We start from the raw sequence: 144,179 nt of genomic DNA on the forward strand, positions 1-144,179 counted from the left end.
CTCTGTCCAGTAAGTTCATCGCGTTCATCGTCAAACACGAGCAGAAGTAACAGGTGTAACAATGTCATATTTCCAAGTGGTCCGGGCGATAGAAAGAGAGTCGTATGGGAAACGCGCTCGTGCAGTTCAACAGAAAAAGCGTTCAACTAAAACGTGGATCCGAACGGCTTGGGCCGCGAGGCGCGCAGTTTTCGCACAGGCGCGCTTCAATTGTCTCTTCTCCCCTTGCTCAACTGTTCTCCGTGTGGCATCCCCTCCTGGTCTTCCATTCCCCCCTCTTACACCGCGCGGAGATGCTGCACCGGTCCATCGGAATACGTCAACGCACGTTGAATCCACTGTTGCATCGAAGACTACCGTCGGTTCGCGCTATAGATCGCGCGAATCGGCGAGGAAACTCGCCCCGGTGGTCCGCTCAATGTACCTCGTCCTCGTCGGGCGAAGAACGAGTTCGGAAAACGTTCGACAACTAGATCAGAGGACAACACCACGCTAGCGTAGCCTCGTAGTGGTCGTAGGTGTGTAGAAGAATCTAGACGATGAAATGTATGCGCGCTTGTATGCGGTCCGTCACTCACCGACAAGGGCAGGCCGGCACGGCTGGAACACGAATTTTGATTTGTCTCAAGGATATTGTAGTGCAACAACACATGTTCCAATGTTGGCGCCAGCGCTCAAGTGTTTTCGAAATATTAGGAAAAATGACACTAGTGACCTGAGATCTGAAACGTTAAAACCGGCTAAAATATTGTAGGAAGTAGCCGTGCCCGTGAAGGGTAGGCGCAGCAACCGGATCGTTACGGGTTCGAGTCCCAATGACGCATCCTTTCCCTTTTTGTTATTCTATTTCATTTTCTTTCTTACATATGTGGCGCACGTCTAACAAATACTTGGTCAGATACAGATACTTTGGCCGCAATTATATTTTTTCGTTCTAATTTCTGGTGGAAATTGTGCAGGCTGTATAAAAATTATATGTCACGACCATCATAGCGTGACTCTACACCTCCGGATCGGTGGAGATCTGTGAAAAAAATGCACCGCAAACTTCATTTCGACCTCGAAACTTAAGGTCAAAGTATCGAAAAATTTGAGTGACGAGTACTACACACGATGCAATAAAAGAAAATTTTTCGACTCTTTGACCTTGATTTCCAAGGTCAAGGTGAATTTTGCGGTGCATTCTTTAAACAGATTTCCACCGATCTAGAGGTGTAGAATCACGCTACGGTGGTCGTTACATACAATTTTTATACACCCTGTACTTGATGGACATTCAAAAATGTATTTCTTTTTCAGATAATTTACACGCACACTGTGCATACTCAAGCACGTCATTATAAATAGGCGCTGTACAGGCGCAGCTACTTGTTATAATATTATCAGGTTATAACGTTTCATGTTTTCAAGTCATCAGCATCTTTATTAACATTTCGCGAACGCTCGAGTATTGGCGTCAAGATTGGAACATATGTTGCACTGCAGCTGTATCTACAACATATTTGAGACAAATCGAAATTCGTGTTCTAGGTGTGCCGGCCTCCCCTCGTAAGAGCGCTGGTAGCAACGGCACACCGACAACGACAAGATGCATGGTTGGCCTGCGGGCACCGGCCGGGAGGGGGCACGTCCCTGGCGGAGGAGGAGACACGTTCAACAGCCAGGAGAGCGAGGGGCTCTTTTGCTGAAGAGTGCTGGTCAGACGGGTGGCGGTGGCACGCGGGTTTAGACGGACGTCGAGGTTTTACGATTGAATCCGCCCGACCACCGCACACTGGTCTGGAAGCTCGATTTTTGTGGCCGAAATTCAAAATTTTGTCGTAACTTTCTGAAAGTTGGTAATTACAGGTTTTTCGGGCCGCTGACAACGAATCCGTCACTACAAAATTAAAAGACGGCAGGTTTAATATGGTGACTTTGGTACTTCATCGTCAAAATTAAAAACATCTTTAGATCAATGAAAACCACTCGACGGTCCCAGAATCATTCGGGTGTCATCGGACACCATTTCACAGAACTCCGTGAGCGAACCCATCGATGACAGGGCGCTTTTGGCTAAATCTGAATTTATCGCTTTCCAATCTCTTTGCCTGGTTTTCCCAATACATAATCCTACTGCGATTACTACAATACCGTACCACCCACGTACTAATTAGTCATACATTTTCGATCCAATCGATAGTAACAGATTCGAGTCGACAATGCGCGACACGATGCAGATGATTTAGAACTCAAAAATATCTCGAACGCGAAATATCGCAAGAGAGAGAACACGAAATTGCATCACGAACACGTAGTTAATATATATTTTTAATTATACACAAACAAGCGTGCCTTAATTACCTATAATTTCTATAAGAATAATGCCGGTATTTATTTCGCCAAAAACGGTCGCAATTATGTCACCAATCCAAACCCTTCTCTTTGATTCTCAGTCAGGTTGATAACAAAACAATTTCTCTTAAGATACAGAAACATCATCGATGATGATCAATTTGTCATAAAAAGGAGCATTGTATAATATTACATTCTGGTACAAAGACTTGCATATATTTTTAGAGAAAAATTTGTATTCACCTCGTTTGTAGAAGTAATATCTCATAATGAAATATGAAAATGTTGTTTCTGACGATTTGTTTGGTTTTAAAGCACGCTGAATAAAAACAGCCCAGCGAAATTAGTCGCGCGTCGAATTGCTTTATTCGTAGCCGTTAAACTAGAAACTGTGAACGCCTCAATAATTCAATTTGCGCATTCTCGAATGACTATACCGCAATTGCAAAGTGGAGAACGCAACCAGCCGCAGGAATATAAGTGCGAATGCCTGTGCAAACAGGCAAAGTCGTAAAACGAATCTCGCCGAGGCAAAAAGGACTTGATATATGCACGCGGGACTTATATTTAATATTTCCCTTTCCTTGATTTTACATAAACAGTCCCTTGCACCCTACCCGTAACGCGTCCTCGCTTTATAGATAACCGAAGCGCCATTGGTAATCGTTCGATGGGAAATAAAATATTTTACACATCTTTCTCCCGAGTTTATGGAGCTGCGGGTCCGAAGTTTTTATGCCGACGGCGAGCTAAATATCGTTACAAGTTTCTGTGTAAATCGTTCTCCTTATCCTAAAACCTGCATAATTAATATATGCGGTCATTTCGTCGCTTGCTCCTTTTCAGCGAGCGGATTTATAGTTTTCGAATCACAATAAACATCCGTTTATTGGGACTGTTTATCCAACCTGATTTTGTCACAGAACCCGGTTTGTCGGACGCGTTGCTCACCTCCTTTTGCACATGCCAATTCAGGGTACTACTCTGTATGTAGGTTAATCCACCTAAATGCAGCCACGTAAACGTCCCCTTCAATTACGACGATGTCAAAAATATTTGATGTACAATTTACAAGGGTATCTGCGATTGCAAAGAATATTTGTATACCCAGATAAAAATTGAGATTATCCAAGATTACCCCTCCACCCCCCCCCCTTTGGTTTTCAAGATCATTTATGTATTTTTACATGTACAGCGTAATCAATTTTTAAATGAAAACAGCTACACTGAACATTTAATATAAAAGTACTTTTGGCTTGTACATTGCAGCGAACATTAAACTGCGCTCAGAAGTATTTGGAACGTAACCTTGAAGCGAGCATTGACTCTTGAAATTAAAACTATATAGGGAATTCTTCAAAGAGTTTTAGATCTTTTCAATTGAAGGAAATATTTAAACGGACACAATAAAGCATGAATTCGGTTACTTCCTTTCATATAACCTTATACGAGCTTGTACGAATGGAATGCCAGTTTATCAAGATTAACTTGCAATATTCGAATAAACAAACAATAGCACAAGAGAAGAGGTGGGCAGGTTGAATCCTCTTCCCGAATAGTTCCAATTAATAGAGTTCTATAATGATTAGAAAAGTCGCCATTTAAAAGTGTACACCGGGGTTCTAAAGTTTTCCAAAAACTGACAATTGTAAAAAATGTCGTTCAAAACCAGAACACCCAATAGACGCAATATCAAAACCGCATCGCGAATTTCATCGAGGGGCTAGCTAGATGTTTCGCTCAGCATCTTATCTGCACCGTCCATTAAACGTGGGACCACTCTGCGTTCACATACTCGAAAGAGGGGGGGGGGAGGGAGGGAGGGAAAATAATTTTTCCACGGGGCTCAAGTCGGAGGAATCGTCGACGTCGACACACAGTTTTCTTTCCGAGGTAAGCATTCGTAAAGAATGCGAGACACCGGTCGCTTACGTATAATTGAGCCAAGCCGGAAAGTATACCGCGCCGTTGACGAGGGAAAACAGGGAGTTGCGGAGGAGGCTGTTGAGTTTAGGAGTGCCACGGATGGAAGGACGATCGTAAAACGTCCTCGGAGTGGATTCATCGTGCGATAGTCAGCGACAGATACGTGCACACACGCGATACCCCGGACGTATTTTACTTGCGGCTGAATTTACTGATTGAACCACGACAACTGTCGTCGTTGCGGTGGAAACGGATTTTACGCGTTCCGGAGATGCCAGGCAACGGCGCGGCGGCGACCCCTGCGCGGGGCAGCTGCACTGAATTGTTTCGAGGTAGCTCGTAAATCCGCCCGAACTGGTCGCAGCCGAAACAGGTGACTAGAAATCGAAAATTTTTACGATTCACAGGTTCACCGTGCCCCTATCGACCGATTAAAGAGATAGCTTGCTTGAGTAGAACCGTCCGAATGTGATCGCAATAAAAATTCGTACTAAGGACGTTCGGTTCCGATTCCTTCGAGAATTGATTCTCTTTGGTTAACCCTCATCCGTCCCTGGTGTGTCAAATTGACAAAAATGTCGAACGTCAAATGAAATGAAACGATAACATGATAAATATTTAGACGATCTGTTGCACGCAAACTCGTATTTACCGATTTTATTGCCACCTGTTCAACTTCGTTTTGTTTCGATCTTTCATTCTTAACTTTGTCTCGCGATCAAGAGAAGAACGAGTCTTCTCTTCAAGATCACGCCAATTTTTGATATTCAAGGCTACGGATGTCTAGCTGCATTCTGAAAAGGTTGCACAATGAATGCGTAATAGTCGTGTGACAATTACAAAACAGTGAATCCTTTTTGTGACACATGTTGTCACTTTGTGACAAAGTGGCAACTTTCGTATCGTGCCATAAACGAGTGAATGTGATCCTAATTGTGCCGTGGTTGGTGTCGTTTTAATCAGAAAAGTGTCACGAATATGCAGATAAAATGTATATACAGTAGGACCTCGATTAACCGGCTTCATCGTGACCGAGATAGCCTGGATAAATCGAGACCTGTGGATGAAACAATTGAAAACGCAATTTATCATTACAATAGACATTTATTCGATAATAAATGCAATTATATAAACAATATACAAACACACTTATACTTACATTTCCTTTTATTTTGTTCGCTTTGCATTAATAAGTACTTTGTTACAGCAACGATTCACTATCAATAAAGTTTCTTCTGATAAATCCACACATTGCGACGTCACTATATCTCACTGCACGACACTCAATTTCGACTGAAATTCATGGTTTCCTCGTATTTGTCGTGGAAACAATATAAATATCGAGGATGACCAATCCACAACGTGGATATTTAAGTAACGCTGTTCCGACTGCTTCCGAAAGAGATGAATGAATTACATGGCGTATGATTTCTACGCCGGATGATCGAGACCTGGATAACCAAGATCCCGATTAATCGAGGTTCCACTGTATGTTCATACAAAAATCATTCTAAACGAAAAAGTTTTGCCTCCTGGATTAGTATTGTCTCACGGAAACGACGAAAAATCGATACCATTACAGAAAGAAATAAAGATTGGGGATACAAAGACCTTTGTGAGGCACGTAGAGTGCTAATGCAAGCAAAGAGACTATGCATGTACAGCGCGCGCGCGACCATCTCGCAGCCACGACGCGTTAATTGGGATTACGACAAATTTCCCAAAGGAACAAGGAAGGACTGACCTCATTGGCTGCCCTGATCTTTTTCTCGTCCTGCGCCAGGTTTCTTCTCATCATGGTCTGCTTCGCCATCACCCGTTGCCTGTCCGCGGTCAGCTTGCACTTATGGCACTTGCAGTTCCGGTACTTGCAGTACCTCTTGTGGCCCTTAAGGAGGATTTTAAATTGGTGATTGCGGCATCGCGCACAAGTCGGTTTACGCGTATTCGCGGCTGTCGACGAGGACGAGGATGCGTTCGTTTCCGTCCGCGTAGAAAGGACCTCGTCACTGTTATCCATGCTGCACTGCCGCTTGCTCTGCTAACCGATCGAATATCAGTCAGTTTCAGCGCACCTCTTATCTATCTTCCTTTCTCTTATAGAAATCGCGTACGACCCCGGTCTGGGGTGTTTTCATCGTCACTGCGCACAATTTCAGGAAGATGCACTTCGAAAGTGTCCATAGATCGTCTCTTATTCTTCCAACGTCTACATGCGGAAGCGTAGCATGTCGCGTGCCCTGTTTCCACACATAGGCCAAGTCTTCAGCATCCTTTGTCCATTAAAGTCAGATTTCTAATTCTGAAACACAGTAACGTTTCTGTTAGAATAACGTTCGATCCGTTCGAGCTAGCTAAAATGTTTTCTTCAAGGTGATACGACGCGAAAGCACAAATCGCTTCTCGCACTTTAAATATTAGATCATCCTATATGCCGTGTCGCTTCTTACCACGGTTCGTGTGTATAAACGTCTGTGCTTTGTCTAGTGATGCTTTCATAGAAATCTCTTGCCTTTTAAGAAGTACATAGAATCCCGTCAAGCTACAATAATGTGCAGCCTAAACAATTAGAACGATACTTTTTATTTAGAAACATAGAAGAATGAGTGTTAACCAACTTCATTTTCGTTGCAGCATTCTGTACGAATTGAAAAATGGAAATACAGTTCAAGAAGCTGTTCAAAATATTCACAGGATAAATGGAGAACATGTTTTAAGTACAAGAAAGCAAAAGATAGCTGGTTTCCAAAATGTTGAAGTGGTGTTATTCACTTTTCTAATACACCAAGAACCTGTCAACGAACAACGTTCGATACCAAAGGAATAAAAACTGTAATTGAAGCAGAAGTCTTTTAAATTAAAACTCAAAATGTTTCTGATAACCAACAAAATGTTTAACAGATGAAAGGGCGGCAAGCGTCATTATTTTACATTTTACAAGTTAGCCTTAAAAAACAACACGACACATGGTATGACACAATATTTTGAATACCTCCTGGATAATAATTTCATAAGCGTTTCAATATTTGATGAACCGCAATGGCATAAAAGTATAAAAATGTTCTTAAAAATTCCAGTTCCCTCTGAATGACGGTTAGAACCGACGAATAAACTGTGGAATGAATGCGTTTATGACAAAAATGTGTATGTAAATACAATTTCAAACAGTAGAAATATTGAAAGAATCAAAGAGAATCGATATGTTACATTCGACCTACTGCAATGATTAAAGTGGTAAAGATATTCCTTAGTGTCACCAGTTTTTTACAATAAATACACTAAATTTTACATTCCAGTCTCTCGAATTACGATAAAGACATTCGAAATGCTATCAGTTATATATTTCAGATTTAATTAGTTACTCCGATCACTGATATTCTATGTGAAACATGTACAAATTTTCTGAACGAGATGTACTCACGAAATAAATTACGAAACACTTTCGAATATCAATTTCGATCGCCTTGTGAGACACGCAGGGTGCTAATGCAAGCAAAGGGATTATGTTTGTATAGCGCGCGCCACCATCTCGCAGCCACGACGCGTTAACAGGGACTACGATCAGTTCCCGAACGGAACAAGGAAGGACTGACCTCATTGGCAGCCCTGATCTTTTTCTCGTCCTGCGTCAGGTTTCTTCGCATCATAGTCTGCTTCACTATTACCTGTTGCCTGTCCGCGGTCAGCTTGCACTTATAGCACTTGCAGTTGCGGTACTTGCAGTACCTCTTGTGACCCTTAACGAGGATTTGAAATTTGTGATTGCGGCATCGCGCGCACCTAAGCGGTGTCCTCGAGGCTGTCGTCGACGACGAGGATGCGTCCTTTTCCATCCGCGTAGAAAGGACCTCGTCACTGTTTTCCATGCTGCACTGCCGCTTGCTCCGCTAACCGATCGAATATCAGTCAGTTTCAGCGTATCTCTGTCTATCTTTCATTTTGTCCTAGAAATCGCGTACGACCCCGGTCTGGGGTGCTTTCATCGTCGCTCAAAACAATTTCAAGAAGATGCACTTCGAACGTGCCCATAGATCGTCTTTTATTCTTCCAATGTCTGAGTGCGGAAGTTGTAGCATGTCACATGCCCTGTTTCCGCACATAGGCCAAGTCTTCAGGATCCTTCGTCCATTAAAGTCAGATTTCTATTTCTGAAACACAGTAGCGTTCCTGTTTGAATAATGTTCGATCCGTTCGAGCTAGCTAAAATGTTTCCTTCGAGGCGACGCGACGCGAGAGCACAAATCTCTCCTCGCACACTAAATATTAGATCATCCTATATGCCGTGTCGCTTCTTATCACGGTTCGTGCGTATACACGTCTGAGCTTTGCGTAGTGATGCTTTCATAGAAATCTCTTGCCTTTTAAGAAGTACATAGAATCCCGTCAAACTAGAATGATCTGCAGTTTAAACACTTAGAACGACACTTTTCTATTTAGAAACATAGAAGAACGGATGTTAACCAATTTCATTTTCGTTGCGGCGTTCTGTACGAATGGAAAAATGGAAATACAGTTGAAGAAGCTGTTTAAAATATTTATAGGATGAATGGAGAACATGTTTTAAGTACAAGAAACCAGGAGAGTTGGTTTCCGAAATTTCGAAATGGAGTTTTCACTTCGAAAAATACACCAAGATCCTGTGGACGAACAACGTCTGATACCAAAGGAATAAAATCTGTAAGTGAAACAGAAGTCTTTTAATTTAAAACGCAAAATGTTTCTGATAAACAACAAAATATTTAACAGATCGAAGGACAAGTGTCTTAAAAAACACTAAATGTTAGCCTTAAAAAACAACACGACACATGGTATGACATACTACTTTGAATACTTCCCGGATAATAATTTCATAAGCGTTTGCATATTTGATGAACCGCAATGGCATAAAAGTATAAAAATATTCTTAAAAATTCCAGGCCCCTCTGAATGACAGTTAGAACCGATGAATAAACTGTGGATTTTATGCGTTTATGACAAAAATGTGTATGTAAATACAATTTGAAAAGACATTCGAAATGATATCAGTTATATATTTCAGATTTAATTAGTTACTCCGATCACTGATATTCTATGTGAAACATATACAAATTTTCCGAACGAGATGTACTCACGAAATTACGAAAAATTTTTGAATATCTATATCCATGGATAGATACATAGGTATTGTTGCAAAGCGAAATATGGCCAATTGTTGTTCTAAGTGAACAGTAAATGATGAAATTAAATCGGCTAATACGTGGCCTGGTTCAAACGAAGCTTTCATATTTAAAAGGCGGCATGATAGCTTAATTAGTACAATCAAGTTCAATCCACACCGTGATATCTGTACGTAAAATTCATTTGCGCACTACTGACGTCGCTGGACTGCATTATGCTTGTAACATAGCAATTAGTGACCTGCGGGATCACATCCGACTATAATCTTATCGACTGAATAGTGAATCAAGATCATAAATACCATCAACAGATATTGGTGGATTGATAAAACGGATTAACCAAATGCAATTGTGGGATTGTTCAGACGATTTTATCGATAACGTAATTTACTTTGAAGTATCTAGTTCGGTTGGAAACTTGTGGAATCGAACAAATGCATTCCGGACAGGTTTTTCAGATAATTCGTTCTAGAAACCTGTATTTCTGAAACGATTGCAGACATTTACGATTATACTGCTTCACTGATCCATTAAAATGGGAGGTGTTAAATCGCGTCCAGAGATAGCACAGAAAACCAACGTAAAACTGCATGCAATATTTTCATTAAAGTGGATTCAATTGAAATTGAATCAATGTCTTTGAAGGACGATATAAAATTGTGTGTAATATTTCTAGCTTTCTTCAATCGGCTACGTACACCTTGAAGCGTAAAAAATAGAATCAAATAGAATTTTTATTTCCTGAAAAATCAGTTTTATTACAAAATGTTTATACATATACACTTAAAGTACATACTTTCATATATGCAGGGTGTACCGAAAATCGTTGTACAGCCTATTCGGGTGCTGATGCTACGTACAAAAATAAATCGAAAAAATGAAATAATATTATTTCGTTTGACGCTTCGTTTTTTGAGAAAATCGAGCTTAAAGATCCGTCCAGTTTGCGTGCTACACATGGTACATGGAGGAAGTAGAATTGGTTGATCATGATCAGACGAATCTGCCGAATCCTATCTAAAAGTACGCGTTTCCGTTGCATTTTTAAACTTGATTTTCTCGAAAACGAGGCGTCAACTAAAAAATGTTATCCCTTTTTTCGATTGATTTTTGCATATAGAATCACCATCCGACCGGTTGTACTATAGTTTTCGTTACACCCTGTAGTCACTGCAATTTTTGAAGAAAAGTAACCGTCCTAACTTCTACAGCTTTTATCTAAAATAAATTTTAAAAATTTCTCTTACAGTGCATACTAAAAGGTCTTATCTTTTCGGAAAATGGCAGCTATTTGAATTCCAAAGTTCGATTTTTCAGAAAAGAAACCAGCTCTTTTTTATTCGTAAAAAAGAAGGTATAACACTTTAAAAAAATCCTACGACTAGATAATTGTATAATGAAGCTCTGCGTCGAATTTCAACTTGATTGATTTATTAATTTTTGCGGTACATTGATTATCGTATTAAAAAATACAGGTTCGGGAAAAACGCATTTAAAGTTTTTAACACAAATATCACTGATAAATATGTTTTTACTATACACTAAATCATTGATTCCTCGACAATATACTTCCCCTTCCGTTGATGCACTGGATTCGTGTTTCAAAACTTTTTGATAACGTTCTGGCATCCACTGTCGAACTCACGGCTGCGTGTTCCGCCAAGCTCAGATCATCTTCGGATAAAGCCCATTGGCACGATCAAGCTTCCGTGCTGATTTGTATTGTTTGCATTGTTCTCAATAACGATTTAGCTCCATCGCTAAAAGTGCATGCAGCAATTTCAACAATGGCTGATCCACAATTAATTTCTTTTGTACTTATTTTCCAAATCAAATCCTTGAAACTTTCCCTGTTTCGGTGTAAAACTGTTGTTTGCAATGAATGGCGCCGGTATGCACTTCTTCACAAATACACCGAAAATACTTCCCCATAACGGGAACAACGTAATTGCACCTGCGAACGCCGCGTCCGCGCCGAGTTCAAGGGTTTCACATATTTTACAAGACCTTTAATAACTTCGACAATTTTACGAAGATATTGATGTCGTCCTGTTGGTGCAACATTGCACAAAACTGTCACTGGCAAAACAAAAACTCATTGTGGCATTTCAAAATAATTTAAAGAAAATACACACACAAGTTCAATTAATAGATCTCACACACCCAATCCGTTCGCTGAACTCTCAACGCAAAACTTAATTTACAAATCTGGACAAATAATTCCATATACCATTTCTGGTTGATACGTCACTCGAAGTGATCAAAATAGAGAAAAAAAAATAGCGGGAGGGATGGTGAAAGAAGAATCAACGAGGGACGAGGGAACTAACTCTACCTAATCTTCTCTACGAAGCTTCTAGATTGTTTATAATGATATAGTCTATTTATCGCCATCTACTAGATCGTTTACAACAATACATGTAAGAAACGAAGCGACTCAACGCGACATTACACCGAGCCGCGGCGAATGCCGATCGCGAAGTGAACTGTCTCGATCGTCGGGACAACATTGTATCGCAGGTTTTAAAAACAAATGGACGAAAGCGCGAACGAGAAATCACTCTTTCCCTGGAGATCGAAGAATACGGTTTGCAGCCGGCGTACGCATAGTTTCCATGTTTTAATCTTATTTGGTTTCATTAAACTTATTTTATATCGTTAAGAGACGAGTTAGATCGCTACCTAATCCCAACCGTACATACTATACAGTGCGACACAGACTATAGGTGTTCAGAGACTTACGATCTCTGGGCGGTGCCGCACAGTGGGCAATTTGGACGAAATCGGATTCAAAATCAAAGAACTTTCGATAGAAATGAGGTAGAGCGATGAAGTTTTTTTAAAATTAAAGCTGCAACTTTGTAGAATATGGGAAAAAATAGAAAGATTCATTAGTTTTTGTCACAAAAATCTATTTTTTACAAAATCCTGAGGTCGTAGACAAATTTTGAGACCAGATTTGAAATCAGCGTGAAAAAATCTATGGGAAATGATGTATAGCATGTTATAAAAAAATTTTTCCGCGCGTGGTATTGGAAAAACTAAAATTTTCTTGAATTTGTGCGCGTTTAACGAATTTTCTCGAGGTTAAAAAACGTTCGTACCACAATCTCTCTATTTTTCCCATATTCTACAAAGTTGCAGCTTTCACTTAAAAAAAATTTCATTGCTCTACCTCATTCCTATCGAAAGTTCCTTGATTTTGAATCCGATTTTGTCCAAATTGCCCACTGTGTGCCGTTCCCAAACGACTCTAATCGACGCTCTGACGGGTTCGACTGTGCGAATCCGTCGAACGCGGCGACCGATCGGCCGATTCGCGTTTTCACCGTCGACCCCCGCGGTCACAGCCTTTTCATTTCGACAGAAACGAGGCGTAATGCGTTCGCCGGGCATCAAAGGCGCCGCGCGATGTTTCAGCCAGCGGGAGAGACAGCGACCTTTCTCACGGTCGACCAGCGACCGTGAAGAGAGTGTATCTTTTCGCGGGCGACAATGTATCTCTTGCGCGATACTGTGCATGTATTCATGAAACAAAAGCCTCCCTCGTATCGTTATCTGGCGACTCGGAGACGTCACGGAGCGCCAAGGAACGCTGAAGAGCAACCTCATCTAATTGCACGCAAAACCAGTGAAACGCGCTTTTCTTATCGACTCCGCCTTCTCCCCTCCCCCTTCTCTTTTCATCCCATACCCCCGACCTCCCTTCCCCTCCCTGCACACAAGCCTATCTCGTTCTTTCTATAAGAAAACACGCCGGTTGGTACAGTAACGCGGGGATAATTTCAGCTCGGCGAATATTTCCTATTGTGATGAGATGTATAATATACTTTTGCGTAAGGCAACGTAAGACATGATCTAAACAGGTCCACGACAGGATCGATCCCCGTGATCGCGGGTTCGTTGTTATTTTTCTGGGAGACTTTCCTGACCTTTGTTGCAACCCCCACAACTGCAGGCCATCTGCGAGGCTATCGGCGACGGGACCCAAGGACAGTGAGAATCTGGACGGTGTCATCGTTTCCTGTCGCTCGACCAACCTCGCTGCAGGGGCACTTGAGATGCCAGGGTTGCGAGAGACAATTTTTCCCATTGTCTCCATTTTTCTGCCCTTTTCTTGCATTTCTCTGTCCGCAATATTAGACCGTATCGAGCAATTTCGAGCGAAACGTGAGTCGAAGATCTTGCCGGTTTACGATTCGTCTTTTTGTTCTTTTATTATTATTTTCTTTTTTCGGCGGCGTGTCTTCACCGTGAAGATCAAAAAACTCTTTATTGGAGATCGTGTTCGCCGACAAGAAATAGCGTTGCATGATCGTCGATGATCGGTTCGGCGAGTTCTCGTGTTTCGACGACACAGTCGTGGTCAATCGCGGTTCTCCTTTCGTTGCACGCTTTCATCGCCGTTGAATTAGAGGTTTTGGCCGATGAGAACCGACACGGTGCCGATGACCAATAAGACGCCGTGACGGTTCCTTTGGCAAACGCGACCGATTTTTCGCCGGTTTTCTTTTCGATCAACATCTACAAATTCATCGAGCAACGTTCTGATCGATATATTTCATTCGAAGTTATTAGTCAGCACTTCGCGAATATAATTGATGCGAGTTGGAATTTGGTGTACTTGGGGAGTACTGACCATTGTCTAGAGATCCGTAGCTGTAAAGATTTATCAGCAAACTGTGGATCTTTATGCATTTATGACAAAAATGGGGAGGTGCAATTTGAAACAGTAGAAAGATCGGAAGATAAGGTAACTATTTACAAAAGGGTACTCCACTCCGATTTTGACGAGCTTGAAGTATGTCATCCAGGACATGAACAACTTTTCCCTATAAATGTCTACCGCTGCCCTAAGGCGGGAGAGGGGCTCTCTGCACCCTCTTCAAAACAAACCTAACCCAGAACTAACCAAAATTCGCTTGAAGTAGCGGAATTAGCTATAGTGGGACCCAACAGCTTTTTACGAATATTATAAATTTTTACAAATAAAGCCGAGCGACGGTAGCATGTATAGAAAGAAGTTTTCAATAAATATTTAAAAAAAAATACAAAATTCCAATTTCCAAGTTTCAAACAACTAAACGAACTATTTCAGAGACATCGCGTGATATTGCAAATTTTTCTTCGATCTTACCAACCTCTGATATTCTTGGCAAAATTCGCAATATCTCTCGCCTAAATTATTACCCACTTCTGATCGCAAGCACGCCGAAAAGGAGTTGCGCGTTAGAGGATAACTATACTTATCGACGTGTCGGTTACCGATTACCGAGCAAGATAAGCCCCGCTTCTCCATTCGCGATATTGCTACAATGTAAAAAATGGTTACGACTACGGGAGAATAAAAAAAAAAAGAAAAGAAACACGGCGCATATAGTTCGCTCGAGGTGATACCACGCGTGACAGTAATCAGGATCGTTTTCGCGGTATAACATTCGAACGACGGAGCGGAGACAAAGATGTCGAAACCTAATCGCGTGTGCGTGATGTGCGTGAAACTGCACGAGCATTTTCTTGCGTGGACAGAACTGCATATTCATGTGCAATCGTAAAAAAAAAAACAGTAGTCGCGTAAACCCGCTATCGTTAGATAAGAAACCGTCGTATCATAACGTACGAGACATTTTCTATTACCGGCTCTACTATTACGAAACAAAATAACCAACGTTACAAATCGAATCAGCGAAATAATCGATCGATTCGTCGTGTAAAGATGGCGTCGACTTTCCGTTCGATTTCCCATCGACCGACCGACAAAAATCGATTATAACGAATAATTACGAGACGTTAACGTTCGTCGGTTGGTCATTAGACGGTGACTAGTTGCGGGCTAACTGGGTAATCAGCCACGAGATGACAACAACGAGTCTGCGATAACCGAGAGTAAAAAGAGGCAGTTTTTACCTGGCGGTTAGGCGAGCAAGATCTTCGTTCATATCAGGGCCGTTGTGCATAGCAGAGAGTTCATTACAGCGATCGGTGAACCCACAGTCCGACCGTTAATCACAGTGTGTATCGTGCCACAATTTTCGCGGTCGTAACACTGTACCATTACACTATGTCGTAGTTTTCCATGTCCATAACACACCGGACTGAGAAAGCGAGAGAAATCGCACAGTTTCTCCGTCGTATACTCGCGCCTTATTGCCGGATGAGGCACACTATTCTATGCTACGCGACAGGCCTCGAACCTCGTGTCGTATTTGCGCGCGAGAGCAGTACCACGCGCGCGCGCCAACGATTCAACGAATTTGCACCCCCCGCTGTCCTTTTCCCTCGCGTGCACACATCGCGATTAACACACTCGAAAACGTAACGATCACCGTTGCGCGCCAGAGGTATCACTTAGTCGGCGTTAATTGTCCGGCGAGCTCTCCGCGGCGTTTCTCGTCGAACACGAGCCCAGAAGTAACAGGTATGACAATGTCGAAATGTATTTCTGAGTAGTCCGAACGAGAGAGAAAGAGAGGCGTATAGGAGACGCACGCATGCAGTTCCGTGGAAAAAGCACTACAACGGCGAGCCGAATGGCTTGGATCGTGCGGCGCGCACTTTCCGCACACGCGCACTTCGATTGTCTCTTCTCCCCGTGCTCAACTGTTCGCGGTATGTCCGCGTGTCAACCCCCTCCTTCTCTTCGATTTCCACCTCTTACATCGCGTCGTGATGCTGCTCCTCTCCATCGGAATACGTCAGCGCACGTTGCATCGACTGTTGCATCGGGGACTTCCGTCGGCTCACCCGTCGGTTAACGTTAGATCGCGCGAATCGCCGAGGAGAAACTTGTCCGGGTGGTCGGCTTGTATCCGAGAAAAGTCGTTCTCGCCGCGCGTTCGCAAAACGCTCGACAACCAAATCGGAGGACAACACTGCGAGTACGAACGTGTGACGAACAGCGTGCGATAGAAGAGGCCAGCACAGCCCTGTCGGCGCGTGTGGCAGAACCTTTACGGTGAAACGTGGAAAAGCGCGACACCGACTGCTGGTTCGACGCGCGCTTGCACGCGGTCCGTAACTCACTAAGAGTGCTGGTAGCAGCGGCGGTGTGGTCAGATCAAGACTTGTCTCCCACTCTACCTCACTCCTTCTACGACGCCATTCCCCGGCGCACGCAGTGTCGCCAGATCAGGGGAATTGACGCGAATTCAGGGGAAAAAGTTGTACCCTCTCTCTGCCAGTACCGGATTAGTCACGTGACACCGTGACACATGCACGACAGAGACAAAACGCGTCACATGACCGGGCCGTGGCGGAAGCGTGGGATAATAGTGTCGTAGAAAGGGAAGGGTAGAGTGGGAGAGAAATCCTAATCCGGCGGCTCTGGGCGCACAGTGGTCTGCGAATCTCGGGAAAAAATGGTCAAAACTCGAAACTTCATCGGAACTTTCGGAAATTTGGTAATTTCCGGTGTCCGAAGACGCTGATAACGAATCTCAGATCGAAAATTCAAGATGACGCACAGTATCGCGAGTGTATGGGCGTTTAGGACAAAATTTATAACTTCTAAATTAATCTACTTTCGACCTAAGACCCCTAATACTTTTTTGAAGAGGATACAAAGAAGTTTCGACTGTTGTAGAAAAGAAAATACAATTCCGTTTAAAAAATTCAGGTGACTTCAATTTTTTTACTAAATAAGAAGTTTCTTGTGAATTTTTTCAATTGCAATTTGTTATCGCATGATTATTAAGTAACTTCTGTTTGAAAGATTTTATTATGAGTTTATTAGAATTACGTGAAAAAGATGAACTTAATAGATTAGATCAAAAAGATGAACGCGTATTTGAAATGTTTTTAAATATATTTTCTAAATCAATTACACATATATTGTATAATGTTTACACCTGGTGACAAGGGTTTTCTAGGGACTTAGGGTAGGCCTCGACGTTGAGCATCTTAATAACAATTTCAACTATTTTTTCGATTTTCAGCAAACTTGAGCAGCTATGAATAATAATATAAAAAATCATGGAGGTACTTTTTGGTACTTTTTGTAAAACTCAAATCGAAGCTGATTCTTTTGGTTTTATAGGCTAGCCAGAGTTACACGGTGAAGATGACTACGATCATTTCATTTTCCGGCACGGTTTGTTTCTGCCTGTCTCCTCTGACTAGCTCATAATTATCCCCCTTTTTCCACACGGGTAAGATTGAAGCGAGATCCCTCGAGTGTTAGCTTTCCCCATCAAATTGTGGGCATAACAATGCGATTTTAAAGAGGTAGACGTAGCGTGGTCGTAGAAGTCGTGTACTCTAATAAGACAACAATGATCTTAGGCAATTGGATTCCCTTTCTTAAAAGTTATGGTATTGAAGAAATCTATTAGGAAAAAGATATTGTATTTTGTTGCAATTGAAATGAGTTATAAGTACACTATGGACTTCTATGGATGTTAAAATATTACTTTTACAATTTATTTGCTCCTGCAGTCGATGTTTTTGTACTTCGAAAATGTTCAAAATAATAGATAACGTTCATACCGAAAATAAAAACTGTTTTAAAAATACCGTTCTGTGACTGCCCATAATTTTTGAGGGAACTATTACTCCCCCCAAAAAAATGAAAGAAATTTTTACTGAACACAACATTCGTACCTTTATTGAACTGTTAGCTCTTCAGGACACAATCTCGTATCTCAGGGAGAATAGATACATTCGACTCATTTGAGAAGTACACTAAAAATATTGCTCGACTTCAAAGGGTTAACAATCCCTATGTTAAAGACAATTTGAGACAAATTTTAAAGCTGTATATTTATAGGTTGTTTCTATCGGTTCGATTTTTGCATGTACAGTAGATACGAAAGGATTGAACAGTGCAACCCGAAAATAACGTTCGTAATCACTAGTTGCGAATGTACGAAATAAATTTCGCTTTGCCACGGATCGCGACACGAAATTATAAATTGCCTGCGGCCAAAGTGCGAAGACAGGCTTCGTTGGGAGGGCATAGCAGAGTAAAAGTTCTTCGTGCTTGTAATGATGGCGCAGCGCATTCCGTTCGGCAAGAAAGCCAGGACGAGTTCAACAAAAAAAAAAAAAAAAAAAGATGGGAAAAACAAACAAAAAGAGAATTTTGACCGATGATTGGATGGATATTCTCGTTCAAACAGAAAAGTGTAGAGATATCGAGGAATCGCACTATCCGTGTTCTATCGTCGATTTATCATCTTAGGCCAATGATAGGCCACAACATTGAAAGGGAACCAGAAGAATCGCACCAACAATGACAATTAGACGTTCTGCACGACAATATCGAAACTAAATACATACTGCAAACAAGAGTGCTGGTACTACTAACTTTCGTCTTTCTCAGGTTTCTCAATTGTAAAATTGTTTAAATATTAGCCGTTCAGATTCATCCGCAGCCGTTTCTTTGTGAATTTATTGATTATTTAAAACAAACCAGAATGTATTCTACTCTCCAAAATGATTTTCATCATTTTCAATGCATTCATTTCATCTTATAAGTCATTAATAGACTGTGGATCTTCATGTAAAATAAAAATTGTTTGCATCAATTGTAAGAAACAGGAATCGAATAAAATTGTTAGTGTTTCTTTAATGATTTTAACAAGATGAAAATAGTACGTTGATATTTTTATCTACTTATTTTCGTTACGAACGCTTAAAATCTAGTAATTAATGAATCTCCTCATTGACATAGATACAGTTAAAAAAGAATATTATTCCTCGATAAAACGGTTAGCCTGCAGAGATGCATAGTTTGTTTAACTCCGAGGCTTGAGTTAGTTCTCGCACGGTTCATAATTTGTTTAAATAGCGTATAATGGAGTCGTTCGGTTTCGCTCCATCGAATCAAAGGTATAGTAAATTACAACAGCAGGAATATTCCACTGCAACCCTTTTATCGAAATGGCCTCTGACTATGGCAGCTATACGCAGCAAAAAATTTCACAGCACCACCGCCCACGAACGTCGGAGCTGCAGTGACTCGCATTAATATTCGAACACGTTGATGCTCGAGAGACTATTGCTGTATGTACTTGTTTATAATACTGTTAACGATTCCATTGTTTTTTATATTCTGCTGTTGCGGACGGCACTGTAAACACAACTTTTTTTATTCAGTACTTATAACTATCAGACTATACTCTTATGAGTAACGAATCGAACAAATTTATTGGGGTACTTAAATTTCCTTCTACACTCTTATAAATAACAATACAAGCAAAATTATAGAGCAAATATTTCAATTTTATTCCGCACTCTTCTAAACAACAATTCAAAAAAAACAAAATTATGGAGCTAGTATTTCAATTTTATTCCACACTGTTATCGATAGCAATTCAAGCAAAATAGTGGAATTAGTATTTCAGTTCTATTGAAATGCATGGGCTGCGAGAAGACAAGTAGAACTTCGTGCAAAATAAAAATTACCCAAGATGATTTTACGAAAAAAAATTAAATGAAAATCTGCTCCTTCCAATGATATTAATATGTTGGAGATAATATAATAAGCTTGTAGCATGAATATTTCATGAATGTTCGTACGGTCTAATCGTTCGACCCTTGCAAATAAAGGGAAACGAATGTAGCATTCGATCTCGGGAATCAACGTGTATGGTTTACCGTGCTACCCGGCTATAAAGACGTCCGTTTGAGAGAAAAGGGTTTGAATTAGCCTCTAATACTCGCTTGGCCTAAAGAACGCGTCAAGCGGTCAAGACATTGAGCTCTTTTCCTCGAGAATCCTGTGAAGGTTAGGATCATGGGGGATCGTGCCTTGCTTTAAAGTTATTCTTGGTTGAACAAGATGGAAAGAGAGAGAGAGGGAGAGATGGAGGGAAAGAGTAGGGATAAAGAAAGAGACAGACTTTGAAAGCCAGAAGGAACAAAAGAGATCTCAAGCGTTACAATTGCGAGACGAAGAAGGCCGGAAAAAAGGGAACGTGAGCGGAATAGAGGGAAACGAAAGAAACCAGGAAAGGCGTGCACGAATAAATCGTATCATTCGCTGATATCCGAGAGGGAGAGAGATAGAGAGAGAGAGAAACTGTGAAGAAACGAGGCAGAACAAAAACATGTATCGAGTGACAGCCGCACAAGCTGTTACGTTCCTGAAAAGAGACGTGGAACGTTGCGAATGGTAATAGCAATTAACTTAATAAAGAAGGCTACTCAGTGCACAGGTTGTGTCGCTTAATTATCTGACTTGCACTCGTCTGCCACGTATTTCCGCAGTCTTGGAAAAAACGGGCACAATGCATCGACGCGAAACAGTATACTGAAGGAACGCATACACATGAGTTCTACTTTCGTTAATAAATACTGGCATTTGAAACTTTTCAAGCCTTTGAAAATATGTATATTCAAATTGTTGTGATGAGGCTATAAAAACGTTTGCTATTTTCCAATTCGTTAGTAGAGAATCTTCGGGCAAAATGAAAATCTTGTGCATCGATTGCAAGCAACAGGAATTGAATAAAAATTTCTTTCGACCCTTTATTATCTTAATACGTTGATATCTTTAAATTCTGCTAATATTTTCACTGTTTTATATTTCCAAATTTTGTTATAAACATTATAATATAGATTAATATTGAATATAAACAAGGAACATAATATTTTGTATTTATACACTTTTTTGTGTTCCGTGATTGTATTCGGCAAACAGATTTGATTTCATTCGCGTTTAGAGCCACGGCCATGGAAATAATGAAACGCGATAGTCATTATGCGCTTTTCGTAATCGTTACTCGATATTTATAGCACATTTAGGTAGTTAGAAAAATTATACGACAATTATATCCGGGTATCGTAGATTCGTAGGGTATTCGTAGAAAACTTAATTGCGAGTGAACCTCCCCCTCCCCCCCACTTCGGTGGACCCGAGAAATTATAAACTTCAGTCGAATCGATGGTAACGGCGTCGCAATGTATTGTATAATGTGTAATAACGTAAATACATCTGACAAAAAGTACCACAAACTAATTGCTGGCTGCGGGATCCATCCGTCGTGGAACGATTGACGTTCACGTATTGAGGCATACAATTAGAAACACGAACTGTGGTTTGCGTTTGTGTCTGGGGGAACGAACGAGTGTGAAACATGCAGCGAGAAAGAAAACAGCACGAATTCGCGTGGAGAGGAAATTTCTTAAAACTACACGAACACAGGCCGATGCTTATTAAGACAAATGTTCGCGTGAGATTGGAAAATTCGATTCACTCTAGTTCCACGGAGACTTCTGCGGCAGAAAACGATTTCAGGAAACCCTCTTATTTTCTCTTTACTCAATAGTTTGCGATTTTACGACGAAGCCTGAAAATTCGGGCGACTCGCGCGACAAACGGCGGCGGCCATTTAGAATCACTTAACTATGAAACGTTCCACACCGAGATTGAACTGTGTTAATCTCGGTGGTATCGAATTTTTCATCCGAATTTTTGGGTATCGTTCGACAACAATTATTTGTTATGTACAAATGAATTCGTGGCTCTCGCAGTGTATCAAATATAATTTTAACCACCGTATTAGAGACTCGTTAATTAATTGTTACACGGAATAAATGTATAGAAAATTGTAGAGATTATTTCAGTGAGTAGAACATATTAGTACACTTAATATTTGTCAACACAAAAATTTAACGAATTTTATTTTGTCAATTGCACGGTAGATAAATCGTCAACGAGAATAAAAACTACTGTCAGCCGCAAATAATGAAGCACTTTTTTAGCGATATTATTGAAAGATTAACGTTTGAAATTCGTTGAATTTTTCAAACGATCTCAGAAAAATACTGGCTAATTCCTTTAACAGCAAAACAAGAGGATATTCAACAGAAATGTATTTACGCTAATAAAACAAATAAAAATTTTGGAGGGTACTGCTTTCACCGGTTTCCATGTGGCCCGAGATTTCTACCGACCGTTGCTCCTTTTTCCGTAGTGTAATTCCCGCTAATGGCCACGAATTCTTTTGCACACCAAATTATAGCCAGATTCGTGATTTCTATATTTAAGTCGGAGGTATCGAAACTGCGTCAAATTACTGTTGCATGTATCCAACACGAAAATCACATCTGCCCAGAGTGGGAGCAAAACGAGTGCAAGGCTCGCCAAGCGAGTACACGATACTCCACCGTTCCTGCAAACCGTTCTGGAAATCATTCGTGTTTTCGGTTCCGAAATTTACCGTGTTTCTCACGTGCATACCACGTATTATTTTAGTATTTCGCAGTTGATGAGCTTCTTTCGGCGGCGCAAACGGACAGGCAACTATCCTTGGATTTTACCCGTTCATTTAACCGTCTCGTTCGGTTCCGCGTACTCTTCCTTTTGTTTCAATGGTTTTGTACTTTTTTTCCCCCGTCGTTTTCTTCGTTTTGTCCACGAGCCAAGTATCACTCACATTTTTTGGTATTTCTATATTCCCACGTTTTATCTACGCCCCTTCCGTTATTACCAATACCTTATTTTGAATTCACAAGAAAGAAAGAAAAATTAGAACTTTCCTAGCTTAGTACTTTTAAAAGTACTTTACTTTGAATAATTGATCGGTAAAGAAACTTCATAAAAACTGGGAACAGTCAGTTCAAATTTTAATTTGAATCACTAGACTGCAGATTTTATGAAACCTAAAACAGCAGAGAGATTAGAAACATTTAAGCATGTCGATGTAGTGGTTTTAACCCTTCGAGCCTGGGTCTGTTTACACCCGAAGTATCAGGATTACCGTTTAAGAATTGTTGCATTATATACAACGGACAAATTATATATTTAAACGAATTGACAAACGATGTTGTTGATGGTTTTAAGATTTATCGATCGAACAGTTGTAAAACAGGTGCGCCGTCCAAGGGTTAACTTGATAAAATTGTTAAGCGAAAAACAAATGTATATTTGTTGTGTGACTATTTGTGGTGCATTAAAAATAAATTTCTGCATTTACAAATCGACAAATTATATATTTTCGGAATTCCTGTATAAATGATTCTCAAACGATCCGTCGCATTACAGATTACAATTCGTCGGTTCAACATCTGAGAGGATTACCTCGGAGGCCGGATCGATATTATCGAGAAACATAATATTGCTACCATCCGTATCGAAACGAAAATCTTATTTATCCGTTCTTTATTCCGACAAGCGATTCCCGGTATACTGTAGCATCCCGCGTTTTAACACTTTGCATTTAACGTACGTTCTATCACGACCGATCGAAACCTTTAATTATATCGAGCGAAAATCGTTTAACAAAAGGGCCATTACATGTATCTTCGTTGCGATTCCTTTGGCCGTTACATGTTTCTTTCATCTCCTGGCAGTCGCTTCACCTTTCTCCACTTTCGTATTTTCTTTACCACAAACGACTGGCACGCAATACCTCAGGTGTACATGCATTGCATTGTGCCGTGAGTATATGCACGGTATTTGTGTTAAGCACGCGTGCGCGTGCATGTGCATGCACGGGACCTCGAAGACGAGTTTCGGAAGTATCATATCTTCAATCGGCTCCACCTCTCCTCTCCCCTCGCACCCTCCCCCCGTCCTCCCATCTCATGCGCTCATCCCTCCGCCTCCTCCTCTCCTTCTTGTAGTTATTCCTTTTATGCTTTGTTGGATTCTGTGCAATTTGTACCTGCATGTCTCGAGACCGTACAGATTCTTTCGATTAAACCAAAGCGTTTGGAATCGGGTTCTCTCTCTCTCTCTCTCTCTCTCTCTCTCTCTCTCTCTCTCTCTCGGCGCGTGTGGATCGAGCACCGTCTATATTCTGATAAGAGTGTGACGGCTTCGGCGATCAGCAATATTCAATAAACGGGGCGAAGAAAATACTTGACTCCGGACAAACCGAAGTGACTGCATTTCAATAATTGACACACGGGGAAAAGGTACTAAATGAAGGAACTGTTACGATACAATCTTTGAATATTTTGGAACCGCGTCGAAATCAGATTAAACAATATCGATAGAGTGAAAAAGGAAAGCCAGACGGCTGAAGGTGATCAGCTGGCATAATTCGTTGCTGCCCGACCCCACTCGTTCCCTTACGCTCACACTCTGTAGTCACGCTATGATAGCAGCTAATTATATGTGTGTATTAATTACGTTAACCAAACGAAACTGTAGGATCGCTTGTTACATTGTACATAGCCTGAGAAAGGAAACAAGGAGAAGGTTGGAAACATGAACCATTCGTAACGTTCGCACGATTAACTCGTTTGCCATGTTAGAGATGTTGGGTAAAGTCATCGAGCACCTACAAGAGGAGCCAGACTTGTCTCGAGTGGGAGAAGACCCCTCCACTCGTGATAGCCACTCGAAGCGGCACGATTTATTTGCGCTCGACGAACGAACGCAGGTATGAAATACTTCGCCGCCGACACTGTTGCACTTCTCGAAGAACGTGTTCCACTGTGTCGTTGCGTTTTATCTGCGCGAACACGTCCCGGGAAAGACTACGATGCGCCCTGAAGAGGCAGTGGCTCGTGTGGGCAGCGCTCATTTTCACTGTAATTTATACAAATTGGGGTCGAAGTCCTGTACGTCACCGCTTATTTGTCGCGCAAGAACATAAGAAATTGCGTATCCTTACTCCCTCCGACTGTACCAGACGCATCCCGAATGAAACGGCGCTCGAGCAATCGCTGCTCTGCATCGGAATCATTGCTGATCCCAGGGAATAGGTGGGAATACTAAACAGCTGAAAATGAGAAGAGCCTGATCATCCTCGACAATGCTTCTAAACCGTGAACCATTCTTTCTAGTCTCAGATTAGATTCAAAGGTTCCTGATTGTGATCAATATAGTGTTCGGAAATGAGCTTTTATTTCAGTCTGTAATTTTAAAGAAACAACTGCTCCTTCTATGTTTTGTGATAATATTGAATGAATTTTAGATTGGTATACGTATTTATCTATTTCATAGAAATAATAGTTGAATATGAATGGGCGTGCTAATGATTGCCGTATATTCTTCGTATTCTTTTACTCGAACTGGAAATAAAAAAAATTGGAAGAACTTACAACCCTCTTCCGGAAGTGAAATAGTTTTTATTTTATATTTCGAATTATACAGTATCAGAGAAAGTGTTTGTTACATTATTTTCGCTCATCTTATTCGTAAAATAATCTGATTCATAAGAAACAGGATCCCTATATTTCGCGTATCAGTACTCGAGGTTTGCTTAACGCGCTACTAAAATTTATAGCGTACATTGCTGAATTACTAACGCAGAACGAGTTTATGCAACGTAGATGAAAAATCAGTTCAATTGATATTAACGTCAAGCTAACGTGCCCCGAAGCTCACTGCCATATTGTATTTCCAGCTAATTGAGTTGTTAATTCCCGGTGATTATTAATAGACCGATTATTGACATCAGTAGCCAGAGATACTTAAACGGAGATCTCCGTGCGAGTGATAATTAGGCAACAATTTTAATTAGCGTTCTTCCGAGCGTTTTTCCTTATGTTTTTCCTAGGCTAACCTTATTCGTTAGATTTCCTTAGATACCCGAGGCACACGGAAATCTGTAAACGCGGTAATGAGTCGGTAGAGCGACTTCTACGAAACTGGTTTTTAACACGGCCTAGGCGCGTTAACGGTTAACACCGATTAATCTGAAATCGTAATCACTGGCCTATTTGTCGGATTCGCTGATATAAATTAGAAAATAGCGGACCGGCACAGAAATGGACGAGGGATGTAAAACCAAATAAAGTGGTTCGTCGAGTACTAGCAACGAAATTTTATGATAAAACTTGGTTTACTGCCCGCTTACGGTTTACGTTGTTCGTCCAAATCCCGAAGAGAGGGACTCGTCGCAAAAAGTTACGACTTCGACCGAGCATCAGAACAGTTCACTGACGGCGGCGATGCTATTGAAGTTTTACCATTGTTACATAAAAATTCTTTTCATGCGTTCGCGATGCATAAAGCCGAACCGTTGCCTAACAAACTAAATGTATTCAGTTTCAGGCTCTCGGTCGTAAACAGCTTTTGTTTTCGTTCTCTGCGCATGCATATGCCGATCAAAAACAGTTAACTGTTCAATGCTAACGCTCTAGCCGCGGTATCTGAAACATGCTTAACAATTCTCCCTCGAACGATCATTTCGACAGAAAATTTTAAGGTATTCTGATTTCGAATGCCAGTTTTTACCAATTTTGAGCAATTTCTTTCGGAGGAACTGTTGAACTTTTTGCATTAGAATTTTCCACACGTATTTATGGCTATTTGAAATACGTACAGTATTTTTTCAAAGTAAAAATAATGAAAATTACATGAATTATATATTTTTTTATAGTGTGCGGTTCAAGGGGGTATTCTCCTGTGAACGTTGAACTTTCATTAGGATTTTGCATGCATATTTATGGACATTTCAAGTATGTAAGTTATTTTTTAAAGTGAAAATAATCAAAATTAAGTGAGTTATATTTTTTTTTTATAGAGCATGTAAGAGACCCCCTTAAATTACATTATTGAAGACAATTGACTGTTTTCGCGAATAAAATTGCCAACGCTATTGAGCACCGTAATAAAAATCCCTTAATTGTTCATCTTCAATTTTTCAGCGCAATTTTGCTATTTCAACTTTAAGATTTGCAATTATTTAGAATTCTTTAGAACGTATCGTGGTAAGAGTCATTTATTAAAAGCTCGTGTTGTTTATGAATTAATTATCGCCAACATTCTGTCGATATGGTGTCTAATTACCGACGCCACTATATCATCAGTCGAGTTTATATGTATAGTGTCCCAAGTTCGTTCTGAGAACGACTTGCAGTTGGCAGATAGAGCTGGCACGGATTCACTCGGTTTTTACACTTAATTGTATCAATTATATCATTTATATCTTTGTATTATTTTGGCACCAGTTGTCGCGAGCGTATTTATAAAGGGAGAACGAAAAACGCTATAGCGCGACCATACTCTCTTAACTATTTGCATCCGATCTTCTTGGCGTCAACTTTTCGCATGCACGTTCTACTGCGCAAAATTACGCTTCGCCGAATCTATACTTGTTATGCGAACTGTTCCACTATGTATTGCATTTACGATAATTTTACTGCGATAAATCACGTGAGCATTCGAAACCAGCGAATATTCGTTCTCCATTATTCGAGAATACAATGAATGCTCAAAGTATGACAATTAATTTGTGGAATGCATCGAGTATTAATATAATTAAGCAACTTTTACGCTTCCGGAAGAGTTTTCCAGCAACAGCCCAAATAAATGGCAGACGGGAACACTTGATTGGAAATTAAAACACAAGGTTTATTCGACTGCGGATCTTTGTGCAAGGTAAAAATTATTTTTATTTCTTCTAAGAAGGTAACAATATGATATTGCGCTTAAATTCTTCTTTTGTCTCTACAGTTTCGTTTTGTTTAAGAATTTACGCAGAACTTTTATTATATAGGTTCTAAAATATCTGATCCATGAGAGTAGGGTTTAAAAAAAATCTTAAGGGCAGCATGTCCTCTTGTAAAACTTAGGCCCAAATATTCCTTTGAATAGAATAAAATTCCTCGCTTCATTCTCTGTTTAAAACCCACATAGGGCACGAAATAAAAAATCGCACGAAGTGTTGCGAATGAGCTCAATGGTCAACGAGATTGTTCCACAATTCGCGACCACAATTCTTGCTTCCTCAGCCTCCGGTGTCTTACTTTGTATTCAACAAGATATCAACAGACAGCACTTATGCGGGAGCCTAATATAACTCTCGACCGCCATTAGCTTTTCGTCGTTTTCTTTCGGTGTATCGCTTGCACGCATTCTTCGCGATTCAAATCGCCGCCAAATATAAACATACGCGAATCCGTGAGCCCGATCATTTCCTATCCCACAACTTCCGGGAAAATTGAGAAAGAGAGAGATAAGTCCTTAGGAGAACTGCCGGTCGCGTAGGAGTCGGCTGAAAATAGATCGGTTTGCACAATCGAACCGTCGAATCGCTCGAATACCAACCGACACCGGGATCGCCGATTCGAACCAGCCACCGCACCGTTTCGCTACAAAGTAATCTTTGCCATTGCGATTGTGTCCGGCTGGCTGCTATCGTTTCCCGTGCTCCGCTGGCAGCGTTTTGCCAAGGACTGTACCGTGCAGAAATAGCGAGTCCCCGATCGGATCGTATTTGATTTCGTTCTTCCGTGGCGTATACACACGCGCGTGCGAAACTGCAACGTACGCATATCCAGAGACCATTACATAGTATAGCAAACACGAGCCCTTCGGGTTTGCCGCGTAAAATACACATTCGAATAGCCCGCCGTTGACTATCCTCGGGATCGGCGCGGACTTGCCGTTTATATTAGGAGGTTGCATTAATTCGCGCCGCTGGGAATAGACGGCTCAGAATTTTGCTTCGATCCACGCATTAGCCGTTAGGTTTCCGAGATCATATCGTTTGTTTATCGATATCAACAAAAACTTGACACTCGCGACCAGGCTGCGAATTTCTATGCGAAACACAAATTGTCTGCATTCCTTACTAGACACAGGAGCTACATAGACACTTATTTCCTTTCTTAATCAACTCAACCAGTTGAAACTGATACAACAGTGTTTTTCAATTTTTTTTTTTAATACCTTCACTGCTCCGAATTTAATCTATACAGTTTCTCTATATATGTCGTATCATGTATAGATTTCTCTATATATGTCGTCAAGGCCTGGATGATAAACGTCGCGGAATTATCACCACTACCATGGGTTATACCCCGCGAGGGACCTTGAAGCTCGAGAGAGCTCTGGACGATACACGACGCTGCCAAGACCCGTGTTGTTGAATATATCGGGAATTTACTCATTTTTGCCATAAACGCATAAAATCCGCGTTTTTATGCATTCTTGTGTAACTACGTTAATTTTACGAATTAAAAGGAATCCCTTTGCACACATATTCTACAAATGTTACGCTGATGACGAGAGCAAGAAAATCAACGCAAATAATCAAGAAGAAAGAATCCTTGCAACCTTTTGATCCGAACTGTTGCACGCGAACTCGCCGATTCCGACAGGCGCGAATCACGTCGGCTGGTACTCAAATATGTCCACGATCGTCCAGCGATATAAATTACTTAACCGGTGAACTCATTCCGCCGGTTATTTCCGCGGAATGCCTGCGATGCGTTATTTGTGCCTTGTACTTTTTGAAGTTAATTGTAACTTGTCGAGCTATCCATTTAATAGTAGAAAATAGTCCATAGACTTTACGAGCACGCGAATGTTTATGGTAAATAAAATTCAAACAAAATTCAAACAAGGTGAAACAAATAACAAATAATTAATCCGCGGCGCGCGGTGGTGCGACGCGAACCACACGCTCGTGTTTTTTTGCTTTGCCGTGTATTATAAGGTGTTCTACTTTCTAAAAATAATTACCTAACGTTTTATGGGTGGTTTAGTAATAAGAAGTAAGTGTCCAATAAGCTATTTTTACTTCAGTTCGGTGAATATGGTTAGGCTTCTGTCGTGTGTATGCATAATCGTTGACGGCTTCGAAAAACAAGCGCACGGAACTATGTGCATACCTACGTTATTTCTGTTTCGAAAGTTGTCGCAAACGTAGCTAATTTCGTTGATAGAATGTACACGATTGTTGTCGAGTTGTGCGTCGAACATAGCGATCTGTCTCGCACGTAACCCCTTCAAAATTAAACTTACTAGTACATAAAATTAAACATACTAGTATATATTGATCGGTACACGAAGCATTCGGCGAACGCCAGTGACACAGTACTATATGCACGTCCGAACGATTAAAAATAACAATGTGTGCGTAACTAATACCGTGTCGGATATAGATTTCGATGCATCGATTTCAAGAAACGTTTGCCCGCCTTATCGCTGCAAGTTCTAATTTATTCCGCCGTCGAAGCATAGAATTCGCAATATTATTAATCGCGCCGATAAAACGATATTTTCTTTTCTGCAAAAATTGCATAAATCCCTGATAAACGTTATGATTACAGCCACTTCTGGATCCGTGATAATCGACATTAGCGGGCAAGTCCGGCGACGCGACAACGTTTTTTATTTTGCAACAAAGTAATATCGGCGACGTGGACGTCGTCTCACGGCGGCCACCCGATTTACTATAAACACTTCACATAATGGTTTCGTTAAACGATATTGGCAGTGGCTTTTCAGGAACATAAACGCGAACTTCGCTTATCGAAAACTCGCCGGAACGATAATGATAATCGCTATCTATCTTGATAATGCCAGTGCCTTCGGATAGGTTATATCCTTCGCGTTAAGTGTTTCCAACAATTTATAGATTCTTCAGGAAGAGTTCGTTTATATGCTGCGACTATGAATTCCATTATCTCGAGGCAAGGCTGTTTTAAACGGATCGCCGAAATTGAGTGTATCTCTGTTTAGTTGGTCGATCAAAATCGCTTTATAAAATCCCTTTTTCACTAACGGATTCTTGAAAACATTTCGATAAAGATCCCGCAGTTCGATCGTTGCAGATCGTTTCACGAAGGAGCGAGTATAACTATAAAAACAAGTAACATCTTCGTGTCAATTTGACCAAATAGAATTTTCGAATCGGCCAAGTAAATTTTCCAAGAAATAATCACTGAAAATGAACAGTTGCATAGAACCCCGCAGTCCGTCATTGCGTTAATTAGCAGGGAAACTTCGGGCACTGTGACATCGGATATTTCCTATGCAGAAAACTTATAAATATCACACGTTGACACGGTGTGCGATAAATCTGGCTCACTTACGAGCCACGCGAGACGGAAACCGTTGACTCACATTCGCATAACCTCTGTTGGTTTCCGGTAAATGTAGCACGGATCGAAGGTACGCGATCTCGTGCTTGTTGTTAACACGGCACCTGTACCTTCGAGGACTCTTCTCCGCGAACCATTGAATTCGTCCTGCGAGGAGCCGACTCCTGCTCGTCAGGCGGTTTCGATGACCCTAGAGATTCGCCGATCCACGTGCGGTGGGAATAATGACGGCTCATCGACTCACTCTCGCAAGAAAAGAAAAAAAAAAAGACACAATTTTACGAGCCTGTAGTCTTGGCCAGTCATGCGCCGCGCCGCGCCTCGCCGTAGGACACGGACTTTGCGTCAAGTATTTCTTTTTACGCTCGGCCATTAAATTTTAGCTTAAACAGTGCAGTAGCGTGCGAAAAATCTTCCACAAAATCAAAAGAATTTCAACCCTTTCCATTGTACACCGAACCAGACTCGACTATCCTGAATTTGCCAGCCACGTATCCGAACGGCGCACAGTGGGCGAAAACGCGATTTTTTTTGTTTTAAAATAAATGAGCGATGGGAATGTTTTAAGAACATTCCGAAGGAAGTAAATCCGAAAAAAAATTTTTTTATCCCCCACCCCCACGAAAAAAATTAAGATTGTGAAATTGTCTTGTTTCACATGATTTTTCCAATATTCAAGTGCAATTTAAAAGAAAACTATTAGAAATAGCTGAGTACATCTTCTAGGATTTAAAACGATGTTAAAACAAGTAATTGTTACTACATTTTGAAAATTATAGTTCTTTCAAGTGAGCACAAGTTTTTCGCCGGAATTTGAACTATAAACATGCACGTCTCAGCCCCGGAACCTAATAGAACCTTGCACCGACTACGCTGTGATAAACTACGATTAGTTGACCAAACAATGCGAAAAAATTCATTTACGATAAACTTGCAACAAATCTACCAGAAATTACAGATTTACTTCAGTAATATTAATGCAGAAGAACAGGTATATCAATTCCACTTATTCTATAATTTGTTTAAAAACTGTGTAATGAATAAACGCCGTTTAAATTCAAATCGATTTTTGTTGCAATTTGAAGCTGTAAATGTTACCTTTTTACCTATTAAATTTCATTCAATTATCTCTAATGGTTTAGAAGTTATTCTTTTAGAGCGCCAAAATGGCATTTTCGCCCAGTGTGCGGCGGGAACACACGCACATGTATGCCGCACTCCCTTGCAAAGCACAACGGCGGCATTCACGCCACGATTTCGCGATTATGCGCGTGTAAATACTAACACGCATGCAACATCGTAAATTGCTTCGTGCCCTGGAACAAAATACCGTACTGCGGTTTATGCGTTCATGTCGCTCTTACATCGAGGTTTTTGCCGGTGCTGCTACCGTCTTCGGTTACAAATTCTGTGCTCCACCGTGTTCCGCTCCTCTTCACTGTCACTCCTCTATGGAGACATTCTTTTCTTCTTTGTCCTGCTGTTCGTACATGATCTCCTTACTGTACTGACACAGTGAACTCTCGGTGTATGTCAACAACGCGGGTCTTGTCAGCGTCGTGTATCGTCCAGGAGACATACCCGAGCCGTGTTATGTTTACACTCCTCGGCGTCCGAGGTCTCTCGAGCTTCTTAACCCCTCACTGGGTATACCCCGCGGCAGTGGGGATAATTCCGCGACGTTTATCATCCAGGCCTTGGCGACGTATATGGAGAAATCGCTGTACCTTACGTGCAGGACTGCCACCTGCAAAATCACTAGCCTGAAAACCGGACACTTTTAAATGCTGCGCGAATTTTATTGCATTCCAGACGAATTTCATCGGTTTCATAGAAGCGATCAGCATCGTTAACACCAGGTTTACGGGACCTGTCGAATCTGACGACAGAGTCACTTTTGATGCTCGGTGAACCTAATGGTAAATGGCGGACTACGGGAACAATTTTACAAGTGAACTGTAACGGCAAGGCAGGCAACCATAACGAACCCCGGATGGTTCACACGAGACCCCCAAGCATCTCCGGGACATTCGGAAAGATGACGTCGAATTGTCCCCGCGTTAACGATTCGCGACTGCGTCCACCATTCGTAGCCTACCACGACCGCTAAATAAACAAACGTAAAACGAGGAAGCATCGTAAAACGAAGGTATCGAGCGTAACGTTGAATAATCGCCGCACGTCGCTGAGAATAGGCTCAGCAATTTCTCCGATTTCACGTGTACCGAAAGAGAGAGAGAGAGAGAGAGAGAGAGAGAGAGAGAGAGAGAGAGAGAGAGAGAGGGAAAGGGAGAAAGAGAGAGGCGAAGAGGTGGCCCGCGAAACCAGAGATTTTTATCTGGCTGATTTCGAAGGGCTTCGTCCGAACTGTCCGGTTCCCGGAGTGAGTGAGCAACGGCATTGCTGCAAGACAACTTGTCAGCCGCGGCGCAGGGATTTTAATAAGGCGAAAGAAGGGTTTAGGGGAAGAAGGAGGTGGACTCGGCCGCGTACGTACTCGGTCATGCAAAGGAAAAAATGAAGAAGAAGAATATAAAGACACAGGGAGAGAGAGAGAGAGAGAGAGAGAGAGAGAGAGAGAGAGAGAGAGAGAGAGAGTTAGGGGTGGGGGAAGACGAGAGAGAAAAGGAGAGAGGTAGAGAGAGAGAGAGAGAGAGAGAGAGAGAGAGAGAGAGAGAGACAGGTAGACGCAGGGAGAGCACTCGCCGGCGAACGAAGCCGGCCCCGCATAAGAAACACGAGAAAAAAAGAGTAATAAGTCCCTTAGTGTTTGAAGGTTGCCTTTAGCAGATCGCTGTCTTGTATATGTTGTAAATGGTAATCGTTGCCATTCGATGTATCAAACCCGGGGCCGTTCGTTTTACTCGTGGTAGAAGCTTGAGGAGTGTGTGCATCGGCGTGGCCCCTTCAGCGTTGCTTACGCCAATGGGTGTGCTGCCGATGCTCGGACAGCGGCCTGCGTGTTTCTTCGTTGCTCTGCCCCTTCCGCCGTGATTTTCTCTAGCCGGTTTAAGCTCCGTTCATACCGTACGCGTTGCGAACGCCACTTAAACGGATCACCATGGCGGACGAGGCCGACGGAGGTGCATTCCGCTCGCCGGAAACCATTGATCGACAGGGCCCACGGGGACCGGCAAACGAGTCACGCCGGCCCCAGAACCTGTCGGCCACCGTCCACCTGGTGTGAACCGAGCCTAATTCGCCCGCCTGCCGTCACATCGAGTGCTTCCACATCGTATGTCTCCTCGCCGACAAAGTAGCAATGTTGCAGTCGGTCTTCTTCCACGCCATTCATCTTCCTTGGAGCTAAACTCTCCATTCAAAATTACAGTTAGACGAAGATATCGGCCAGCGGCGTAGCCACCGATGAACATTGCCGGCCACGGCGAATCGACACGTGTTCGTGCCCCGTTCTTTTTCCTGTCGGCCCCCGATCCAGAGCCCGTTACGATCGATATCGTTTTGCCGATCAAGTCGTTTTCTAGTCGAGCGTCTTCCTCCCCGACCAGCAGGCAACACGTTCCTTTTTGACTCCACGGGATCCGTTACATGGGTCTCGTCTTCTTCTTTCTGAAAAATAGTAATGAACGGTCTTTTTTCGGCTTTTTGTTGGATTTTCTAGGGTTTGTAATGCGACGTATTAATCTTCTGTATGTCTAGCGTTAACGCCGGTGGGTAGAGTGTTAATGGACGGATCTAGTGTATCTGTTGCCAGTACATAACAATATTGTCTGTGTCGTTCAAATGCAATTCTGTAATTGCCCGTATACTTTCGTGCATCTTGCTCGTATTAGCTAATGAAACTTTAGATTCTATCCTCCGCACGGCACAGCACCAGTTGTAAATTACAAATGTGTATTTGCTCGCGTGACTTCAAATGTAATTTTGTAATTGTCCGTGCATTTCTGTGTATCGTGCTTGAATTAGCTGGTAAAATTAAAGATTCTATCCTTCGCACGGCGCGGCACTGTTGTAAATTACAAATGTGTGTTTGCTTGCGTGACTTGGTTGTCTTACAAATTGCACATAATTTACAATATCTAAATGATTCAGAGCGATTTTCGTGTAATAACTATGACGATTGCATAGCGATAACGATAATGCAATTACTATGGCAAAATTGCATTCCTTAAATTCTTTGCGATGTCTATTTATATATTTATAATTATGTCGTATTTACATCGTTATAATCGGATATTAAACACTGCGATAAGTAAATCCAGTTTCCATAAAACTGGAAGTTTATTTTTTAGCATCTTGCAATTGTTAATCGTTTATGATCAATTATTATAAGACAAGGCGGAATGGAACGTAATAATATATTTTTCATGTTCCCAGGCAATTGTTTTTTTTTTTTAAACGTCAGTATCCCAAGGAAATGTATTTTCATCTGTATGTCATATGCTGAGTGACTTGTGCAGTAATTATCTCGAGACGCAGGCGTAAATCAATTAGTACTTGTCCAGTAATAACAGGTTTTTGCAAAGTACCTGGTTCGTTTTACGCCCTTAACAAGAATTAGAATTTTCTTAAACTTCCATCCCTGACAGACGAGAAGAATATTCCTCTTTAATCAACAATATTTTCTGCTCGCGAAGCTAACAGTTACGCGTACAAAATTATTATGTTTTCGACCAGCGTGAACGTGAAAACAGCTTCGATGCTGAAAAAGATTTCTGATTTTCAAGATTTTATTACAAACCAACGGGAACACAGTATAAGAAGCAAAAGAATATTTTAAGCACTTGACAACTGATTGTTCAAGCTAATTGCGTAATATAACAGATTATTGACATTTTGATAGTTTTGTAACATGCGTTAAAGATTCGATTCGTCAAACATTATGGAAACGATCGTGTACATCCAATGGCTCCCGGTCCCCAATCAATGTTTATGCTTTCGCCAATTAAAAGTAATAAGACAATAATTTTTGCTCGGTCTAAAATGTCTACGCAAAATACAACCGTTCATTAACACGAAATTGTTATTTAAACGTCCGGTCCACATGTGACCAATGGTCCACCTCTCATCAACGGAATTTGATCAATATTTTAATCTTCTTTATCGTGGAGTAGCATTATCCTGCAGCGCAACTTAAGGCTATAACCGAATTGGACTGCAAAGTCCACGGTATCTGCATAATTATCGCCGAATTATTTCGAATTTTCTCTTGATACGAGGATCACGCTAAATTCAGATTAAAAGAACTTAAATTGTGTACTAAGGCGCATAAATTACTTACTTTATACGTCACTGATATCAGTTAAAATGAGAAGGGCCGAACTTATTCGGAATTCCTGATGAAGTTCCATCTCGCGTCGTTTCCGTTTGCGAAATTAGCATGCAACCTGCATAATGAAACGTGTATGATTATATCTGGTGCTCGAGAACCTTCGAGTAGACATTCTGTACTCCAAAATTCGTAAGAAAACGGTTTTGCTAAATTACGCGGTACAACAAAATTTTATAGTGCCATTTAAAAATCTGCAATACATATGTACGATTTTAAAAGTGTTTCAATACACGTTCTATAGGTAAGAAATTCCTGAGACAGGTGTAGTCAACATTGAATGTGGATCTATTTGCTCTCGAGATACAATGTTTTACCTTAGAACAAAATTCTAGTTATTTAAAAACACAAAATGCATATGTACAATTAAAGAACAAAATACATATACAGTTTTAAACTCATGAAATATTTTACTAAATATTAGGCAATATTAGGTCTAGTACAATATTTCAAGTTACAACAAATGATAGTTACAGTATCGTTTAAAAGTATATAACGCATATACAAAACTTTAAATGTTCCAAAGTACATATATTCAATATTTTAAGGTTCGTGGAAGGATTTTACTAAACATTGGAGTAGGATTAATTTGATTTCGAAGCACAATATGTATCGCACGTTGCAAAAGAGTCGCAGTCAAAGTATCATTCGTGCACACGTGTCGGTGCAGAATTTCCATAATAATCAGCTAGAGACGTCCGAGTATGTCAATCAACGATACGGCCCGTCAGAGCGTGTATTATTAATGGACGTCGCATTAGTAATGCATTCTACTAACAGCTTTATTAATTATTGAAAAAAATCCGCGCCGGTTTACTATGCAAAAAAAAACGCGATTATTTCGCTAGATTGATCATCCGGGTGTTGTATAAATTACTCGGATATCGGCTCGGAGCAACATTAAAATGTTGTGGTCGCCGGAGAGGAAGTTTTTGATGCCGAGGGACACGCGAGGAGGCTTGGGCAGCAGCGGCAGCGACCGTAAGATGAAATAAACGGTACAGCGCGTTTCAAGCCGAGAAAATAGAACGTTATGCAATTACTCCTGTATAATTCGTACTTTGTTTCCAATGATCCAAGCAGTAAATCGCAAGCCCAGTCCTGCGATACATTCTTCGGGCGCGCGTTGCATGCCGATCTTGAAACCGCAGTTTCTTACGTGCCACTTCGTCTTCGTAAAACCACGAAATGCTCGGGCATTACGCTCGATGCAATATCCACTGCATCGAGCCGGTTTCAAACGGTCCTTTGTAACGCGTTGTCGAAGTGTTCCTCGCAGAGTCACGGACAGAAATCTCAAAAACTATCAATCTAAAATAAATATTGAATATGCATTACTCGCGTTTGCAAATCGTTTGCTTGAATTTTTGCACAGAAAAAATATTAGGGCACAAGCAGCGTGCAAGAAGCAGAAATATAAAATATTTTCCGCCATTTCCTACAATCCATGGAACTATCGAGTGTAGAAAATTAATCGGACCCTAAAATCAATCGGTAGTAACTTTCAATCTAAATCTCACCAAATTGAAGATTTGTAGAATTGATAATTTGTGGTCTACATATGATATATTTGTATGTGCTTGTAGTATGCTTCCGGAATTGTATTCGATCAGTTTCCCTATTCAGTTTCTATCGTTGCCCAATCGGTCTGTTCTCTTGGGCTTCCTTCCATCTGTCTTGCGAGAAGGCAAATTTATGACGCGGTGTACCCTTGAACCAGGCGCAAGTTAACGCAGTCAATTACGATTGCAGTTGATGCACCGGCTAAGGTCGGTGGAACCAGTGTAATTCGCGGGCCGTTTCTATGCTTGCGTAGCGCACACTCTCGCAACGCAGGGCACCGCAATCTAACACAATCAGCGGCATGAAAATTGATCTTTTAAGGCCGACTGTACACACAACATTGTAACCACAATTTGCCCTTTTATCTTGGCTGCGATCAGTTAACCAGGATTATGCACCGGTTTCCCCCTTTCTGGTTCCACCGCAGGATAATCTTCGGCCGATCAAGCCGCAGAATGGCTCGGGAGCAACGTTACCGGCGTGATTGTCGGAAAAATCGTTATTGGTTTGCTTCTCTTATGCGTGTATTTCATACTCGCAAGTATTTTCTTTGTTTCGTCGTTTTTCCAAGACTTGCCTTCTCTCGGCCATCTTCCTCCAGCACTCCCCCCCCCCACCCCCCACGGCCATCTCTCTCCGTGCACAATAATCTAGGGGATTTTTGTTTCGGAACTCGATTGTGGCAAAAGCTTTTTACCTTGATAAACCTGTTCCATACGCCGGCCCGCGACGCGTTTTTCGTTTTTCCGAGTGCCACAACACGGCTCTTCTCCTTTTTCCCGGCGCGTTATAGTTCGTTTCGAAAGCTTTCGTCCCTGCTGCTGGGAGGTCATCCGACGACAACATGTAACACAGCACTCGAACTGGTTGAGACACCTGTATGTTCGATTCGAAGAATTTTCATTTGCCCAAAGAATCGCTTTTCCAATTAAATTTCGTTCGATACGCATCAATGTTAAAGATTTCATAAGATCGATTCATTTCATAAAACGAAAACTAACGAGTTAATGATTAATGTAGATTTTATGCATTCATGGCAACAATTAGTAGATCAAATGCAAAATAATAGAGAATCTAAAGAATTTAAAAACATTGTATAATTTTTAGCTTGTTAAAATGATTAATTTTAATTTTTGTTGTCCATAAAAATCTACTGGCTGTTAATTGCTGCTTCAATTTCCCTGCAATTTATAGATCGTAAGCTTTGGTAGCCTGAATCAGTTAGAAGTGAATCGTTAAGTCTGGAAAATTAGTGTTAGAAATAAAATGGTTGTGCTACGTTGAAATTCATTATTTCGCTGTAATTCATTTTCGATGGTACCGAAGTGATAAGAATTGTGATAAGAATAAGAATAAAAATTCTGTACAATTTTAGTTTTTGTAAATTGCTTTTCGAAAGGCTGAGTTTGTATGAAACTCTGCAGTATAGTGGCGACTGTCCATACATTTTCAAATGTATGGTTGGCTGAAGAAAGAGCATAAAAGTCAAGAAGAAACAGCAGAAGCTCAATGTTCTTTATGACTGCACGAACCTTGATTCCGACTTCCAGCAATTATGTAGAGGTATGTTAGATTTCATTGTCTGTCGATTTGCTCCAATTACGTGGACGCTAGCGTGGGGAGTAGTGATGGTGACTGGTAAGGTTCGAGTGTGAACAAGCATTTCATAAAGTTTGCAAATAACCTATACCAGAAAATTACATTGCATTTCTTTGATGTCGTGTGTTCATATGGTAATAGTTTCCAGTCGAAAAATTTGACAAAACTGTTTAGTTACTGTTAAGCGATTCTAAACCAATTTTTAATATGGAGACTACATCACAGCGGTTTTATTACATTATATTCTTCTAAAAATGAATTCATTAAAAGGGACTCGATTCTCTCTTTTGTTTAACAAGTTTCAAATTTTTTGAAAATTTAAGACAGCAGATCTGTTCATTAGCTTTCGCAGAGCTTGCGAACTCGTAAAAGGGAATTGTCCTATTTTGTTACGAATCTATTCTAGAATATCTGCAATTATAACGGCAGAACTGCTTGGTAACCTTTGTCGACATATTGCTAACGACTGAATCGCGGTTGTACATTAGTCATTCTTACAAACTGGCGTCAACAGCTGTTATTATATCCTCCACTTTATATAAAGGAACTTTTTCAATATTCGTGGCTTGCAGGTTCGCATTCACGAACCTAATAATTAACTGTTTTTTAATACTGTAAAAAGTATTAGAGTAATTACCCCAACATCTCGTTGTTTAACCGGTTTCTACACTTACAAGGGAACCCGTCGAGGTGTCACATTTGCATTATAAAGGAGAATGGAGAAAAATTTGTTTTCTCTACAAATTTGCAGTGTTGCCAGAACTGGATTTAGTAAAAAAATGTTGGATGGAGATATTTCAGTGTTTCAGTTTCTAGAGTGAACGGTTCACTATTTAAACGTTCTAATCCACTATATAGGGTGGATTAGTCAATAACACCAACAGCACATAGACAAACAAATTCGATCCCTTAAGATCAGCACAGAGAAAATAGTTTATGATTTTTTACACGATGTTTCAGGCAGGGAAGAAACGTTCTCGGTTTATGAATCTCTTTAGTCTGGTGAATCCATTGGAGATGCTATTCGACAGATCTACTTTAAAAGGTTTATTAATTGTATACGTTTGTGCATTTTGACGTGAAAAAGCGTCGGGATAAAAAGCTGCACAGCGTGCAAGTGGTTCTAACGTCAGACGCTGTCGTCGAAAGTTCGTTCGAATACTTTTCGGCCCGATAAAAATTGGGTTTGTTGCGCGTCGACCTAACAGCGATCAGCGTTTACATATCGTATCCGCATAAATACGTGCGGTTACATATGATGTATACGGAGCGCAAGAGGTCAGCCACACCGCAGGTTATTTTGAGCCCTCGGCGAGGTCCGTTCAACCCTCTCATGGTCGCAAGTGACTTCTTACTGACACGCGTGTCTTCTCTGACACGTTTATGCCGCGTACGCGTACGTGCCACGCTGGAAATGTTTGACCAGTCTCATGGCGGAATATAAGCAAACGCGAATAGAGCGATGCACCGTTTACGCGGCCAATCTACGACTACCCGTCCATGCAATATGCATGCACGCCGTGCATAACATGTATCCGAGGAACAACAGGCTGTCGGCCACGATGCTTTCGAATCATTTTCTATTGCGTTTACAAGCGTCCAGAGACAAATGTTACACTTCTCTCCTGAATGCCCGACCCTTTATACCTTACCAGACGTAAGGCCGTTCACTTCCTATTCGCATGGAGAACGGTTATTCTTCAGATAACAGATATTGGAGATCAAGCACGGAATAAACCGAGATCTCCGCGAATAAATTGCTAATGCTCGCCCCAATATTTATCTTTGAGGATTTCGTTGAGATACAAGCCTCTTTTCTGCCGTGTTTCTTCTCACGAGAGAGTTCCATCTATTTGCAAAGATCGGTGCCAATTTGCAGTTATCAGTGACCGCTAGACCGTCGATCTTTTCTGTGATCTCTTCTGTAGGAAAATCATTCGCAAAAAGAGTGTAAATATGACACACAAAATTCGGTAATAAAATTCGGCTAAAAGTCGGACAGCCGCCGGCAAAGCTTATTTTAAATCCGTCTAGAAGCAATCGTGGAACAATTAACGTCCGAATTTAAGAGCTTTGTCCACGATGTGCCGCAAACTCGCCCTGAAACACGGTTGGAGAAATGCCAGACAACGCTCATTTTATCCCGACCGACAATCAGTTCTGACCCATCTATGAAGTAAGTTATTAAATCGATTCGAGAGAGATTTTTTCCACATTCGAGTTGCGACTCGGCCGTATTCGAAAGCTGTCCAAGTCGCAAATATTTCACTCTAAGGCTAGATCGATTTTCATAACCATGAACGCCCTTACAGACTGCGGTAGTTTTCATGGCAGGCGTTACGATGGACGTCATTTTTGACGGACGTTGGCTGGCGGCTTCAGTTACAGGCGCATTGGTTTTATCGGCCGTAACCGAGGAACGTTCCTCGCATCAATAAACGATGAGCGTATAGGTGTTACGCGCGAACATGATGAATGATACGGAAATCCCGATTTCCGTTTACGCTTCACCGAGAGCGCAAAACGAGGGAATATTGAGTGCAGTCTGCGGCGACTTCAACATTGCTGCCGTGCACTGCGCGAGACTTCGGCTTTAAAATGATTCGAGTTGCAGGACTCGCGCGAACACGGATATAATTTTTTCGAAGACGGAAATTTAGGGTTGAAATACTTTCTTGGACACACTGTGCTTTTATTTCTGTTTGCCAGAGGCTTCTATTTTCCATTAAATGATTACAGTCACAAAATTACGGCGGCTGAAGTACCGATAATTTTTAAAAAATTCGAAATTTAAGGCTAAAATACCTTTTTGAGCCACTGCGTAGGTAAAGTGTTAAGACAAATAGGTATTTAGACAAAGGATTAAAAATGGCCATAGAAATGCGGAACGACGTTCCTCGTTCCATCTTTACCGTCGCAATTATTGGCCTTGCGAATCGAGAAAACAGCATAGGGCTCGAGCTTTTTCGATCGGCGGGTAATGAGAGCAGGGGAAAGTTGCGCGGCAAGGAAATAAAAATGGCACGGCGTGGCGTGGTGGGGGAATGAGAAAACAAAAAAAAAAAAAGAAAAAGGTACGAAAATTTTAGCACAGGAAAGACATGCCAGCTCGAGACGTATAAAAGCGTTGCATCGTCTTAGCTACGGTATATTTCTGCGCTATATAAGCAATACAATCTTTAGTTTATGCTTGGGACGCCGCAGTTAAACGTTGCGAAGACTTTTATAGGTCTATACGCGAATTCCCATACTTATGCCGATTACGACGCCCGGCGTGTTTCTACTTAAACCGGTGACTGGCCGTGTGTGTACACACGGTTTCGTCTACAGCCTCTACGTGTTGCCCGTTTCTTGTTTCTCACCAATGGGAAAGACATTTGTGCTCCACGCTACGAGATAGATGGCTCTAGCTGCCGGATAACGAAGTGTTAACCCTTAACCGGTAGTGTGTATTTTACGGGATGATTAAAAGCTCGCGGCTCCCAGTCGTTATCTCGAGAAAGGCCATTTTGACGTCTGGCAATCATAATATCACACCTTTGATTAATCACGCTCGAAGAACGCCACCGAGAAAATCGAAATGCACACGCATCAGCATACCGGTGCCTACGAAATTCGAAACTGACAGTAGCGAAAGTTAGCCGACAGAAATTATGGTGGGGTCATGGGAGACCCCAGTATACCAGTGAAAAGTTAAAACGACTGTGGCAGCATAGTCTCTTTAAACAATTTTCACTAAGTGCCGTCTTTTACACAGGATTTGAGAATTCCTTTCTGTTATTTTCAACGTGTTACAATTATTATTGGACGAAGAAGCACAATTTCATTTCATTGTTGTTTCCTACAGTTCACTCGGAAGCTTTCTGTTTCGCAGAAAAATCCGCAGTACACTCTTCCTTGTTGTATAACACGTTTCACAATTTCATATCTCTGTTTTGTTTATTTTAGATTCACTTTATTTTAGTCACCTTACAGAATGTCTGTAATTATAACTAACAAGTACAACAAAAACCAAATATATCTGAAATAAACAATGTAAACTGATATTTTTATACGATAAAATGATGTTCGTTGTCGAACAAATGAATACAGACACAGTCTCAAATTTATTCTCTTTTATGAAAACTGACGAAACTTAAAATTACAAATATACAAAAGATTAAATTATTTTATTGACCTCTATGCCAGTCATTTTGAAGACCGTCACATCCACACATTCCACTACCGAAGCCTCAACATGTTGCTCGCGGTGCGGACCTAACAATTTGCTTTCCACCAGTACGAATAAATGGTTGGCGTTGCTGTATATCGTGTTACTTGAAATTATTCAGGTTCCCGAGAAAGGATATGTGCTACAGCTGTGTCCACGGCGTATCATTGAACGTGTGATACTCCATTAAGAGATCCGGCTGTTTTCCGTCGTTAAATCGAGATACAAATTCAATACAAATGTCGATACTTATAAGGCAGCATAATAAAACTCCTGCTGGTGTGACTCGGACTGGGAGAACCGTCAAATTTCGCATAACATGGCAACAACGACAAGCGAAAGTCGTGCCCCGTGAAGGATCTTCCACCTGACAGCTACAATTTGGAGACACATGCCGCGAATGGGCCAACACCGGGGAATGTGACAGTTTCTTCAAAATTGATTGCTAAAAATACGTTCACCGCTACGAACAACACCACCGTGAACGCTATCGACTCAATCGAGCAACGCTTTCTAGACACTTTTGGGTCCAATATCGAATTGATTAAAATTCTTTTCTTCGTTCGACGTGTAGCAATCTTGCAATTGCAATAATTCAATAACAATTACTTAAACGTCCGATTTCTCGTTGCCGAGAAAAAAGCGGCGGTCGCGGCCGAAATTGGCCCCATATTCGTCTCGACGTTTTTCCGTCCACAATGTTTGTTACTTTCACATTTTGTCCACGTTGAAATAAGGCTCGTGCTTGATTGGTGTCGGTGTCCACAGGCCGGCTCTCGTCAATTTCTTTTTCGGTGCCGGTCGCATGTTCCCCTGAACGCTCGTAAAAACCGAGAAACGCTATCTAGCATCATCGCGGGCTCACCCCCCCCCCACCCTAGGCTTGCAACGGCAATTAATTAAATACCAAATTCTGTGCCATCGGGATCATACAGAATGAATTCCGAAGCGTGTCGCGAGTGTGCCCGTGTAACGCGCGTTAACGTTCTCCCCGGTGCGGCGCGGTGTTCTCCTGCGAAACACAAGGGACGTGCAAAAACGTGCATATCTTTTCAGCTTGTGAAACGAAAGAACGGAGAAAGCCGCGATACGATGTTCCCGATACACCTGAGTCAATTAACCGGGGCCCGATATGTGCATGAACTTCATTATTGCATCTCCTCGCGCAGATGCTGTCATTACAGGAAACTACTTTATCGTTGCTTTTTCTGGCTCCCGTTGAATTTCCACAACCAATTCTAATATTGCAATTACCGTCTTCTTCTTATCGTACCGAGAGATGGTAACCACGTCCTTCTTTTTGTTTACCCACGATGCCAAGTAATTTTATTTAATATATCAACGACGGCATTACGCAAGAACAGCCCTGAGGTTATAGAAGAAATATCAACGAGAAAATGGATACTTTTGACTTTTGGGTTGAATCACATATTTGCAACTTGGGGAAGTAGATGTTACGTTCGTCAAAATTTCATTTTACAAATGTGAATGTTAGTAGTAAAGAGAGGACGAACTCAATTTGTATTTGCGGTCTTCGTGGACACAAATGTTTACTATTTCCGTGTGGAAATGTTTTTCGTTATGTCGAGTTGGATGGCGATTATTTTGAACAGTATTTCAATTTCTATCACGCTAGTCATCTTGTCACAACCAGTCTATCTTACGCATCAGGCTGCCAGTTGTCAAATCGCACCGAACAACGATTGATTTTCTCTGTATACGATGTTGTACTTGATATAACCCGATGACTCTGCGGTTTCACGTGTCACCGGTAATTCGCGAAATCGATGATCTTACGATTGCCGGGAGAAAACGGCGGGACACGCATCGAACAGTTTCATTCTTACTTTACAAGACGTTGGAACGTAAAATATGATTGATTACTGTGTTATTTTTCCTCCCTGTTTCCATGGTAGATGTAATTTACGATGCATGTTATTACAGCGTTTTAACCTTTATTACGCGGATACTTAGCGTGTAAATTCACTTAGCGGGGTTAATTAATCATTTTAAGAATTGATTGATACTTTAGTTCGCCCCGGCAGCCATGATTATTCAAAAAGAAAGGGGACAGGTTAAATCCGTGAAGAATTCCATTACAGCTGCGCCTTCGAATTGATAAACTTTCAGCGACGATGGGAAATGTTTATCACAATGATATGTTTAATATATTCTTCTAGAAGCAAACTAAACGTTGCAAAATCCAGCCAAGTGCACTGCAACTTCGCTCAAATTATGGTGGCTGTTACAATGACTCCGACTTACGCTTGGCACAAAATGGTGCTGGACAGATATCGTGGCAATTCGTCGAAATTATTATATCGTAATAATCCATCGAAATGCAATGAACAATGTTAGAACGATCTCCCTTCTATAAAGGTAAATATGCAAGTCGAATGTACTAAGACTGACTAAAAGGCAAAAGGACAAAAGAGATATGTTTTCTTGTTAATAAATAAAAAACTTTGTGAAAAGAAAAATAAACACTTTGTAACTTCACGATGCAAAAATGATTGAATAAACTTCTATTGTATGATACCAGCTGTCACGTTCACATTACTGCATTAGGGTAACACTCTTTCTCCCCAAGTCGTGCTATTATACCAAGTCAAATAACGGAACAAATTCGCTAGTAACAGTAGTTAGAATAAAAAAGAATAAAACGATTGGAATGTGTAGTGTTAATATAAAGAGACGTGATCAATTGCTTTGTATAGAAGCAAGGATACTCGTGGAGCGGATGTATCACATTATTTTCGAATTTTATGGCTCCTCCTTCGTTTAAACTCGCACGTAATCATGATCGATCGAAAAAAAAGAGGCGCAAAATGACGAAATTACTGCATTTACGTACAACCAAACAATTAGGTACACATTCGTTCGCCTTCGTCGATTTTTTTCCCCCGTATGAAATTATCTCCCGTTTTTGGTAGGTATAGCCAGGAAATTTAAGTCACGTTGAGAACTCATTTAGGTACCAAGCTATTGATCGTCATTATGCATACGTATCATGTACTGTGCTTTCGCGACCGTCAATTCAATTAACTTAACGTACGCGGGAATGCGTTCGCTGCAATTTTTTCTTCCTGCGTCGTTCTAGATTCGAGTAATCGATGCTATGAATTTTCTATAAGCACATTGAACAAATAGTAGGTGCTTTACGAAGAAAAGAAGAAAACAGGTGCGTTATCGGTTTGAATTATTCGTTCGTATTTCCTATTGTTACCGCCTCGATGTATAGTTACAATCTAGGTGCAACGCGGTCAGCGGCGATGGTCGGTCAATATTGTTGCCAGGAACAAAACAGCAGTCTCACCACGGGATACGGGAGAAGCCTAATTCGAAATATACTTATCATCCTTGCAAATTGCTTCATAAAGTAATTAATTCACTTAAACCTGTTTAATGGGCCTCCGATCACACCGGGCAACGGTGCATGTCTTGCCCTAAGTGGTGAACCACTTAATACTTTGGCTGCGAGTAACATTTCTTCTTTTCTTCTTCAACAATGCAATAAGAAACAATAAATTCACCTGCACAATAGTCAGATTCCCTTTCCCATTTAAACGTGCAAAATCAAGCTGCGAGCACTAGTCGAGTTTGTGCATTTACAACGTACAGAACCGGGTCCGAGAAAAATGTCATTTTTAATAGTTTTTAATAACCTTCTTGTCATTTGTCCTCATCTATTTTCACCGTCAACAAATATTTTACATAGTGTTTTTAACACAAAAGCGAAATATTTTACCTTACCGTTATCAAAATAAAAATATCTTATTTTCCGAAACTGCACATTTTATTCAAAATACTGTTTCGTCGAAACCGTAGACGACGGCCAATGCTTAAAACAATATTTAAAGTGCTTTACCTACGAACCGGTTCCTATCTCTACGAGTAGCCCTCGCTAACAACATCCACATGAAGTCATTCTGCTTCAAAGAATGACTTCGTCAAGACCAGAAGCGAGAAAGCTTGACAAAAATGATAATCGCGAAGATGATGTATAGGTATAAAAGACGATTTGATTTCGCGCGAATTTGCATAAACGTTCGGAGATAATGTTTATCTTGGTGGACCAGGCCGATCGTAAGTCGCAGGTCTGCTGTGCTTCTGATCCCGTGTAATAGTGCTCGTAGATAAAAAAAAATTGCATAGTAACGAAACGCGTGCGTAGTAGTGACCAAAGAGCTCTCGATGGGCGTGAATGGTTTAATTCGGCCCGGAGGCGGTCGGCAGAACCCCGGCTACCTGTCTGGAAACTATCGCGCCGTGGTGTTGGTAAAATTTTACAAGAAACAGGGCTCGTTCATCTCGATAGGGTGGGTAAATGTCGCGAGAGTATCCTTTAGGGGTCGTTAAAGCGGTGGCTTAAATAACACGCACCTTGGAAACAGAGAGCCCGGCTTGATCGACTGCAGGCAGTTCCGGCGACTACAGTTTCTCCAAGTTGTCGGTTTCTAACAGAAATTACCCGAAATTACTGGATTTAGACAACTGGTGGGAAGAGCTATCGGTACACACCGACTTCCCAGACGAAACCGCCTATTCTGCTTAATAATGAACGGCCATTTGCCGAAACAATGTGTTCCCCGCGATTGTTATTTAAATTATGTCCGAGGTTTCAACCAGTCTTAACCCCCCCCCCCTGACGACTTAATTTATACAAATACCTAACATTTCACGAATATTCACAATAATCTTCACATTTAGAGAGCAAACCGAATGATAGGCGAAAAATTGTTACCAAGGTTATTTGTTTTCAAGATTTCCAGGTCATCGCAATTTTTGTCATCGCGATGTATTGGTTAAGGTCAAGGCGAATCCAATGATCTATATAATATTATTACCTCCAGATGACCTTGAATACAAAAGATTCATAATTTAATAGTTTATTTTATCGTTTTATTTGCAATAGTCAATTTCATTTAAACCAGTTTTTCTTTAGCATTGAAAGAATGTGATCACAATTGTGGAAAGTTTAAAGTTTCAAAAGATTCAACTTAGATCGTTCTACAGATGCTAAAACACGTATTACTAACGAATGTTGTTTACGACTGTTGGACTCAACATCCCTTTAACACAAAGCCAGCCTGTCAGCCTTCTATTTGAATTGTTCAGCAAAAAACCCGAAGTTCTTTTTATCGCGCTCCAAGTAATCTCGGATTAAATTAACATTCGATTTAATAACTTGAAACTGTTAATCACAGAACAAACATTACTTATACGACGTTGATCCACAAAACGTTTTTCCGACGTGCTATGCAAAACTGTGTAATATAAGGTTGTAAACTAAGCCCGCGCCTTTACGACTATAATTTATCGATTCTACATACGCTAACTATCCACGGGCGAGTGACAATCCTGGTCATGTAAGAAAGGATAGTTGATACCCATGGAAATTATATAATTGACTAGAAAATGTCTTGGAGAAGATTTCGTAACAAGAACTATGGTTTACGATCTAATGTTTCAACAACCATTCTACTTGATGCAATTAATTATCCGCGTTGCCTGTGCGTCTTATTTTCTTCCACGTGAATAATCAGAATAATAGACTGCTGATTTTTATGCATTTATGACGAAATTGACTAGGTGAAATATAAAACGGTGAAAGATTCGAGAAATCTAATAATATTGTTATGTTCATTTCATTGTGAAAGAACTATTAGGAGATGAAGTGAATTTTTACGTAACTCCTGGTTCCCACAATCGATGCAGAACATTTTTAATTTGCGTAAAGATCTCTAAGTGTAGTAATGAATAATAACGACTGGATATTTGTTTGGATAACGTGTAGCTGTTCGAAATCGTTTCCGGCTGGTTTTATCTATGGAATTATTAACCTCTATCACTCGATGAAAATACCGCATCGGAGTTTGCGAGACAGACACAAACGATTTCGATTTATATTCTCACGGATTACCATTCGTTCCCCCTCTTCGGCCACCTCCTGTTGAATCAGGTTGTCCGCTACTGTCGAGATACACGAAGGGGAGACCTGGATACAACATTCTGGCATCGCGGTGAGACCAATATGGAAATGGATACTTTTTGCCTCGGATCTGGTATTTTATAAATTGGTAGTTCCATAGTTATTTGCGCGTGACTGAATTATTATACGGTCAGCTGGGCAAAGGTAGGCCCGGTTAATACCGTGCGATCCCCTGCGCTACCACTATATAAATTTCCATCGCGTGCTGTCGCCCAGCGACACTGCATGCCGCACGCTCGCAAATTACCGAATTATCGAGCCAATTAATGGAATACCCGGGCGTAGTAACGACCCCGCCAACGTCTTTGGAGGTCGAGGCACCCGGCGTTATTAGACGAGTCTTCATCTTCGTTGATTCATAAATTTTAATGCAACTCGCGGTCATGGTATGCGCACGCACACATGCTCCGGTTTTCATCTGAGAATAGCACTTTAATTTATGGAATGACGATACGCGCCAGGGATCTTACAGCGTGTTTCGTCCCTTCCCGCTACGACTCTTTTATGAAATTACCGATTTCGTTGCTGGCGATAAACGAACGCTACATTGACCGGGGGGACTCCTCTGACCGCGGCCAATTAGCTACTATCTGGGACAGTCCGAATCGCCAACCCTTTCGCGAAACTCACTCTGCACCGGATTCGCAGAAATACCGTCTTTATTTTACAATTGTCGAGATAGCAGACTGCGTTTTCGGACACTTACCGAGTGCACTCCAATTTGTCCGTGGAACATAAGGCAACGCGTACCAGCGACACTAGTTCTCTTCAGTTTTCTAGTTTAAGATATTTAGCTCGATTTTTCAGCAAACGCTACTTAACTCTTTGCGCTCGAAGATGTTTTTGATTGATTCCGAAACTATAACATTTTTTTACCTGAAATGTTTCCATTGTATGTAACGACTATCGAACTTCTGCTTGACACTCTACGAATGAAAGAAGTCGATTTCATTGAAATTGATAATTCGGATTCCCCCTCAAGTTTATGCTGGATTTGAAACGTCCGTTATCGGGAGGAACACTGATTACGCCAATAGTATTAGCAGTTTAATACTAAAGCCGTTCTATCCTTGTTTAACCGTTTCATACTCTCTCCACTCGGTATTACCAATAAATGGCTGCGATAGAAGTAAAAGCTAGACAAATCCACTTTCAATAATTGACGTCTCACTTGTAATTAGCGTATCGGCCCCTTCAATCTTGCACCTGACTTTTTACCCTGCAGCAGCAAGACTTATAAATAGGTTTTAGCGTTCATAACAAAAATGAAAGCGTGAAATATAAAACAGGAAAAGCATTGCAAGGGACTAAGAGTACCGTAACATTCTTCTCGGCTTGCCAGAGTTCATAAAAAAAATGAAACTTTTATATATGTCATATCATTAGAAAACTATCTCCCATGTAAAATTTTAAACGCAATCTCTCACGACGAAAATGGGAGCAAAGGTGATATACATATATTCGTGCGATTTTGAGTCATCCAGTTTAATAAGCTTAATGAGTTCGTAAGTATGCCATTTAAATCCAATGTTCGTTGCCCGTGTTGAGCATGCTAATTGACTTTTTCATCTCATTATCAATTAAAGTATCGAAAATGATCTCGTGTGAAAATATAATATGTTTAGATTTATCATAATGGTTGATGAATAAATATTGAAAATTATAAAGAAATTTTATGAGCAGCCTTGCAAACGTCCATTTAAAGAAACAGGAAACAATTGTTTGCTCATTTCTTCTTTCGTTACCTATTCATAAATAATAATCATTCTATTCATAATATCCCGCCTATCGTTTTGTCATTTTCACATTTCTTGTTTCGTAATTCTTTCATAAATGAACATCCACTTATTCCGTCCGATACCTAATTACATACTCCCTATCGTTTTGTTATTTACCCTTTTTTCATAATTCTTTCATAAATTAAATTTTGTTATTTTTACGTAAATATAGCTATCTCCCTTAAATAATTATCAGTGTTATAACTGATCCCTCGAAAATATCTGGGACAAAAATTAACAATGAAATCTTCTTTTGGTCACGACCACGTTGTTGCATTAAATGTGTTGAAACAAAAAATAGATATGTTAAACATAATTTGAACTGATTTCCCCTTCTCTTGGTATCCCAATTTCCATATATTCTGAAACAAAAATATTCGAATAACAATTGAAATTTAATTTTGCTGTAAGAAGTGAAACAATAAAAACACTGTGTACTACGCGATGCGTTCCCGCGGTCACTGTACTCGCAAAAATGACCCTATTGTTAGACCTCGCATTCTAATACGCCATGGGTGGCCACGGAGATTAAAAGAACCCGAGAAATCACGTGAGGAATCATCCTTTCAGGGTGGTTTCCGAATCCTAGAGGCTTAACAGATAATGGCGATACCTAAACGATGAAACATGAAAATATTGCACGCAATTTTCCCCTTAGAAAGCTCAACAAAATGAACTGCAAGGTTCCAAGAAGCATCGACGATCAATGATAATCGAATAACTTAAAACATAAATATTCCACCTTGGGCTTGAGAATGAGCTTGAAGGAGCAGAAGCGAAAATGTGACGGGCAGCGATCAGGGTTTTTAGGTTTCGTATAATCCACCTGCACGCGTGCGATGACACTCCGACACTATCCACCTGCCCGAGCGTCGTAACGCTCTTATTGTTCCATTAGTTACTATTTAAAAATAAGAGGATCGAAGAACCAAGGGAGTGCTTGACTGCGTCGCTTGTGAAAGGAATTGTTGTGAACAGCCAGGAATGATAAAATTAATTGTTCATTATCACAGCGATAGCTAGCAGTCGAAATCAGTCAAGTGTGAAACCATCGCTCGACCTTCAAGCGCAGCGTTACAGCGCGCTGGTTGGTTACGCTTCGTGGCGCACTTGAAGAGCTCTCTGCAAGAGTCAGTCGAGTTGGAGACTTGAGCAGGAGTGGACAGGTTTCAGGACTAAGTGGTCCACCTTGAGCTACCTTAGGTACCTTGAGCTACCTTGTGCCAACTCTGGGCTACCTTGAGCTACCATGAGCTATCTTCAGCTATCTTGGGCTACATCGGGTCACCTTGGGTATCTTCCGCTAGATTAGGGTAGAGCAAGGGACATTCAAAATTATCTTTGCCTACTTTAAGCTACCTCCAGGCGGACTGAACACGATTCAGTACTATCCTGGTCTACCTTGAGCTTGCCTCAGGTAAACTAAGTTTCCTTCACAACTACCTTTAACTGCCTTTAGCTACTTTAGCTATCCTTGCCTACTAGAACAGTTTCTTTTTTGGAATTTATTATCCCCAATCCTTATTAAAAAATTCCTACGAGAATACAATCTCGTGAAAATAAATTAATTTTTTTAGGACGTGAATATTTCTTACAAAGAATTCTACCTTGTTGGCCGGGTAACAAGTTTCAGCTAGTTGCCACCAGAAGAATGTTTGGCGCACGTGAACGAACGCACAATTGTTGACACGCTTCTAAACTACCGCGTATTTAACAGTATTTAATTTACTTAATGTTACACACTGTATCCTGCTATTAACCAAGATGTTAGTTAGAACTGCAGCAAATACAGTAAGATTATACTGGCGACTATGTGCATAATAAAATCTCAGGACTTAAACCGTTTGTTTTTAAATTGGATTCATCGATTGCACATCATTTAGTGTTCCCAAAAATTGTTACTTCCTAATATACTATTGGTAAGTAAATCTTTACGATTTCATGGAAATTATGTGCATGCTAATAAGGTGAACAGTAAACATAACCTATATTTTTCACGCTTTTCTCATCTGTCTCATCTTTCTGATTTGTATGTTGTAGATCCTGTCCGATTATGAATCCTGATATTGAACGAAAGGTCTTGCTGTATGAGACGATTATCAATGATGTATTAAAAGATGATCTTGCTTCGTTAGAGAAAAAGCTCGAGATTAAAAATGCAGAGATTGCTGAGTACCTTCAGCTAAAGTCCGTTATTACTACCCTACAAACTAATGAATTCGACAAAAGTGGTTTCAAGACTCAAGTAGACATTGGACAAAATTTTCTTATCGAAGCACATGTCCCTGATGCATCCACGATCATTTTGGAGATTGGTTTAGGACACTACTTGGAATTGACTTTAGACAGTGCCTTAGTAGTTACCAATGCACGAATCAAACTGCTGGAAGATGAACTCGCACTGTACCGCAAAGAGATTGCAAAGATATCTGCTCACATAAAGTTAATGCTTCTCATTCTGGGAAAAATACAGGGCATCAAAGAATAATTCTAATATTGTTACATATGTAAAATACACTTGTAAAATACCTAACTACTTTGCTGTATAAATATTATAATAGAGTTTCTACTTGTCTTTCAATTGTTACTTGAACTTTAAACATGTAGTACACAGGGGATTTGAAAAATCGCTGTAGAATTAGAAAGGAGACACTCCATTGCGCGAAGGAAAATTAAAAAGTTTGTTGCATAGGGCTTCATTTTTAACTATTACATCAAGTATGAATCATGAGTTAAGCATGTATAACACTTGGCTAGCACGTCAGCTTATGCCTCACCATTTTTACTTACCCAGATACCAGCGTGCACAGACAAGTGTTCAAAGTTGCAAAAAGTGGAGTCAGAAGCGTTGTTTTAACTTTCCTTCGCGCCAAAAATCGCCTCGACCTTTCAAAACGGAGCACGCATTTTCACAAATCACAAATTACATTGCAGCGTGTAATTCTGTAATTTTGGTACATAGTTTTGCACCAGAAGAGCTTGTACATACTGTCAGCTAATAATTAGACTGCGGATTGTATGCATATTATTCTGAACTCGCTAAAATTATTAAAGATAGAAATTTCTGTTTGCATTTCACGAAGGGCATTTTGATTTTGCATAAAAATCCGCAGTCTGCTAATAAACACCGACTTTTCGAAGACTCTGCTGCTTTTCTTTGTTTTCACCAATGACCACCGCTTCGCGTAATCTCGTTACGTGCCCTAACTGAATGCGAGCTGTACAATGTGCCCCACTAATTTCCTAGTTCGAACGTAACGCTTTTGTTTCCTCGTTAAACGTAATTGTAGGAATTTGCGAGGACCTTGTGCCCTGCTTATATACGGTAGAGGTCAACCGCGAGGAGATCAGTACGTTCTTTCGTTCTTCCGCGGTTTCCTCGGTGCTTTTTCGCATTTTCGCGAAGTGATCATCCCCGAATGTCGGATTGGCGTAGCATACCATGCGTGGAAAAACACAAGGAGTTCCTCGAAAAGCTTGCCACGGTCTTAATCGATTGCGCGTTCGAAAGCGTGTCCCGTAAAAATCCTGTATCGAGATGGCGAGAACCGGCTCACCTGGGGGACATCGTAAAGTTCGATGTGAAAGACGAGCCACGCAACCAGGATAATCTTTTGGAGATCGCTGACAAAGTCTTCAAGTACAGCATCAAAACCGGTCACCCCTACTTCATGAATCAATTGTTTTCCGGGTGAGGTCACGCTCGAAACGCAATTATTAAAAATAAAAATTTACCCTAAGGAATATTCTTTACTTTCCGATGCTTCAAATTCACTGTCACAAGTGCAAAAATTCACTCTAATTGTAGTTTTTATGAATTTAATTTCTATCACAATCTGCTTGCTGCGATTACCAAAAGTAAAAATTTACCCTACAGAATATTCTGTTTTTTGTTATGCTTGAAACTCACAGTGACAATTCACTCCGATAGTACTCACTTTTTATGATTTTCGTTCTATTAAATGTAGTTTGTTCTTTTACGCTTTTTGGACGATTGATTATGATTTTTAATAACCATCATTGAATTGGGATTATTTTATTACACTTTGAACGCAACTTTAACTAAATTCATTTTTGGCGATTTTTTGTTAGCAGTGAAACCTTAATTACCAAGGAATTTACTAGACATTTATATGAATTTTATATAATTTTGAGAAGAAAGAACAGAAAAAGTAATAGTTATTCTACGACAGTATTTTTCAACATATTCTGGGCCGACGTTTGTGCGTCATTGTTTTCGATTTCTTTCTATATTTTTAGAGAAAAGTTAGACGTAATCTCAATTTATCAATTCCATCGATTTTATTGTAAACAATTGTTAAATTTGCTTTTTAAAAACATTTAACGCTTTTCATTTCTTCCATGCAACTATTTATTTTGTAATATTTCACTAATAAATTATTTTATAAGCATTTTCTAATTCGTGTCTCCTAAGTTTTGTATAACATAAAGAATACTGATGGCACATACATGTGTATGTATTATTGTTCTTAGTAATTCCGATCTGAAAAATTTTTGAGTCAGATCTGAATTTAGTTTGCATTTGGAAATTAATGTTTCAAAAGTGAGAGATTTGTGGTAAAAATCATTTTGGCACCAGAAAATATACTCTGGTATAAATATTGAAACAAAGAAACAGTGAAAATTTAATTTCTCTGTAAATGTACGATAATATTTATTTTAATTCTGCCCCTTTTCATTTTACGATATTATTATTCTTTTCGTGGTATTTGTTCTTACTATCTTTTTAACCCTTTGCGGTCCGACGTATTTTCTTTCTTTTATTTCAGAACTCGTTAAAACATGTTCACATACTGCAATTGTTGTTAGACACCATGAAATTATTACATTATTTATGAATGTAATAAGTAACTACTGGCTCGATATAGGACCGGAAAGGGTTAAGAGAACTCGTACGGTTTTGAAAATATTTAATTGGCAAGTCCCTAGAGGATTTTCGAATGAATCATTGATACTTTGTTAATGGCTTTATTCTCGCGTGTACTATTATACGAATAATTTTATTTAATGCAGATTGGATCCCTATGGTTTAGCCGGACAATGGCTCACCGACGTGTTAAACTCTTCCGTGTACACTTACGAGGTGGCACCGGTCTTAACGTTAATGGAGAAGGCTGTAATTACGAAATTATTGAGCATGTTTTACAAGGAAGAAAATGGTACTACTGTCGGGGACGGTCTATTCAGCCCAGGAGGTTCTTTCTCTAATGGCATCGCCATTAATTTGGCCCGATTTTGGTTCAGGAAGACGACACAAGGTGTAAGTAATTTTTATAAGTAGTTTTTTTTCAGAAGTCCATTAAATAAAGAGACAAGGAAACTATATATTTTTTAATCCTTGAAAAATCAATGCTACGTTTCTCACAATTTGTGTACTATGCGATATTCTACTGACACCACAATTTTTAACACAAAAGATCTGAAAACATAATTCACAATGTCTATACTGTTTCAGTTAAAATAATTACATTCCCTTTTGAAAATATTGATTTTTAGGCTTCTAAACTATCGTTCGTTAATGTACTTTAATGTTAAGTACTGCGTGATGCATAATACATTTTTTTTTAAATAATTTTTCTTTATGTTGCATAACATAAATGTATCGATTATAAATGTATTAATACATTATAATATATTTATATGCCAGAATACACGCATACCATCCTCGAATTTGGTGCTGTTTACATCCGAAGACGCTCATTACTCGGTCTCAAAATGGGCAAACGTATGCGATGTGGAGGTGATTCTTATAAAAACTGACAATCTCGGTAGAATGGACGTCGATGATTTGAGATCTAAGATAATCGAGGAGCAGCAAAAAGGAAATTATGCCTTTTTGGTTTCCGCAACTGCGGGTAAGTTCAAGAACGCTACAAAATGATCGCGCGCGAGAAACTAAAAATGTAGAGTGTAAAAGAATAATTTTTGCTTCCAGGAACAACGGTCTTAGGTGCATTCGATCCATTAATCGAAATTGCGGACATCTGCCAGGAATTTAAGATGTGGATGCACGTGGATGCAGCCTGGGGAGGTGGCCTGATATTCAGCAAAAAACACAGTGTCCTTCTGCGAGGAATAGACAGAGCTGACTCCATTTTGTTCAATCCACACAAATTACTGGCTGTCCCTCAGCAATGCTCTCTGCTTCTGACCAAGCATCCAAATATTTTAAAAGACGCACACTCCATGCAGGCTACTTACCTTTTTCAAAAAGACAAATTCTATCCCACAGATTTAGATGTTGGGGACAAGTACTTGCAGTGCGGACGCAGGCCAGATGTGCTGAAATTCTGGTTCATGTGGCAGGCTAAGGTAATCGAGTTTATCAATGATATATTTAGTTGCACTATGCTTTTGCTTGCAAAGAATTTCTTGGCTTGCTTACAGCAGAAAATATTTTCCATGCAAGAAGGCCCCTTCCTTAAGCATCTTCCGCACAATGTGCTCAGAACATAAGATAAGACTTACTCGCATGACATAAAGGTTCTTCTGTCCCCCTTATTAATCTCTAAGTGTCAACCACTTATGCAAATTTCTAGAAAACTAGCCTTGGTAGCACTTTTTTCCCCCGATCTTCCTTTAATTGTCCACCTTGTACTTTGAGGCTTAAGCTGCAGCTGCGGTGCATTCCGTACAAGTTAAGGGTCTGCATGCCATATTTCAAGTGTTTGCCAATATACTTATGAATACATTATCTTCCCCTGGTACGACTGAAGAATGTTCATACTCTACGTATTCAGTGGATTTTCAAGATCATAAAAGAAGCTTCTAAAATCCTTAAAGGGGTTTGCCGATAGCTGTGCTTTTAGGCTTGGAACGTTCACAGTGCCTAGTCAGTCAAATATCTTCATGTAAAATAATTATGAACACAGTTTCGTTTCAAGTGGTGTGTTTTAAATAATGTTCTATATTGTTTGTATGAAGAAAATGCTCATAAGAGCACCATTCTTGCACGTACCAAAGCACACAATTAGTCCTTGTGTGGGTAATTCTTTATTATAAGCACATTAAAATAGCTAGATGACAATCTAAAAAAAAAATATAAATATTCCAAAATATAATATAAATTAACAGTGTAATAAAAAATTAAGTAATTCTCCCAAAATATATATCTATTTCAATGATAATGTTGTCATTCAGCAATATGCAGGTTACCACCAAAATTGACACAAATTATATTGTATTTAATTATGATTAGTTGAATAGAAATACCAAGTATGTTGTAACAATGATTGTCAATAGAGAAAATTATATTCTTTCATAAAGTTGAGAAATATTCTATTTCAATAATTCTATAAAGAGATACAGTACTCTTTCACTCTGTCATGATGTGATTAAGTTATAATTTAAATGTTATTTTTAATTTCATTGACTTAAAAAGCTTTTATTAATTTCCTATGACTTTTAGCAATGATATTTGTATTGTGTACACTAATATTATTGTATAATTATATATTGCGTCCTCATAGAGCACTGCCACTCAGTAAGCCACAGTCATATGTTTTACTCATTTTTATCAACAAGCGGTGTATTTGAATTACGATGTCTATTATATGACTTTGAGACAATATTTCGTTGTGGAAACAGCCTTTTTAAAAATATTTTCCGTTTTTTTTTTTAAATTATTGCATGTTATTTAAGAGTTATTATCATTATAATTTTGTTTTAGGGTTCTTCAGGTTTCGAAAAGCATGTTGACCACTTGATGACACTCTCAGCGGTTTTTAAAGAAGAAGTAGAAACAAGGGAGGCCTTTGAATTAGTAACAGATTCGTGTTTTATAAACGTTTGCTTTTGGTTCATACCGCCATCTTTAAGAAATCAGCATACATTGTACAATTATAAAGAAAGAATAAACAAAGTAAGTATAATAATGTTTATAAAAGACTATTAAAAGCAAGAAGAATATTTTTTAAATGAGATAATAGTCTCACTTTTTGCAATATTGAAAGATACGTAACGCTATAGATTTGTGCGCAGAATGTTTAAATTGCATGTAAATTCTTTCTACTTAATATCGAATGAAATATGTACTATTAACTATTACATCAAATTTAATCAGCGTTTGTAAACTATACATTCAATTAATTTTGCTATTTTCTATATGCGTTTATAGTAATATTTATCTAACGCTAATACATGATTTGCAAACCAGAGATCATGCAATGCCTTCAATAGGTCACTTATCTCTGCAGATTTCGAAGAATTATTTTTGCGAATGAGTTCATTTTGTTTTAAAATAAATAGAAAAAGGAAAAGACGCGCATATGCAGTTAATTGATTAAAGAATGAATATTTTTGTAATGTTTTTTAATAAGTTATAAAGCTGTTAATTTGACAACAGATATGGTAGAAACCAGTATTAACGTCTGCAGATAATTATCTTCCCTCTAATTTTCGTCTGTAGGTATCTCGGAGTAATCGATAAATGATATCTCCATTTTATTAGCAGTCGGTATACGAAATAGTATGCATGATAAATTAATTCCTGTTTGATAAACCTAACATATCTTGTTTGAATAACTAACAAGTCTCAGTTATTAAGGAACTAGGTCTTCAAATTATTATTATTGTTAATTAGGTTGCACCGAGATTAAAGGAGAAGATGATCAAAAGAGGCAGCTTAATGATTAACTATCAACCGCTTCGTGGAAAGCCAAACTTCTTTCGATTTGTAACTCAAAATTCCGGAGTGGACGTACAGGATATTCATTATGTCTTCGACGAGTTAGAAAATCTTGGAGAAAACATGTGATTTATGCATGAATATGCATCTCAATGTAAGAAAATCACCCAACAATTAATTTCCAAAAAATAAATAGAAAGCTTTATCGTCTTGTTGAAATCGCGTTCCCTTTTATCTTCGCCATTTTTCTCTATGCGCATCTGCATCTGTACCAATTAGGTAATGAACGATACAAACAATTTCCATGCTAATAAATCATATTAAAGATGAATTCCATGGAATGAAGTTTTACGTTCAGCACTAACAGTGGCTTTAATCAATTCTCGGCGAAAGAAATAACGAATTCCAACCACGAAAATCAATTCCTCTGGGTTAACTAGGCGAAACCTAGCAGCCAGTTGATCTGATTAGGTGGGGAACCGGCACTAAATTTCTGATGCCAAGGTATCTACGAAGTCAATTCGTGACTACGTTCGTCGCAGAGCCCGCGGCGTCGCGACGTACCCGACGACTAATCCTGGTACAAGTGACAGCATATAGAGAAGCCCTATGTATATCTATAGAACTGCGTTCATCCTATGTAGAACATAATGATTTGCAACCGTCACCGTATCCCAATCTATCGCGAAATTGAGCCTCTCCATCGTATCTTTAAATAAATCGCCCCGAGGCAAAAATTTAATCCTGATCCACTGTGCGATCACTTTGTGGTCCACGCGTTGCTTTGGACACTAATTAATTTTCCGAAAAGCTAATGCAATTTCTACGTTGAGTTCTCAATTTTTAGACTTTCGTATGTAGGTTTTAGAATATTTTATGCAGAATAAAAATTGTCTGTATTATTTGCCAGTTACAGGAACTACATAGGCATTTTTAAATTTCTTGAATATTTTCACTGTTGTGCACTCGATCCAACCATTTTTGCCAGAAATGCGCAAAATCCGCAGCTACTCATATGTTATACGCACTATTATGGGATAACTACATATTTTATTTTTTAAGAAATATTTTGCTTATATATTCAAAGCAGGATTGAGTTAGAACCATAATTTTATACTTTTAGTTTTAATTGTCAATCGCAGTGTTTTATGTTCATGCGTTTACGGGATTATTTGAGGAAATGAGATTACCTCGACACGTTCAACGACTTTGTAACACTTGCTACATTCTTGCGGCTTTTTAAAACATTATTGGTCAATCAAAATGTCTTGCTGTACTGATGTACGCATAAATAGTTCCCTCTTTTGATTCAATCATAAATATGATTTACTATAATATCTAATATAATTTCAATTAAGAAATAAATATTTTTTAAAAATATAAATATTTTAGATTTAATTAGCGCTTATTTCTTTAACATTATATCTGCTGCTAAAGCTGCTGAAGTTTAGCGACATCTATGAAAACTTAAATTAATGTATTCTATTGCTTAAAAAAGCGTGTTGTTTTATTCCTATAATTTGTCAGTTACAGCCCAATTTTTATTTGTAGTGTTAAGACATTAATGATGTGAAACCATGACGTATTTTTTCGTGATAAATGTTTGATCAAGCTTTATTGAAAAGTGAAATAGTTTTATATTAAAAGGAGTAAGATCGTAAATGAGCTGCGCTTTTATTTGAAATAGGTCTATCGTAGTTTCAACAATAGTTTTAGTGACCCGTATTGCGAATGAGCTATCTACGATGAGTACGAGGGGCGCAATAGTGATCTTACGCACTAATAAAGCACTGGTAGGATCTATAGTGCACACATTCAGAAGTGATCATTCTATACATACGTTATTGCTTATTCTAAAAAATAATTTGTAGACTTACTAACTTACCATAATTTATTTTATTCGTTATAACCGTGTACGCGAAAATCTTCGTATGCACGTACGGTTCACCGTACACGTGAACACAAACACTGTGCAAATGTGTTTGTAGTTCAATGCATCAATGCATAATCATAGAAAATTAAATGGTTCTATAACTTCATTAACACGTTAATGCCCCGTCATAAAGTCCAACGGATTTTAGTTTGAAAGGTATTTTTATCACTGGAATTTGCATTTTAGTTACCAGTCGGATGGTGTTAATGAAACAGTTAATATTTAATTGCCGATATCACCAAATCCGACGAACAATTCGAAACATGCGAACGTATAATTAATTATAAAAACATAGCCGACGATTATCATGAGACCATGTTTTACAATGACCTATAAACTGCAGACACAAATGATCCTGCATTAACATAACACGGTCACAAGTCTGCTTTTGCCAATGGTACTACTATCATATAAACCCTTTATTTACAAACTAATAGAAAATAGCGCAATCGAATTACTTGTGTTTATCATCCCTGAGATATAAAAAAATTATACACAGCTTTTCATGTTATTTCAGATATCATGTTTGTTTTCATACTTTTTTTAAATATTTTCATCAAATGTGGAGATATCTGTGAAAGTAATTTTAAGACTGAGATAAAATAATAAAAAGAATCGATCAATAATTAACATAATAATGTCACAAATGTGTTAAATTGTATTCTCAATGGTACTCTCAACATTTTCCTCATTATTTTCACCAATGTCATAGAAAGTAGTCAAATTTCACTGCACATTTCATGTTTAAGATTTAAAAGCATTTGCAAACTCAATATAAACGTGAAAACATAAATTAACGATATTTTGCACATTATACATGTTGTTTGATCATTTTAAATTGTATTGTCATGTTTAGGTGTTTCTAAAATTAAGTCGTTTATAGGATTAACTTAAGGATTGAGAAAAGGTAGTAAAAGGTATCGATCAATAAATTCGTCAAGTTTTATTCGGAGCAATTTCCATTATAGTTAATTGACAATTAATATCAGTCATCTTCTGTGATAAATGTATAAATATTCTTCCCTATACAATTTTCAAATATGTTGTCTTACACACTCTGTGTGTGGTTTGTTTCTCGGGCCACACTTTTGAAATATTTTTCACTGCGTTGTCGCGTTTCGCTGTTTTTAAAGCAAACTCATATATGAAATTAGCTCAAGGGCTGAGAAAAGGTATGGATCAATAAATTTGTGAAATTTTGTTCCAAGCACTTTTCGAACATGCCGATTACGATCATTCGCGTTCTCTGATAAATATGCAAATATTCTTTGCTGTACAGGTCTTGAACATGTTTTCTTTATCGTATTAAGATGGGGTGTGCGAGAAACCCTTTACAGGGAACTATGCTTGTGTGCTACGTTCCTGTCCCCGAGTCACTGCTAGGGGTGCTTGCCCTGCAGATGAACTTAGACAGTGGGTTGCTACCGTGAAAGACGGTGTTAACGTCGATAGTAGCTACCATTCGTACCGTTCAGTAACCCGAATGTCAGTCGATATCTGTAAATTCGACGGCCAGGATGAGCAAGGTCTTCCAATTCACGTGCCTCAGGTATGTTTCTTTTTGTTCTGATTTCTTCGGTCGCCCCCAGGATACTTTGGCTTTCAGGTGAGTAGATAGTATTTCAAAAATAATACTCGATCCTACATTCGTTCGCACAACTTCGAATTTTTTTCACTTTTTTCTGCTTTTCCATTTGCACGCCATTCGAGCACGAAACATTTAGAATTCGATATTTTCACAACTCTACGGTGGATTATCCTTGAGCAATTCCGAATATTTTATTGTCAGTACTATTCGCTGACGTTATCTGCTACCGCATACCTATCGATGTAAATGTAATTTTAATAGAAAGCGATGAATATATTACAAGAAATCGATCGTTTCTACTGCAATGAGGATAAAAGTTGTATTCCGTGGTAAGAATATCGATCGAAGGCTTGTATACTACTGTTTAGGAGCGCTTTAATCCTTTGTCGGTTGAACAGTTTATTTCGACAGGAAATACGATGTTTTTGGTAACTCCACGTTCTTTGTTCATCGAGTTATCAGTGTTAGATTTTTCGGTTTCATTTTGATACGAACAATTGATCGATATTCCGAATGTTGGTAAGGCATCAGTGTTAGTCTTCGCCGTCCGTCGAGCAATCTGGCAAATTATTAAGTTGAACACGGATGTTCCGGGAAAGCTCGGAAACAAACTTTGATTCCGTGAAACTTTCGAGCGAAATGAAACGATGGATATTAAGGATTGTGGAAACATCCTGCGAAAAATCTGTTTGTTCCTCCGGTCGACTGCAGTGGGTTCTTTAAAGTTCATAGTTTGACTTGCGTCTCAACGATTACTGTAACATTTCGCAATTGATTGGACTCCATATTGAGAATGATACGTTATCTAAATTATTTTTATTTTGTGATATTATTGAAAAAACATATAGTTTAATTATCGAACACTTTCATGCTGTACGTCCTAATGCCATCGGCGAGGACTTGGTAAAAAATATTTTGCGCTTCTTAAGAAACAGTTTATTTTCATATTTTTATGTGTTGCTTCACTTCTAGATTACCTCGAACGTAAATTCAGTTTTTGAAAATGCTTTTTAATCATCTGTGATCTGTTAACTGTTCGAATAATCAACACTGATAGTTTGTGCATCGTTCAATATTTTCTTTACGTTTGTATAAATGTTATTCCCATGGTTTGATTGGAATAATTCAGTGAATAATTTCTTTACTTTTTGAAGAACGTTGGACTCTTGGAAACGTATCGATACGTTATGGAGGATGCGGCAGGTAAATTACCTTAATATTAACCTTTTTCACTTGTATTATTGTTTATTATATTTGCATTTCTTGGCTAGTTGTATACATAGTTGCTAATTGTAATTCATTAATTTAACGTATCAAAACCTTAATTTGCTTTTCATTCAATTGGTTTTTTGGTACATGCATCTTCAACATTTAAATTGTTTAAAAATACCTACTGATGGACACTCGGTTTTTTACAAATTCAAAGTTAATCCAAATTTACAAATGTGAAAGAATGAATTACACCTAAAGAAAAATGATAAACCAATAACTATAAATTAATAGATGTTTTCTTTCCTTTTTTCTATACTCGGATGTTGGAATAAATTAAATTTCATGCATCTAGCGTATTTTCTGAATGTTTTCATAAATAGACAAGTCTAGCGTTACAAGGTATTGATAAATTGAAAAGGCAACAATTATTTCAATAAAGCGTTTCATGTATTTGTCTTTCTCCGATTTCTTTTCCAGATCCTCGGGTAGCGGAGTGGTTTTTAATGGGTAGCCCAATTCCATTGTTAGGAATTATATCTCTTTACCTCGCGTTTGTTCTTCGTCTCGGTCCACTTTATATGAAGAACCGAAAGCCGTTCAACTTGAATAAGCTCATGATATTTTATAACATTTTTATGGCGACCGCAAGCGCTGCTGTATTTTATGGGGTAAGAATTGGAAGAACTTCCTGTCAATTCAATTATTATTAAAACGCTTGAAGTACTTTTTGTTTGATTCAAAATTTTAAATAGTTGTTTAAATATTCCACACGAGCAGGAAATCCACGAAACTAGCATAAATGCAAGATATCGAGGAAATTGCGATGAATGAAGTTCATTTTCACAGTTATTGAAAAGTATCGATTTGTTCGGAAATAAAATGTATAAAAACATTTGATTTGATTGTATTTAAATGAAAGGTTAATGAAGTTTTCGGTTCAACCTGTGAATCGTGATTTTTCCTAAATGGAAAACGTTCGATATTGACGAAACGCGTTCTTGCGATAAAAGTTATTTCGATTCTGCGACAAAATAACGCGGTACCGTGTCACGACGAGTCGTTATTATATTCTTTTTGCCATTTATTCTACTAAACCATTGAATATCAACTTTTCAGCTTCTCACGTCTGGCTTCACTACGAAATTTTCTTTAGGATGCGAAATTCACGTTGTTTCGCACGATCCTGAGTCTTATCGTGTAAGTAGTTTCACCATCGACAAACAAGTGTCTAATTTACGGTACGAGGATCGCACAAATGAGATACTTATCGTTTCTACTAGATGGCACGATGGATATGGAGGCTTTTAATATTGAAGCTGTTCGAGCTGGGCGACACAATAATCTTCATTCTCAGAAAGAAGTTCAATCAGGCGACCTTCCTCCATGTTTATCATCACACTTCCACGGTTCTTCTCTCCTGGATAACGTGCAAATTTGTGCCAGGTATATTTGCGTACCGTTCATCAATTCGAACTCGTTGATTATTTTGATTTTTTTATTTTAAATTGGTGTCATCCTTTACATCCAATTTGAAAAAGATTATTTCATCAACGCATTCTAGGTTAAATTGTTAAAAAAGTACACAAGTGAAAAGCTGACAATGAAGCTCTCAATAATCGTAAACAGTGTGTTTGTTTATTTAACATTATCTCTAGCGATTACTAAAAGTAATTGTGGATTTTTATGCAAAATAAAAATTGTCTATATTACTTGCGAGAAATTGGAGTTTAATAGGAACGTGTTTCTTCTCCTACTAATTTTAATAACACGGGACTAATAACAGATAAATAACAGCCTTTGACATCTTAAAATTTTTTTAATTTTCGTATTTTTCTGTGTTTCACCCAGTAATTTTTATTGTAAATGCATACAATCCATAGTATACAGATTGGTATATATTGCCTCATAACAAGATTGAATTTATTTACATTTTGTCAATCATTTGATCAATAAATTCATTCAACTATTTTCTATATGAAAGCATCTTTTATACATTTATGACAAAAATGAGTAGTTGAAACACAAAATAGAATAAACATCAGATGAGTTTGATATCACCAGTGGATTATGTCCAACCTATTAAAATTATTAAGAGGAGAAATAAAATTTAATGTAACTCCCCTTTCTTGTAATTGTTATAGACGATTGTTATTCTACATAATGATCCGCAGTTTGATAATGCGTTAAGATAGCCTAGAGTTCAAGGGGTTAACATAATTTTTCTTGATCCGTGAGTTTCCACAATTCTCTTCGATCGGAGTGTTAAACTTGTGTTGCAGGCGGTATGTGGACGTTCCCGATTATGCCGAACTGCATAGTGCACGTGATAATGTACACGTACTATCTCCTTGCCTGCTTGGGCCCGGAGATGCAAAAGAGGATCGCGCCTTGGAAACAATACATTACAGGATTACAAATGGTACGTTTCCATTTTGTATCTGACTTGACTATCTGCCGCGGCGCCGCGCGGTGCATCGCCCGGTGCATCGCCCGGAATGCATTGTACATATATTGTCGTGTGCTGTTCGTTGCGCTGACTGAATTGCCGTGCTGGGAGCGTTATTCGCTCATTTCACCGTGCACAAGCTCCCGCTATCGTGTAATCGTAAAATTACATTCCATCGGCGTGGTCGAATTTTTTTTTTCCCCCGAAAGCGGAATTGTTATTGACATTTGGACCCGGGAAACACGGTTAAAGGAAATTATTCTCGACCAATAACGCGTCACGATGAGAAACAACAGGGTCCCGAATGACTTTTCACTGAAACGAAGTTGCGGCCTGTTGACGAATCATGCTGTCGTCACTAACGATTTTTGTCACGAGTTATCGATAGCTGCTCGGAGAACGCATACTTTTATTGGTATTGCTGTTTGATTTATAATTTTCACCGGTAGACAGTTTCTTATTTGGCAGTAAGACAAAATGATTCACCATTTTGGTAATATTTTCCCAATATGTCATGAACTTTCATATTTTTCTAATATGCATACAGTACTATTTTCCACATTCAATATAGGCCCAAATAATGCGTACAACAATCACGTTCACAATTTCGATCGAATATTTTCTGTCAGTGGTAGTACTCCACGCTGGTTCCACGCGTTTCTCGCGTTGTTTATACAGAACCTGCACGTTCAAAAATGTATAACTTAATTTTTCCGAAAAATATATCGATCCGAACAAGAGGCAAATATTCGATAAGTTCCACATAGCCGATGGTTATAGCTGCAATAAAATTGTTCTTTATGTTTCTATTGGCTTACAAAGAGTTGTAGATGGAACACATGTAGCCGTAAAATATAAATGTCAGAAGGGACGCAAAAATAATATTTTATTTTGGAGAGACATCGAAACAACGGGAATAAATCAGATTTTCGAAACAACCCTTTCGCTTCGGTTCGAGACTACTATTTCACATTGCTCGGTATAATTTGGTCAATGAATCATCTAATGCTTTTAAAAGTATCGAAAATGTTCCGAGTGAAACCAACATAAATCACAGTCTTTTACGTTACTCTTACAGGGAATATAACTCTCTAAAAACGGAAACGATGTTTCTGTAAATTCGTAATTTTTCAATTTATCGAAACTTTTCGTTCTCATTTTGATACAATAAGTAATTCTTAAGCGGTATTTATATTTGTATAATCCGCAGTCCACTCGTAAGAAAGACAAAAAGCCGAACCATGCGATAATGTTCGGGGACATCCACAAATTGGACAGACGAGACAAAAATGGCTGCTCGTGGGAAACAAGTGGAAACGAGAGCAACATCGTCCGCAGGACGACAGGCTTATTAAGTTCTCCTCGTTGCATGCGAGAGTGACACTTGACTGTGTCGCGGTCCTCTTCCGGTCGTCCCACTTTGCACGATGTAAACGCTTTGCTAGAAATTAAACGTCCACGTAACCCGATAAATCGTTCCGTCGATATCTCGCCGGGAATAAAAGTTCTCGGCCGACGGATTATTTAATTAAAAACCGTTGTCGTTCGTCCGGATCCGGTTCCCCGCACTCCCCGCCCTCCGGGCTCCGGCATTTCATCGCGGCGCTGTTCCTCCGAGGCGAGGGCTCGACGCCGAAATCGAATCGGGGACTACACGTATAATTTTCCATACGGGCACTTGCCGAGCTCTTCAAACCTTCGTCAAAACCCGGTTATCGAGTCAGGGGAGACGATTCGCGAATATGACCTAATATCTCGCATTCCGGGACAAGTGCTCGCGCTCGTCGCGCGTTCGCGTCTCCCTCGGAAACATATTGCGTCTTTTGTACAGTGATTCGATAACCAAACATTCAACCGTGCCCCGTATTCCGAGCTGTTTCGCTGCGTTCAGTACAGCCATCTCCGACGAAACGAGAAGGAAAATGTTTGAACGAACAATTTTTAGTATCTTTGCGTAGGTCTACCGTTTCGTCGCGACACGACGAAAGGAAATTGTTAATTTACTCGAAGTTGGCCCCATTTAGTGTGAAGCGAAGTTACTGGACTGCGGATTTTATGCGTTTATGACAAAAATGAGCGGATCGACTGCAAAATAGAAACTTTTTAACTAAAAATTGAGTAAAAGCTTTCTATTGCTTGTAGTAAATGTTTTCAATGGTCTTTAACGTTAATTAAACAAGATGCATCAAATTGTTAGTGTTGTTTTCGTTTTGTAGTAATTGTGCGTTAGGCACGAGGGATTATTGTGCAAGGGGGATTAAATTCTGATTGACGCGGGGATTTTAGACGAAACAAAAGTCAAAAACTATTCGATGTGAAAACGGGAGATCTTCGGCAGTCACAACTCGGTGAACCGCAAGCCTCGGATGTTTGTAGAAATTCTAGTCGGCTGAAACACGAGCAATACAATATTTATTGAAAATGAATTCTTTTGTGGTTGCAGATCCAATTCGTTATCATGATAGGCCACACATGTCAAACTTTGTTCCCTTCTTGCGAGCCAAATCGAAAACCAGTGGCGTACATCTACATGTCTCAAATTCTCACCATGTTTTACATGTTCTGCGACTATTATAAAAAATCGTATCTCAGAAAAAAGACAGAGTAACTGATGATTTAGTGATCCGTGAGTTCCGAGGTAAGCTGTTATTAATAACTCGATAATTTACGTTCGATTTGTCTTCTTATATTAAACACTAACAAATTACTTTTCGAGAAATCTCATATTTTATAGAATAACTGGTTATTCAATTTTTTAATCCATTTAAACCACCAAAAGTTGCAACGCAATTGTAACGCACTGATCAAACATCTTTTTTGTAGGAAAATTTTCAGTAAAATCGGTAAACGTTTTTCAGTGTACTGCAGGTTATTTACAATCCGTACACAGACGTGTATCCACTATTTGTGTAAGATTTTATTTGCACGTATCGATCAAAATAAAACGGAACCGTCTCAAATATCGTTTCATCGAGTTAAGTCAATTTATTTAACAGAGGAAAAACATCGTCCAGTTTTGATAAACCGATTCTAATTCTACGGGAATAATGTTACAATTTTTTTGCAGCATTTTGTTCGAAATTTGGTATTAACAGTTTCGTTATTCTTTCCAGCGTTTTATAATTATGCTGTACAATATGGACTTTTTGGTACCTTATCGTAAATCAGAAGAGTGTGCTAGTTTAGAAATATTGACGATTTATCGTTGAAAAATGCTGTACTAAAAACGAAAAATGTTTATAGCACAACATAAGTGTACGTTTCTAAGTATTCGAATTTAATCAAGTGGTAAGGCATCATAATCGAGGAACATTATTAAATATTCTCAATATATTTTTCCATAGATTTTCGTTGTTCGTACACTATTTATAAACAGTAAATTACCAGTATTTCTAAGCCAACACACTATTTTCGTTCATGACAAAATACGAAAAAACACAGACTGTACTAATATGCTATTATATTTAGTATTTTGACTCACATTGTCAAAAGAAAAACTGTTAATACTTTCTTGATCCACTAGAGTTAACCCTAAAACGATACCCTTTGAAACATAAAAAAATGTATAAGTTGTTCGAACAGTCTGATATTTATTTTCACTTCTGCATTCAAAAATGAAAATATTCTGCGGACTCGCTGGCAACCGCAGTACGTCGTTCCAGGGTTGAATTCTCGCGCGATTAACACTGCGAACTCCGGGATGATTAATTTTATTGAAATAAGCACCTTTTGTCGGCAGGTCATTTCGGTAAGAATAGCGACGGTCCGCACAAAGGCCGTAAAAAAAATCGTAGATTCCAGCTTTTGTCGCCATCTCTTCATTAGCTCTTCCGCCCTCGAAAGCCAGCACGCGTGTTCGCATAGCGATAATTCTGTGGAGAGGAGAGAGAAAGAGAAATAAAAAAGAAGAAGAAAGAAAGAAAGAAGGGAAGAAAGGAAGGAACGACCTGGCTGAATGGAACGATCGTGTGTATGCGAGCAGATACGCGTCTTCCGATGCATCGTGCGTGGATGAAATGCACTATACATAGAACGATATCTATCGTGGGCCCGAGGAAACCATTCCATGATACGAGGATAAAATTTGTGTTTCCAAGTCAGCTTACGTTTTGTTCGCGGGGAATGCTTTTAGCCGAATACTCACCTTTCTTCTTTTGTTTTTTTTACCTCCTCTTTTTCCTTTTCCACCTTTCTTTTTCCCGGCGTCCCCCGCGTCCCGTGGATCGAAGCGCATCACATTTTGTTTCGTGTGTAATATCGACAACAAGGTGCGGGGCGATGCGAGACCTGCCACGACCCGGATTTTCCGAAAATCCAACAGATTCCCTTCCGATTCTGAAGCCACGGATTTTCATTTTAGCACTGTGCATCTGGGAGTCGACTTCTTTTCACGCGCGTCTGCAAGAAGCCAAGGCCCGCTGGAAAAAAAACCGTATCTCCAATTGGCATGGTTGAATTAATTAAAAACATTGGAATTGAGCCGTTCGTCTCGCCAGGGATCACGAGACGCAATTATCTTTCGTTTGTAAAAGCTGTTCTGTTCGAATTTGCATGGTTCATTTAACGCTTTCAGTGCAACCTGTTTCTGGAAAATTGTTTATGGACACGAAAGTGCACGTAGGAACATCTTCAAGACGTATTTTCGTGGAACGGATTAATTTGCAACCTGTGCAATAAAAGTTAAAAGCAAATTATTCTAGAATTATTTAGAGTTTATTCGAGAATGCTCCTTAAAAGAAACTTGAGCAAGCCTTGAACTGTAACAATTATTTAATATTGTTACAGTATCTGTCCCTGTAAAAGGAGAATTTATATTTTTATATTTTACAAGTTAAACATTTTCTTGATCTGTTCTCATTGAAACTTATAATATGGTGACGTTTTTTTTTTAAAGAAGTTATGCGGATTCAGATTCGATCTCTGGTTTCGACGCGTTGTGGTTCATTGAGAATTTTGTGTATTAATGATGTACCCTTTTGTTTCAGATTGTTTTTTAGAAAATTATTTATTCGAGTGAGTCGTGGATAACTTTCAAAACAATTGAAATGGAATCGAACAGCAAGAGTACGTCCCCCATTTTTCTAAATAACAGATATCGAGACCAATAATAAATTAAAATAAACGGATCGTTAATTATCTTCGATAGGAGAAAATGAAAAAGGAATGAAAGTTATTTGCGACTCGTTTCGACATTTGAATAAACTATTTAAGGAGGAAGTGTGTCTGGTGAATGTTTTTTAAAGAACAATTATACTACGTCTAGTTTCGCATTTTATTAAGTTCAAGCTGTGTTTGTACATTTCTATATAAATAACTGTCACGGTTGATTTTTTGTAAATCTTCGGTTGAATCGTATTTAGTATTACGTAAAAGAATATTACAATAGACTTGTATCAACTATGTTATTTAATGTCAATAAATATTTAAAAATGGTTAGCTGAAATGATATAAAATATATAATGTGCGACACGGTACATGGAATATGTAGTTTTTTAATTAATTCGAAAATTGTGTGGAAATATTAATTTCTTGAACTAGAGTATAAAGATTAACGCTGTATGAAGGGGGCCTACCTTCGTGTGAAAAGAACAGCACTTATTATTCAGCAACCTATCATTAGATATTAAATTTGACGAGCTTGCAGATAAGAACATTTCACTGTCTTGTCGCGTGAGCCTAAATAATATCATTAAAGCTTGAAAATTGTGAAATCATTTGTGGGGGACATTACTACCACGTCACGTGCTCTTAAAAATTAACGCTAATAAACTTATCAATTTTTTGTTTCAGTAGAATAAGAAAGTAGATTAAAAAGTGAAGATATTATCTTTTAAATTGATCAAATTATTGTGCAGAGACAAATATTTTTCTGGTTTGGTAATGAAACATACTACAGAGAAAAATATTCTTGGTGGAAAACAGAAATTAAAATTATTGAATAAAATTTTTCGTTACGAGCTTTCACTTTCTGAAAATTGTTATTGTTTTACTATTGACTAATTTATTTGTTTATTGTATATTGTTACGAACGTTCATGCAACGTGGCAGTAATCCCACTTTATGAGTATTACAGTAGGCAAAGTGTGAGTGTAGTAGAAGCGAAGCTTTCTAAGGTTAATCAATAAGAAATTGTTTATTACAGATATTATTATAGATTTCCAATTTATTCGTCACAAATATTTTATACATGTACTAGACTTACAAACCGACCTGTTTGTAATAAATATTATTGAATTATGCTTTGAATTTATTGTTGCATACAAAATCACCTTTTAAATATTCGATCATATATTGGTTTCCACATACTTTAATCACGTTAAAGTGATTTTAATAATTTATCAATCAATACTCGCCAGTAATTCACAAAATTCTGGTTACAATAGCAGTCTTTATTTTATGTTGTTAAATGTTTAAAATTTGTCCGATCTTTACTAACAATTTACCACGAAAGATACAAACCCACAAAATTAATAAGAGGCTGATTACGACGAATAACTTTTAATAAAATATCATTAGTAAAAAATTCTTTTAACGAAGAATACAGTGTAAATTTCTTTCGAAAGTATAATAAATTAAATTATACCAGCGCATGAATTAATTAATTTTCGCATCAGCATTAACACGTCTCTTCACGCTCACAAAATAATGATTTTCTAGCTTACCAAAATTGAGCATTTATTTCTATTATTTTTATCAAGTTTCTTACTTTTTATTGCAACGATTACAATACCGGAATAACATTCCTCGAATAATCAAGAAGATGGGGTAGGAGGTGGTCAAGCAGAAACTCCATTTTCGGAAAAAAATGAAGGGAGGGGGATTCAATTAAAAAATTCAATTTAAAAAACTCTGGTTCTTTAATGAAGGTTTATTTTGCCGGGGCACCGAAAATTCTCACACTCGGTGGTTGCGTGGCAGCCTATCCCAAAAGCCGAGCCGAGAAAGTCATGGTGGAGCGGAGGGTCACGGCTCGGACGAAATTACAGGATAACTAAACCTGACGTTAATAAAGTCTTATCGGCATGCAACCATGCGTGTCTACTTTAAGCCACGGACGCACTAATCCCCTATGCTAATTTCGGTTGGCCAGGAAAACGGCGGCTCTAATACCACCCTTTCGGACACGCGTACCAAAGAGAGTGGGGCGCAACCACTATGTGGAAGATCGCCGTTTTGTGCATGGCTGCCTGCAAAAACGGATATGCATTCAAATTCCGCCGCGCTAAAACCGGAATCATTGAGATGACGCTCGTAATTATTTGAACGATTTCAAACGCGCATACGTCAGAACGTGACCCTGAAAAAATAGGCTTTTTCATCGTTTTGAAATCGTTAGGTGGTCAGAAACTTTTTAATAGTTTCATTTTACGTTATACTGTTCATTTTGTGAACCGAAAACAAGCGTTCTTTTTCGAAAAATCCAGAGTTCAACTGTAAAGCGCCGCCATTTTGCTCGCAATCATTATTTCACGTAACTGAACGATCAATCACTAGCCACGCTCGTATACTAAATAAATATTTTTGGATTTCTTTTCCAGATCATTGGCTATCACTTTGCACGTAGGGACACCGGCTACACTTTTGTTATAAACAACTGAAACAAACAAATGAAAATAGTTTTCTCTAAAAAAATTACTAAATATGCAGATGTGTTGTTCTTTCGTATGCTAATCGTTAGAAATAAATATACGATCTTGTTTCTTCCTGAAAATTGTGTAACCGATCATTTAAGTATTTGCAAATGCAACCGCTTAAATGTGTGCAAGTACGATCGCTAGAAATACGCAGCAGGATAAAAATTGTGCGAATTTCCGTATCGCAGTGTCGTGTCAAAGACGCAAACCTGGACGTTCTCATTCGTCGTTCGGCCTGTTCAAGCAGGCTTCTTTGTGCGGCATAAAATAGGGGCTGGCAGCGGGGAAACGGTAACTATTCTCTTAAAAAATTTGCGACATTGGTCGTGGAGGGGAGGGGGCGGCTGGAAAACAGTCTCGGGCACGGGCGACGGGGCCATAATGGACACCAGCGGAAAATTCAAATTTTCGACCAATAAGAAACGGGCGCAGCTTCACAGGGTGCACAGCGCAATTTCACCGTTCCCGGGGTTCGCTGCGGCAGAATTTATATTCTTGCGAAATATGTCGCGGTTTACGAGGGCGAGCTTCACAAACTCCGAGCTCTTTTGAATTTTTAAATTTGGAACGCGAGCCTTGGTATTCCCCGTTCTTTCCGCGCTTTACGTTCAATAGGGCATCCTTTTGATTATTGTGATTCCGAAAATACTATGGCGGCGCGAGCCTGGCGACGTACGACCCCTAGGTCGACAACAAGTCGAGCCACCGACTCTACGATGCTTTTTTTTTCCCCCGAGCGAGAGAACACGTTAACAATCAAGAGATTCTCGTTGCGTGAAAATGAGAAAGTCCATTGGTGTTGCTTCGTGTTTATTTCCGCGGAAAACCAGGACCGAGCGAATTTCTGTCATCATTCGAGCACGGCGAAACTGGCGTTTCCGGGCGGACAGAAAAAAAAAAAAAAAGAACAGGCACTCCATTATCGGCCAAAATATTTCTGCGAAACGTTGCCGAAGTAGTGCAGTTCTTCAAGTACCGGAGGTACGTTCAAAGATTCGGGACAAATAGTACCGAGTCAACTTTGTAGTACAGAATTTCTTAGAAGGAATCCTAATGATATAAATAAAATCAAATTTAATTTCCAATTTCTAATATAAAGTCAAACTTAATTTCCAAGTGCATATACCTGTTCAACTATATGCTATTACGCGATAAAGAATGGTTAATAGGAAGGTAGACGCGAAGATTATTATCAGAATAAAATTGGAGCTGTTGTTGCGTATCAGTGTTATTTCTTCGATGTTCCCTTTTCGAAAATTTGCAAATCGCGAAGGCTGGAACACGACAAGAGCTTCGCCGCGCTGAATACGAGCAAACCGCACGAAGTTTAAAAAATGAATTCACCGTGCTGAAGCGAAGCTGAAGCGGGAGCACGGTCATACATTTAGCAGGGAAAGATCCGCCTTCCTCCTTTTTCTTTCACAGTCGTGAGTATTGCATGCGGCAACGGAAGGCGCATGCATTATTGCGCGCCTCGGAGTAGCGCACCATTTGCAAACTTTTAAATATTATTAATTCCGGCGATCTCCTTTTGGAACCTGATGGGTTGGAATTAAAACGACGAAAATCATCCGCCTGTTCCGAGACGAACACAACGATCTACGAAGTTAGCGAAGGTTACGAACACGCGTTTTATGTCGTGATTTCGGAATAAATTTGGTTAGAAAAAATCGTTTGTTTTTAATTAAAGGTAAAACGTTTTACCTCTTATTCGTTGAGATTTAAAATGTATTTTAAGAAGCATTATATTTTAAACGCATTAAGTACTAAGCATAATATTTTAAAAGCATTTTTGAAACATGGTTATACTATAATTCCGGGAAACAAAAATAGTTACTATTACCTAGTGGTGCCTATTTTTATCGTTCCTTGTTGCTAGTGCAACTAATTTATACATTTAATTATATCTTATCTAATTTTAAATTGACATATAAATATGCAAATAATTCCAGCCAGATCGTATTAATTTACTATTTCAAAATTGTTATACGTATTTATATAAAGTTGTCGGTATAAGTGTAATATAAATTGAATAAAGGGGAAGCAACATCTTTTGTGTACACGTTACTACAGGACTTCAAAGTCGATCCCTGTAGCTATTTAGTCCTTTGGTTCTATAGACACCGTCCATAATCGATCATCGAACATTTATGTTTAAGACAGGGCCCTGCAGGTCACCTTACTGATGAGTCCATTAGCAGGCTCAGGTCGAAACGTTCCTCTCTTCTTTCAGCACCTTTACACTCGCTTTTTTCAAGCCCTAGCAGAAATTAAAAATGGAGAAAGTTCGATCTTGTTACATGATATAACCTACATTGATGTCTACCTAGCGTGACGCGGACTTCTTTTAGAAGCGAGAAAATCAATAAATTGCAGCGACACTTCATCTTCCTGTGAAACCAAATATACTTCTTCAAATACTACGTGCCTAATTTTCTAAAAGTTGTTGCGTATTGTTCGAACACTTGGGAATATAGAAATTGGTCCGTCTGATCGCAATTGTAATATGTGCTTTTTCTTTTTAGAGCAGCGTAAGCTAATGCGACTATTTATTATCTTCACTTGCAGTAGACATGATCTACATTCTTTCATTTAACACTTTTGATCTAGGTTGAAATAAATCTCTGCAAATAAAAATATTCAATTTTAACTCTTTTCAAGATTTAATTCTTCTCAATCTGATTACATTCACATAGACACCATCTTTAATATTTCTCGCATGAGCAACGCAGGATTAAGTATCTTATGCTTAAATGGATTGTTCCGCGCAAAGCTGTTTATCCAAAAATAAAACTCCATAAATAATGCTGAATAAATTCTCATATCCAATATTCTAAACTCTGAACAATCGAATTTCCCGTAACGAAAGGTTCAAGTAAACGGCGCAACTCATACAAGTACTTGTTTGTGTCGCGGCAACTGATTCTGTTTTGGCACGAATTTGTGCGCGAACGGCATCGTCAGAGAATAATTAAAACGGGCAATCCCGGTGAAAACTGGGCAATCTTCGGGAGTGCGATGCGAGGGCAATATAGAGGACCGCCATATTTATGATTGGTATAAAACATAGGAAGCGTCGCGACGCGGTTTGAATAGGAAGCGTGCTTGGTGATAGCATGCCGGAATTTAATAACCACCGAGCACGGACTTGAACCCGTTTAGAATTTAATACTAATTTAAAAGAGATTAGTTCCGTATCCGGCACTAGACAAGGATCACTACCCTTTCAGCCAGCCCCTTCGTCCAGGAGAGAATTTCAGGGGCAGTAACCGGGCACAGAAGCCGTGTTCCCATGGGGGAAGCGGCTTACTTAATTGAGCTTAATTTAAATTTAATTTAATTTCCCCTCCACCCTCCGCCGCTGGGCTGTACTCGTGCCAACACGCGTGTCTTTTCTCATCTTCGGTATCTTTCGAATAAACGTTGATACTGCGAAATACAAAACTTCCTAGTCACGGTTGTTAACGTCACAATTTATTCGAGCCAATCCGATGGCAAAATATATACACGTTCCTCGTTAGACCTGGATTGCTCCAGGCTAAAATGATTACTTGCTTGAACTTTCATACCATTAAGATTAAGACGTGTAACTGAATCGGCATAGTAAACCAACAATATCGGGAAATAACGAATTTCCAAGTATGCTTTTACTTAATGGCTCTTTTATTAGCAAACATTCAATTGCTGCTAACTGAACTGATTCTTATTTTTTGTTTTTATCTAGTGCTTTGCTTATCCTTTGTTTCTGCTTTCTTTTTATCTTTGTCCAACCCGTTCACATTTTCGTCTCCTTATCCAATGTATTAGGACCTTGAATAAGTTCTCGCTGTTTCTTCAAAAATGGCAGTAGCAGTACCCCGTTCGTGGAATTTCGAATGGTAACACACATGCAAGGCAGTAGTGTATCTAACCTTAAATTTCAGTGTATGGTAGTTCACTTTAGTGTAAACAAAGTAATTTTTTCTTAGTTCTGAAAATGTCTACTTTTGTGCCAAATAAAGTGTATTTGCGGGGAATTTTATTGCACTACTTTATTCAAAAGAAATCTGTAGCTGAAGCACATAGAATTCTTGTTGAGACTTATGGTGACAATGCTTTGTCGGATACGACATGCAGAGACTGGTTTCGACGCTTCAAAAATAATGATTTTGAACTTGAGGATAAAGAACGTTTTGGCGCACCGAAAAAATTTGAAGACGAAAAGTTGGAGGAATTACTCGCGATCAAGACCGATGTCAGACGCTAGCAGAACTTGGAAAAACATTACAAGTAGATGAGTCAACTGTTTCATAACGTTTAAAAGTTTTAGGAATGATCCAGAAGCAAGGACATTGGGTAAAAGCTTTTATTTTGTAAAAGAAACAGCGAGAACTTATTCAAGGTCCTAATATAATAATTTTTTTTCCGAGCGACATCCTCACCATTTCCAACACACTTCTGTATTCGAGAAAGGAATAAGAGAATGATTACGGACGTGCTTGTTTCTGCCTTCTCGGCGGGCGGTTCGAAGGGCGTGTTTCTAAATATAAAACAAGATCGAATTAAATAAAATAAAACTGTGGTGAAGCGAAGACTGCTGTTTCCCAGGGCACGATAAAAGCTGGTATCGAACCGGCAGCGACTCTTTCAGAAAAGACCGGTCGATTACACCGTTGGCCGGCCCCGACTATGAAAAATAATACCGTCGCCGCGGATCGATGTGGAAAAATTGTTTCCTGAAAACCGTTTCCCGCCATAAACCCGTATGATAACTTTACTCCGCTCTGTTCGCGGTTTTATATTTCAGCGGGGCAAAGTTTGAAGCGCGCCTAACATCGGATGATTTACTCCGGATGTAAATCATTCGTAGCTGGTTCCCGAACGGTGGCGCATCCAAGTCTACCTGGCCTCGGCGAATTTCGAGAAACGATTTCGCTCGAAACGCTCTCGAGCCTGCTTCGATATCGGGACGCCCTTTTTTCCCTCTATTTTCTTACCGGCTCTCTTTCTTCTTCGAGGAATTCATCTCGTGAAAAAGTTTCGGGAGTGTGTGTGTGTGCCCTCCCTCTCTCGGTTGTTCTTACCACGCGCGCACGCGTTGCTCATAATGTGATTGGCCCAGTGGAAGAGAAAGAAAACCACCATGGGAAAGAGGGGAACAGGAACCGAAAGGGTGGGAAAACCGATTCGAACGAAAACTTTGAATATTTACAGCTAGGGCGCGATCCGGCGTGCTCGAGGGCACCCTTTAAAATTTATTAGCGAATATCGATGAAATTCCATCGCGCCGTACGATTTAAAGGAGAAAAGGCCAGTTGGCGATAGAAAAATCTCAGGAACCCCGAGACTGAGACAGGCCGAGCTATCCTGCGAGTTCATTGTAGCTTCCTGGTCGAGCGGTTCGATAGGAACTACGATCCTCTTGCTAATTAACAGGGTACCTCGACGTTTTTTGGGAATTTATTTTCGCACAATTAACAAGTGGAAGAATCCGGGATTTTACAGTGATATTAACGCAACTCTAAACTTTACCCTTTTCCATTTTTTTCAGAACAAAATATTAAAAAGTGGCAGAGTTATTCGCTGTTTTCGAAACGACCTTTTAATGGTACATCTATGGACGACCGCCATTGCTGATGAATATTGAAACGACTGAATGGCTTTTAAGAAGAGGTTAGGAAATAATGATTTTTATCGAATATTATGGTAAAACGGTTTTAATGATTCTGCACATGTTCTGTATGGGACTCCGATTTTCATCTCGAGAATATCTTAACCGTCCGGCGAAGCAATCGAAAGTTTTCATCTCACCCGCGATTTTCCTAATTTTATGTCTGATCCATCTTCATTGAAGCGACATCGGACATATTCTTCGGCAGAGTAGAAAGCTACTCGTTTTTCCGAGGTACCGGTAACAATATTACCTTATCAAAGTTTATCCAAAGCTCCAGTCAAGCCCGAAACTTTGAACTGGAAAAGGGAAGACCCTAACGAAGTCGCTCGTCCACTTCTTGCAGATTGAACTTTCTCGTCGTACTTTACTGATGAATATTCAGGGGGGTCTATGTGTAAAAGTCGAGGAGAAAAAAAAAAGAAATTCAAGGAAGTTTTTCTAACCGAGCGATGTTTTATTCCGCCGCGTATTAAAAGGAAAACGCGCCTGTTTTAAAACCGTCCCTTGAAGGAAAAAGATCCAGTCGCTTGCATATCGTACACAAAAACGTATTCCATCCTTGTAGTCTACAGATTCACCGTTGTACCCAAATTGTACTCAATTTAAATAGAAGTCTACCAAACGAGTCGTCCCATTTTCTTGAAGAAACACACAGTTCTAAAGTGTTTTCACTCTTCGGAAAGTTTTCTGCGTGGTAGAAGAGAACATTTTCTTGGTCCGAGTGTTCTTAGTTCTGACAATGAGTTTCGTTAGTAGCATTAATATCTTGGAGTAAAGAGGGCTGTTTATAAGTGCAAGGGTTTGCTTATATACTTTTCATTTTACCAATTTCACAAACACGATTTCAAATTGACGTACAGCGGATCCAAAAAGTATTCGGACATAATTCTGATTCTCGAGAAAACCTATTGCAATTTCGTTAAAAGCAACAAACTTCGACTCATTTCAAAGCTTGACGATTTTACTTTCGCGCACCATTATTCCATTTTTTGATTGTCTACGTAGCTCCCGTGTCTTACAATTAATACAGAGAATTTTTTCGTTCGCATAAAAACCCGCAGTCTACCGGTAATAAACAAAATATTCGGTTTATTAACGATATATGAAGACTAACATAAAGCTATCTGCCCTCCCGTAAAATGTCGTGTTTTTACTGGTAATTTCAGATTTTACGACTGGTAGAAAGACCCCTCGGTCTAACGATGAGATATTTGTTAACGGGTTTAGCGGCGATCGCCGCGAAAAAACAAAGTAACAAAGTTTATCGGGTTCGGTGTATCTCTCGTACGCTTTTTAACAACGGGAAATCTAACGAACTGCCGGGCCAGGGTAAAACGAAGAGTGAAACGGCGCCGGACACCATTACCCTCCCCTAACGCAACGCTCCTCGGACGGAAACGGCGGAGAAGAGAGAAACGGGCGGAAATGAAGAAAGTGCGACGACTAATCAAGCGGTCTCGCCATTCCTTCTGCAGCTGTTCGAGTTATAGCGTAACAAATCGCCATTCCGATAAACGGATTACGAGCGGCTACGCGCATCGAACCGAGATTAACCGGTCACTCTGGCGTGACAGGTATCCTTTTAGGCTTCCTTGCAAATTTATTAGAAAAATCCTGTATTAACGTCCTGCGCGTTTACTTGTCCCCGAATGGTGATCGCAAATTTTTGAAAATTAATAACGCGGAAATATTTCTGGAGACTTACAAATTCGTTTCTGCAGTGATAGATAGACTGCTAAACTTTCTTCTTATCATTATACGGTGGATTTTCATGCAAATTAAAAATTCTCTGCATTAACTTCCAGGTACGAGATCTAGATGATTAACTATTTCTTTTCCCGATAACTAGTTGGAAATGATACAATAGTATTTTTGAATAATTTGTATATTTTGACTGTTTCGCAATTCGATCTAGGCAGTGTTGCCGTAAATGCGTCAAATCCGCAGTTTACGTATTACCGATGAAGTGTAAGGGTATTGAAAAGGCGATTAGCATCGTAATTTTATTAAATAAATTGTTTTGAATTTATCAAGTTTTTCTAGAATATTCTAATGATAATCTACTTCCGGGAAAAGCATTTTCTGAAGATCGATTTTTTCAAGATCGACAAGTGCAGTACAATGTATAACCCCTTAATTTGGTCACGGTCGGTGAGGAAGTGTCGAGGAGGAAGAAGAAGAACTGTGCAAGGGTGCGGGGGTGGTTGCAGGGTGGTTGCAAGGGCAGAGTAACAGGAAAGCTTTACCTTATCCGTGGCGTTCCTCGTTGTTTGGAATGGGCAGCCGGGCGGCTCGAAATGGGAAAGGGGGTGGAAGGAAGTGTCGTTGATGGGGTAGCTAATGAGGGAAAGCGAGGATAATGTCGTTATAATAAGTAGCTGCGGTGGAGAAGGTAAGGCAGTGTTTTATAGCGCGAATGGTCTGCGCTCCTAAGGACTCTAAATGTCCTTGCAGACGTTAAGTGACTCGGAGTGGAAGCCAGATAGCGCTTTATTGCTATCAGCCAACCCGTTCCACGGGGCTGCACCGTTCTCCTTTGCCTCCGGTAGACCGCAACTACTTATTTTGTCGACTCACATGCCGGCAGCTTCGTTACCACCAACTTTCTTCGCAAATTCTACCTGGGTCGTAGACAATTCGAGTTGTTGAACGTTAACGCGAACAAAGCCCCACAGTTTGCGTTTCATCAGTGCTGAGCAGGGATCGAATTAAACGGATTTGTTTCAATTTTACGAACAGTTCTGCTCGCGCTTCTATTGTTCTTTTAACCTAGCTATTTGGTCTTGCGGACCATTTGTAGATGGAGATATTAGATTTAGGAACTTTTTCAAAAAATGTTTCAGGTAGTTTAAGATACATTTCCATGTACCATCTCTTTAAATAGTAATATTTTTGCTGTAGAATTGGTTATTTTTTCGTTTAAAATGTCTGCATAGAAACAATATTCAAATGAAGTTGGTAACGGATGTAATTTAAAATTTTTGTATGCAGTTTTATTCGACCTTTATTATATTATATATAATTTCATATTATTATTTGACTTTTTAATTATTTTCCAACCATTTTCTTTACTAGCAACGATACCAATATGTTTTGCAAAAGAAAGACCTGATTGAGACAGGTAGGAGACTAATTAAAATAAACGATATTTTAAACTATTCATTGTTTTCCGTCGCCAGAGTAAACATTTGGAACTAATTGTACCGCGACGAGCGGTATAGAAAGCGTCGCCACCCACACAATTCCCCGAAATGAGAGTTTTCGATTCAGAATTAAAGGAACGTCATAATAGTTTTATAATTTGTTATTCAAACGACACGGTTCGTTTAATATAAACGGATAATAATGCCGGCAATGAGCGGCGCCCGAAAGAATGGCTCGGGGTCGCTGGCAACGGAAATTCTTCAGATGAATATGCATGCCTCGTATATGCGCGACTACGAAAACATTGTTGAAAATGGGTCCTCTCGTTGCATTCTAACCCGATGATTTGTTTCTGCGTTTCACGATGAAAAATTTCCGAAGGGTGCAACCTTCCCCGTAAATTACCGCGAAGGAAAAAGAATTGGTCAGGGGAGCTTTTGTGCTGTGACAGATTTTGTTTTTCGGTTTCGAAAAAGTTTTGCGGTACCCGTGCCTGTGTAGATTTCCTCCGAATACATCGCCGCGCGTTAACGTGAAAATCAATATGACTGTTTATTCTACTGTGTACACGGGAATTCCTGTCTGACTTACGTCGGTTTATTCTCCTGTACTCTGTCGTCCGTTCTGACGAGGAGAAAACGAGCATTAGTTGTCATACAACTTTGCAGATATTAATCGTATTATTTTCAATTGTTCAAGCTATTGAAAGAATTTTAAAGAATATGTAGTCTAAAATGTTTGAATATATGCAAAGAATTAAAAATACCATCTTTCTTATAAAATGTGTAACTCCACTAAACAGTGACATTTTTCAAAGCATAAGGGGGTATGTGAAATAATATTGCATTTGGCAAGGGTTTAAATTAGATGGCATTTAATTTAAATGCCAATTTCATATAAGTATAGTTACAGTTGTTTACTATCGATGAAACGCCAAGAAAATTTTGTTGATTATGTTTTAATGTGTGCAAAGAATTAAAAATACCATCTTTCTTATAAAATGTGTAACTCCACTAAACAGTGACATTTTTCAAAGCATAAGGGGGTATGTGAAATAATATTGCATTTGGCAATCGTTTAAATTAGATGGCATTTAATTTAAATGCCAATTTCATATAAGTATAGTTACAGTTGTTTACTATCGATGAAACGCCAAGAAAATTTTGTCGATTATGTGTTAATGTGTGCAAAGAATTAAAAATACCATCTTTCTTATATAATGTGTAGCTCCACTAAACAGTGACATTTTCAGATGGCATTTAATTTAAATGCCAATTTCATATAAATATAGTTACAGTTGTTTACTGTCGACGAAACGAAAAGAAAATTTTGTCGAATATTTATAAGTTGAAACGAGTGTCATTCGTTGACCGATTGTCTATAGATAAGTGGACTACAGATGTTTCCGTAAACCTCTATTCGGCTGTGCCTGAAGATTACAGTCGGTTTGACCATTAGCCACAAAGGAATGCACATGGGAAATTGACTGAGTCTATTTCCTGTTGAACGGTGCGCGCGGTATGTACCCTGCAGGTACAATACGCGGAACGTTATCCCCGTAGAGCTGGCAGTTAAATTCAACCCTTTTGAAAGGGGTGAGAGGTCCGACGAAGGTGGTGCATTACCGTCAAATACGTCAGCCGTTTGTTTGGTCGGTAATCTTCCGGAAAGATTCCCCATACTCCGAGAAATGTGCAATCAGAAAATGCACCGACCGTCGGAAACGATCGTGAATCCACATGTGCCAGGAAGAATCGTTTTCAGGACCGTGAGAAAGTAACTTCTCCCGTCACCCGGCGGAAGAAAAATCGCGGACCACTGTCCGATTGAGAGACCCGTACGTTTTAGAATTTGGTTTCATCGATCTTCCCCTCTGATCCACATTTTCATTACTAATACGCCGTCTACGGTCGTTGAACCCGCGTTCGTAGACTCCCGACGCCATTTCTACTTTCCTAGATAGATTTTCTTTAAAGACAATTTTTTATTTCACATAAAGGTCTGCAGACTAGTCATTAGCGACGACTATATCAGCGTTTCGATCTTCTCTCGATATATGTCGCAAATACCTGGCTGATAAAAGTCGCTCAACTATCTCCACTACCTCGGAGAGGCCTCGGACGCCGAGGAGTGTAACCATATGACAGGTACGACGTTCAGCGTGGATCAAAGAATAGTATCTTCTGGACGATATATGTCGATGGCAAGACCTGTATTGTTGACATTTTTCGAGAAAACATTGTATTTGTAGATTTCGTTGAGTTCTTCGGGGATTTTGAATCTACCACGTGGCTCGTCTAATTTCGTGCATTTCAAAATTGTGCGATGGACTGTGGCAGATTTTGTAGGGGGAATTTGCGAGTCAGTCTTCCCGTTGAAGTATCCCTTAAAAAGTCGCGTTGAGGGGTTAAAAATAAACCGTAAAAAAAAAAAAGAAAATAACAGTACAGCTACAAAAATTTGTCAGCTTTCGACAGATCGGAGATCAAAACACCCGAGGCCGATTTAACGGCGCACGAACCGCGAAGGGTGAAAAAATTTGACGAGGTTTTTCAACCGTTCTTTGTCAATTTCGTGTGGCCCTGCGAGACAGACGCACGAGCGTCGAGGGGTTAAAAGAGGCGAGTTGAAATCGATGCGGAGCGTACATCGGATTGTAAACCGGTGTACCTTTTTGCCCGACAAAGCTAAACTAATCCTGCGGTTCGTTTAAATGTGGCTCCAACATTCACAGCGGTCATAGCGGTAACGAGAAGGAGAGGGTGGGTGGAGGGGAGGGGGGAGGGGCGGGAGGCTGCTGCTGGCAACACAGAGAGAAGGGAGAGGGCCAGGGTTGCGAGAGCCAGCAAAACGAGATGGAGCTATCCCCATAAATATTAATTGAGTCTCCATCGCCGTCGTCGTACGGGGGCGCAGAATTTCCAACGACTGGTCGTTCGGTAGAAAACGAAAATCCGCAGGCCGCAGAACCATAAATTCTCAAGTTTCTGCGGCTGTCTCCGGCAACCAAGGGAATGACGAAGAGGATGGGCGGCCCCCTCCTTCCCCCAACCTTTCCGCCCCTTCGCTTCAGTTACTCTGCCTCGTCGCACCTTCCTTCCGTTTTCTATTATGTTACGTACGTGCGGCATGCTGAATCGTCCGAGGCGGACTGCTTCGCAACCGCAAGGACCCTGTCATTCCTCTTAGTTCGCTACTAGTTTAAAACGAGCACGACGCTGGTGCCCCTCGATTCACCGGGTACCCTTTACCGTCTGCCACACAATTCCTGCGTCACGTCCGGGAAGCAACACACAACGCATACAACGCGTTTTGGAAGTACAGTATTGTCGCGATATGAGCGAAGACTCCGGGTTTGAAACTTCGCCGATATCGTGTGCAGGATGTATAAAAGAATAATAAGCGTCGCTGATCATCGTAGCGCGATTCTACATCTCTGGATCAGTGGGGATTCATACAAAATTTGTGCCGCGAAAGTGACCCTGAGAGAATAAAAAATGTCCACGCGTCAGAGACTATTGCCAATCACAGTGATTTCTCTATATATGTCGCCAAGGCCTGGATGATAAACGTCGCGGAATTATCCCCACTACGGGAAGCTCGAGAGGCCTCGGACGCCTCGGACTGTAAACATAACAGAGCTCGAGTATGTCTTCTGGACGATACACGACGCTGGCAAGACATATATCGAGAATTACTACATTTATGTTCGTTTAAATTATGCGGCTAGGACGTAATCTGACGACGTTGATAAAACATTCGATTTTGCAACGGATAATTATGGTTGGGCAACTTTAATTGTAGCTCTAACTTAATTAGTTCCGTGTTTCGCATTCCGTTTCGGTAATCTTTAATGTCGACCACGGGGAGGGCTATTCTGCTTATGTCACCGTGTCCAGAACGAACTGTCCAATAACGGGTTCCACGCCTAATTACTGGTCCCCCGTGGAAATGTATCGTAAGATGGGAAAGCCGAGGCGCGACGGAGCAGCCGGCCCCGGATAAATATTCGGAATAGTTTCAAGGGCCGCCGACCGAACAGGAAAATATCATTCCCGCGAACTTTTTGATGAATAAGGAATTAAAACTTTAACGAATCCTTGAAACGAATTTCTGATTCCGGCACGGTGCAACTCGCGTAATAAGGTTTCCACCCTTTTCTTTTCCGGAGCGCAAACGAGCAGGAGGCCGCTGAATTTAAATAATTTAATACGTCCCTGACGAACTTTTAATTCGTTTCGCTTGATTATTCTCACGTTTTTCTTTGCAGTTGCGAAATTACGACCCGCTTTAAATATCCTTCTGGGGGACGCGTTATTCAACCGCGGGAATAAAACCAACTTCCGGTTACCGTTTCCTGTCGTGTCGTCGCTCCGCAACGACGCGACCGTGTTTCTTTTACAATTTCCCCCGTAATCCCTTCGGAAATGCATTTGGGACGAACTTTAAGGTTTTCTCCCCCGGCACCCGGTGTGTTCTCAGTTTCCTCCTTTTTTTTTCCTTTCGCTCTCTCTCCCCTCCCCCAACCCCTCCCTCTCTCTCTCTCTCTGTCCCTTTCATATTTATTAAAACCGTGCAGTTAGTGTTCCGTAATTCTAGCAGGAATTGCGTCGTGCGGCCACTGCGAAATTGAGAATAAAACTACGGATAGAGGGCGGCAGATCCGCGAAAGGCTCCTCTTTTTTCCCGGGGGTTGCGGTCAATGCAGGTTGGAGAGAACCCTGGTCCAGTTATAAACTTCTGCGAGAACGGGATCGAAAATTCCCCGGGCGGAAATAAAAGTAAATTAAAGCGCACGTGGCCGGTTGTTTAAAATGTAACAGCCAATTACTGACCTCCCGCCGTTGCATCGGACTCGTCGATCGCGTCAGCGTTCAAAGTTCCTACACGATTCTACGCCGATTCCTCGCGAGGTTATACCGCGCGATACCTCGCGCCTGTTGCTCGCCGATCCTTTACGAATTTCCGCAGAAAATGATTTTACATGCGCCCATTGTCCTCCCGCTGTGCCAGTTCGATTCTTACCGAGCACCGTCTCTCTTTATCTTAAGAAAGAATTACCGTAAAAGTGGCACCGGTTTTTTTTTTTAATTACGTTACGCGTGTAATAATCGTAGTAAAATTTTGCGCGGGACATACGAAAGAACGTGTAAAGTAGTTACCTGGCGAAAGAAACATGGGAAGAGTATTTCTCCTGAAATGCGGCGCTTAATTATCCTAAGTGTATAAATTGTTGTGCGCGAATCTTTGCAATTACTTTTTGGAACGAAACAGAATGTAAATATGTTCTTTACAACGACCGGGTTTCTTTAACAAGTTGTGAACAAATAGTCCAAGTTTTCGTAACGGAACGGATCGCAAAAAGATTTGGATTTCGGAATCCTGTTCACGATTTTTACATCCGTTTTAACTCCGTGCTCTTGATGTAATCGCCTTAAGAATGAAATATGAAAGTACAATTTCATTTTAACGGTAAGTCAAATGTATTACGCTTTTTCTCCCTTCCCGTGTAATTCTCTAAATCCGATTTCTGAAAAAGTTCCATATCTTCCCTTCGTGCTCATTGTTCCCGGCTCTTGGAATTACATTGAATTAATGCACGGCGAAGGAATAGTTACTAGTAGAAATGTTCTTCCGCAGCACGGAAAAATTTAGTTTGCCGTTTGCGTCGTAATTTAGGCCCTCGAGTGCTCGAACATTTTTAAGATGATACATTGCCAAATTGATCGATTTAATTCGAGTGACTACAATCGAGAACAGTGGTTTCAATTTGATACGTAGATTTATACGTATGGTGTATTGGAAGAGGACGCTGTTATTGGCTGGCAATGTTTAAATAACAGAATCAACAATTCCACTGTGTTTTCGCAATGTTGATATTTCAAAAGACACAAAACCCCATATTGTGGTTCGGCTCTGTGTGTCTAGTTTCATGTGCTCATAGTTCTGTCACGGTACAGTGAATTCTCGATATATGTCAACAACACAAGGTGTTATGTTTACACTCCTCGGCGCCCGAGGCCTCTCGAGCTTCCTAGCCCCTCACGGGGTATACCCCGCGGTAGTGGGGATAACTCCGCGACGTTTACCGTCCAGGCCTTGGCGACATATATAGAGAAATCACTGTACCTCGTCTGTGATATAGTATTGCAATCTTTACTCGCAAATACGGCGCTACTAAATTTGCAATTAAAAAATATTCAATTATCTTCTCAACTAGGGATTCCAAGAAAACCAAACAAGATACAAATATTATTAGAGTACCAAGCTTTTTATATCCCACGTTAGTGGACAGTTGTGTGCGCTGTGATTGCATAGAATCTGCAGTCTAGTGATTACATTTTATAATGAAACTTCATATATTGTTTAGATGCATTTTAATCCCGGCGCAATAAAGAACGTTATTTCCGCCGAACGAATAAACGAGCAAAACGTTGCTCGCTAATACCGGTTTTCACAATTCGCAGTGTTTGTCTACTTAAGAGAAACGCCGGTGATGCAACATCGTGTTTGCCTCTCGACTCGATCATCCCCGGACGTGCAACGTTAAATCTCTGTTATCGGCAAGAAAGCCTCTCTCTCTCTCTCTCTCCCTTTCAGATTCTCCTATTTCCCTTTTTCTTTTGCTCTTTATTTTTCGTTCGAGTCCCGCCGCCGTCGCTATCCTCCTGTAAGAGGATCATTCTCGCGTAGTTTTTATCTTCCATTCCGTTCGTGTCCCTTACGCTCCTTTTAAACCAGCCAATTCGCCTCTCGAACGAGAAAGCGGTCTGGGGACGAAATGCAGGAAGAGCGCGGAATTATCCGCTTTCTAGCGGATAGCCAGTTATCCAGGGTACGATTACGCTCGAGTTATGTCCGGATGTCCTGCCGACGTTGAGCTCGGGCTATCGTCTCTTTTTGCTGGTCGCGAGTGAGGAAATTGTTTCGCTCACGGGTACTCCCGAGTACATCCAAGGACAGACGATAATCCAAAATTCTATTTTTTGCCGTTCCTCCCGTGATCGTTTCGTTCTCGCCTTGGATTATATCCGGCCGAAGAAGAAACGCTGCTTTAGCCCGCCTTCGTTCCCGGCGTGCTAATATTTTCCAAATTAAAAAAGCTCCCCACGAAATACACGGATTTTTAGCTTGGAAAATACAGGCGAAAATATTACGACTGTAATTTCGCATAATTCACAGCCGCGATGTTTTTTATTATAAAGTGGACTGGGGTAAAACCGACTGAGAAATTGTAAAGTTTACTTTAAACTGATGTCTTTTCTATCTGTTCCACTAAAACCTAATAATCTCAGTGTTTTTATTTATCTTCTGAAACTTATGATTTTCTTAATAAATTAAAAACAGTGCTGCCAGGGCACTAAAAATTATTGAATCTTATTTCCTTATATTATGGGGCAAAAGCGGAATTATTATTAGTAATAAAATAACATAGAAATAAAAATTCGTAGAATACATGGCAGCCATCTATGTTGATCATTGAATACCAACCAAAGGAAGATTTCTACCTTACAGTTGGTACAATGCAACGTATATTCGAATAAATAGGGTGCGAATTTGCCCCGTGTACGGATTTACCCCACTGCACCTTACCGATTGTAAATTATAGCAAAACGGTGAAAATACAGTTGTAGTCCACGGGTCACTTACAAAATCCCAAAGCAAGAGTTTGAACAGAACGATGAGAGTACCCCCTCAGGAGGTTGATGGTTAATTTTTCAGAGGCAATGGTTGCTCCGAAAATGAATTATCCAGAGTTTCTGGAGCAGAGGCTGACCGTATCGAAGGCTGTGTGCTCTGCGGATTGTCGATCGATTGATACCTGGAAACGGGGGCATTTAAAATTCGAGGTTCGCGCGGCCGATGATGATGATGGCACCCTGCATGAGATTTTCCCCGCGCCTGTACATCGTATCGTCTTAATTTTATTCCGGGGAGGAGCCGAGCGTACGTAACCAGCCGCCTCCGTTTACATTTAACACACCGGAAGACCAGTTGCAGCATCGTTATCGGTCTTTTCCCGTTCTTTTTAGCTTATCGTCTTCCACCAACGCGCGCTGCGAAGATACTCGAGAGGATGAATGTTCGAGTCGATGGCTCTCGATGGTGAAGTGGATGAAGGCCTGCGGTACATAAGTCTGGCCCATTAATCAGTTCGCAAACGGCATTTCGCAAGCTCCCGGGGCTTGGGATTCGAACCAACGGTATCGGCTGGTCTACCCTTTTCACGATTTATGTGGGCCTGACGTACGTTGATCTTCTTACGATACGATAGCGGGTCCCCGAAATGTTGCAATTTTTCTACCGGCTCGTCGTTATCGATATTCAACAAATATCTCGCCGGCCTTCTCTCCTTGTCCATTCGTTCTCCGTTATCCTTTCGTTTGTCGGTACATTGAACTGTTTGCGAAACCGGGGACCATATAAATTCGCGGATACACGCTCGGACATCGTGAATTACGGCCTCGGCCATTTCTTGCAGTATAAAGTCGTACTCGTCGCTCTAAAAATCATTTCCTTTCACTACGAATCGTTTCAAATTCATTTTCCTTTAAACGAACGACTAACACAAAGGTAAGTTTCAACGTTCAATTCTGTACGAAGAAGTCGGACAATTTATTTTATTGACCTAGTATTGAAATAAAACAGATAATTTGAAAATGAAGCTCAAATCCAGGAGTGTCAGGGTGTCGCTTTCACTGCTACCGTAAAGCGATTTGTGAGAAGCCCAGGAAGCGGTAAATGTTTTTTGGATGTTGAGTTTTAGGGAGAGTGTTGAAATAATGTAGTCACATTGTAAGTAAAACGCTTTGGCTTTTACAATGTAACAACTTGTAAAAAGCCTAATGGAGTGTGCGTGATACGTCGAAATGACGATCGGAAGAAAAATGACGATCGACACGAGACGAAAGTGGGGAAGACGTTAGTTGCACGTCCACCCAAGTTGTCAGTTCGACAAAAGAATCGGTTTGGGCAGGACATACCTGGTACATATAATAAGTTCGACAAAAGAATCGGTTTGGGCAGGACATACCTGGTACATATAATAAATTCGACACAAGAGTCGGTTTAGGCAGGACATACCTGTTATATATATCAAGTTCACAGTTCCAAGTTTTTGTATTAAAGAAAGTTCCTTATTCACTAACGCTGTGCTTTATGATAGGAGAAACACCATTCCTATCGTATCCTCAACACCTACAAATTGACACTTTGAACGCCGAACTAGAAACCCCAAAAGTTCCATAAAATCAAAGTAAGTTATTCAATGAAATAAAAATTGAAAAAAATTAAATGTATGGTAGTAGTCCTCCAACTTTCTTGTATGTTACAGATCCTAATAAAATTTGGTACAATGAACATATCAACGTAAAAATTCATTTTGACGTGGCAGTCAACGTGTTAAAGGTTGCTCAGAACATCCTCTTCTAATATTAAATATTATTAATATTAAATAAGTAAAGTCTTGATCCGAGCCCAGTCCTCGGGTCCGTGCTGTGACATAGATCGTGTAGGGCTACTATTTCCTCGTGACCGCGTATGCCGCCCCAGTGGAGTCGAACTGACTAAGATCGTGTAGCTCCGTTCGGCTTAGATCAAGACTTTACTGTACTAAAAAAATCATCGAACACACCGTTCGGGTATAAGCGCGATTAAACAGAGACTGTAGCTGTTGCCCTTCGGCAAATCCTAGATTCTGAAGCACCACCGATCGCGTTTCGCACACGATGTTCCCGAACTTTTTCAACAGTATTTTTAGCGGACGCAATTGTCGGCGGTTTTATTCATCCGGCAATTTGTTAGTCCCCGCAGTCTACTGCATTTATGCGGCGGCTCCGGGGCTCTTCTCTCGCGAAGGAACAGCCAGGGTTTGGCTTCGGAGCCGGTTTAGGGCACGGCACGCGGTTCTTTCATCGGGCTCGCCCGGGGAATTTGAGCGTGGGCCAATAACCCTGGCGGATCTCCGGGTATTATACGAAGAAGGAACTATTTATTAGGCGCATGGAGTCCAGGGGTGGGGACGACATTCTCCGCCTAATCCGCGAGGCAACACGGCGAGGAGAGCCGGACAAGTTGCCATTGTTCCTAGAAGCTCGGGAACTCCGCGGGCCCCGCGCGAATCCTCCCTTCTGTTTCGGGACATCCACCTTCCATCCCGCTCTTCCAACTAGATTTACCTAGGTCATTGTGCCGCGTTTTCCGAGCGACGGTACCAATATACCAGGATATAGGGCCGACGAGGCCATTGCAATCCGCCTCGACACGACCTGTTACAAACAGGACGAAAGACCACGACCGGCGGCGGCCCGTTCTCGTTTCGAGGCCGGTGCTGAATAACGTCCTCTTCGTCGCCTAATGACGCTCCTAATCTTTGCATTGTCTTCCCGGCTACACGGTATTCTTCGAGTAAACCTCCCGAAATGCCGCGCTATTCATCCTGCCGACCGGCTGACGTATGATACCTGGAACACACAACGTTTGCGATGTTAAGTGGCGGAATTGCGATCCCGGGGACACGTCAATATCGCGGAACGGCGGACGAGGTGAGCATGTGTACAATGGCATTTCGCTAGCAAGCTGCTTACGCTCGTTCGAGGATGTTACCGACGTCGTCGGAGTCCTTGCCTTTCGCGCGGAACCGCAGCGATCGGTACGGTGGAAGAAAACGGTGTACCTGAATGGCGAAACTGGCTTGGAAAACGGCACCGCTGAGACCATGATAGTTTCGAATTATTATGTCGAGCAGGTCGGAAATGATTTGATCGGGACGCATTGTGTCGAGAGAAGAAATGTGTTTTGTAACGTGGACGACACGTTCTGTTGGTGCAAACTCAACGGAGAATCTGATCTCGTGGTTAACGAAATCCCACGTCAAAGTTTATGGTTGTTAAGTCCTCCGCTTTTGAAACGATTCGATCAGGATACGTCGTCGAGAGAAATTTGCAACAGAGGGAATATTCGTTGTAACGTGACTGCTGTATTCTGTTGATCTAAGCACCATAGATACCACCTCGTCTGACAGATACCAGAATGGCCACCAATTTGGCTGAATGGTGGAACTGTCCCATGACAAAGTTGCGAGTTATTAAGTTAAGCAATTCCGAAGTTTTTTTTTTTTATTTATTTATTGCTTTAAACCAAGTGGTTTATATAGCAAGTACAATATTATTACATCTAGCTTACATTAAGTAGGTTTACACTGTGTCTAAAGTCTAACGGAACATTGTTTAAGGAAATTATAAATTATTTTCAGTCCTTTTATGTCAGGTTTACATAAGAAGGAACTAATACAAAGAGGGAAACAGTACTTGCCTTTGAGGAGCTTTGTTTCCAATGTATTGCGTTCGTTTTCATAGTCTGGGCATTGCCATATAACATGATTTGGCAATTCCGAAGTTATTCGATCGGAATGCGCTGTCCAGAGAAATTTACAACGGAGTAAATGTTTGTTGTAATATAGCTGCCGCGTTCTGTTGATTCAAACTTCATGGGGAACCTAATTTCATGGGGACCAAAATGGTCACCGGTTTAACAGAATTCGGCGTGACGAAGTTTGGGATCGTGAAGTTGAACAATTTTGAAAGTATTCGATCGGAATGCATAATATAGATTACCAAATAAAGACATTGGAAGAATCTACAAATTGGCTTTTATTGTCATATTATTGTCTAGTGATAAATTCAGTTAATTACTATGTGTATCTTACAATTAGTAGAAGTGAAAATTTTTATTTCCCGTAACGATCCGCAATGAAATAATAAATAATGACGTGGTAATTGAAGGTAATCGATCAACAATGAAGCTTGTTGGTCCTGAAATGTTGTGTTTTCCTTGCACGCGATCAAGACGGCAGAGACGGGTTGCATAGACACCGTTTAAACAGGCCGTGAAACGTTTATTAACGTCAACAAAACTTAGCCTGTTCGATTCGTTAATGTTAAGAGCGCGAGCAAGTGCGTCGTCGGCAGAGCCCTCGTTTACTTAACGTTTCTCATTAGCCTATTAGGAAACTTCGGCTGCTCATTACTCGAACGTCGAGACATTCGGGAGTTGCGTCGAGTCTTGTGTACTTTGCTTTGTGCGGCCGATAAAAAGAGTTCCGGTTTCCGATTAATTCGTCGACACTGTTCGGCTTTTATTGCACCGTTCGTGTTTTAATATAGTCTAGACAATCTATGGAAAATATGCCATAAATGCGAACCGCGTTTCGGCGTCTCTTGTGTCCACATTCGATACATTTTTATGTTCAATTTTATACATTCGATATTCCAAAGATAAAATACTGTGATAAAGTTACAGAAGAATTCATAAAAATGTGTACACTTCTCCATGATATTTTAACTCTTCATGGAAAATATAATTTTTATGCTTTTATCAAATTAATAATATTATTGTGAACTAGAATTACCTACCGATGTTCATTGCTTTATAACAATGGATTTGATTTTGTAGGATTTTGATACTTGAATGAAGAAATTGATTTAAACATTTCTGAGGCAAAGGTAATATAGATCTATGGTTCTAAAAGAAAATATTCGTACATTTGTGCCATATAAAAATTGCAAGCAGGAGATAAAGCTGCTCTGTCAAAAGAGAATTAATTAAAAATGAAGCATTTTCGTGCTTCAGATTGCAGGCTTATCTCCGTCGGAAGAAGAAGCAAGAAAGACATTAGGAGGAAAATGTTCGGTAAATTTTTCAATTAAGGAAGGCACGCATCCAGGACGTATTATGGTGGATATAATTAAACGAGGGAAGGTCGTATTCGTTTGGTCGAAATGATCGATAGCCCTCCTGTATTTGAGGAACGTTTCGCACTCGAGGATACCAATTAAGTGTATTTTTATCGGACGGAGCCACGCCCACGTGGCCCGCGCGATATATCATCTTTTTGGTAGTGCCTCATAACACGAAGTTTCGAGATCAAGCGACGATTTATGCCAGTTGGCTCGGGACAGAATCAATTCGTACGTTGTTTCTCTGTTCCTTCGGGGATTCGACCATATTGCTGTCGCTATTGGACTGTGCAGTTTAATTTAATTTTCTATGATGGCGTCAGTTTCGACACACGTCGAATTAAGAGACAGAACGGTATAAGATGCTCAGACAAAAATTAGATTAATAATATCACGTAACAAGAATCAACGAATATTTCTCGTCTCGCGGTTTCGTCGAAACTCTTTAAATCGTTAAACAGAATTGAATAACATTAAAATTGGACGTACAATACTTGAATTTAATTGTAAAAGAATTTGCTAATCCTATTATAGTTTGTAGGATATGCAGATTATCTCATAAGTGCATTAAATGTGGTGCTATTCAAATTATTAAAACAGGTACGCGACATTAAAATTCAAGCAATTTAATTTAACCGCGAAGAAAGCGTTTATTAAAAATTCGTAATTAAATTTATAATTGTGAAACGTGACAGGCGAAAGTGAACCGATCTAATCTGAATGTGAACGTAATTCGAAAGATAGTATCTAATTGTTGTCGCGGAATGAAAGGGAGAATATTTGCGTAGTTTGTAGCAGGCAGAATTCAATTGTGAAGCCACCTGCTCGGAAATATCCGAGCCCTAACCTGGATCATATCAATTTGCAATAATTGTAGAAGCACTTAGGCCTCGAACGCTCAGGAGCTATGAAATTTGCAGCAAGTAGATACTCTACAGTCAGTTTGGAAGCAATCGGTTTGGATCAGATTGTGCTAACTAGTTTTGGAAGCAATCAGGCTTCTATTAATCGGTACAGTGAGTTAGAGTACAAGGAGCACTCGGGTTTCAAGAAATGCAGTGACTAACCAAGCTCGGTTACATAGTTGAAATACTTTCGCCTCTGTCATCGCCTGCTTGCTATGTACAGGCAACCGTGTTTGTTGAGATAAATGGATTACAAACGTCAAACCTCGATGGCGAATATTTGCACCGCAGAAAGGTATGAAACGGGTTTCTTTCTTTTGCAACACATTGCGTTTTCTCTAAACAATTATTTGATCGTCCAATTCTTTTCCGTTGGAAATAGAAGAGCGGAATCATTTGAATGAAAGTGACTCGAAAATATTTTTCATTCGATACATTTGTTAAACCTTTAGTCACGTAAGAATCATATTATATATAAATATGTTCCATTTCATATCAACAGAAATATTCCATTAAATCTGTCTCCGTTAATGCATATTTATTCAATAGGATACAGTTAATTAACCGTAAATGTCGTTACAGTCTCTATATAATCCTCTCAACGTTGGACATGTACTTACAAAAAAAGCCTGCCTTAATTAAAAACTTTTCCGCGTATGCCGTATTTACAACAAATCTGTCTTCTCGTGTTTCGTTGATTACCAGTTTTGTTTTCGCCATTTCCAAGCTTTCAAAGTCTGCAAAATGTTTCTCAAAACGTTGAAATGTTTAATATTTCATAATATACCTAAAGAATTAAGAAAAACCAAGCATAGCTCCGTTTATAGTCGAAAAAACGTCAAAAAACTGGTTTTCATTTTTTTAACGACGTACCTGACCAACGAGACTAAAAAACAATTAAGAGTAATGCTTAAAGCAATATCTTATTGCTGAATTAATACAAAAGATATCTCTTTTAAGCTTTTAAATATAATATCTGCATTTTTCCAAAATTTTTCACGTTTCTCATTTTTCACATCCATAATTTGCAAGTAAAAAAATCGGAAAAACTCCATAACATGTGGTGTGGTGGTTAAAATGTATCAGGTTTTTTTCAGAATTTTTTATTGCTATTGAATGGGTAAAATGGTGTAAAAACTGATTTTTCGATTTTTCCTTCTGACTACCTTTGTAGGCGAGGTATGGGGTTGAAATTTGACAGGAAGTATTATTTCTTGGTAGGCTACAGAACAGGACAACGTTCCATTAGAATAGACTTGTTATTTTACATAAAAAAAAAAATATTCGACTAAATGTGGTGGACTTTTTCGGGTTCAATTTTTCCACGAAACGACTGGCTGCGCTCGATAGAAAAATTTCACAGGACGGTTCGACGAGAGCATAAATAAGCACTCGATGATTAATTGACGGACATGCGGCGACTACGTTGTCGATTATCGAGCGATTTGATGAAGAGCGTCTGGTCGACAGCAGCCGTTCGCGTCGAGCGGACCGAACGGAGGGGTTGCATCGCCATTTTGAGTCTCTGTCTAGATGCATGCATTTCAGATTATGCACTCGATTCCAGTGCCGGCAGTAATCGTTTGGTCAGAGGTGCTTCCGCGACTTGTCACCAACCGTAAACGAAGATATTTCTCGTTCGACAATGACGGATAGGCGTGAGCACCGCTGAAGTAATCTAGACTCTATTGCCACTATCAGATTCGCCGATCAGGGCTACTTGCTTCTCTTTGAACCAACCGGGTCAACCGGCTGCCAGTGTCAACATGCCGGAAATGCTCCTATAACGGTCCCCCTTCATCAGCCACAGACGCTTCTTAGCCTCGTCCTCTTGCAATCTTTTTTCCCTGGCCTGTCATCGCAACCGGGCCTGCGTCCTATGCACATTTTTTTTAATGGATCATGCAGTCGCATCACGCCCACGCATTCTTAACTAGTCTGCCTAGGTCGCCGCAGGAACATTTTTATTTTACAGACGGAGCGACAAAACGAAACGTCGCTGCGAAACTCTTGAGGCTAATTTGAAAATTTTAATAGAAATTGCTACAAACATCATTTCTCGTATGGTATATTCAATCATTTGTTGTACGCTTTTTACACGCGTATTTAACGTTTAAGAACGTATAAAATTCATCATTTGCAGTAAGTACGCAGATATACCGTTTATATAAAATTGTTCGAACAATTTTTATAACGAGCCTAACAGTGCAGTCTAAGTAAAAAGCAACGAGAGTCTCTAACGTTAAGAATTTTCAAATTGAATTTCCTCATGATTACTGTGGAATATAGTTCGTACAATGAAGCCTCTCAACCTTAATTGAACCGTTTTCTCCACATAACAGGCAAAAAGGCATGATTCGTTCAGCTTAATTGAACTTTTTCGGAGGGTGTTTACATGGCCGAGGTGGCTTGTTAAATGAAAACGTCTTGCTTGCAGACCGAATGGCGCGGGAATGGAAAAATTCACGACGTACGAGATTAATGTCCGCGCGGAAGAGAAAAGAAAGAGAGGGAAGGTACGCTTGCACCCCGATGCGGGGTGTTTTATCAAGTTGCACACTTCTGAACAAAGGATGAGCAACCGGAGAACTTGCGACGCCTGGCGAGCTCGACCGATTCGTTTCGAAGTTCCCTCGGCTATCTTGCCTTTTAGTCTCGAGAGACGAGCGATTTGACTCTCCTGGAAAGTAAATTTCTCAACAACTGGTAGGAAGGGGGCTTAAAAGACCACTATGATCCCTATTTACGCTGCTCTGCCGTGGGAGCTAGAGTGCTTCTTGTCACGAGAATCTATAGATTATCAATGTCGCACATGACATGGTGTTCATCATTGATTCTAATAACCCGAACATTCTCTGACAATTTTATCGTTGATACCAATAACCTGGACATTCTGCAACAATTTTGTTACCGATCATAATCATCTGAAAATTCTGTGAGAATTTCGTTATTAATTCGAATAACCTGATCGTCTACGAGAAGATTTTCTTTTTCAAAATTCAAGACCCGTTAGTCGTCGCAGTGAGCATCATTTGCTCTCCTCCTTTTCCGCGCGACCCCGGGACCATTAGGAGATAGACGCATCGAAATGATCAAAGATGAGCGTCCAGCAGGGCTGGTATCTCTCTCGCGGAGATTCGCATCCTGGGTCATCGGTTTGTTATTCAAATATTTCCTTTGACCGCGTCGCGTTACAGCGCCGGACTCTTTCGCTATTTACTTGAGGTTCGTGAGGACGCGGCGCGTCGTTCGACTGGCAGTAATTCACTTCCCGTTCTATCCGGAACGACGCCGGCTGGTTCGTAGGATGTCCAGAGGCAGCGCTGCTGGTGCCTGCCTGGGGTTTCGAGTCGTGTTTGCATCCGGAGCCTCGCGGAGAGCCGGCCAGCTGGATGTTCAAGCTCGTCTGGTTATTCATAGAATGAGTAATTCCCGGGGTTGGCCCCGTGGACGATTCAACGCCGGGGACGTTTGTCCGTCATTTGGTTTGCTCCGGTGAACGGGGAGAACTCTCTGCTCACCTGCGGGGCGGATAGAAGCTTGTCGTATTTGCCATCTCTCTTTGTGACGTTTGCCCCGCTTCATTTCCCACTTTGTTGAACCACGAAGACGATGGGCAAAGTTGGGGCGGGTCTCTGGAACACTGGCCGCGCAAGGAGATCCTCTCCTCTCTCTTTCTCTCTCTCCCTCCCCCTCACTGCTGGTACCGGGCGCAGCAAGGAGAGAGGAGACGGGGCCCTCGGTGGCGGGCTCGTTTGAAAGAAAATGAGGCTAGCATTTTAATGAGACACTTCCGGGAGTGGCTCGCGAGGGCCAGCAAATAGATTCGCTGATATCCTTCTTTTTCTGGAAAATACCCTCCAACGTTCAAATACCCTGTTTTCATAAGCGGACACGCGAATCGTGTGAATCACTCCTTCTCTCTCTCTCTCTCTCTCTCTCTCTCTCTCTCTCTCTGTTTCTCTTCTCTCTTTGGGCTCTCGTGCCATTTCTTCCGTGGCCTTTCACTGTTTCTTAAATGCGTGCGCTCTATACGCGCGGACCAAACGAATGTCCGCATGCGGCCAACGTCGCGTATTCACTTCGCGTGCGCCTTCGAATCTTTCTCTTTCTCTCTTTCTCCCCGGCTCGAGTTCTCGTTCTCGCTCGCTCGTTCTCTTTCCGCGCGATCATGATTAATGCGGATCCTCGGCGAACCGGTACAGAGGACGCGAAGAAATCATGTGTGTATCGGTGGCCCGTCGATCTTTGATTTGAAAGCACCGCGCGATTTGCGCGAATGCTTCTCTGAGGCTACCTATGGTTTGCGGTGCCTTTTCGGCTGCTCGCGCCTTTGAGGCGGGCTTATTCAGTATTGGCTCGAATAAGGGCGATACGAGTAAGCTAATTCGAGTTTTTCGCTTTCGACGGCTCTGCGCGAACTGCGAGCGAATTTCGAAAGCATGTTATTTCCGAGCGAGAAGGAAATACGGTGTGCGGCGGCAGTAACATTTTTTTTATCTGGTTCCGGTAGCTTGCAATCGATGCAGAAAATTTTTATTTTGCATCGAGATCCGCGGTCTACTTATTATTGACAATCAAATAATTCTAGAAATATTTCCTAGTAAGGAAATGAAAGAATGCAGCTTGTATATTGCATTCGTAATGATTGTAATATTTAGAAATTGTTGTAAACGGTATTCGCGGTGGTTCGCGTCCGGACAGAATGGTTCAGCGGAGGAGGTAAACTGAATCGTGGGAATTCAATGGAACCGGGATCGTTAAAGAGGATTAAATCGCTTTTAGGACAAGGGAGAAGAATCTAGTCCGCAATCTCGGCAACGGTCGATGCCGCGATTTATTTGATAAATCAATGGGGTGGTTCCTAAATTATTCGTTCACCTCGATTTAGGTAGCCGTGAAGCAATTAAGAATCATGATTAACGACTGCCCGTGCAACTCCCCGAGAAGTTTGGTCTGGCCAGCGTTCCACCCGACGTTGACGACGGTCCAAACACCTAACTGTATACTCTCGGCCCAGGAGTTGCGACTATAGGGGACCCTAAGCGAACGTCTGTCTTTTCACGACTGCGTGATAAATTCCTGCCGCCTTTTGGCCACGGTTTCTTATAATTTCCTCATTAAGGGCATTTGTTTCCGTTGCCCACGCTACAAACCACATTTCAATGTTTCCTTTCAAAAACGTGGTTCAACGTCCCTTCTTCGGAATGGACATTTGTCAGATTATTTTTTAGCTGTTTACCTTCATTATTAACGCAACAAAGATCAAGTACTTTTAACATTCGACGTGTTGAATATATCTTATTTCATTCACCTAGAATGCGTAGCCATAGAGGACGATGCTTGGAAGATTTGACACCTTTAATATCCGCAGGGTTAACAATATTTAACAACATTCTCAATTCATTAAAGACATTTTTTGAGAAATGTATCTACTGAAAAAATAAACGGTAATATGCCCGGATTAATTGCTCAGTCTCGCGGTTAGGCTTTTCAAAGTTAAGAAATATGTTCTCCAGTCTGCAACGTGCATACGTCACGGAGAATTGACCATTGAATCATATGCTTTTGTATTCCAAGGCTTTTGTTTGAAATAATGTTAAAAATTCTTCACCGTTTCGTTTGTACAACTGTAATGAATGCCCACCAAGTGATTACATTTCATTACGGCTTGAAACTTAATGTCAATATAGCTTTCGAGGAGCAACGTATTGTTCAACCTATTACTATCAACGTATTGTGCACACGCAAAATCTAATTAAGAAGGTGTTTTGACGATTGTTACTACTTGTTCGGTGAATAGAAAACATGTAATTCATATTATAAGTTAACAATTGTTTGTCAATATTTTGTCAAAGTATGTAATATTTTTAACAATTTTCATGTCATTTCACTTAGTAAACAACGATAATAAGAACGATTTTATCGATACTTGGATCTTTAATCAGAAGCATTCGGTAACAGTGCTGTAAGTAGAAAGAGTAACACATAGCCAGACACGTTGCTCTACTTTGCAACGATTTTGCAGAAGATATTCCCCCTGTATATTTCATTATACATTACATATAATGATGCTCGTTAAATGAAGAATTGATTCTTGAAATTGAATACCTCTTTTGACCATAAATAAAATAATAATTGCAACGAATCCACGTTTAAACATTAATGCACTGCAGCTTCTAAAGGATCCAACATTATCCAGAGATATTTCTCATTTCGACAGAATAAATAGCCTAATAAAAATTCTTCTTATTAATTGTATGAACACGAAACATTTCAGTAACAATTATTAATATAGTTCCTTCCATTATTGTCTCTATGGTTCCTGGGAGTTTCGTAAATTAGAAAGCACTGCAGCTATTTGAAAAGTGACATACTATACAAGTGTGTCGCACGAACGATACTAATTATTCGACACCTCATCAGGATGTCCAACTCACTGACGTGCATTAACATCGCGTGTACGCAACAAATGAGACCAGGTTCGTAGAATTTATTATCAGTTAATTTTCCAAAGGCCAGGTTTCCTAATCCGCCGACAATGTCCGTAGCAGATTTCGTTCATCGCTGCATTAAATTAATTTCACGCCTACTAATTGCATCAGGATGCAGTTCCAAGTTGGTTAGCCGGTACAAAGGCATTGTTATCTCATTAAGACAAATTGCTAACCGTCCGAAATTATATCGTCAACAGTCGGGATCATTAATAACATCTCGAGTGCAATTAGCCCGGCCGAGGTGCCTCCGCGATTGTTTTAATAGTCTCCAATTATTTGGGGATACCTGTTATGAAGTTGCCAAACCGCCGGGCAACGTCCGAAACGTCGACGTGGACAAAGAGCATCGCGCAAACTAGAAATTGATTTAGTTTCGAATCTCCTGGTCTGGAAAGTGGCCGTCCAACCTAATCATGACGTACCCTGTAAAACGGAGGAAGATTTACTACCGATTTGTTGCTGAGCTAACGAAATGCGCCACGGTTACTGACTTTCTCTTCCCTGAAAATTCGCAAGTGTCCTCGCGAATTTCTGCTCCGAAAGCGATTGAAAATCTTTTGCTCGGAATCCTCTTAAGATTAGTATCGTCTAGGAAATTTATTCGGACTCACTTTTGGGTCCACGTATCGTTCTAAAAATTTGTTTGAAAAATTGCTGGAGTTGAAAGTTTGCCTTTCTCCAAATCAAATTCGTCAGAAACTGTGTGTAGCAGAGAAAAGCAGTTTATAGATTCGCGTCGAGTATAGAAATTGACAAGGGTCGTGTCACGGTAAGGCCAAAATTTGATAGACGGTCTCGTTAAGTTCCGCAATAGCGAGATTGTAGCAACGCTAATTCAAGCTGTCCGAAGTGAACACGTTCGAAGTTAAAGCCGTCCGCAAATACGTCTTTCAGGGGATATTTCTTTTCTTATCAGAGGTTACAACTTTCTTTACATGCCGTACTGGCTGCGGTTCTATCTCGAATCATAATTCCCGGTCTCAGATGGGGTTGAAAGAGTGTCCCTTTACAGATGGAATAAAGATGGGAAGCCATTCGACAAACAGGAAACGTCTACATTTCCGAGTTTCTATGACTTCTTATCCGACCCTACTTCCGCCGGGCAAACGGTCTGATATCCCCATCTCTGTTAACAAACCATTAAAGTTGTACCGCGGTTTGCTCTTGCTCATTAAGCAAACCTTCTACACCCTTTCCTAATCTTCCGTGCTTTCTGCTGCTTCAGACGTTGATGACGACAACGATAGCCACGGTCTCTGTGGAAATACTATTTTTCAATCAGAACGGAATCACCGAAAAACGAGAAAAATTTGGTTAAATTCGCTCGTCAAACGCGAATACACTTCGACATCGATGAAACAAAAATTCAAACAGATTTTCATTTGTCAGCTTTAAATTAATTATTTCATATTTATTGCTACGACCGTTCGAACATTTAAGTAATCATTCCCGTTCGCTCATAATGCCTTCACTGATACGAAGCAATATTAATTTCCATTTACCAATCCGATGAGAATTAATACTGAGTAAATTAATTGATGAACTCTTCGGATTCACTTTGTATGTTCGAATTTATTTTATATAAAATAAATCGCGAAGCGGTTAATAATGTTTTTCTGTTTTGTTCTTATATTAATATTGAAACTCTTTATTTTATTTATTTATAAATGCAAGTTGAGAAAGCGTGAACAGGTTACGATGTTTTATATTTAGTATATAACATTACGTGTGCGTCCAATTATGCAATCAATATCGCGACGTCAAAGAGAAATATGTTTTGACCCTTTAGTTTGTTCGTGCTATTGACATTCAGTTGTTTGGTATAACCTAACTGCTGATTGATATCAACGCTGTTTGAACAGCTGAGGTGATAAATGGTATGAAAAAGGAGCTATTTATTGATCCGGCTGACCGGAAGCAATGTTGACCATGTTTCAATCAAAGTCGAACCTGTATGCTGATTCAAAGAATAAGACAAATGATCGATGACAGCGGAGAAGTGTCCGACTTATTTATCTTGATTCAATTTTGCAGTAAATATTATTCAATTTCATTGAAATAAGTACAGAATTTTTTCTTTCATTTAACAAGTGAGCTTTTCTTGTTGGCAAACTGCGCATTATTCGAGAATTTTTCATTTCTCCATAAATTTCAGTCGCTTGTAAACGATCACCGAATTCATAATAAAAAAAAAAGCTATGAACGAATTTGTCCACGAGTAGTCTTCTGCCGGATCACACCGTAAACACATTGAAACAAAGAACGAGGGAACAATGGTCGTCAGATAGAGTGAATAAGACAAAAGAGCCGCAGGAAAATGTTCAATGGGACCGGTAAGGGCGGCCTTTTTGGTTCGCCGCTCCGGAATTCAATAAGCTGCTTATTCCAGCACGTAATGCGGTAAGCCACGCGGAAAGGTTTACGGTGCCTGCTAGTTTCGGTGCCCGTAGTGCCTTAAAAGTAACGTAGGATATAGGGAATGGTCCTCCAGCAGGCAGCGCCACCCTTTTACGATGCACCCTGTACCAGTTGATAATATCTGGTAAGCCATTACTTCCGTTTTCCGGGCGAACCCTGTAGCTTATCTTAAACCGGGGAAGGCAGGACGAGGAACCATACTGAAGATTTAAAGTAAACTGTACCCTAGCTGCGAGCCGCCGCGCCTAACCTCCGCCACTTTTTCACTCATGGTTACGCCCTTAACATCCTCCCTCTCTCGCTTTCTTCGCCTATTACGTCCACGGACTTCCGCCAATTAAATCAATCCTCCAGCATTCACGAAACTCTTCGTTCTACTGTTCAAAACCTTGCGAACGTAGGAAACGTAAGATAGAGGTCGAACGAAGGTCACCTATATTTTCTTTTTCAATTAAATCGTGTAAATCTGTTCGTAATTTTCCACAAAAATTATTAAATGATTCACGAATAAATCCACCAATTCCCGAAGTGTTTCGAATTAAATTTTAAATTAAAATATCTTTTCTGAATGATTTTTAGCACTCAGCGTGAGCGATTCGGGGAGCTCTTGTATGGAATGATCAGCGGTGCATAAACCGATGCACTTGCAAATATATGATTTATATTTTTATAGTCTGTCCGGAAGCGTAAAATTGTTCCCAATAAAATTACTTGGTGAATTTCTCAAAATATCCCTAGAGTCTGGTTACGTGGGTGAACGGATTGATTAATTCATTATTTTTAGCGTCTCCTTTCTAGGCTAGAAGCCGCTGGTTTATTGTGCATGCAAGTGGAATACGTAACTCGAAACGTTTCGCTTTGTTAATGCAAATACGAGGACCTTAGACGGCAAAAGTATGCACACTTATTCGGCGCATTTTCAAATGCACAGGACTACGTATACCATAAGGAGACCATCCGGGACCTCATTTTCCTAGCACCATTGTCCTTAGTCTCCATCCGCTCTCTTTATTTTCTACTTTGGTGAAATCACGTACGCTAGCCGCGCGCTTTTTCTATTCCAGTCTCTCTCTCTCTCTCTCTCTCTCTCTCTCTCTCTCTGCTTTTACGAGACGTTTGTGTATTGTACAGTCGGCAGTGTACCGAGAATATGTTGGCCTCTGTGTCACCCTGTCGATAATCCGCAGGAAGATGAGACTCCTTTTAGATGTAACTGAAAACGACGGGAAGCCGACTTTGCGAATCTCATTTTTATCGGAACGCAATTATCGCTTGCACTCCCCCTCAGTAATACGCTCCAACAGAAACATGATTAACACGCTGACAATTACTCCAAAATATGTAACTTAATTTTTAGAGCATTTGCACGTCGATTGCAACATTCGACTTTAATCTTCCATGTTTCAAATGAAATTTTTCGACGTTACCTTCATCGAGTGTTTTAACTTCGAGGAGCAGCTTTTATTGATTTTCTGTTTTGCACGTATTAGGTCAAATGCTTTAAACAGCGTGTTTAAATTATTTTAACGCGAGTGTCTTATATTTTGAATCGTTATCTTTAATAATTTTGTATTACATTGTTCCACATTGTATCTACACTGTATCTACATTGTTTGAATATGCCTCCAAGCTTATAAAGTAACATTAGACTAGATCATCTTGTTCAAGAGAGTTCGCTGAATAATGCTATGTAAGTTAGAATTGCATGGTTCTAACCGCGGATCCGTGTGCATTTATGGTAGTTAGGCAATTCTGAAGTGCAAGAGGACAAGCATATTAACGAACATTCATGACATTTTTACTCCAGTCTTACTGCGATGAATTTTCCAGCACGCAAACCGAATTCGTTGGGTATCCAGGTTTTTATGAAATTGTCTACGAAAATTGTTGACATGTTCAAAGTTAAACATTTTTACTTGAAAATCGATTTTCTCAAGAACTTCAGACAAAAATATTGTGTTCAGCCCACGAGAATATATCAGGACGGTAGACTGAACGTACTGAATCCTTAATTTTCAACTATCCGGGATTGTCTAGGCTCGCCAGTTGAAACCTGTAATAGAATGTAATTATTGAATGAGCCTCGAGCATGGTCGGCTCTTTTGTCACCGTGTTCATCGGTTTCGCCGTCGCGTCGCGTCGATTCGCCATAAGCCATGTTTGGCCGCGTCAGTGGAGCAATTTTGTGCTCGCCGTCTACAACGTAATCCGACGCTTAATACGCGCATTGCCAAACTAAGTGGTTGGCGTGTAGTTCACGCAATTTACCGTCGCTCCGCGGAGAAGAAAGGCAAGGGTGACGGAGGTAAAGGGTTGAATCTAAACTGCCGGGAATTTGTATGGCCTCGCGTGCACTTCTATCCGTGTGCATGTACATTCACTGACTTTGTACCCGACCTGAGAAAGTGCCTGCATCCGTACTAAACAGCGCCAACAGCATGCACTGGCTGCTGGAATAGTTTAGTTATGCAAATAGTAAACTTCGGGCCGGGCTGCAAGAAGAGGCTGGTTGTTTCCTTCGCCCCCTCCCCCTCCCCTGCCCCCGAAGGCTGCCCGCTTACACCCCTTGAAACCCCCTAGAAACCCGCCCCCTTATATTCAGACCCCTCCCCCCGTCCTTTTGAACGTAGTTTCCGGCTTGAAACACATTCGTGACAGATATTAATTGCGGTTACCGGTTAATGACGAAACTCGTGGCCGCCGATTCGACGACAAAGGGACACATTGAAGCACCGAACTGCCCCCCCCCCGGACCGCCGAGAATTTGCAGACTTTCGAAGACTTTCATATTCACCGGACGACCTGCTACACGCCCGGCACGTTCAGCCCTTTTGTGATTAGCGCAGGCGCCATGCTCGAGGACTCGAACTACGGACGGCATACCTGATCGAACACACCTTTCCAAACGCATTCAATACACCGCCGCTCATTGTCCAGAAGGGCTATTTAACTTTAAACATTTACTATTTTATTTGTTGGATCGCGAGGTAAAGTTCGATCGTGTTCGACCCGCTTTCAACGAGAAACCGGGTTTTTCCATTAATCAGGCGTGTTCGTCTTTTATTAAAAGGGCCGCTATGAACAATTGAATATCACTTCGTCTGGCACTTTAACACTAGATTTACGGGACCCGTCAAAATGACGGGTTCTAATATTTTTAATTAAATATTATTAAGATTCTAAGGATGCATACGTAAGAAATTATTTAGCAAATTTATTTGTTTGGGTATGTATTATTTTACATATATTACTAAAAATGTGGGTAGCACGTTCTTGTTATTTTTATGAAGTAATGCAAAATAGTCGCTTCTAGTGCTCCGTAAACCTAGTGTTAAATACGCGTTAATGGAATATAAAATAACTTTCGTTCAACACTAGGTTTACGGAGCACTAAAAGCGAGTATGTTACATTACTTTCTAAAAAATAAGAAGAACGTGTCTATCCAAGTTTCTAGCGATCTTTTAAATAATAAAGAAATGAATTTGTTGGGTGATTCCACGTAGATGGAACTTCGCAATCTCGATAATCGTTGGTCTTGAAATCAATGTAAAATAGGTTACGTATGTTAGTGGTTGAAACTACCATTGTGCCGTAGCTCGAAGCGTTTCCCTGAAACATGATCTTGCAAGCAAAACAATTGGTGAAATTGAAGCGTGGAATGAAAATGAACGAACAATCACCCGAGTTCGCACAGCTACTTTTGATAAACGTATGAGAACGGGGAACGAAAGATAAGCATCGGCCTCTGCTTGTTTCGTTCGCGGGCAGGGACCTAACGTTATCTAAAAATTCCTCGTTCGGGCAGCTCCGCCCCATTGTCGGCGCAGATAATTGAGTTCTCAAAAGGAATATCAGCGATCCGTCTTGCGCACGCGATGGTCGGAAATTTTTCCGGGAAAGCTCATTGATGCATCGCGTTTAATTGAGCATTGCGTATTTGCCCGTTTGCCCGACACAATCGGGGTCACTGAAAGGAGTAGCTGGGAGCATTCGTTATCTTCTCTTTCACCGTTTCCCGTTCATTCGACGTACACTCGCTAAAATTACAAGAAGTCTGCGTTGGAAACGGGGGCTGCCAGAGTGGGAGAGAGAGAGAGAGAGAGAGAGAGAGAGAGATGCCAGGCTCTCGGCGTCGTTAGATTCGCGGCCCAATATCCGACATTGTCTTCGTAGCTTTCGCCGAGGACGTCGAATGCCTTGAAAGGTAACCGTTCGAGACCCTGTTATAATGAACCCCGCCGCCCGAAACAAAAGCTTGTTGCCTCCTCCTCGTCATCTTCCGACGCTGCGAGCGGTTCACAGCGTCTGCGAAAACGCGGCCAATGAAACCGTTTAGCTGCACAGGTCCCGCAAGGAACTTTCGCGAATTTACTGGGATGCGTTCGATCGCACCGAGTTCCGTACGCACAGGACTTTCATGATTAGACAGCGCATTTGTGTGTGAAATCAAAATTATCTGTACTAATTGCCGGAGCCGCGTAGACATTTATTTCCTTTTCGGAATTATTTTACAGTTCTGAAAACGATACAGCATTATTTTTAAATCATTTAAACGTCTTCACTGTAATGTATTCGGTCTACTCGTGTTTGTCATAGATGCATAAAATCCGCGATCTATTCATGGTGGATTTGAAGGAGCAAAGAGTGTGCGGTAAATTTGGTTGTTCACTTGGAAAAAGTGTACAACGAAATAAACAATTTTACCTTCGCTCCACGTACTAGACAACTTATGTACGAAGATGCTTCCTACAATTAGAAATTGGATGAGAGCATCATATAGTGTAGACATTTGGTTTATTAGCAATTGCACATCAACAATCATGGGACTGTGTGTCCAAAGGTATAATGTTTGTAAGAAGTTGGAGTATTTTTCGGCTGCTTGTATCATGATTTTCGAAACACCCTGTATATATAAGGCAGCAGGTTTTGATAGTCAGGTGTGTCGTTAATCGCACATCAAGATTACATGCGATAGAACACGAACGTTCGTGTTGAAATGACGGTCGTTCCTTATGCGAGTTTGATTGCTACATTACGGAACAATTTCGCTTCCTCTGTGTACGCGACACGAGATCACTTTCTTCTGAGAAACACCAGAAGCCGTTCTACCACTAACAAATTTCATTTACAACACAAGCGATCTTCAAGACCTTGTGTGCTGTTAGGAGAAACCGAAACTTTTCTTTCTCGCGAGCGATGCGGACAATTTTGTTATTTTGCATAAAGACCCGCAGTCTAGTAATGATAAATACGAATAAATTCTTCTGAACCTTCACACGCAATTCTACGAGTTTTTAAGCGACGCTGGGGGCGATCGTGTTAATTTCATTTGACGATAACGCGCGCCACGGGAGTCTCGGTTACGTTTCTTCGTTCAATGCGATTCCAGGGTGCGCAATGGCCGCTTTATTTGATGATTAGTGAAATGTAATGAAGAGCGAGAAGACGTATTCGTTGGTTCTTGTAAAGCGGAAGCCGCGTGTATCGGAAAGGAGGGTGCGGCGAAATGAATGGTAATTGTAGCGTTTTAAAACTCATCACCATCATTCTCTGCAATTCATACGTTGCGGCCACAGCTTGTTCGTTTTATCCGAGCCATTCGTACTAATGAACGACTCCGGTCCACGGTTAAATTTGTTTTAAATGTCCGATAGCTGTGGATTTTCCCACGGTGTACGATCAAAACAACATTTACACGGCCGGCGCAGGACAAGCGACGACGTGAGAACCTGAACGGCTCCTGAATAATCGCGCACTTGACACTTTCATGCGTGTGTTTATTTTAAATGCTAACGCGACACCGATGAATTAACGCGAATTCGACGGACCGGATCCGTGTCCTGGTAAACACCCGTTTTTCATCGGCGAGCGAAAATATACGGTCGATCGTTGATAATTCACATTTTTGTTTTCGCTTGCCGCCGAAGAAACAATTAAAACTTCGAAAATCGCACGCGCGCGAGTATACCGGCTCTGGCGAATTTCAGAAGTTGATTTCAGGCAATAAAAGTTGCAATAAAATGTTAAATCAATTCTCGGCGTTTCAATAGTGGTTTTATTCGGGAGCAGAGGCGTTAATGTTTAGCACAAACATGGAGAAGGTACTGTAACCTGTAATAACTGGAAGTAACCATAAATTACAGCTTTTAAGGTAGCTTAGAGAGCAGGATAATTCGCTTACAGTGAGTTACAAGCGATACAATTGATAAGCTTAGTCGGATAATGCCCATTATAACTCATTATAACTCCAGATCCGAGTAGCAGAGATGACATCCGGATCCGAGTATCCGATACGAGGATATCCGGATATCCAAAGGGACATTCGGATCCGAGTATCCGATATGAGGATATCCGGATATCCGGTATAACATCAGGATCCGAGTATCCGATATCAGGATATCCGGATATCCGATATGACGTCCGGATCGGATGATCCGATATGAGAATATCCGGATCTCAATTCGGATGTTGAGTTGTAACGAGTATGTAGTTGAAATATCACAGACGGAAATTTCGTCGGATAGAAGTTGGCTTAGTCGTCGGACATGTTGGCTATTTAGAAAACGTCACGTAAATGGCTTGCGTTCGTCAAAATATGCACGGTTCGATCTGAAAAGCTCGAAACGTCATATTTACCGTTAAATCTCGTTCTTCCGAGCAGAGTCGCGGACTCTCGAGACAGGCTATCAAATGTCGCGTAACTAAAATTTTAATTTCCAAAACAACTTTTCAACGGCAACTTCCCCACCGCAGTGCTCCGGATACCATTGCCAGTTAGCTGGCCCAGCGTTATCACTTGTCACCGCCGCTGGAACCCCTCTTCTCCGTCGGTTTGAAACTTCCACCACCGTGTCCACCGTCCCTGCACACAAACGATCGGCCCTCCATCTGCAGCTACACACCCCGTCCCATCAGCCGTCCCCGTGCTTTCGTTTATGTTTACGCTTTATGGAAGTTCCGTATTAAATTTATGACGTCGCTCGTCCCGCGGAGTTTTATGATTTCGCGACTATAAACGCCCCAACAGATTTATGCTCGAAATTGGAATTAAAATCGGCGGAGCAACGCGACCCGACATCGAAAACGCCTGGACGTTTATTGCCGGTGTAAACGGGGCCGGTGCGAAGGCGCGTTTCCGAGGCAACCCAAAGGAGAACCGGGAAGGAAAGATTAACCCTCGAACGGTACCGTGGGGTCTTTCATGACCCCAGCAAAATGTTCTGTATAGGTGGTACTGGCGAAAGCTGATACAGAGCGATACAATACAATTATCTGAACACCGTGTATATGTAGCACAATTATATTGATATTGTTACGAGTATCGATGTGTTACGATATCGATACGTCCCGCCGAATGATACATAGCGTCGTCTTAGCGACGACTATGCAACGGAGACATGAGAGAGTCGGTTGATGAACGCCGCACAGTGGGCAATTTGGACAAAATCGGATTCAAAATCAAGGAACTTTCGATAGAAATGAGGTAGAGCGATGAAATTGTTTGGAAATGAAAGCTGCAACTATGTAGAATATGGGAAAAATAGAGAGATTGTGGTACGAACGTTTTTTAACCTCGAGAAAATTCGTTAAACGCGCGCATATTCAAGAAAATTTTAGTTTTTCCAATACCACGCGCGGAAAACATATTTTTTTAACATGCTATACATCATTTCCCATAGATTTTTTCACGCTGATTTCAAATCTGGTCTCAAAATTTGTCTACGACCTCAGGAGTTTGCAAAAAATAGATTTTTGTGAGAAACACTAATGAAGTCATTTTTTCGTTGAAATGATTGGATGGTAATAATCTCCCTATTTTTCCCATATTCTACAATGTCGCAGCTTTCATTTAAAAAAAATTTCATCGCTCTACCACATTCCTATCGAGAGTTCCTTGATTTTGAATCCGATTTTGTCCAAATTGCCCACCGTGCGCCGTTGTGGGAAGAGACAAAGCTGAAAACTTCTCTGTTTAATAAAGGTTTATTTATTGAAGATGCCCCGAACTCGTAACGATATTATATTTGAGGTTTGTTAGTTAACTGTTGCTTATGATGGAACATACCTTATACGGAATATACAGGGTCATCCGTTTTTAAACGGCCAAACGTCAACCAGCTATAGAGGACCCCAAATGGAACAACTTCCACCCCTAACACTTTCTTTGATTCGAAGTTATTTCATTCAGTCTCCACGGCGTGCCCCGTGTCAAAAGAACCAAGATCCAAAGGTCATACAAAAAAGTTGACTGAATAAAAAAGATGCCCCTGTTTATTTTAAACCAAACAAAGGAAAAATCATCAAGATACATAATTGCAGTCCTAATATATTTAATCTTAAGTGAACGCAAAAAATGACGGGTTTTTGCAATTATCTAAAAATCAAGACCGAATCAAAAGAAGTGTTAGGGGTGAAAGTTGTTTCATTTGGGGTCCTCTATAGCTGGTTGACGTTTGGCCGTTTAAAAACGGATGACCCTGTATATCTCTATATGACGTTGAAATACTGAAAATAGAAAAATTACAGGATGTTATTGCGTTGTCCTCGAAATATTCCACCGATTTCGAGAACAAATGAATGTCTATTTAGGTCATGTTCCTAGCGGTTGGTGCAGGCTATTTTTATTCTGCATGGAGATCCGTGGTCTAGTTATCAGTGAAGTGATCTGGACCACTATGCGTCCCGGCGCCGTTTCAACAGTGATTTCACGCGGCTCGCCGTGGTATTCCGTTCGCGCGTTTGCTTGATCCTGGTTAAAAATCGTCGGCGATAAGTCCTCGGGACGAGCGGGCCGCAATTACCAGGCATTTTTGGCCGGCGTTTAATGCGATCACGTGCCCGCGAACTTTGTATGCGGCCGAGATCGCTTAATTTGTCGCTTGTATCCGATTAATGGCCGTTTATATCTGCATACATTTCCAGATACATGCAAATCGCGTTCGACGCGAGTGACGCCATTATTTAAAGGGCCGCCGCGAAATTGTTATCGATTTGCCAGCCTAATTCATGGTTATGTGAAAATTACGAACTTTTTCCGTGCAATAGCTCTAGGACGCGTGTGCACTGTTGCTATTATTTTGCACCCACTACCGTTCCTGCGCAGGATACCTTCAATTAGCCCCCTTGAATATACATTACCTTTCGAAAGTACTTCGACGATTTCTCAATCGCTAGACTGCGGATTTTTATGGACTTGCAGTATGTGCACGTTTCTCGAATACAAGAAAACATGACATCTATACTCTATCTTAACTATAATGAATTCTCTAGTTGATAAATTGAACTTGCAAATAAATTGCAGCGCCAGAGGTCTCGCCTGGGGTCTCTCATGACTCCAACAAAACTTTTGTACCGTAACTTTTGCTACCGTACGATAATTGCAAATATCGTTCTTAACTTCTTCGGAACTATATAATAAATTATTTACTTAAGGCTATGTTTACGGAGAGTTAAAAGTAACTATTTCACTTTACTTTATAAAAGTACCAAGAATGCGACTATCCAAATTTTCAGCTATTTTAAAGACAAATACAAACCCAAAGAAATAACTTTGTCGAATAATTCGTAAACCTAGTCGAAATACGGTATCCTAGAAAATGTATACAGGATTTTAAGCTTAGCACGATGCTTTCTAATCTGAGCAAACATTGTACCACTTAAGGGTTAATAAGTTCGCGATTGGCAGAGCGTCAATCGGTAAAAGTTACATTAAATAACGATCGCATCGTTGAAACAGAATGCCGAGCATCGAACAAGTGGGCCCCGACAAAGTGACTCGCAGAGTTGTTCCCGTGTACGCGTGTCAATCCAACGGCGGCGTACGATTTAGGCGAAACAGTTGGCCCGGTGTGCAGCAGCAGCGGTTGGTTTCGTGTAATCAGTTTCGGCACGGTTACAAAAAACGAAAAAAAAAAAAAAAAAGAAAAAAAAATAACAGTCACCGGATTCCTTTGAGCGTCGACCGTTGCCCGGAGACAGAGGAAAAATTTGGGGCACGGAAAGACCGGACGGTAAACGCAAACCAAATAGAGCACGGGCGACCGAACTGAATGGAAAGTGGACACTGCTATTTCCTCGGTATACTTCATTGTCTCGGTCGATAAATCTGATTATCCCTGCGCACGTTCATCGAGTCGGAATAATTCTCACGTTGGAGTAAAAAAGTGGAAAGGGAGGGAACAAATAGGAAAAAACGCTCCGACGTTCATGTGGTGGATGTGTGCGCGCGGGAAAAGAGAGAAAGGGTGGGGGGGGGAGGGGTTGTGGGCTGGAAGTTGGGGGTGGCCTGGTGGAAAGTAGAGGGAAGAGAGAAAATCGGGAAAAACGAGGTAAAACGACACGCGAGGGAATTAACTCGCAACGCCCGTTTTCCACGGTCGGTTTCACGTCGCATTAAGCAGACCGACATTTTAGAACACACGTAAAAGATGCACCGGTGGTACGCGTCGACGCGAACTTTCCCCGTTCCTCCTTCGGAGCCCATCTTAGCCCCCGTTGTCGTCGTGGTCCCTCCCCCACCCACCCCTTTTTCCTATCCATTTCGTGTCAGCGCTTAGATTTTCGCCTCGTAAAAACCGCCCGCGCGTTCTCGCGCGCGCTTTGAGGACTGTTTTTGGCGGACTTCCACCGCGCCGCGGGACGCAACGATGCTCTCGTGGAAACTGCGAGCACTTTGTAACAGGAAGTGGCTTACGTGACACAGAAATTTCGTTCAGTTTGCGCTGCTACCGTCCCCCGTGCATCTCCGCCCCTCCTGTCCCGTTCCGTTCTGTTGTGCTGTGTTGGTTGCTAGTTTTTTCTTTGCACCCCGCGGACCGTGCATTGTAAAAGGTCCGTCGCAACTTCCGAGTAAATTAAAAGTTTCCGCGTTCGAACCGCGCCGCTTCAATTGACCGATGAAATACAGTTGCCGAAAGCCCGCACACACGCCGACGCCGCTGTCCGAATCATTCGAACAAAGAAACGTATGCACGTTCTCCGCGCTTCAGGGATTTCGGCAAAATTAGACGGCTCCGCAACAAACGTTTTTCGATGTATCCGCGGGGAAATGTACGGGACGGTCGAAAATGTCTCCGTACATTATTTAACCACTCGCTGCGTTACTGTCTTCAGAGATGCAATCAGTAACAAAGTCCCCGCGCAACCTTTAACCCTCGTACGCACCTCAGAAATACTTGCACAGAAGATCTTAGAATAATACCATTAGACCAACAAATTACGCTTCATTTGTAACGTCGCATTTTAAAGAAACACATCCCACGCAGTAGTTAACACTTTGAACCCCAAAAAGTCTATAAAATCAAAGTAAGTGATTTAATGAAATAAAAATTGCAAAAAATTAAATGTACGATACTGAGTAATCCTCGAACTTTCTTGCACGTTACAGATCCTAATTAAGTTTAGTACAATGAATGTATCAATGTAAAAATTCATTTTAATACCTGCACAAATAATTCCGTCAGCCACATACGGCTGACGTGGCGTTCAACGTGTTAAATGTAACAGTAAAAAATTCCGAATAAATCAAAGTTGCCAGAATGCTTAAATTCAAGCGCAGACAGAAACGATAATTAATAGTAGACTGTGAAATTTACGCGTTTATGCGAAAAGTGAGTAGGTTGAGTGTGAAACAACAAACGCAACGGAAGAATTTACCGAAGAAGAATGTATCGAGAACGTAAATAAATTTCTACGTGGTTCCTGTTTCTTAGAATCGGTGCAAACAATTTTTATTTCGCGCAAGGATCCGCAGTCTAATTATTACAGTAAACACAGTGCCGTTGTTTCCACAAGGGAACGCAAACGAGTCAGTTTCGAGCGTTCCGCGAGCCGCGAGCTCGCAGAAAAACTGCGCTCGGTAAAAATGTTCGCGCGCGCGTTGGTAACTCCGCCGAAATGACGTTGCACAACCGTTCCGCGTTGTGAACTCGCCTGCGACTAGCTGCAGGCGAACCTCCTGCACCCGCGTTGCATAAGATGTCATTTATATTTTCCGTCTCGTGGATGCCGTAACAGGTTCAAGGGCCGATGCGAACGGCGCGACTGAAACGATTTCCTTCGGAATCACTGCGCCCGCTGTAAGGCTCCGGTCTTCGCGTCAACGAATCCCATTAATTAAGGCCGACAGGCGTCAATTAATTACCTCCGTCGCGGCGCGGAGCTTTCCGTCCGTCCCCTAAACGCTTTCGTCCCCGAATAAATTTCCGAGCGGACGTATTATACTATCCCACTCTCTCTCTCTCTCTCTCGCTCTTTCTCTCTCTCTCTTACTATTTTCTCTTTTGTGGCCGTGCAATTTTTTTGCCCTTTCGCTCGCGCACGACAAAAAAGTCGTTTATATCTTTTTTTCTCCCCTCGGTTCACCGTTCCTTTTTTCCTTTACCCCGTAGCCCCGAAGTCTTTGTTTAGCGCGAAACTCCGGCGAGAGTCTATGTTATTCCCTTTCCATTTGCCTTTTGTACCGTGTTCCCGATATTTCGTGTAATATTCCGGGGCCCCGGATATTTACTAGTGCTCCGCCACTCCGCGCGGCATTATTTTTCATTGTACCTTTCGATGCGAATAATCTCTGTCGGATTTCACTTTATTTATCGCGAATAAAATGAAGCATAATCCGCGGACGTGCGCGGATCGAGCCACCGGAGGAAAGCACCACGCTTTATCATACGTGGTTTCGATGGAACTAGCGAAAAACCGTCATCGGTGAAAAGTGGGATGGGGAGGGGGAGAGGAAGGATGTGAAAGAGAAAGAGAGAGAGAGAGAGAGAGAGAGGAGGTTGGCAAAAATGAGAAGAAAAAAAGAATTGTTCAGAGAGGGACAACTGTGATTATCGATCCCTCGCAAACAGAAAGATCTCGATGGTCCATTTGAGTTCGTGATCGTTATGCGGATGCCAGGGATAACGCGTTTGCAAACAGCGCCGGACACGGTGTACCTATTCGAATAAACTGCTTCGTGTCCTAGATAATTTGTCACTGCGAAATCCGCGGGGATTATTTGTCGAGCTAATAATGTGGGTCCACTGTCCCTGCTCGCCGTGCAAACAATAAAATCAGCGAAAATGCGCCTACGACGAGTAATTGCACGCGCTAGTATCCGTACTCGCATCTGCCCCTATAATTATCAATGAAAATGAGGGAAATTATATCGACGCGATGTCCGTACGTAAATATCTCCATAACTTTGACAGACCATCAGTATGTGATATTAAATAACGAGCGGAACTGCGGACGCGTATTTTACGCCCTGTGAGGGAGAACGAGACGAAAATGTTGCGCGATGCTGTGCAAGAAATATCGAAGGTAATATGACGCTGATGAAACAGGGATCGAAGCGAATGATTGACTTTTGTTTCCGAAAAATTTTGTGCTCGAATTTTCTGTTTCGTTTAGGAGAAATACCGAGGATGGTCTTTCAAGAGTGTTCTCACGGAACAGATATTTTGAATTCTGTGTTATAAAGGTTTCGTGGAAACAATTTATTTACTACGTTGATTAAAAATGCTTGTATAAGAAAAACCCAAACAATTGAGCGCTGAATTACTTGCAGAGATATCATAAATAATTTATGTGGACCATCGCGATACCCACTTCAGGAAAAGTTCATTGGTTCCATGTCCTTTGACGACGGTTATAAAAATAATTTTTTAAGTTTTACAATTGTTTGCATTAGTTCATAACGTGCTAAAATAAAGTACTAAATTGCAACTTAATCGGATATTTAGTTTTGTTGTAATCCACGTCGAAAGATTGCCAGCCTTTTCGGACCGTTTCAGTAGTATAACTCGTTAATGGTCGGACAGGAATATTTAGATACACAAAAAATTCTTTACCCATGGACCACGTTATCTGTGACATGAGAAAATTAATTTTTAGAAGCATAGAATACTTAATAATGCAAAGGATTGTGATAAACAGGATTATAATAATGCTTTATCTGAACAAAAATTGATGAGTGGGGAGTTTGTTCTACTTGATAAAAAATACCGTCTTAGATTCAAGGACTTATTGTTAGTCAGAAAATATGATTCTATCGAGTATTGGCACATATCACATTCACAGTTTGAAAATAACATCTGCAATGCTTTTTACTAATTACTCTACTCCAATTTAAATTGAAAAATGTTCGGTTGAAAATCGTTGCTTCAACAACATATTTCCGACGAAACTGATGAACCGAAAGGAACAGAATAAATTAAATATAAAATTCGAATACGGTGAAGTTATAAATACCGTAACAATCGTTTAGTGTATCTTGACAGTGTCGCGCACGGAATGCTGCTCGAGTGTCAGATTGAAGTTGAATTGAATTTCCAACTGCCGAATGATATACCTACGGTTGAGCTGGTGTTTACCTCTTGTCGACTACGTTAAATTTGTAATCGGGAATTTTACGTTACTGCCGCCCGATAATGTCGATCCGTTCTGTTGACTGGATCGGATTATTTTAATACGTTATTCATGTTTTCGCGCCGCAACAATTGCAGCGGCCGGTCTGGACATTCATAATAGATACGCGTAACACTATTGTGTAATTCATGCTAATTCGAGATTACGCCGTTATACGCGTTCCGCCCTTCATACAGAGATACACGGTCGCATAAACTTCCGCATTAAATGACGCAATTAACCGAGTCTAAACACGGTATTCAATATGTGCGTCGTTTCGCGGCGGAGCACTGTTTAAAAAAACGATTAGGGTAAAATATTCGATCTCATGAAGTTTCCTTGTAGATTGAAATTTTTTACATTTTTTTTTACATATTCCAGTCTATTAAAAAGATATAATCTTTCACTCGTTTACACTGGCTCACTTAAATCACTCGAAAGTGGGTGGCAATGATCACAAAGCTTGAAGTTAGCTGAAACGAGTGAAACGGACAGATCGTCAATTGTTTTAAAACGATATAGCAGACAATGAAGCAAACTAAATAACGGGGAAACGTTCCTGAATATAAATTAAGTGTGTCGCTTACCAAGCGTTTGCTTTGTCCAAAAACAAAAATCTTTTTAAAGTGTAAACGCACTTCGATGAATAATATTTATATTTAAAATATGGCCACTGAAAATTACCTTTAGAATTCGAATGATTCATGCGCAGCTAATAATGTAGAAACGAGCGCGAAGAATCGTTTACCCATGAATCTGACCGGGCCGAATTCGCATGGCAGTTAATAAATCGACAAGCTCAAATATTTTTTCCTCGATGAGCCATCAATATCTACTATCCAAACGGGTGTTTGAATATTTCACGTTCAGCCGCGTTCAGCGTGATTTGCTGCGATTTCTATTGTAATTCTCACGCATCCCTATTGTCGTTTGGTTTTTCTTTTGCTTATTTGATTTGTCGTTCAATTTCGATATTGAAATGAATTTTGTGGAAAGGGATTTTAAATTCAGTATAATAAGTATAACGTGTATAAGTATAATGTGTTGTGTGTGTGCGATGGAAAAGAACGTAGAGAAATGCAATTTTTGAAACTTCGAGTTTAACATTTAATTCTATGCAACAGAATGTCGATTGTTCTGTGTCTGCTATCCGAATGTTAATACATTTGGTATGTTTACCAGAATATATTTACTGGGAAGTCCAAGAGCAAAAAAGAAATAATTATTAATGCTCTTTTCCTAAGAGTAACACTTCTTTTCATAAGAATGCCATAGGTACAGATAAGTTTCAGACGTGTAATTTCGAACAGAATTAAAAATAAAAAAAAGTAAAAGACTTTATTTCGATCTCTGTACTCCAGTGTTTACTCGATATATGTCCGAAATGCCTAGCCGATAAAAGTCCCAGTCGGTCGCCGAGGAGTGTAAGGTCGTATGGATCAACGAATAGTATCTCCTGGCCGATATATGTCCGTGGCTAGACCCGTGTTTTGGACATATATCGGGTAAACCGTGTATGTTGCTATTTTTGAGAATTGTTTAATTTCCAATAGAGTGATCCCAAATTCGACTGAAGTAGACCGATTAAGTCTGCCAATTAGTTCGGATAATCGACGTTCCGCGAGTTTGTGGAACGAACATTTATTCAGCTGGAAGTTTGACGACTTTCCGAGCACGCGACGAGTCAGACTCGAGTGGCCAATACCTGGTTCCAGTGCTTTCGAACCTTCTGCTAAGTTGCCCTTCTCCCGTTCGTTGTCTTGCACTCAACCTGTTTTCGACCTCGCCACTCGGCCAAGCTTCTTTCTTCCACCGATTAAGATTACCCACGTAAACATACTCGAGAGAGGGATAGCTTCTGTATGTAGCGAAGTATTAACTGCATCCACTTGACCTTTTCCTCGAGTGTCGATCAAACCGGGTATACCGCGCCCTCCATTCTGTCGACCGATCAATTGTCTTTTCGACGCTGACAGGGAGGACGCGTAAACTGCTCAAGGGATGAACAAGAAATCGATGCTGCTGCTAAGGGAGCGAGGCGCTGCCCTAATTTCTCGCTCGTTGCTCGTTCCACACCGGAGAGAGAGAGAGAGAGAGGGAGAGAGAGGAAAAAAAGAACGGGATTAAATTCTTGTCAACAATTGTTACCGGAAATTCTCTCCTCCCGAGCCACTCTCCGCCGCTTTCAGCGCAAAGCGTTGGTAATGTGTTAATTTCATTCTGTGTTTTCGTTGGCTGTTTTGCTTTCGTCCGACGGCGATTCGTTTAAATTCTAATCAAGGAGATTGCAGGTATGGGTCGCGAGTTCCTAAATTATTGCCGGAATTTTGCAACCGGCCACGCTAATCGCGTTAACGGAGCTATTTAACGCGAAGAATTATGTCACTCAACGGGACCGTCTTCTCGGGACAGTTCTCATTCGTAGTGCAATATGACTGCGGGATCCTTGTGCGAAATGTACATTTTCTATATCAATTGTGAGAAGTAGAAATTGCATACGAATTTTTTCTCTTAAATAATTTCAATCAGTCGAAAACGGTGTAGCGATATCCTTAAATTCTTTCAATGTCTTGACAGATTTGTATTTCACCTATTCATTTTTGTCATAAATTTTTAAAAACGTTTGCGGCGACAGTTACTGCGCTCGTCAAACTTTATATCAATAATTTCGACGCGTAGGAATTCATTTATTGGACGATTCAGCATCTAATGGATTTCATTTAAATTTTAACATGCTCTCAGCATTGTGGTTGAATTATATAATCATATAATCCATGAAACAACGTTCCCCAATATTTATAACATGACAACAACAGTGTTTCGGTTCTGCTTCGATTTTTGTTGATTGCGCTCGAAAAACCACAGTCCTAAATACAAATGAGGCATGTACGTTTACATTATAAAAATCACCGAAAGAAGTGCTCACTGTCGGTTCTATCTTGTCACATCAATTGGATTTTAAATTAAAATTATTATTGTTTTTATTTTTTTTAATTTTGATTTAAAATTTTTTTTCCAATCAATTTACAAATTTGAAAACGTTTCCCTTAGAGTCAGGGTACAATTATTGGATTTTCTACCTTTTTGAGTTCTTTGACCTAAAGAATTCTACGTTGACATAATAAGCATCTTGGTTTGATTGTGACAGAATATAGAGACTTAAAATAAAACTATCGATTAACATAAGCAAAATGCCTAAAACTGAGTATAATAAAATGTCATATAAACTGAGGTTTCCTAAATAAGAAAAGAATATATTGGCAATGCATTATATGAATGTTTAAAAAATTTCCAAGTGGTCATGTTTAAATCTAAGAATTGTACGTGGAAAATAAATTACCCAGAAGCAGTGAAGATCATTTTCTATGATGTAGAAAGCGGTCTCGAGTGATTTGAAATTGCTTAACGTTGCGGACAGCCCCGGGATGTTTAGTTTCTAACAAATGACGCGTCGCACGATGTTCGAGACAGTCATTAAAAGCAACGAATTGGAAGCGTCGTATTGAGCCGGTGTATATATAGCTGTTTCCACGTGAAACGAACCCGCAACGTGATCGTGAACGAAACGAAGCCGGAATTCGGGAAACGGCGAGGATACCGGAACAGGAAAGGGTCCTGAAGAAAAGGATCTCCGGTTCGATGCGCTGCTACGACAGCATCCCGATCTCACGAAACTGTCCCGAGGGACAGGCGAACATGCACTCCTGGTTCCTGTAAAGCTATACCGTCAGCTAAGATCTTGCTGAAGATTCAAGAGCTGGTTTAATGGCACGTTCACTCCTGTAATTCGGAATTAAAAAAGAAACACATGTTTCATCATTTCTGACGTTCCTGCGTCTACAGTGTAACGTTATGTGTGTTCATATCGATTGTTTTTGTGCAAAATAAATTTTCTAATTAAATTTAATAAATCGATTGTGGAAAACAAAAACTAAATAAAAATGTAATTTCTAATATCAGTTTCATATTTCACTTTGTCAATTTTTGCCATAAGTGTATAAAATCCGCAGACTTAGAATTTAAGGGAATAGTGTGAAGCAGCAGTCATGTGCGACCCCTGCCGTGGGTTACAGTTTCCTCGTCGGTAAACATGATTCCTACATCGTATACACTGCTAAAGAGGACCTTGCTTTCTGATTTTGCCAATTCCCTCGAATGTTTCATTTAAATGCTTTCGAAAATGAAACCTCTATTACAATTTCATCATGCATTCCCTGAATCGTTACTTAGAAACACAAAACTGTACGAGACCATTTTATCCCGCAAACACCATAAACGGAGCGTTCACAGGTTGTGAAACAATTATTAAGCTACAAACAAATTTTAGATCCTGTTAAAGTCGACGTAAATCCTTCATCAAGATAGCTGAAGTGTGTGAACTCTACAAAAACTATGTTTATATGAATGATATTTAAATATTTCTTGTGAATGAAGATGCTCTCGTCATCAGAAGATATTTTCACACGAGTGTCTATGGGCTGTGAAAAATGTTTATAGTTATAAAAATAGCCTAAAATGCCTACAGACATCACGATAACTTTGTGAAAGGGACATTAGCTTGAATTTTTCCTAGAAAAGATGTCCATCATTGTCGTCGATGGAACAGAAAACTGTAATGGTTACAACAAAAATGACTACGTTTACCTAGTACATACTAGAACTACACGATCACACTACAAAATGGCTCACATCAAGTTCAAGCAAGGAAATCACAGTAGATGAACGCGAACGATGATCAGCCAAATAATCGTCCGTATAATAGCAATAAATACTCAATGAATTCAATGTTACCAGCCCCGCAACTAATAAATGTGTAATATTACTTTATCGGCACTTCGAATTCCCTCCTCCATCACTTCGGGAACCGCCATCCTTATCTCCGGGCCAACGGAAACGGTTACGACTTCCCGAACAAAGAGCATGATTATATAATACGACGGCGGGGAACTCCTGACAAATCTTGGAATCGAATGGCTGCTTTACAGTTATAACCACAAATAGAATTGATTCACCGTGATTTCAGTGGAACACGTTCTCAGGAACCGATGGAGAATTCTACTCCTTCCATAGAAGTTCACGGCCCTAACTACGGGAACGTGATGTATTATTCGCGAGGAGTTTATGCGCGCAGCACCGGTTAGCCGACGGCTGCTGGTCCGGCTTTCTCATCGTCCAGCTTTTTGCCACGTGCCGGTTGTTTGCTCTTTGTATTTCGAACTTCGCCGACTTTCGTAATTAACTACGATTTTCTGCGTTTATGGCAAAAGTCAGAGGCAAAACAGTTTCGGACGATCTTCGTAGGATTTTCGTTGCGAATGTAAAATTGTTTATGTAACTTGAAAACACCAAATACCATCCTCCAAGTACGGATTAACATTAGAAGTTTAGTTTTCACGTGGGACTTTCTGATAAACTTCATTATTCAAGCATATGATGTAACAAATTGAATTCTTTTCGGTACGAAAGAAAAATTCTTCGAGAACGAAAGTAGTGTATCTAACATAAACTACGCATGAAATTGTTCATCAATAATTCATAATTGTTATGTCCAACTAGACAGATTTTATGTATACATAATAAAAATGTATAGATGAAACACGAAATAGTAAAGATACTGTTATCTTGCTTTTCATTTATTGAAATTATTAAGAGACGAAATCAGTTTTCATTGAACTAGCGCTTCTGGCGATCGATGCAGAACATTTGAATTTTACACACAAAAATCCGCGGTCTGTTAATCAAATTTCTGCTACTCGTAAGTTGCAAATGGAAGAATTCGCGACGATAAAACACATTTGGTGAAACCGGGTGGCAGAGTTGCAGCGAAGAGTAACGCGAATGCGTGAAGCCATTGAATATAAACTAATGCGGAAAGGGTTATGGGAAGTCGATAGCCGGTGCTACAGAAAAGTAGAAGAAGGGGATATCCCATTGCGAGAGACACGAAACTAGGATAGGTGGTCTTATCCGCGGATCTATGATCGTTATCCCCGAAATAACAATTCTACTTGAGCCTCGCGTTCGCATTCGTTGTTGGAACTCTATCCCGCTCGATCTACAATTCTGATTTTAACGAACGATTCAAGGAATTCTACTTATAGAATTCCATTTACGCTTTCGGTTCTGCGAGCCGATTCAACTATTCGCGCGAGTCTTCTGCCATGAAATTCGTGCAAACTGCGCGCTATCGGATTTTTTTTCTAGTCAGGCTTTCGCTGAAAACTGACATCAATCGGTCTTTCTATTTCTCGGCGAACGTGTCCATGATAAATTCTGGTGAATGGGACTCGCATGTGCTGCGATATAAAAACGACTCGGTGATCAAGTAGGGCAAGGTTCAGAGAGGAAATATTTCTGTTTCAAATATTTGAATCTCAATTATTTAGATCAGATATTTCTGCTACAGAATCGAATTTCGGTGGATGAAATGTTTCATGGGCTACTGAAATATTGTTTAGGCTACTTTACAATGCTTTCAGGTAGAAATATGAAAATGTTTTGAGAATATCGACATGCTATTATTCCCGACTTATTAAAATTGTTGTAGGGAGATAGACATTTTTATTTGGTTCCTGTTTCTTGCACTGAATGGTAGAAATTTGTATTTTTATTTTTCATTTTAACTTATCGTAATTGACTATAAAAAGTGACCCAAGAAGCAAGAGATAAACGAGAGAGAGAGGGAGAGAGAGGGAGAGAGAGAGAGAGAGAGAGAGAGAGAGAGAGAGAGAGAGAGAGAGAGAGAGAGAGAGAGAGAGAGAGAGAGAGAGAGAGAGAGCAGTAAGTTTCTCGCAAGGAAGCAGACGCCAGATGCAAGACGCGTTATTATGTAGGAGAAAAATGGGAAGGAATTGAAAAGTATTTTATATGAAAAATCATGTTGCGATACCTCGCAATCGATACGAGGATGGGGCGATGATTGAAGTGCAGTAGCGCGTAGGGTGATTGCCGATGTCAAAGGAAACCGAGGAGTGGCGTCGATAGAGGATCGCTGGAGATATTCGGGCTTTCATATTCTATTTATGCCGTACCTCGATTACTCGATGCCATCGCAAACTATGTTCGTAATAGTGGTTTTTAATTTTCGCGCAGATACATAGGAGCATTATCAAAGAGTCTTTTCTTTGACCTAGCAGCCGTTTGCGCCGTGAGTAGTCATGACTCAGCCATTCTCTCTCTCTCTCTCTCTCTCTCTCTCTCTCTCTCTCTCTCTCTCTCTGCCCCTCTAACCGCTGTTAGACAACTGGCTGGATCCGGACGAAAATTATGGATCCGACGGTAATTAACCCATTTCATTCTAGCGTTACGTATACGTAATTCCCAAGAAAATATCTTTTTCTAATTATGTCAAATTCTGGCGAATTGGCAAGGAAATGGTCCCACGTGACAATTGTTAATAGTGTGGATCTAAATACTGAACTGAATAAGACTGTACTTATACAGTAATTATTAACTAAACAACAAATTTGATGAATGACTCTGTTCAACATCTGCGTCAAAGAAGTTACGAATTATTAGAAATTTGAAATAGTTAATTAGAAAGTTCAGGGATGTTTGTTTGGATATGTTGACAATTCGGGACACTTGAGATTTTTAATTTGAGATGAATGCTAACCATGCTGGAATGGTGAGCAATTGTGCGTGTTCATATTAGCAAGCACGAATATTGTGCGCGAAATAGAGTGACTTCCATATGCACCGAACCGTTGGCTCGCTGGAGAATATGGTCATAAACCCTGAGACACACTCGTAAACGTAGTGCGGTCAAGGCAAACTATGGCCATCTTTATTAATTAAGTTTTCACGTACCCTTTAGCCTCAAGGGACGTTATCTTCAGCATCGTCGAAACAGAAAAATAAAGAAAATGTCTTCTACACGTCATCAAATTACAGAAATTAGTCAAACCGTCTGGGAACTCGCCAATCAAACAGCGTCAAACAAACGTGTATGATAGTGATATTTTCTCTATCTCCAACATGATAGAAAACAAAGAAGCGTTCCTCTTTTACCAATGTAAAATTCATTAAATTATGGAAGTTAGTGAAACCGCTAAAAAAGTCGCCAATCAAACAGGGTCAAACAGGGTCAAACAGGGTCAGTAGAAGAGAAAAATAGGAAACGTTTGTCTTTTATCGAAGTACACTTCATTAAATTGTAAAAATTTTTAAGAGCGTCTAAAACATGCTCAATCAAACAGGGTCAAACAATTGTGTGTTAGATAGTCGTTCGAAAATTCTCAGTAGATAGTCGCACGCAGTTTGCAACATTCGTTAGAGACAACCTTCAATGCTTGGTTGCAAAGAATCAGCTGATATAGTCTACAAACATCTTCAAACATGGTCAATGCGTGTCAAATGTTTTTAGTTAAAAATATAATCATATTATAACGTGATATTACTATAAAGTTTGCCTACAGTTTTGCGAGCATGTGATGGGTTTTTATAAATGTTTGATTGCGTTTGAAGCAGTTGTCAAAAATTATTTCGACGAGTGGTAACTTTGGCAACGCGACTGTTATGCATGGCTACATATATTAGCAACGTGTACTGCTACTTTCAACGAAACAAGCATGTAATAAATGTAACAAAACAAATTTCATCAGTTACGAGAACATTCTAAGGTGTTTCACCGTTTTCAGAAAAACGTAGCTTCGAAGAGACATGATCGAACCTACTCCAACTTGTCCAAATAACCGGAGGAAGTCACTTGAAGAAGATGACGAGTTGTAAGAGAGATAACGCGAGAAATAGAATTCATTCGTCGCCAGTGGGAATGTTGTTGCGTTAACGGTCGTCATGCTCGTATCTCCAAATTGCATTTAAGGATTTTGCGCGGACAAATCGGCGGCCGCGTTTTACAATTTGGAAAATGCGCCGATAATACCGGCACTCGCGAATCGTTCTAACCGGCGCGGCGCGGTTCGACGCGGAACGGCGTTTCAGCCTGCGTAAGCTCGGTTATCCGACAAAGCCATTTCGAGAATGAAGGTACTCATATCGGTGAACGTCATTCCCACCGTGTGACAGGATCAGCCCGGGATAACGAATGAACCTGTACGTCGCACGATAACGCCGCGTTAAAGTATTACTACGAACGTCCGCGTTAATACTATGCACGCGCGTATTAACAAAGGCACGACTCCATGCATGCCAGGTCGCCTACTCGCGATCTGTGCCTGGTTCCGATCGCGTGCACTGCGCAGGAACGTGCCTTATTAGCCGGGAAATCGTTGGCTCATTGTAAAACGCTGGCACGGAATTATTCGCGATTTCACGTTTCGCCAACCATCGCGGTGTATATTTTTGTTCATCGCTGAATGACAGCTTTATGGTCGCAAATAAATGGCCATCGCTCGCCAAACGCTTATGCGGTGGTTTAACGATTTTTCTTTTTTCGTCACATATTTTGCGGACGCGCTTGCTGGCTTTAGAACGTTATCGTACTTCACTTAATCCGTAATATTCAATTGCATTTAACTCTTCGCTGCTCAGGCGGGGACGCGGGACGCGGTAAATCCCTCTAGATGTGAAACATTTAATGCAAAACAGTTAATCATTGGCTAATGAGGAATGAAGGAAAAATTTTATGGACCACTGTAATAGTTTAGGATGTTACGTTTGTTTTATGCAAGCCACTTTAAAATTAAAGAACAAACAGACGAATAGTGACTGACACCACTTTTGCAATTAAAAGGCTCACATATTGCAAGAAAATGTGTAAACACAGCAATATTTCGAAATGTAACATAATCTAACCAAGTCAAAGAGTAGTATCGAATCGTACAAAGAAATAAAAGTGACTCATGCTCACACGTAGAGTCATGCTAATTCTCGCCGCGAAATACCGAAGCGATTTGCTGCGAATTTCGAGCAACATTGTCTATAAAGAGACCGGTGTTTTATCGGGCTAATCAATCGGCGGCACCGATTTCGGCAGTTTCACGGTGCTCCACCCCCTCCTCCCCCCAATCCCGTTTTACTGTTTATTTCGGCGAACGTGCATGTCGAAATTACGAAGTGATTGTAGGCATAGGCCAATCGATCGTAATCCGACAACGAACTTCTGTATTCCCCGCATAAATCTGGGTTATCTACAAAGTTGCACTAACCCAAACTATCCTTCTCGTAACCCGGAAGCATCGGCAAACTTGTTATTGTTATTAGCCTCTCGAAACTCATCATGATCTCGCGTCGACGTAATTTTCAGGACACGTCGGGTGGATACCCGCAATTTTGGTCGCTTGTACCGGGCATTATCTCCTATCTACTTTCGAGATAGCTATTTCCGTCTCGTTAACCCGTTGCCCTCCTTTATTTCGCGTTCGACGTTCTTATAAACCCGCAGGATCTCGATTACCCCCACCCCCGATCCAGGCGCGCAACCGCGGCCATTTTACACGCGTAGTCTTCTAATTTTTGATATGACAAAGCTGATCCGTGGTTATTATCCGCTGTCCGATCGGCCGACTTCCACCTCCGAAGTCAGAATATTAACCCCGAGAAAAAAGCAGACAGCACAATCGCCGATGACCGGGTGCCGTTCGATCCCTCGATAACGACGGGCCCTGATTAAATTCGAACATTATTGGAATTAGCTCTGCCGAAGAATAAACTGCCATTGCTGCTAGAGAACGTCGGCGTTGTTTCCATGTTTAATGCTGCCTTCGCAACGCGGCTGCTGAGCTTTCGGTATCGATGCATACTGATGCGAACCGTTTCCAATAAAATGCGAGCATAATTTATTTTCGAACAGCCCGAGAAACCGGTGGACCGGTTCGCGTATTAATATACCGGCCATAGCGTGGCTAGATTTTGAATAATGTTTCTGTAGTAATATACCAACGATTTTGAGTTTCAGTTATCGTTCCGTCCGTTTTTACAGAAACTGATGAAACGTACCGAACAAAAGTACAATACGTAATTATCTTCAACGCGAAATCACAGTAATTCATATATATTTGTATATCTGCAGCACGAATTTGTACTTTTCTGCTACAAAAATGAAAATATACAGACATGAATTCCAACACGAATTCCATCAAGCTATAATTGTGCTACACATACACGGTGTCCAGATAATTGTATCAACCCGCCCCATATCAGCTTGTCCGGGTCTCCCCCATGGAAAATTTTGAAGCGTTTGATTGATAACCTTTTGATCGGGTGAATTGATTAAAATTGTCGTTAAGGGGAAATACCCCCTTACGGCCGGGCGATTTCGTCCGAAAATTCAGTGGAGGACTAGGGGACAGGTGTACGGGCATCAGCGAGGCAAACCATCGCGGAGCGACAGACGCACAGAGCCCGACACTCGTACAATGGGCACTTGAATGTTTTTCGAGCGGCGGCTGAATGGGTTCACCATCATCTCGAAGGAAAGAGCCCCGAGTGCACGACAATTTCACTAAAATTTGCACGGAGGAAGTGAAAACGGTGAAAGGGGCCGTTAGAGCTACTCCTGCGCGGTTGTCCTTTTCCAGCCATTACGCTGGCCCGTATCGCTATTATTTCGTCCTTGGCTCGTTCCTTGCGGAAACGGGGCAGCAGCTCCGCAATCGCCCAGTTTCTTTTCCGCCATCGAGATCGCGCGGAGGAAGGAGAAGAAAAAAAAAAGAGGCCGATTAGCACCCCTGGGTTCGTTACCGCGGCCCTTCAAGTCCTCCCTTCCTGCCCTCAACCTCCCTCGAAGGTGCGGAGGCTCAAGGATTGTAGCATTCTGTTTGCCACCGAGGGCGTGAAACATCTCGAGCTTTGATCTACGGAAACACAAATGGATCTCGAGTGCAACTCGACGCCTGCACCAGCCATTCAGGTTATGGACGCGGCTATCGATCCCGCGTGTTCAATTCTGCGTCTTCCTGCTTACCCTGTTAACACTACACCACCGTGCCACCGTGGCAAAATTCTCTTCTTATTCCTTCACTAATTTGAGATCGAGTCAACGTCCACCAGCTAATGTATAATTCGCGAAAAATTTGAAATTTTACACCTCTGGCAAATAATAAATATCAGAAACGAAATGAAAGAGGGAAACGTAATACGGTTTCTCTCGGTAATTCTTTCGTGTTTGTACCATTTTGTTTTTTTAGAAATGCAGGTGACCTTAAATTTTCCAAGTGGAACGCTCCGTATGTTTTCTGCGCGTGACAAGGCGAATTCATTCGTACACGACACAACGAGTTTCAAGTGACCTCAAAGTGATTTTTCCAATTTCTGACCTTGTACGATCTATCGAAACCTTTGCAGTTCCGCGAGCGATTGCCAACTGAATTTCCAGTGTTTGCACGATCAAGTACAGTTCAAGCGATCAGGTCGTTCGACCGCAAATAAACGAATTACTCGATTATTTTGACAGGTCAGCTCAGTCGTTCGACCAAAAGTAACCTAACGCAAACGGGGGCCTTTATTTTATTCATTTAACCAGTTAAGCGCGTGTGAAGTGTATACACGTAATCCAAAATTCTATTACGGTGCGGTTAACGTGAATGAATTGTTAATTTCTTATCGAATAAAAATGTAATTCTTTCTCATTCTGCTTTCCTTTTTTCGTAAAATTTATAATAGCGGCATTCGGCCTGCATTCGACGTATATATTCGTCATTGCTTGACTTTAATTCCGCGCAGTGAGGGATTTTTAAAATCAAACTCCACAGTTAACACTTTGAACGCCAAACTAGAAACCCCAAAAAATTTCATAAAATCAAAGTAAGTTATTTAATGGAATAAAAATTGAACAAAATTAAATGTATGATACTGAGTAGTCCTCCAACTTTCTTGCACGTTACAGATCCTAATTAAGTTTAGTGCAATGAATGTATCAATGTAAAAATTTATTTTAAAACCTGCACAAATAATTCCGTCACCCACATATGGCTGACGTGGCAATCAACGAGTTAACTGTTAACTTAATCGACAGAAATTGGATAATTCAATGTAGACTAGAATGCGTCCGAATGAAAATAGACCTAAACTCCGCCGTTGGTGGGTTAAAACAAATTTCGTCGAAACGAGAGATCGCTCGGCTCGGGTTTCTCGGAACCGACGCCGACAATTTCTATTTCGCGCGAAGATCCGCAGTGAAATCATACCGCTTGAGGAAAAACCTCGAACGATCGATAGGGCCAGTCGGATTGAAAAATTCAAAAGTGATCAGGAATTATCCGTTCGGCAAAGTCCCCGTTCAGCAGTCAATGAACCCGGCGCGGCGTCGGCGTCGGCGTCGGCACTAAAAACCCGAAGCAGTTACCCCGGGACCGGGGTATTTCCGTTTTTCGTTGCGTTCAACCGTCGCCGGCGAAATCTTTCATCGCGGCGGCACTCTCATCGCACGTTCGAGACTCCTCAATCTCGTGGAGAGGTGTTGGGGTTGGTTGTCGTTGAAAGGAACAAATCCTCGATTCACCGTGCACACATGCACGGCTTGATGCCTGGGCTATGGAGTTCGTCTTTCACACAGTCGAACGTTGCGCGAGCGTGGCGCACGCGTGCGACGTGTGACAAGCGCGTGTGTGCACGCCTGTGTGAATCGGTAAACACACAAACAAGCCCGTTAACGGCCTATGCACACACGCGGCCAACGCCGAATAGATCGCGTGCTTGTCGCCCATGAGATTCGCACGGTACTTTCCTCGAGACGTTTACTTTTATCGCCGGTGAGCAGCTTGCACTTCCGTCGTTAATGCCTCGATATGGAAATTCGCGATAGACGCGGACCGGAAAATAGAGGAACGTCTGACGTATTCGGCCGGGCAGGCTCTCCGAACGTTAATAAAAGGAAGCCGTTTGTCGTGCCCGCGGAACTTTCGCGTGAGAAAGCCCGGCCCACGAGAAACTTACGGGGGACAGAGGAATTGCACGCAACGACGGCGACGACGTTCAGAGAAAATGCCCGGGTTCGCCGGTCGACGCGAACACAACCGACGAAAAAATATCGGCGAAGCTTGCCTGGCGCGCTTTAATCGAACGCCGCTCTGGAATTTGCGCTTTTACGGTCCCCGGTCGAATTCCGGAAACTGCGACCTTGAACGCGGGCACGCACAGGCGATACGGCGCGGATTTTATTGCCTTTCGAATTTTATTTAACCCCTTGCCCCGTAGCATCGAGTCAGACTCGTGATGATGATTTCGCACAGAATCTATTATTATATACACAGCCAGTCACAGAATTGTTGGCACGCAATTTAAATTGCAATTTTTTTACGAGTTCCTAGATGCCGACGTTGATTATTTTATAAAGCAATAATTTTACCGGACACTTTAGACAGTTTCTAAATTATAAAATTAATATTATTTTGTTTCTGTAATCCAACACTGCGAATCTTCGAGCGACCAAATTTGACGAATTTCAAAATGTCCGGCGTGTTTTATACGGAAGCGATAATGTAATCGGAGTTCGAGAAGTCGTATTTATTTTGCAACATTTTCTGTCCGACGGGCAGATATAAGCAACGACTATTTTGTTGTTAAATATAACGGCGATATTTTCACGCGCAACCGGACTCCTCGCGGTGTAACTGAGATATTTTATCTCGTTCCCGCATTTGCCAGGACAAACGAGACACAATGTGGAGGGGATAGCCGTGAGTTACTAACATAGAGAACAAAGTGAGCTCCCATCGCCGAGTACACCTTCCTCAACCGGTCATTGCTGCGGTAGCTTTACTGATGAGTCCGCTCGCACGCCCAGGACGAAACGTTTCTTTTTCGCTCTCTGTATTTTCCACCGCTCATTGTTCCTCGCCGCTGCCCCTCCAATAAAGATTTCTGAGCGCGGCTTTATTATTCGAGGAATAATTTTGCACGAAATTAAAAGGAAAACGTTTCGTTTTGCGCTGTTACAATAGCGGTTTCGTCCGGAGTTTAATTATGTCTTGGCGGTGGATCTTTGTGCAAACGAAAACTTGCATGAACCGGCTTTGAAATATTTATTCCTTTCGTCGCGGGTATAATTCAATGATTGCGTTCTAAAATAATAGTTTTGAAACTGGTGGTACAACTGAAAATGGGGGTGACTCTATTGTACAGAAAAAAATACGTAAACGTAAAAATTCAATAAAATTCATTTCACTCGTGGCTTTGTTTTCGAGGAAAATCGAGTTTGCGAACTAGGCGGATTTTAAAACTCGATTTCCTCAAAAGCCTCGTATGGGAAAATGTTAATTCTACATTTTCAACTTACTTTTTTTCACGTAGAATCATCCCCTTTTCGGTTGTGTCCGATCACCCTGTACAATCGATTAAGATGCAGTTTTATATATATATATATATATATATATATATATATATCGTTTATTTTAAAGTGGTCGCATTAACAGCGAGGTCATTAGCGACCACATCGATTACAATTGAATATAAAAGAGAAGGTCACGGTTAATATTTACATTGTTTTCTTTGGATGATAAATAAGATTAATGTAGAACGGAAATTATTCGTGACCTGATCTAAGATAACTATGATCACGACCGGATTTGTATGGCTGATTGTCGCAATTTCCGGATCTCTCGCGCTCTCGCTGCTAATTTGATTCAAGGAAACCGCCGTGATCGAGGATACGGCGACAGCTGGCGCGGTCGTTGACGTCACTGTGGCTCAGGAGAAAATATCCACAACATTTGGGATTTCATATAGTACATTGATTTCATCGGTAGCTGCCATTGAATTCGATTACCGGTGTGAATCACGAGGGTCCATTACGGGATTCCGCAAAGGCCAGGACAGACACCTTGCTGTGGGTGTGAGGGCGCACAGCAGCTCTAACCATTCTTCCCATTCAGAGGTTAGGCGGCGTGCCCAGCCGGATGACAGAAATTATTGGACCATTCGGTGCATTGGTACTCGCTGTAATGTTCACTTCTGATTTCCACATCAACGGTGCCATTAGCCAAAGGTGTAGACCACCTTGACTATCCAAAAATGTGTTATGTCCTGAAAATCTTATTTATGAACAATTAATAGGTGAAAAATTCTGTTCTTCTTTTTCCGCGATGCTATTAACGCAATTCTTAACCTCACGCTCAATTTTTTTCAGAACAAAATATTTAAAAAATGACGTGGTTATTCGCTGTTTTTGAAACGTCCGTTTATTGGTGCAACAACGGATGGCCGCCATTGCTAGCAAAAATTGAAAGGTCCGAAAGGAACAATTTTTTAAATTTACAAACTAGAAGGGACTATCTAAAACGTTGTAGAGAATTTTCGAAATCTCAGCAGTTTGAATCGCAAAAATCGCTTTTTCTTTGTTAGAATCTTCTGTAACGTGCAAGGTTGTCTTTTAAACTGAAGTTTAGCGCAAAATCGACAAAAAGACACGACACACGGGTGCACCGAAACCGAATTAAACGAAAAACGAGTAAAAAGTGCATCCTCACGGGTGAACAATTCTCTGTTGCAACGAGCAAACGGTTCCTTGATCGAATATTTTTTCCTCGAACGGCTGACCGGCGGGAATTTCTCTGACACGCACGTTTCAATCACGCTTTCTATTTCCGTAGCTTCCCTGAATTCTAAGCAACGCAGTTAAATCGATAACCAGGGCAGCTCGTTACCGTTTGATCCCGGCGAATTCGAAAGCAACCGTTTCGCCAACAGCGTCAGCAGCAGCAGCAGCGGTGGCGCAACAAGAATTTTTCAAGGTTCAGGTCCCGTGGTGCACGTTAAACGAACACGAAAAACAAGTTTACGCGGGGCGCTGATCTGGCATGGCCGTCGAAAGTATGCTATTCCGCTCGATCTCCGGTCGGTACAATCAGCGTTGATGCTTCTAAACTGGATTTACATGCCATGGGTTTTGGACGCCGGCCAAATTGGCTGCACCTGATTCCGATCGACGTACCCCGGGCATTACGGTATTTTATACGGCACTGGGACTGATCCCGTGCTACCGCGGACGTCCAAGTTTGACCGTTTGATTTTACGAGACGAAGTTTCCACAGTACCCGCAAATGACGGACCTGAGACGATGGTCCAGACACCGGCGTCGATCCTGGACGTGCGTTAGACAAAGCGGTTCCCCTCCCCTCCCCTCCCCACCCCTCCTCCACTCCTCTCCTCTCCTACCGTTGTTGGGGATTTTCGGTTGATTGTGCTCAAACCCCGTCGAAATTGGCTGCAATCAGGCCGCACCGTATCCAGTAAAAGCTAGCGGCCACTTGAACCATTCGAAGAATTGATTACGACGCGACGCACGGCGCACGGCAGGCTGGAAACCCGTTTTCCGTGACCATAATCGAATTTTTTTGAGGTTTCACATTTTCAAAATAATTTCCCACGCGTCAATTTAGAACCCTTCGTAGCTTCGGAATGAAAATTATTAGCCGTTTTAGGTAATTATTTGTGCGGGGACATCGCTCTGACGACAAAATTCGGACATTTAAAGTGAAACTAATTATTCTAATAATAAAACGTCACTTTCCCAGACCACTTAGACCATTGCTAGCACGATGTTTCAGACGTTTGCGATGATCTGGCAAGCAAATTTTTCCAAGAAAAATATTTATTAGTATTCACTTTTGCACAAATTTGAATATATATATATAATTTCCAAAAAAAAGTCCAAATTTTTTCCAGGCATTGCACAAGCAACCGTGACACTAACGTTGGAGAATCGTTAAGTTCAGGGGCGATTGTGCGGTACAACGACTTCGTTTATCGGTTTTTAAACGGTCTTTTTTGTCTCGTCATCGGCGGCTTCCGACGAGACGGCGACGGGGAGAGATGTATATTCAATTTCAATGATTCCACATGCTCGTATCCAGTAGCTTGACTTGAAGCGTGGCAGCGATGTTACTGTAGCGCGACCGTGCGACCCGACATATCCATTAGCAGGTAATGCTTTGTAAACGGGATTAAGCGTCGCTCGGATACCGCAGTAATTACGTGAAATGGCTAGCCAAAATCCTTCCCCCGTGGCAAATCACGCCGCTGACTACTATCTAATATACCATTGTCTTCGCCAGCAGGCCAAGACTGTACCTGACAGCGTATCGAAGCTCCCTTTCGGTTTCCATTTTGCTGCTGCTGCTTACAACGATTGTTCCCCGGCTGACCGTCTTCTCCTCCCATTGTTTAAACAGCCGGGCCGCTAAATAAAAGCGAGAATCCTTTGCAATTCATACAGAAAGCAGTACTTTCAGCTTACCCCAGTGAAAATTAGATTATACGATTTTTAAATTCAACATTTCAACGCGGGTCGTCTTATCGCTTTTAAAACGCGTGTTCGCAAAATGTGGCAATTCTGTAAAAGTTTTCCGATCAAGAAGGACAACCGTTTTTACGATCTCGTAAATCGTCTAAAATTCACGGCCCCGAACGGGTCCATCCAATTCGAAAAAATCGTTTTCCAATTAGGTAGATATTTGATTTGAATTTTCAATGGCACACTATTGTTTCGATTTGCGTTTATTCTTATTTCAATAGTTCGCGTTCCACATCTTCCCGAGGTCCAATTGATCTTAACTTTTGTATAGATCATTTTCCCATGAAATGGGACCAAGTCTGGGGGGGGGGGAGGGGAGGTGCCGTGTTAAAAATTTCATGGCTGAAAAATAAGGTCCGCTCGAACGACTCGGAGAGAAGGTTAACCGACGAACGATTGTGTCTCGGGCCCTGGTTTTTCGTAAACAAAATTGTGGGGGTGGGGGACTGCGACTGTGTGGGCTCGGGAATACGAGAAATGGTCTGGCGGTTCTGGAGAAATGAGCAGAAGGAGAAAGGGACCGTCGGAGATAATAGGGTCTTGGGTACAATAACATGTGATCAAAGGGAGAGTGTCTAGTTATCCGAGTGCAACGGCACAAAACACACGGAGAATCGCGAATCGATAGAGGTGAAATCGTGTTGGCGAGGGTGCAATGCGGCAATGGCTTACCCCTCCACGCTCGCCTCTCCTTCTCTTTATGTCCTTCCCTCCCTCTCTCTATCTTCCTCGCTTCCTCTCTATCTGTCTCGATATCTGTTCCTATCTTCTTTAACATCTCTCCTTTCTTCTTCCCGGTCGCTCTCTTTCGTTCCTTTTTCCGAACCGTTCCCTGTGTATCCGTCTCGCTTTCCTCTTTCTGTTCAACAACGGTTTCCTCTTCACGTACTTTCCATTTTTACCCCTTGCTCTCGCCCCCCCCCGTTTCTTTTCAGTTCTCTCTCTCTCTCTCTCGCTCTCTTTAGCTTTCTCTTTTCCTCGATCGGTGACTCTTTCTCTATTTCACAAGGAATTCAAGCTCCTCGGTTTTCCGTTTCTCTTTTACTCGTTCGGCTCGACAGCCGAGGATCTTCGTGCTCTGCCGGTGGATGTGAATTCAGCAGACACCCTGCTCTCTCTCTCTCTCTCTCTCTCTCTCTCTCTCTCTCTCTCTCTCCCTACCTCAGGGACACCCCGCCTACACCCACGGAGCACTCTTTCTCCCGTTCTCTCACCCCTCGAGAGACCAGTTAGCTTTCGCGGTGAGATTCTTCCTTCCCCCGCTTCCGCTGATTCCGTCGAAATCTTTCGGTTTAATCAGGAATCTTGATCGAGCCACTCCATGGCCACGACGTTTCACCATGATTACCCTGAACAATGGCGACGGATGTGAATTTGATAACGAAAGTCGGATACCAGAACGATTTCTTCCGTTCGGTTTCGTCGTCGGTCGATATCCCCAGCTCGGGAACCGTAACCCTTAACAGACAACCGAACGAAAAGTGAAAACTCGCTGCCATACCGATGGCAGTGGCGGTCCGGAAAATATTAACCCCCTTACAAGGGGGTAGACCACATTTACTGTTAAAAAGAAATTGAATTCTTTTTCCAATTTTCTTGTAGTTTCGTGTGTGTAGAATTTTTGAAATTTGAAACTTACGGTCCGGGTGTGATAAAGAGAATACTGTAAGCTTGAAACTTCTTTTGGTTTTTTCTAGAAATTCTCACCTGGCCGACACTAAATCTCCGGAACCCCGCGATCGATTTGCTTCCAATTTTAAGCGAATATTCTGCATACAGTACTCTAAAATGCAGCGTAGGATTTTTTTAGATATCTCTATTAAAGATAAAAGTCGAAAGATCAAAGTCGATTTTTCAACGTGAAAACCGATTTTTTCGATTCAGACTGCTGCCACTTCTACATTCTAGACAATACTTTCCGGTTCGAGATTTAGAAAAATTGTTCATTTCAGATGATCTAATTTTTGTGAGCAATGGCGCCCATCCATGGATGCACCAATAAAAGGCCACTTCACAAATAGCGAATAGCTCTGCCATTTTTTTATTTTTTTGTTCTGACAAAAATGGAGGGTAATGTTAAGAGTTATGTTGATGTCACTGTAGGAAATGGGATTTTTCACTTCTTGACGATCCTTTAGAAAAAATCTTGCAAGCAGCACATTTTTAGACATTGCTGTGACATAAGATTCACCCTATTGAACATTATCCTCCACCATACGTTATCATTGATAAAAATTTTCATGCATTTTACTATATGTATTATAAGAAGAGCCACTTCTTTCGAAGTTAATCCAATACTTCTTAATAGGAATTGCCACGTACCAGGATAATACTAATAACGTTCTAAAACAACGGTTTCGAGCAACAATGGATACTTGAAACGGGTACGTGAGAAAATTCCTGCATAAAAATGTTCACTGGGTATAGGTAAGATCCACTCTCTAGCGGGCGTCATTATTTTTGTTCACGCATCAGCGTCGCCGAGATCGCGTATTCTCCGCCATACTTCTTCGTCAGCGAGAAGTCCGTTTATTACGCACTATGCGATACGTACAACAGCGTTGAAGTTCGCCTTTAATTAAAGCCCCCTGCCTGTTTAATGCCCGGGAAGAAGCGAACGTCGAGATCGGGAGTCGGGGCATTTGAAAAAGTTCACCCAATTGGAATACGTTCCGAGAAATAATGAGAAAAGTTTTTTCCTCCCCCCCCCCTCCCCCGTCCACTCTATGCCGCCCTGCTCATGCGGAATTTCGTTGGATCGTTTGAGATATAATTATGGATGATAAACGTATAATAAACGGCGGGCACGCGCGATTTGCAACCGAGGGTAGAGGAAAAAATGAGAGCGAGGCACGTCCGTCGATCGTGCAGGGAACGCCAGCATGAATCGCTCGGATGGATCGGTCGATCGTCGGCATAATTTGACGAGAGCCGCAATTAGATTCGAGCAAACGTTTACGTTTCCCAAGTAATTAACGTCCGGCTCGATAATCCACGGGAAAAGCTATCAGGAAATGGCATTGTGTCAACGGCGAGGGGGATATCTCGCGGATTTTATGCTCCGGTAAGATGTCCGGCGAGCGTTCGCGATGAATCAAATTAATTAGTGAAGCGATTGTGATATGCGTATTATCATTATGAATATCTGACTATTCATGGAGAAGGACGGAATTTTTATGTTGGAATTTATTTGATCGTTCTTGCTATGACGAACATTACTTCTTTGGCCGAGTATTTAACCCTCCGCGGGCAACTTGGGTTGTCCAAAAAAAAAAATTTCACTTTTGAATTTTTTTCTGTCCAATATCTATTTTTTCTCGCTTCAAACATTCGATGCTCGAACGATTGAGCATGACAATGAGGACTTCGTTACGCGTTGCAGAATTTTTATAGATTTTTCCAGGGCCTGGAACAGTTATGGGACAGTAGTCGCGAACATAAACAATCCAGGATGCCTGTCCAGTAAACACGAACAATGTTTTTACGGATACCTAAATTGAAACAGTTAATCAAACATTTACGTGTGATAATTATTGAACGTAACCATTAACTTTGGCCACTGCGATAGAAATGAATAAATCGTCGATAAAAGTGTAAGAATTGAATGTTTCAGGTGTGACTAGGCGAAGTTGAGCAGAATTTAGCGTAGTCGTTTTTTTAATATAACCCACGTGTTATGGGAATCCTGATGCTCGGTCCGTGTACCGCGTTGATCTGTACCTTTAGCGAAATTTTTTTCTGGGAATTCCAACACGTTCGCGTATTTCCCTCTGATAGTTCGTCGGAAGGAATTTTGCGTCTTTCGACCTTTGGGGATTTAGAAAATGCGGTACTTTGCAGCTGTGCAATGTGCTTCGACCTCGTGCCAAGCTTGAATTTGCGCCAGGGAGTTTCGACGTAACAGTCCAATGGACGATGGACTCAGGCACGTATTATGCCCTCGCAAGCTGGTCATAAAGAAGTCACCGGGTCTACGTGACCTTTAATTAATTATTACATGCGTTTGTTTGCCATTAGAACATTCCCGTTCAGAACCAGTTGTACGTGCATTAACAATTGAATTTATTTCAACCAGTCCCAAACGAAAGAGACCGTATTCTCTTTAAATTGAAAATTCAAAGATTTTTCATTGCGATTAAGAAAATGGAATTTTTATCAAATAATTTTCATTAGTGTTATATTTAAAATATATGCATACTTTTAAAAATATTTGAATCACACGATTTAGAACAGTCGATGAAATTTTTTATTTAAAGGCTTCACGGAGACAAAGTATGTCGAATCAGGCACGAACTGTGGTCAAGTGCGAAACACCTACCTCGATGACAACGTACTGAATAGTGCATCAGGAAACTTTTGCACCTTGTCGTGCACTCGCCTAAACCCCTGCCGGCTTCCTCGTCGTGTTACCCCGAGTTTTCTGCATCGAGTCGATGGACCCACCCCCGCCGTGCAAAATCTTCGCCGATCCGTGCGAAACTAACCGCCTACGCTCGCGAGAGGCTGAATATTTCACCGACCTGTAATTTCTATAATAAAGGTGAATTATTTGCCGCATTCGATAGAACCGTCCAGCCGATAAACAGAATAAAACCTTGAATCAAGATAAGGGACACGATCGAAACTCCCTTCTAAGAAAAAGGCACCCTGAATAATGTATCGCCAGGGTTCTCTGTTTTATCAAGCATGCAACGACTGCAGTTTGCAAGGTGTTCCGTAATATGTGGCACATTCTCCGAGTGTCGACACGCACACACAGACGCGGGGAAGTACGTAAAAATGCCCTGTTAATCCTGTGGTAATTAGACTGCGGATTTTTGGGCGGAATAACAAAATTGTTACTCACTTGTTGCCAATGGAAATCCAAATGGAATAGTATTTCTTTCTTTAACGTATTCCTTTGAAAACCATCGATTCTAAATGTAATCTAATATAGTGTTCGCGAAAACACAAGTTCTCGTTGCATTATTGTATCTTTCCCGTTTCTCAGTAAAAAAATTAGAAAATATGAGTGCTATAGTGAGAATTATCTCTTGATATTAAATCCTCTGTGCGACCAGAGCCCGTAAAATCTGAAAAGGGATTGAAACTAGTAGTCGTGAATGTTAAACAGAGAATCATTGGAATAGCAACGCGAAACAGAACATACCTCGTCCGATCGTGCAACTTGTTATTTGTTAACGAGGAAAAAGTAACTCGCTTC

The 144,179-nt window shown here is 40.7% G+C and overlaps 4 protein-coding genes across 6 annotated transcripts; 3 read left to right on the plus strand and 1 right to left on the minus strand.

The window, feature by feature from the left end:
• Positions 1–6,283: 6,283 nt before the first annotated feature.
• On the minus strand, positions 6,284–15,461 carry LOC143354768 (protein doublesex-like). Its single transcript, XM_076789074.1, has 3 exons — positions 15,324–15,461; positions 7,854–8,408; positions 6,284–6,562 (listed from the first exon to the last, which is right to left on the minus strand). Exons 2-3 carry the CDS (start codon positions 8,124–8,126, stop codon positions 6,557–6,559), a joined length of 279 nt encoding a protein of 92 aa, XP_076645189.1. The 5' UTR covers positions 8,127–8,408; positions 15,324–15,461; the 3' UTR covers positions 6,284–6,556.
• Positions 15,462–16,748: 1,287 nt separating this feature from the next.
• On the plus strand, positions 16,749–54,723 carry Uxt (Uxt prefoldin-like subunit). The gene is made up of 2 exons (XM_076789070.1): positions 16,749–17,031; positions 53,621–54,723. Exons 1-2 carry the CDS (start codon positions 16,871–16,873, stop codon positions 54,066–54,068), a joined length of 609 nt encoding a protein of 202 aa, XP_076645185.1. The 5' UTR covers positions 16,749–16,870; the 3' UTR covers positions 54,069–54,723.
• Positions 54,724–54,757: 34 nt separating this feature from the next.
• Positions 54,758–60,446, plus strand: LOC143354757 (cysteine sulfinic acid decarboxylase). The gene is made up of 6 exons (XM_076789053.1): positions 54,758–55,271; positions 56,615–56,861; positions 57,249–57,456; positions 57,537–57,913; positions 59,271–59,462; positions 60,183–60,446. Exons 1-6 carry the CDS (start codon positions 55,000–55,002, stop codon positions 60,354–60,356), a joined length of 1,470 nt encoding a protein of 489 aa, XP_076645168.1. The 5' UTR covers positions 54,758–54,999; the 3' UTR covers positions 60,357–60,446.
• Positions 60,447–63,446: 3,000 nt separating this feature from the next.
• LOC143354760 (very long chain fatty acid elongase 7) lies at positions 63,447–71,300 on the plus strand. 3 transcript variants are annotated; one of them, XM_076789060.1, is made up of 8 exons: positions 63,447–63,709; positions 64,903–64,951; positions 65,438–65,628; positions 66,077–66,157; positions 66,241–66,403; positions 67,240–67,379; positions 69,850–70,044; positions 71,146–71,300. In XM_076789060.1, exons 1-7 carry the CDS (start codon positions 63,644–63,646, stop codon positions 70,012–70,014), a joined length of 855 nt encoding a protein of 284 aa, XP_076645175.1. In that variant the 5' UTR covers positions 63,447–63,643; the 3' UTR covers positions 70,015–70,044; positions 71,146–71,300. The 3 variants fall into 3 exon arrangements, with proteins under 3 accessions (XP_076645175.1, XP_076645178.1, XP_076645176.1); XM_076789063.1 differs by lacking the exon at positions 63,447–63,709 and adding an exon at positions 63,716–64,267; XM_076789061.1 differs by lacking the exon at positions 63,447–63,709 and adding an exon at positions 63,716–64,176.
• Positions 71,301–144,179: the final 72,879 nt, after the last annotated feature.

This window comes from Halictus rubicundus, chromosome 6 (genome assembly GCF_050948215.1).
Source record: "Halictus rubicundus isolate RS-2024b chromosome 6, iyHalRubi1_principal, whole genome shotgun sequence".
Classification (NCBI taxonomy): domain Eukaryota; kingdom Metazoa; phylum Arthropoda; class Insecta; order Hymenoptera; family Halictidae; genus Halictus; species Halictus rubicundus.

What these genes read in the sequence shown, in the direction of transcription:
- LOC143354757 (XM_076789053.1), top strand. Translation starts at nt 55,000, where the DNA reads ATGTCGGATTGGCGTAGCATACCATGCGTGGAAAAACACAAGGAGTTC. An exon ending in TTTGGTTTCCGCAACTGCGG is followed by an intron (nt 57,457 to 57,536) that starts GTAAGTTCAAGA and finishes TTTTGCTTCCAG; the next exon opens with GAACAACGGTCTTAGGTGCA. An exon ending in GGTTCATGTGGCAGGCTAAG is followed by an intron (nt 57,914 to 59,270) that starts GTAATCGAGTTT and finishes ATTTTGTTTTAG; the next exon opens with GGTTCTTCAGGTTTCGAAAA.
- LOC143354760 (XM_076789060.1), top strand. Translation starts at nt 63,644, where the DNA reads ATGTCAGTCGATATCTGTAAATTCGACGGCCAGGATGAGCAAGGTCTT. An exon ending in GCGCTGCTGTATTTTATGGG is followed by an intron (nt 65,629 to 66,076) that starts GTAAGAATTGGA and finishes TCAACTTTTCAG; the next exon opens with CTTCTCACGTCTGGCTTCAC. An exon ending in ACATTACAGGATTACAAATG is followed by an intron (nt 67,380 to 69,849) that starts GTACGTTTCCAT and finishes TTGTGGTTGCAG; the next exon opens with ATCCAATTCGTTATCATGAT.
- Uxt (XM_076789070.1), top strand. Translation starts at nt 16,871, where the DNA reads ATGACGCACAGTATCGCGAGTGTATGGGCGTTTAGGACAAAATTTATA. An exon ending in ATTCCGTTTAAAAAATTCAG is followed by an intron (nt 17,032 to 53,620) that starts GTGACTTCAATT and finishes TGTATGTTGTAG; the next exon opens with ATCCTGTCCGATTATGAATC.
- LOC143354768 (XM_076789074.1), bottom strand. Translation starts at nt 8,126, where the DNA reads ATGGAAAACAGTGACGAGGTCCTTTCTACGCGGATGGAAAAGGACGCA.